This window comes from Ambystoma mexicanum, chromosome 2q, assembly GCF_040938575.1.
Source record: "Ambystoma mexicanum isolate Mex_15411 chromosome 2q, UKY_AmexF1_1, whole genome shotgun sequence".
Lineage (NCBI taxonomy): Eukaryota > Metazoa > Chordata > Amphibia > Caudata > Ambystomatidae > Ambystoma > Ambystoma mexicanum.
The window spans coordinates 716,401,081-716,545,259 of NC_090924.1; positions in this window are offsets into that span (position 1 = coordinate 716,401,081).

Consider the following 144,179-nt stretch of genomic DNA (forward strand, 5'->3'; position numbering starts at 1 on the left):
GTTTCCCCGCACATGTGGGCTGTGTGAATGGTACTTCACTATGCCTGTTGCAATGCCTTCTCCCATGTTGTTTCAGTAACCCGTGATCTGGCGATGACTGCTGTCCAGGGGGAGACACCCTGCACCCTTTGACGTCCATGCTCCCCATGCCCTCCACCAGGCACTGTCCCTGCTGTACCTAATTTGGAGACACAGTTCTGGTGAAGGTGATGCAGGATTCACACCATGCCGACACATTAAGCGGATAAGCATGAGCACTGTCTTGCATGTTGAGCATGTATAACTTAACTTATATGTGATTTGCATCCTACCATGCCGATATGGTTATTTAAGTGGTACTCATGTCACTGTTTCCTACTTTGGTCAATTAATCTATGGCCGCACCTACTAATTATGGCTTGTGTCACCAGTCGAAAGCCATAAACATGTGACGATTTCAGCACTTTATTGTGATGCTATGCAGTGTATGAGCACATTAGGTTTAGTGGCGTTGGTGCTTTCACATGCATCTACCAGGCATGTTGCACCATGGTGTTTGCAGCTCCAAGTTGACGGCAGCTGGGTGAATGGTACTGCTGCATTCAATTCAATGCAGTATTTGAACGTGACAATGAAGTCTGCATTGACCATGCACTTTTTGTTTGCATCCACCATTTAACATGCATATATCCTTGCTTTCTGTATCAAATTGCTTTGTGTTGTCTGCTCATGTCTTCCATGGCAGTTGCCTCGGTGGCGAGCCTTCCATCCTGACATTGGCCTCTGTGAATTGATGCTTCACGCATGATCCTGCCGGGAGTGCAAGAGGTGAGTATTTGTATATTTGAAGCCTTGTGGTTTGCATCATGGCTGCACTCTACAAAATGTGCAGGCAAATTGGCAACCCATCCGCAGTATCTTCTGCAGTATCTTCTGCCCCTACTCCTTCATAGTCCCTTTGTAATGCACTCGCCTCTCACTTCTTTTAAAAAAGCCTGGACATACGGAACATCCTTGTGACACAATCTTCCAACACACCCCTTCACCCTCTGTCCTTGTACCACTCACCCTCCTCCTTGTCCTCCTGGGCTCCTGTCTCCCCTGTAGAAGTCACCAGAGTTTTCAACTCCATGAAGATCTCTTCCAAACAGGTCGTCCCATGCTCATCCAGAACCATCAAGGGCAACATCTCCTCTCTCGCCCCTGCTCTTGCTGATCTCTGCAACTACTCCTTTGCTGCTGGTTCTTTTCCATCCTCCCTCAAGCACTCCCGTGTGTGCCCCATCCTTACAATACATCGGCAGACTCTTCCTGTCCAGCCAACTATCACCCCATTTCAATCACCCCCTTCCTAGGGAAACTGCTCGAGAAGTTGGCCCTCCCCCAAATCAACGCCCATAACGTACTTGTTGGTGATCTACATGTACACCAGTGTGGATTTGGGGCTTCCTGAGCCACGGACACTGCTCGCCTGAACACCAGTGAAAAACTGCTCACATCCCTCAATTCCTAATCCCCTGCTGTACTCATCCTCCTTGATCTCTCATCTGCATTTGACACAGTGAACCATTCCATCATCATCATTAAAATGCTCCTTGCTACGCTTGTTATTTCGGAGCAGGCAGTGGACTGGTTTAGCTCATTCCTAACCAAACATTCCTCCAAAAATATGCTGGGCCCTATCTCCTCCCCTACTTCCTCATCTACCTGTGGCATCCCCCAGGGCTCCATTATTTTGCCCTGCATCTTTAACATGTGCATTTCCCTGCTGCAACGTTTCATTGCCTCATTCTCCCACAAATTCCAGTGCTATACTGATGACACACAACTCTTCAGCAAAGTTCCTACTGACACACTTGCACCTTCCTTTATCCATGACTGCCTCTCCGCCATCCTGGCCTGGTGCACTGCAAATGACCTCGGCTTGTACGCCAGCAAAACCGAGAGTCTCCCTATTGGATCCCCTGCAGCCTATTTCTTCCCTTCACTCTGGCCTTCCTTCATGGACTCACCCACTGCCACCTCCTCCAAAGCCAGGAATCTTGGAGTCATCTTCAACTCCACCCTTTCCTCCATCCCTCATATTCTGGACATTGTCAAGAAGTCCCACTTTCAGCTATTCCTTCTCAAAGTAACTGTACCCTTCCACACCTTCCCCCAGAGACTCAATGTTATCTGTGCTCTGGATCTCTTTGGGCTACACTTCTGCAACAGCCTACTCCTTAATCTTCCTTGGTCCACCCTGCAACCCCTCCATCTTACCCAGAATAGGGTAGCAAGACCTATCCATGGCCTCATGCCCAGGGACCGCATCCCTCCTGCCCTACAAAGCCTTCATTGGCTCATGGTCTCAGCACTGATTAAATTGTAATCCCTCTGTATCATCGACATGGCTATCTGGGACCGGGGACCACTCTATCTTCAATGCTTCCTGATCAAACACTGCCCTTCTAGACTCCTGCATTCCACTGGCAATGCCCTGTTTGTGAAGCGGTTTGCTATACAAAGAGCTGGTGGTCGATCAGTTTCATCGACGGGATTCACCCCAAGCACTTCTTCATGAACGACTCCAACCTTTTCCCTTACCTCCCCTGTACACTTGCCTGTTCGGAACACTCACAAGGCATAGTATGTTTGTCTCCCCTCCCACTTATTGTCATGATTTGTTTGTAATATTGATTCTATTATTTATCTCTGTTGTAATTCATTGTCTACCTTCCCCTGTCCCCGCCCTGTTGCCCTGTGTGCACTTTGAAACAGTTTGGGTAATTGTATAAGTGCCTAACAAGTGACCAATACATAAGCTAATAAAAATAAATAGCTCCCATGACTGTGTTCAGTGCTCTGTCCCAATACTACACAGGTGATGGCATGCCTTGTCATTTCATTGGTAGTCTTGCAGAGGTGTCCCTGCTTTTTTGTGGGATCAATAATCTGTGTATGTGTTGTCTTCTCATTTTCATGCAGCAGGTTGACTGATGCGTGCATTGTGTGTGTGCCACCGTCTAGTGGATGGGGATATGTGACATGCACGTTTGCTGCATGTCATTGAGGGGGACAGGCAGTGTGGAGGATGTTATTGTTTGTCAGTGTGTGTGTGTTGTGTGTTTGATTTCTCTGCAGTGTGCAGGTGTTTCTGCATGTGTGCTGGGAAACATGTTGATGGTTGTCTTGTGAGTTGTTTTTGCATGTGTTGTAGGTCACTGAGGGGTGCCCGTGGGTTTTGAATTTTTTGGTGCATGGATGTGGTAACTGCACTATGTTTCATTTTGTTCATTGTTTGCAGATCCTTCCATCATGCAATGATGGCTTTTTCATGGGATGAAATTTGACTGTCAGCTGCATGCCAATGGGACAGGTAAGATGTTCATTTATCTTGATTGTTATGGCATGGCTACTTTAGTTGCTGCATGTCTAGATGTGGTAATTCTTGTGGGTCGCACTGCTTGTCACAATTGTCTAAGACTTCTTGTGAATAGTTTTATTGTGGATGGGGTTTATTGTGGTCATATTGCCATGTTGAGTAACCTGTGAGTCAATACTCCACTGCTTTTCTACACAACCCAATAGGGGCATGTTTGTGCGCATCATTCACAGTCTAGGACATGTTTGCAGATATTTACAATTGTGCTAGTTGAATTTTGTGTCCATGTAAATTGTTGAGGACATGTATGGCTTGCAGTTCAGACATGATGTTTCAGGATTTATTGATGCTTAAACATTTGACTAACATGTTATTTACTTAGATCCACCAGAGTGAGCGTATGGCGCTTTAGTAACGTGCATGCAATGGATGGGTTTGAAAATAATCGAACCAACTCAGGAAGATGGTAAAGATACTGTTTAATTAATCATTATCTAAAACAGGGAGGTTACAATGGACATCAACGTACGTTCGCTCTGGCTCTCGACGATTTTCTCATAAAAACATCCTTATATGCAAATAATATGTCAGACGTGACGTCATACTATGTGTCAAATAATAGAAAACTTATCAAGGGTTAGGATTGGCTATGGGAAACATCTAAATATACTTTCTATAGGGACTAGGATTGTGATTGGCTGCCCACTGTCAGGTGGACAACTTATGCCTACCTCCAAAACATGTAATCTTTACCACTATTAAGTACGCAGTTTATCATTGGTCTTCGCACTATAAGGCCCTTCTTTGTACAGCCCTCTACAATTGGTTGGCACGCTTGTGCCATGTCTGGAATATTTGGTTCACTTAGCAGCACGTAAGCTCAGACCCATGTGCCAGGAGGTGGACTTCACTTTACCTCCCCACCCAGTTAGTTCAACATCTCACATCGCCCATGCTTTCTGCCAAGATTGTCTTTGAACTTGGCCTTGCAAAGTATCCTTGTCTGTGGGAATATATGTGAGTACAGGCTCTCACTATCACTATTCTAGGACTCCAAGCTTAACTACATTTCCATCCTTGGCTCATGTGACAGGAGGCCACAATTTGGTCCATTTTTGCAGCATTTAAATGTCTTAAATGAATAAAACTTGGCAATCTTGGTGTTCTTTCTTTACACCTTAACAAGGGATGATTCATCCTCGGCACATTCACTTCTTTCAAGAATAGATAACCGACATTGGCTGCTTCAGTTTTGATATCAGGCCAGACAGGCTCACCAGGCGCTTCCACGATCCCAGCTTATTCTTTCTGCGACACTGTTCTCTGTGTTTCCTCTCCATGGGTCCGGTCTTACTAAATTTGTGACACCGATGTCCAGCTCCAATACAATGGCAGAATCGCCTGCAATCTAATCACTACATATAGCCAGCTTCTATGATGACTTAGTCTACTTGCCTATCGGCATCTGTACAATTATTAAACGTTGATTTTCTGCAGCACTTCATACACATGCAATCTTCTATTCGCACGTGAAAGTTTTCTCGATTCTAAACTTCGTCATCAGTTTCTGTAAGATCCATGCAGTCTCTTTAGCCAGTTTTCTTGGGGCGTCACGCATGTTTCTTGTGATGTCACTAGCTTCTCTCTTCACTCCTCTTCATATTCCTTAAGGGAGTTCCTCCCTCACATTGTTGTTTCTTCAGGAATACAGTCGATAGGGTTTGCTCAGAGGATACCTTCTTTTGAATATCTGCTGCCGTATTGGCACAACTGCTGGTGTCAAACAAGGTACGATCTCAGGCTTCCAACATATAGGAGGTAGCTGGGCAGGATTTCATGCAGAGGCATGTAACTGCTCCTCTACAAGAGCAGAAGTGGCCCACTACAGTGGGGATAGGGTGCAGTATGAATATTCTTTTACATTGCATATGTGATGGTTTTAGTGACACAGAGGTGATTTAATTAAATGGTTGGCATGGTGGTAGTGGTGTACTCCCTAATGTCTTTTTTTTTGGAAACAAAGATGAAGTGTCTTTTAATTCTAAGGGATGCACACAATTTAGCACTTCCACAGGTACTTTCTCAGGGTGGGTTTGTAGGCACACTGGATTGGCCCATTGTCATCATTGAATGGTACCGGGGATTTAGCGGGATCATGTGCACTCCACAGTGGAGGGATTTTAGGTGAAATACACGCAAGCTGGGTACGTGCAGCCTCTCCACGTGCCCTTTGACCAGCCATACACAAGCGGTGGGCCTGTGGGTGTGGCTGGCGTGACACCATCATGTCCAAAGGGATGCCACGTTCTGTTGCAACATTGTGCAGGACACAGCTTCCAGAGCCCGGTGTAGAGGGGACATTCTGAAGTAACTATTATGCATGCTGCCAGGAAACCTTGGCATCACACACAACCTGAACATTGATGGAGTGCCAGAGTTTTTGGTTGCAGTAGATATACTCTGTTTCTCAAAGTGGACGTAGAGCAACATGTGTGCAATCAATGGCACGCAGCACTTTTGGGAAGTTCGCCACCCCATAAAAATCCTGGACCACTGCTTGCCTTTCTACAGGTGTTCTGGCCATATAGATATGCTGGTGGACTGAAGGACATGCAAATATTAATGCCAACATCTGATGTAGGCAGCATGACTGCGTGGCCTGGGATATGCCACAGACTATGGCGGTGGTCTGCTGGAATGAGCCAGTGGCCAAAGAATACAGTACAGTGAGCACCTTTTGCAAGGGGCTGAGTGCTTGGGATCACATGGTGGGGGATGTGAGGTCATCTTCCCACTCTGTGACCAGGTCTAGGATGATATGGGTGGGGGGACCTATACCTGAAATAGGCCTGAACATCAGGCATCCCAAAAAGGCTGGTTCTTGGGTGGAAGATCCAGGCCCTGGCCATCCTCCTCCTGTGGTGTCCCATGATGACTGCTGCAACAAGTGGTGCATTAATCGTGGCTGTATACGTGCATTTCTTGATCACACATGCTTTTTAGGCATTTGTTTGTGTGCGCGTTGACGTTTACGCCTACTATCGCGTGGCGTAGGTGTTTCGGATTTGCGCATGGTTTTTCACGTGCCGGCATTCCCTATGGTTGTTTTGCGCTTGTATGGGTGTTGCTATTGTTTGACAGTGGAACGTCCGTCGTAACGCCCACATTTTAGCTTGTTCTTCCTTATTCCACATGTTCTGCCCCCTTTTTAGGTTGCTGCACTAGCCCGGCCTGGCCTTTCCTTGTAGTCTCACGCAAGGTGTTTGTCGGCTCGCAGTGACGTGTTGGACCGGTGCAGATTCCTCGCCCAGCGCATTGTGTTCCATTAATCGACAAACAGGCACATGCCCGCGAATTTGCGCGCAGGACCTTTTTTGAAGTGCAGATTATTCCATGAATCGGGCCCTTAGTGTATATAAGAAGAAACATTATCATATTTGCTCCGCACCCTCTCCTGACCCCTGTTCCCTACAGTCCTTTTTCACTACAAAATATAACATTAATATTATCTCATTCATAAGAAGTGTGCCATGACATATTTGTTCTGCTTCTAAGCAATGCAATAAAAAGTAAAATAATAGGTGTTATATTATTAAGAAATGTAATTCCTACAATCAAAGCATTACCAATTGTTGTGGATATGCTCATGTAAGGAGACATGTCTAAATGTTAGCATCAACAATTCCATACAAAGGCTCAGTATGATGTCATAGGGCCTCCTCCAAACTCGTGATGAGGCAGCGAGTATTTACGTACTTCACACCTCAGCATCAATGCTTATTTACATTCTTAAAGCACATGCTCTCTCCTCCCACTCCTGACCCTTCTCTGCCTTTGACTTTGCTAGTTATTTCACCACTAAGGTTCCTCTCTTGTGTTCATTGCTTCCCCTATTACTTCTTCCCCAGCTTCTTTCTCTTATTACTCCTCTCATTCTCTCCCAAAGTCTACTTTTCTTCCTCTGTCTGATACTGATGTTGCCTCCTACTTGTCCAACGCTTATCCTACTGGTGCTCCGTCTGACCCTCTACTCTCCTACTTGATTCCTAAGGTCTATCCTTTTCTTTTCCCTTATCTTACCACTTTGTGTACCTTTTCTCTATTTTCTTCTAATTTCCGATTAGAATTCAAGCATGCTTCAATTCTTCCTATTCCTAAAAACTCTCACCGATGCTCCGATACCCTTTAACCATCAACCTTTTTTCACTTCTTCCTTTTCTCTCTGAACTTCTAGTCAGCATTCAAGTTTCTGGCCACTTACACTCTGTCTCTCTTGCCGCTCTTTTAATCTGTGTTTCAGCCTTTCCATTCTATTGACACAGCACTCCTCTATGTGTCTAACTCACTTCTCTCTTCTCGCTATGCCAAATTATCTTCTCTTCTTGTACTTTTCAGTCTGTCAGCAGCATTTGACACTATCCACTCTCTATTCTTCACGGTTCTCTTTCTAGCTTGGCTTTCAGTGGTCTGTTCTTCAATGGGTTCGGTCCTGTCTTACTAAATGTACCTACTCAGTTTCCTCGGATGGCCAGTCTTCCTCAATGTTTGCTCTTCAATACGGTGTAACTCAAGGTTTGGATTTGGGTTCTCTCCTTTTCTCCCTTTGCACTATTCCTCTTGCTTCTATTCCTTTGGCCTCTTTCACCATTGCTATGCAGTCAATTCTAATTTTTGTTTCTTTTGCTCCTTTTCCGAAACAGTACCCTCTGACCTTTCAGTTTGTGTGTTCACTATACAATTTTGAATGTCTCAAAATCATTTACTTCTCAATCACTTTAAAACAGAGGTTCTCTTTTTCGCTGCTACTTTTATTCCTCCTACTTTACCTTTTTCTTCTATTTTATTTCCTGTCATCTCTTTCTATCATTTCCTCTGTTCACATCCGTGACATGGTTTCGGACTTCACACTCTTGTACCCATATCTTAATTGGCAATTGCTCATGTTGCTTTCATCTGTTCAATATTAAATAAGCATGTCCCTTTCTTTACTTTCACGCTACCAAAATCCTTACAGTTGCTCTTATTTTCTCACAATTTTATTATTGTCCAGGTCTTCTTCTTGTCTCCCTCCCTGACAGCTTCCTCCTCTTCGATCCATCTACAAATCCAGTATTCATATCCCTTTTCTTCTGTCTCCTCCAGACTCTATTTTCGCAGCTTTGGTTTCACTTCGTTGGCTCACCTTGGAGTCGTGTTTGCTTTGTCACTCCCTATTTAAATGTCTCCATGGGATGGTCCCCCTTATCTTTACTCTCTGACTTATTTCGATTCTCGTAGATGTTACCTTTGATCTGAATCACAATTTCATTTGGTGGTTCCCCTTCCCTCATGTGATCAACCCAGATCCCTTTCCTTTTCTCTGTTTGCATCTAAATATTGGAACAAACTTCTTCTTGCTTGCCAATCTTGTAATTGTGTAATGGGCTATATAAATACAATAAAAAACAAAAAGTACAATAGAGATCACACATACAGCCAATATAATTATACTAGCAACATATGATACAGAAACACTTGTGTACAAACGCTTTATAAATTACTTATCATCTCATATAATTAAATGTGAAACAAGACAAAGGTAACAGGAGAAAAGTAAAAACCAAGAATAAAAAATAAGGAGTAGAACAGTGAAGGCTTCTGAGTCAACCGTGGTTCATTAAGGATACAGTGCCCCAAGCCATGGAAATGAAGAGAGGCATGGAGGGAGGCCCCTGGCTTCATGAGAAAAATTAGGTTAAGTTGATGATTTTGCAAGAAGCAGAGTAAGCCCACCAGTTCCCCTCCAAGATTGGAAAATGAAATCAAGGTACTCCAGTATCTTTCCTACCAGGCACACTTGGATGCTGTGGATGCAAAAACAGAACAACATAGAGAAGGGCCCGCAGATTAACCCACCAGTTATCAATGTAAAGTGTCATCACTTTAAAAGGAGCACGATCACTGCGGTTCATGGGCTAGTCTGAAATCTTGTCACACACAGTGATCACCCCCTTGCATCTTGATTCGGCCTGAAGCTTCCATCTTCCAGTCCATCTAAAGTCCTACACAGTTCACTGCAGCTGGGTTCTTCCAGGTTAAGCTCCTTCTTCCATATTGACTAGTGAGTCACTGTCATCTACCTACTTTTCAAAGCATCAGCAGGTGGACATCCCCAGCTTCTGATCGCCTGGCACCACGCATAAACCCATTCAGCATATTCCCACACTGTTGCCAGCACCATAGCTGGTCCAGGGGAAAGTCTTTGCGGAACAGCTCTGGTCACTTTAAAGGCAGCATCACGCCCACAGGGAAGGTGGGCCGTGGCCACCAGGGGTGGACTGGCCTGTAGGGAACTCTGGAGATTTCCCATTAGGCCTTGCACCCTAGGCCTCCTTTGTGTAGTATTTCCAGTTGTTCCCATAGGAAAAGGTTTGGCCATGGTGAAAATGTGTAATATAGGGCCCCCTTGAAAATTATTTCCAGGGCCTCTTTTGGCTCCCAGTCCACCCCTGGTGGCCACAATAGCAAGCCATACAAATGTTAAGAGTCGCCTACGCTCCAACGAGATTACCGGCACCCTCACAGGAAACCAGAATAACCCTGTCCATTACAGCTCCAATTCTGAGGCCACCACGTCTCATTCACATGGAGGCTGCACTGAGAGGTAGTGCATGCACAATAGCTTCTGCTCTATGTATTGTATTGTATTTGGTTATTTATATAGCGCTCTTTCCCCACTTGTGTGGCCTCAATGCGCTTTTTTTCGGTTGGAACGTCCTCAGTGACCGTAGTCAATGTGCTGGAGAGTTCTAAGAGGTTTGGGGTAGGCGATGCATGTGTGCATTTTTGCCGGTCTAGGACTTGGGTGGCTGGCAAGGCTCGACTAAGCAGCCCAGAAAGAGGCCAGGCAGGTGAGTGGGCGCTGTTGGAGGTTGCTATACAGTGATATTGTTGAGAGAGTCGATGTGTCACCCGCTATGCATTCATACCATAAGCAATGCCCAATCCTGGCACATATCAAGCTTGCCAGCCAGCTCAAGCCAACTCTTGTCTTCTAATTGGAATCCGCTGCTGGTTATTGTCGGATCCCTCCTTCCCAGCGGCCACTGCAGACTTCTTCCTTGTGAATCTGGACGGGACTCAAAGCAGTTTTTCATAAGCGATGCAAAATATTTCTATTGAGCTATGAATGAAAAATATAGCAATGTTTTCATTGCACTGCGCTGACACTAATAACTATAGCACGGCTGGCAGCTGCTGCCATTGTATGTGTACGCCACTTGAAGACATTAATGCTGCACTCTGCGGGAATCTGTTTAGTAGAAGAAAAGTCAGCCTCGAGATTTATCCGCTTGTGTAAGATTGAATCCTGGCAAATGCAGGCATGTTTACAGTGCCAAAGAAAGGGTGTGGCCAAAACACGTGTGCCTATTAAAATGGTCGTTTCTCGCCATGTTCATTCATTGAAAACAAGTATTGGCAAATCAAATAGTGTGTGCCATTGTCAGGGGAAAATGAATACTCTTGTGGCAGGTTTTTCTATCACGTGCACTGATAATCGCAACCTTTGATCAGCCTGTTTTTCTACAGTCCCACTGGTCCAAGGCAATCCATGTGCAGCTTTCCAGTTTATGTGTTCTGCTAGAGAACGAACGTTTGCTTACCCTCAGCATTTTCAAGGGGTCAGTTGGCCTGAGAGCTCAGGTGCAACCTGTGTGTCTTATTAAAGACTTTCGAGCTACGCCTCTTTTCATGTGCCTTTTCTTCGTTAAGGAGAAAGGCGATTGGCACTCAAGGACTGGGTCCTTCCGACCAGCATCCCTCAGCACCACAGGTTTCCCCATCTGCCATTCCCACTGTCCCCCCACTTTTCTTACAGAGCCAAGCGCAGTCAGGCCACTAATAGTGACAGACGGTATCCGTATAAAAGAACGAAGGAAAAAAAAGGAATGGCAGAATTGATCGAATTTCGGCTGTACCAAAAGTTCATACAACCAAATATTTCCAACATTTCTGCCATTCGTAACCATTATAGCGAACAAGGGAAGCAGGGGTTGCGGCGATGTCTCCATCACCCTTGTTCACTATAATGGCATCGAGGGTGGCGGTGGTGTCCCCGCTTGCAAAACAACGTTTGGCAAAAAAAAGCACCCTGTGGCGACGGTTCCCATGCACGGAAGTGAAGGGAACTGGCATCACAGAAGGATGGAGGAGTCGGTGGCACACAGTAAAGTCTACCGCCAAAAGGTAAGTAAGGGGGTGGGGGGCGTGCGGATTACAAGAAATGTCCGGGGAAGAGAAAATCGAAAGTCATTTTCGGTCAAATGGCTTGCGTTTCTTTCGCCCTCTGACATTTCGGATTAGATTAAATCATGACTTTCCGTGGCAGACGCGCCATACAATACCACTTACATGATATATTACCTATAAAAAAGCCAACACTATCGCCTTTGTTAGTACTTGTTTTTAACATTACTTAAGTGCAAGGAACAGGTGCAAGGGCACACATCACTTGTAAATGAAAACAGGAACTCAATAACAAGCACAGTTGAGGCATTCAATCTGAGAAGATTGCTTAAAATGAACACTGACAGGCCCTATAGAACACAAACCTGGATGTTACTATATGATAAAAGTAGCTAGAAATCAAGGAATAGACACTTGACAAGCACCGCTATTTGGAGCATGCTATAACATGGCAAACAGCCGGAAAAGGATGCAAGTACACAATCATATGTCAGTGCCTCACAAATTTGTGTTTTTGTGCGTGAGTCCGAGTGAATATATATACACGGGTCAGGGTAGATTAAAGGAGCTCTTACGGCAGCATTCTATGACGTTAGGCCCAGCTTACACAGTGGCCCAAGCACTAACAAAATGCCTGATCCTATCCACACAAATGCAGTTTTGCTCACATTTCAGGGAGCTGTAGGCTTCTCTGTGCTGCACATCCCGTTGAAAATGTGTTTGCATTAGACTGAGGGAGGGCAATGTACCATTGCTTTTGTGGTCACAGGGGGCATACACAGCAGCTGCCCAGTTAAGGGGGGTTGGGGGGGGGTACTTCTGCTGCCTTCACTGACATTTCCTGAATACATCTTCCCAACTTGTGTAAAAGTTGTGAATGTAAAGAGCACTATTCAGTCAACACCCCAAGTACTTCAAAGAGATAGCACAACAGCTTTGCCCCTCCTTTCCACTCTTGTGTTGTGTAAATAGCTTGGTATGGGTGAGGTGGAATCTTCCCTGGCACCAGAACCCCCCCTGTGGGGAACAGCTCAAACCTTGTGCCAATGCTAATTCCCAGGAGCACCTCTCTACCCGTGGAAGGACAGCCCTTAGAATCTGGGTGAATAAAGCAGTGCCAACTTTGCCCTGCCCATCATTCTAGCTTTGGCACAAGTAAGGAAAACCCTTAGCTAGCAAGAGGCCAGAGAGATTACAAACTTGAGTTTGCAGACTTATTGGAAAGTCCATCATATTTCCCAGCCCCATAACCTCTGGCTGGCATTGCCAACACACTGTTCTTCACCCTCATTCAGCTGCCACACCTCTCCATCCCCTTTTTTACACTGGGATGCAGCACATTTCTGAGGAATTCACACCCCACCCTCCATCCTTTCTGCTCTTTGTTTCATCATCATGAAAAATGTGCTGCAGGCTTGCAGCATCACTGACACCGAAGGCCTGGTGCCAGGTCAGAACAAGGTGAGCTTGCGTCTGTTGTTGGCAGTGGAGGATGGATTTTCACTGTGAACTGTGTGAGAAGAGTCTGGGGCTTAAGGAAGACAGCAAGGTAATCCTCTGGACTAAATGGGCAGGGATTCTAGCCCAGACCAATTCCCGACAAATGCCTTCTTGCCCTGCTGAAGACAGGCCCTACCCTTATGGGAAGAATTCCCAGCAGGCCACTGAGCACAGGTAGAGTGAGGTTGAGGCATCTCACATCCTACCAACCAGCATGCTAAGCAAGGTAACATGGGTGACCGTGGCTCCAATTTTCAAGTTGCCCTTGCTCTGAATCAAAGTTTCTTGCCTCCCAGACGCCTTAGCTGCCTAACCCTTCCACCTCATCTGCCAACTCACAGATACTTGTTTTGCTGCACATGGGACTCAATGTATCGATGAGCGAGAGAGTGCCAGACAGAGAGAAAGAGAGAGACAGAAAGAGAGAGATTGGCAGGTGCAGTGTGAGTTAGTGAAAGGGGCACCTGCATGCAATAAGCCAGTGCTGGGAGTGCAGGATTGCAGGTTGTTTTGCCTTGAATGCATTTTATTCAGTATGCATGTGTTCTGTAAAGTATAGCAGAGCCCTCAACTGTAGACTATTGCCCTAAGGCATGATGGTCAGGTGAAAAATGTGGTCTGCTGTCCCATAGTCACTGACATGGCAGCCATCTCTGTGTCTGAACACAATGCTCTGCATGATGTTTATAATGTTTTGAACTAGTAATCCCTGCTAGTAATTTAATAGTTACTCAATTGTATTTCCTATTCGTATGCAATGTGGTGCTTTTTGATGTCCATGCTTGCAGAGACTGCAGTCTTTCGAAGGTTCTTCCACCCCACAGAGCTTCGAAGCTATAACAATGGCAGGTGGTACTATACAAAAATTAAATATCATAACGTTATAGTACTATTGCTGTCATATGCTTAGAGGCTATCATCATTTTTCAGGCATTGCCATGATGTTCTAAGTTACTGTCATCATACTGTGCACTGCCCAGATATAGAATTTAAGGCTAAATATTAACACAACATTGATAGATGTTCACACCATTTGCCACATACTGCCATCATAAGCAGATGTACTTCCATCATATGCCAAGGTAATTTCAGCATGTGGCTCCCCCTTTTTCCATGGGGGCTCTCATCGGGTCCAGAAAGGGATGCTGTGCTCTTTTTCCCTGGACGATAAACAAGCACGAGAGGATGCAGCATCTCTGCCATCTCACTGCCCCAACACTACAGAGGCAGAGTTAGCAGGGCCATAAAGTCCTGGGGAGGAGTGGGAAGAGTTTTTGTCAGAAACATGGAGTGTCCCTAATGGATCATCCAATTGGATTTTTCTGAGTCTCATCTCCATCTTCTTGCATGTTTACCCAGCAAACCACCAAACAGCCATAATCAGTGGCATCTAGGTTGTGACATTTATATTAAGAAGAAAGGCAAATATACAAAATTTACAATTACCAATGGCCATCGAACCTGTAGAGTTCTTCAGAACTTTGCATCTATCCTCAGCGTGCCTCACACTGTATGAATAGTCTGAACTGCTCACTTCTTTCATCACATCATTGGGGGCATTTACATTTTGCTGCATGCATTTTGGTCTTGCTTTGGCAGTATCGGTTTTCCAGAGACTCAAGCAGGAGCTAATGGGATGTATTCCAGGTGTATATTATTTTCAGGATGACATGCTCATCACAGCGAACAGGTATTGGGGATGGCATTGAGCGGACCGGAACAGCCTGTGGTAGACAGGCACAGCCACAGGTGGAAGAGATAGGAGTCGCTAAAGAGTGAAGTGGAAACACAGACACCAGCCCCCAAGAGGAGATGGTGGACAATGCACAAGCAGCCGCTGACCCGGGACCTCACGCGGTAGCAGGGGCACCAGCAGGCATCATGGCAGGCATGTCATCAAGCAACCTTCCTACGGAGACCAGGCCCATTTTCTCTACAACCCCACCATGACCAAGGCCAGTGATGGGAGGAATGGATGGAGGACTTTAATGACTTTATCAGAGCAGTGAGGAACCAGGATTCACATAACGTGTCTGACATTTGCACCAACCAGGCAGGAAAAGAAATAAAAGGCATCAAAAAGACAATCCCACCCCAAGAAAAAAACACATACACAATGATGATTGCTACAGTGAACAGGTTGCTGATCGTACTGCCTAATCGAGATTATGAGAGGTACTCATTCAATGTGCCCAACTGCCCCATGAGACAATAGGGATTTTTTTTTTTACGACTCCAAAGGAACATAACATGCTGTGACTTTGCAAACTTTTCAGATGATTAGGCGATCTGACTCAGAATAATAGAAGGGTGCACATCACCAGTGTTTCGGAAACACCTACTGAAAAAAACGTTATCGCTACCTGATATATTGTACCTAGCCAGGGTATATGAAAGGGTCGACGTGCAAGCTGTTGCCATATAGAATCCCAGGAAATCGGACAGCCTGGCTGCTATACAGAACATGCCAACACCAGAAGTAAGAAATCAGGGAAAACTATGCAGGGTAGGATAAGGTGGCCTATACCAGAGACCCCAGGGAGAAAGACAGTGCTACCAATGCAGGTTTGAATTCCCCCATCGAATACAATGCCCAGCCCTAGGGCAGATGTGCATGCAATGTGGCAGAGAAAACCACTTTAAGGCAATGTGTAAGGAAAAGGTCCCAGCCCTCCAAAATTACAAACCCTCAAGGCCAACACGATCGGCAGGGCGCCAACACATGCCCAGGGTTTCAACACCAGGATGTATCCAGAGCAAAACTACCAGCCACCAGCTCAAGGGAGGCATGTAGCATCGTTTCAACCCTAGACCAGATTCATCAGGGCGATGGAGGACCTCACCCTACAGACGATGCCACACTATTATGAGGAGCGCAAATACGCTCCGAGTCCAAGAGAAATCTACGGGTGTTACCCGGAGGTGTTTGAAACCGGCTACTTGCGAGACCCGTGCGAGAACCCACCCACAGATCAAGAGGGAAATGTATATGGTCAAGAGAGCTGCACCCAAAATGACCGGTACAGTAAGGAGTGTGTGCGACTGATCAGTGCAGAGGTCTTTGATGGCACAGCCCCAAGAGTGGCCATCCAGATAGATCTGAATCATCAATTTATCGTGGACACGCGAGACACCGTCAACGTGATGAAAGCAAACCTCTACCAGATGATAAGGGACTTATACCCGCTGACACCCTCCCATGCAAGGATATTCCAGTGGAGCACAGCATAACCGCTCCAGTCAACACTACAGTTCTGATGTGACCTACACCATACATTTCGTGGTATCGGCAAAAATCCATGTCATACAGATTCCCATTACAAGCAGATGCCTGCTGAGCTATCACACCGCAAGGGCCCTGCCACTCATCGACACTCAGTACAACCAGAGATGGTTCAAGGGCTCCCTGCAGGAGCCAGAGAGGTAAACATTGTGACAGACCAGGAATTGAGACTCCAGATGATTAAGATGGCATTCCCAGTGCTGTTTGATGGAGTGGTAATGCTGAAAGACTTAGTGTTCACATTCCACATTGATCTGACAGTGGTACTGGTGCCCCAATACACACGCAGATTAGGGTTTCACTTACAAACGCAGGTGTCCCGAGAGCTGCAACTACTCCTGAACAACGACATTATCGAGAGTGCGAGTGACCCAACACGGTGTCCAGTCATAATATCGAAAAAATAAAGTCGAATGACAAAAAAGTCGAATCAATAATGTCGAAAAAAAAAAGTCGAATTTGTTTTTTTATTATTTATATATTTTTTTGGGGTTTGGTAAGTAAAAAAAAGGGGTAAAATAAAAAAAAAATAGAAAAAAAGGGGGGTTGGGGGGGGAACCCCCCCATTTCGAATAAAAAACGTATTAAAAAAAAATTCGACTTTTTTTTTTTCGAGATTATTTTTTCGACATTTTGACTTTCGATTTTATTGATTTCGATTTTATGTCTAGGAACCACCCAACACCATGGGTGTCGCCACTGGTGGTAGTGCCGAAGGACAATGTCCTTCATGCTCCCCTTGTTCAAAGTACTGGATATGGCTTGCATTATATATGCGAATTATGCGGATGACACGTAGTGCCTTGTTCCCCTCATGGGGATCAGGCTGCTGAATCAGGTACTCTGAGTCTCACGTACAAGCTCTTCCAGACATGGTTGCAAGCAAACAGGCTTGCACTTAATGACTCAAAGACAGAACCTATGTATACACTTATGTATAGGCGCATTACAAATGCCATATCATATCATAATTTACGGTTCCGGGTACTGCCTCTCAACTGCGTAAACTAAGCCCTGAGTATCACTCATTTAAGATTGCTGACAGTAGCATTCCCACCTTGCCCAAGGTCAAGACGCTTGGAGTCGTGTTAGACCATGAACTATCAATGAAGGGACAAGTCAATAGTCTCATCTCCAGCATGTGCTAGTACCTGAAATTGCTGGCTCAGCTACAACCCGTTTCTTACTTCTACGAACTGCGCTACCATCACGTATGCCATTATACGAGCAAAATTAGATTCAGACCAGGGCGAGACAGCTGACCCAGACAAGATAAGTGCAATCGTGAACATAGCCCCACCAACAGATGTGTCGGAAATCAAGTCCTTCCTGGGCATGGTGGGTTACTGTGCCCAGTAGCTCCCCAACTATGACATGCTAACAGACCCCATCAGGCAGCGGCTAATGAAGAATGTTATATTTGAATGGAGCGGCAAATGTAGAGAAGCATTCCAGACAATAACGGATGAACTTGTCACTAGCCGCAGATTGGCATACTTCGACCCTGAGTGGGACACAGAGATAATTGTGGACGACAGCCCCGTCAGACTGGGGGCAATCTTGGCCCAGACCAACTCTAGGCAACAGCCCGAACAATGCATTGTTGGCTACACCAGCAGAGCCCTCTCAACCACTGAGAGGGCATACTCACAGGCTGAGAGTGAGTATGGCATCGGATGGCGTTTCTTCCTTGTCATCAGGCGCTGATATCCCTTTTCAGAATCCCGAAGACTAGTATGCCCCGTGCATCTAGAGATGGAACATCAGACTCCAGGAGAATTACTTCCACAGTGCTCAGAAACCAGGGGGTGGGGGGGAGCAAACACAGCGAACTACCGATCCAGACATCCAGAGGGACAAGTGAAAGACACGTTCGAGAGAGATGCCAAGCACTTCATCCAATACCTATTGGAGAACACGCTCCCCCCGATACTCACCCTAGCAATGTGCACCGACAAGCGCAGACACAATCCCACCATCAAGGCGGTCGTGCAGCTCAACAACACAAACAAGTGGAAATACCATAGAAAGGAGCAGCAGGAAAGCCAAGAGGTGGACAGGAAGGAGATTTAATGGATGGCCAAGATACAAGGAGAGCTAGTCACCACCGAGCAAGCGATCCTACTGAGAGAGAGCCACCTGTTAGTACCCAAGACCCTGAGAAAAACAGTCTTTAATTTAGCACATGACACACTGGCAGGCCTGCCTGAGGGCCGCAGCAGTCACAGCCCCCTGGCTCCTGCAGATTGTACCACTATCCAAGGGCCCCTGGCAGCGAGTGGGGATGGATTTCTATGGGCCCGGGAAGAAAGGGGACACTTACTAGTTTCCATGGATGGCTACCCATGGTTCACATGGGTGAAGCTAGTACCGTCCACTGTGTTCCACAGCGTGTTGGGGGTTTTAGAGGAACTATTCAGTGAATTGGGGATACCCAACATTGTGAAAACAGATAACAGAACCCCATTCCAAGGACAACATTTCAGGACGTTTGCAGCACATTTTATCTTCCAGCACCAGAAGATCGCACCACTCTGGCCCCAAGAATGGTGGAACGATTTATGTGCACTATCAAGTGAACCTGGCAGAAAGCCTTTGTTGACCAAGTGCTGTTTCCCCAAGCAGTCTGCCAAATGCTGAGAAGCTATAGAAATAACACCCCTGGATGCCACTCGGAAGATTCCAATGAAGAGCATGGTTAGATACAAACCGCAAACCTGCCTTCTACAATTGGATGACTATACGGAGGAACAGGACTTAGAAATCCAAGAAAGAGGTGCCAAGAGGAAAAGTAAAGCAAAGCTTTGGGCTAACCAGGGAAGGAACCATAGCTAGCTATCGGGGAACAAGTGCTAGTATGTCAGAGGCAGCAGAGGAAAACCGACACTCGATACTGCCCTGACCCATGCCAAGTGACAGAAGTGAAAGGGTCCATGATTACAGCAGCAAGGGACAGGCATGACATAACCCGAAACGCCTCCTTCGTCCGCCAACTGCACTCCCAGGACAAAGAAAGTATAGAGCAGCCAAGAGGAAATGAAGAACAGCTGAAGACAATAGAGAGACGTCCAGAGGAAAGACCAGTAGAACGAACGGTGGAGGACCTGGTGGAAACCGGCACAGCGGCATCTGGGGAAACTCGCAAGAACCCGGGGTGACCTCAACGAGTCATTAGGAAACCCTCCTGGCTGATTGAACAAATGCGAGCCAGATATGTTTCATGATAAGCAGGGGGGCGATGTTGTGGACTGGAAACATGAACAGGACCTTCAAGGGAATAACACATGATGTGGCAGGGCATGGGGGAGGAAGAGGAGGAATGGAGAGAAGGGAAGTTTGTTTTTGGGGAAGTTAAATAAGGAGAAGGTGATCCACATTTGGACTTGGGTCTTACTTGGGGGGACCAGGTAAAATAGGCCACACCAGCCATCACCAGAGATCTACATTGGAATGGCGTATTAAGTGAAGAGCTTGTTGCATACACATTCACTCCACACTTGGTTACCAGTGTGGGCCCTTTTACAGTTATGTGTAACTGCAAGCTGATCTGTAAGTTGCAGCTTGGGTACCAGTAGGCAGCTTGTGGGGTTAGGTGTGGTTGTGGGAAAAGTGTTGGAGAAAAACCAGGAAAATGAGGCATCCACCAGGTTCCACCACAACCTCATTTAGGTATCCATATTGATAGAGTTTGCCTTAGGGGACAAGGTGCGTGCCAAGAACCCCACACACGTGACAAAATGCCTTCCCTGGAACCGGCACCCAATGTCAGTAACATGATTGGGTGGGGGATCGGTTACCCTAGGGGACAGAAAGACATGGAGCAAACGTCAAAATCATATATGAGGGTATTTAACAAGGGAAATGGGTGGAGATGCAGGTTTGTGATTGCTTTCCATGCAGAAATATGAGAACCAAGAATAGTTCATTTAAATTCAGTGGCTATGTGCCCTGACCTTTCCCCACCTCTTTCCCTCTCCTCTCCCTTCCCAGTATACACTCCTTTTCAATTCCACTTGTAAGGGAAATGTTATACTACAGCCTAGCTTGGCAAAGTCAACCCAGGAGGATCTTTATAGCTTATGTGTTCTGTTATAGAGGAACCATTTGCATAACCCTGAGCTTTCTCAAGTGATAGGTTGTCCTGTACCACAGGAGATACTCTTCCTTTCTTGACCATTTACTTGGTTATAACAGTTTTGCCAACATGTGACTGGGGAATGCCGTCATTTGTTATGCATTGCCATGCTATGCTAATATGCTCACATCATATGGGGGTGATTGCATCATATGTCAGACATTGTCATCAAGATGTTAAAAAACATTTATATATGTTCACAGCATTTTCCAGATAATGCCAGCATATGCAGATGTACTTTTGTCACCTGCCAAGGCAAATTCGCCATGTGTTGCATTTTTCCATTGTGTGCCCGGGCCCCATAATTTTCAGGCAATTGGCATCATATGTAATATGTTGTCAACATATCACAAAAACCTCCCATTATTTGCTAGGCACTAACATGATAGGAACTGTATGACTCTACAGCCCCAATGCTGACTGCCTGATCCCCCGCTGCATCTCTGTTGCAATCAGTAGAGGAGGGATGTGTCTCTGTGCTCCTTTCACATGCACGGCTTCCCAGCACCAGTGTTGCACTGACACTTTTCCATGGGGCCTTTCATTGTGCGCAATCGGAAAAGACAACAGATGCTGTCCTAGGGTGACCAGATTTTGAAAATAAAAAAGGAACAGGCTTCCAACATAAAAGTAGGGCTACAATTTGACAGCAGAGGGAACCACTCTTTCTGCCTCAACAGTAATTTTGTTGAAACGATTCCCTGATGTCCTGCGTGTGCCACCTTCACTACCTGGATGCCAGCATGAGAAGCCTGTTCCCTTTTGAAATTAACCCCTTCTCTGACATAGAAAGTTCCTCCTTCACCAAGAGTAGATTCTTAATGTCCTTTTGAATGTCAGGTGACTCAGCCTCCATTTTCTTCTTGGCAAGTTTCCATCATTCCATCTTGAGACAGACAGTGATGATGCACAATGTTCCTGCAACAGCCGTAGGTTATCCACCCCTTTGGGGGTGGCCTGTTGCACCACATAGTAAATGTACCTGTCTGCCACTGATGGTTCAGGGGTCATCCATTTCAGGCGGTGTCGTGATAGAAAGTCAGCCAGATTATCCCCCTTTCCTTGCCTATGTATTATATTAAATGACTAATACTGTAGGCGTAAGCCCCACCTTGCTATGCGCATGGGCACTCTCACCCCAGGCTTGCCATAAATGAATAGTAGGGCCTGATGGTGAAAGGCACCCCATACAGGAACAGGCGTCAATGTTCACAAGTTCACACCACTCCCAAAAAATCCTTTTTGATTTGAGAGAATGCTTGCTGTTTTGGGCAGGCTTCTGCTTGTACATGAGACTATGTGGCGCTGCCGAGTTGCATCTTCCTCAACCAGTGCAAGAAGGGCTTGCATCCACCGTCAGCTCTGTGCTTTGTGTCATAACAAATGATGCCATGTTTTCTGCTGTCGAGATCTGCTGACACATGTGTTTAAATGCTTCTTGACATTCTTTGGACTATAGAAATGGGACGTATTGTTGCAACAGGTCTCTCAGGGCTCAGTGATGGTCGCAAAGCCCTTCATATATACCAGGTGCTATTGCTCGGTTATAGGAATTAACATAGCTCAGAGAAATTGGTAGGTTGAGAGGTCTCATTCGGGGCATCCCGCTTCTCCAGATCCGGTGTCATGCCCTGCACAGAGAAGATGTGCCCAAAGAATCGAAGGAATTGTGGAATTCACACTTGTCCCTGTTGAGCGTGAGGTTGGCTGCTTCAAGCACAATACATACATGTGCCAGGGTGTCTTCATGCTGGTCAGTGTCTGTGCCGAAAACCAGAATGTCATCACTGTAATTTAGACATTTTGGAATACGTTTGATGACATTGTGGATTTTGGCTTGGAAAATCTCTGTTGACGAAGACACCCCAGAACTGAGCCTCTCTGCTGACATAGTCCCAAATGTGTCACAAAGGTGTTTATGTACCATTACTCTGGCTTCAATTTGAGCTGGTGATAGCCCTATTCAAGTCTAATTTGGAGGAGACCTTGGGCCTCATTCCGAGTATGGCGTTAAGGGATAGCGGCCACCGCTAACGAGAGCGGTGGCGGTAATCCCTTACCGCCATACTCCGAGTTCCCTTAGCGCCATGGTGCTTTTAACACCTGCTTTTAGCAGGCGTTAAATACCATGGCGCTAAGGGACCTTGATGTTAATTACGCCACCGTAATTTACGGTGGCGTAATTGACGCCTTCCCCACTCCCATTATGCCCTATGGGGCGAGAATGGGAATGGGGAAGGGTAAATGGGGATTGGGGAATTACCGCCCCGCCAACCTTGGAATGGGGCGGTAATTCCGCCAACCACCAAGGCGCTGCCGGTCCGGGTACGGCGTCAACCAAGGCGTTAATAGCGCCATTGGTTAGCGCCGTACTCGGAATGAGGCCCCTTGTCCCTATTTAGTAGATGTATTACGTTCGTGATGTGTGGGGCTTGATGACACTCCCTCTTGATTGCTTGATTGGGCCTCCTCATGTCTATGCAGCGTCTGATAGTATTGGATCTGTTCTTTGGCACACGAACAATGGGGGACACCCAGGGGGTTGGCCCTGACACCGGTTCTACTATGTCTTGCTGTTACAGTTTGTGCAACCCCTCTTCCACTTGTCGCTGTATGTTCATTAGTATGCCCGATAGTATTGGGCTACCAGACGAATAGTTCAGTCAACATGCAGTTGTATCTGCTTGTGTTTTCATTTTCCCAATACCTTGAACTGCGTTGCGAAGAATTGTCCCATTCTTGCTACTGTGTTGCTGCTGTATTATTGTGCAATCAGTCTGTAAAGCATGTGTATTAGGCCCATGTCTATAGCTGCCTTGAAGCTTAACATGCAGACACTTGCTGCTGTGTTTCTAGGACATGTATGAGCTTCCTTGCTTGCATCTTGTATCTGCAGGTGGCTTTAAAGTATGGTAATGGTACCTTGGACCCATAAAGATAGATGTTCACCTCAAAGGGTCATAGATATGGGGCTTTTTTGATGTTTTCGTAGACTTCTTCATTGATCATATTTAAAGTGGCACTTGTGTCTACTAGGAATTCTGCCTCTAGGTTGTTAAGTTGTGGTAGCAGCGTCAGACTGTGCTTCTTCACCTGCTAATTTCCCAGCGTATATAGGTAATCCTTGCATTTTTGATCCTCTGCTAAGGAGCTCGACTCACTTTTCAATGGTGATTGCTCGATTAAATAGCAAACGTTGCGCCTTGCCCTCCTTGGTTGTCAGGACATTGATGAGCGAGCCATCTGTCTTCCAGGTGCTCTTCGATTTTCTGAGGATACTTCTTCCCTTCTTATTCTCTCCTTGTGGAGTCCTGCCATTCTCGAGGCAATAAATGAGGCAGCCGATGACACCCCCGATCTTTCTTTCCTTCTCATGACTTGGGGGGCCCATCATCTCTCCTCTCGGCAGATTCTGAGAAGTGCAACACACTTCTTTGAAATTCTTTTTGCCTCCACAGGCCGAGCATAGTTGGCCGATTGCCGGACATGGTCCTTTGAGCGGGAATTCATATCCACAGCGGAAACAACCTTTCTCTGCCTGACTCTAACTGTGCTGCTGTCACCATTTTGTTCACCACGGCGCCGACAAGGTTAATTTCCTCTGCTAACTGCTTCAAGTTGGTGCAGTTCAAGTTGGTTCAAGTTGGTGCTCTACTGCCAGTTCTGCATGAGATAACATGAATATCTCCTCCAGTGATCCTGGCTTCTGGAGTAGCTTCTTCCTGAAGTTGGTCAACTCATGCCTTGCAATTATCTGCGATGTTAGTGACTCGTCGTCGGAGTTATTGTGAAATGCACAGTATTTCATTCTTATTATTAAGCGCATTGCAAACGTGGCCATGGTTTCCTATTTGTTCAGTGTCTTGGTGTGGAAAATGTGCCTCTCGCAGTCAACTTTTGTGTGTGTTGTGAAGTATTCTGTCAGCGCCGTTCTCGGTGCTCTAAATGTGTTGACAGTGTCTTCCAGCAATGCATATAGAATGACTCTTATGGCAGGTCCTTCTGCTAAAGTGAGGAGGAATTTCTTTCTGTGGTCATCCAGGGGACCAAGCATGTCGATATATACTTCCAAATCTCTCACCCATCTCGCCCATCTGGGTCCCATGTTGCTTGGTTCTTTCACATCAAACGCTCCAGGTAGCTGTACGGATAAGCACTCCTGAAGTCTAGTCTGGAACATGTTTTGGGGGGGTCGCTACCCTTGTGGCTGGTATATCCTCCTCAGAAATGGTGGGTGGTCTTGTGCTTTACTCTGTGCCTTGGTTCTTGATGCCTGACTTTCCTTCCTCCTATTCATCCACCCCCCTTCTCTTGTGGACAAGCCACCCCCCCCCCCCTTTATTATGTGCACGCCAGGCCCCGTGTTCCCCTTTTCACTGCTGACCGCCCCTTCTCCTTTGTAGTCCAGAGCATGATTTATGGGCTGCCTCTGCCCATTTCTGCCCTGCCGCTACATGGCTCGCCACCAGCTTGCCATACCTACTTTCTCCCATTCCTATTCACTACCGCTCTATATTTGCTGGGGTGCATTGATGGGCTGCCCCTGCCCTGTCGGACACTGCCACGCCTGAGGCATGCTCTGTCACGTCAGTCAGCTGTCCCTCACATCGATCATGATGGGCATCTGTCCCTCGCCATCGATCGTGTCAGCGGTGTATTTATTTATTTATTTATTTATTTAATTTGGTGGCACTGGTCAGCCGCGTCATCACCAGTGTTAGGGGGCGGCTCAGTGGGACTTCCACTGAGCTCCCTGCCCACACGGTGCCTCGCTCCTTAATAAGGTGCAGACACTGCGCGAAGGTTACGCACCACGTCTTTATTAGTGTGTGCCCCATTCTAACCCCCCATCCCTATGTCAAATCCCCTTTCTCCCCCTCTATCAGGCTCCAACCCTTTCCACAACAACTAGAGCGAGCACCAACCTTGTATAGCACAACATTACAGTGGGATCCAGGCATTTGCTTGTATATAAACTGTGCTGATTTGTGATGCTCTTTCTAATAAGTCTCTGTGGCATAACCAGTTAATGCACATGGCTGTTAACTGAAAGGTTGGGGGCGGCTGCCCAATCCTGGATGGCTTAGACTCACTGCGCTTGGTCGCTATGGCATTTCTTGGGGAAATAGTTATGCCCCTCCACTTAAAAAATTCACCATCCACCACTGTCTCTCGGACTGTGTTGGGAACGGGATGGGGGAGCCCAGGGACAGTGGTGGGAGCAGGATGGGCGGGAACCAGGGGATAGTGGTGGGAGCAGGGTGGGGAGAGCCCAGGTTGTGTGATGGTGTGGGGAGAGCCCAGGGACCTGGTAGGAGTGGGATGAGGGAGCCCAGCCACTGTGATGGGAGCAGGTGGGGGAGCCCAGGGATTATACTGGGAGTAGGGTGCAGTGACGGTGCGCAATACATACTGCCCATTTGTCATTTTTTTGGGGGCCCGGCGTGCCCAAATTTTGCTCATGGGTGCCTAGGCTAACATTTTTGAAGACCACTGGCCTAGTGGATTTACAATGTGAGGCAACTTCTTTGATTGGCATGCTCGTCAGAGACTCATATACAAAACAATCCAGTGTGCGCGTGTATGGACATCACACATTTCGCAGCTATCTCTATAAAAAAAAAAAGAACATCAACACAGAGGGGTGGGGCAGGGGGGTCCTGAATAATTTATTGTTTGCTCAGGGCGGCCTTGGCATAAAACGTTTGAAGACCACTGGCTTAGAGTGTTCATTTAAAATGAGCAAACTTTAATAACGTTAATTTGCTTTGGAATTCTTGGTACACTTTATTGATTTGCATTTTCAAAGCGCTCACACAGCCCGGGGGCATCGAGGCGCTGCACTAGCTAAATGTATACAGTCATAGCTGTGATTCTGAGCGTGGTGTCCCTCACTTTCTCCAAATCGGGACGGGGTTTAAAAATGATAAAATATAAACTGTGGGGACAGGGGGACAGAGGGCCCAATTCCAGCACAGTCCCCTCAAAACCAGCACGTCTGGTCAGCCTCTGTGCTCCTCCTCCCTTGATGATAAGCAAGCGAGGGGGTGTCATCTCTGCTTTCTGCACTCTCCCGCCTGGATGCCCATCACTACTGCAAAGGCAGACACTCCAGTGGAGCAGTAGGAAGAGTGCCGGGTAATAGGCAGGGCTTTAAGTGGGCCGGGGCCTGCTGGGGCTGGGCCCCGGCAGTCTCCAAAAAGTTGTACTGAGCCGGGGCCCTGCCGGGGCCCCCGTCCCAGCACACGCAACATTGACGGGATGCATTATCGGGATGCCGCCGCGACGGGATATGCGACGGGATATGCGCCTGCCATGAAGTCAGGCGATCTGACAGAAGTGGCAGCCAACCACAGCGATGCTGTGCCTGGCTGCCACTTCTGTAAATCATAGTAACTGCCTCTGGTGACCTCTCGCGCGAGGGGTCACCAGAGGCAGTTACTGTCCCTTTGTTTCCCCAGGTCGCCGAGGCGTCTTTAACCCTCGGAGAACCTGGGGATTCCTTGACATTTTTCGAGGTTTATGAAAGATGGCTTGAAAAGTACACAATTCAAGCCATCTTTTATAAAGCTTTGCCGACGGACAATTTTGTCCGTAGTCAAAGCTTTATAAAAGATGGCTTGAATTGTGTACTTTCAAAGCCATCTTTTATAAAACCGAAATGTTTTTTTAAAAAAATGGCCTGAAAAGTAGGCAAACCGTAAGGTATGCACACACACATATATATGCATGTTATATATCTGTGTGCGTACCTTACTATGGTTTGTGTACTTTGCAAGCCATCTTTTCTAAACCTAGAAATACATATTTCTTTGTACTTTGCAAGCCATCTTTTCTAAACATAGAAATACATATTTCTATGTTTAGAAAAGATGGCTTGCAAAGTACACAAACCATAGTAAAGTATGCACACAGATATATAACATGCATATATATGTGTGTGCATACCTTACGATTTGCGTACGTTTTAAGCCACGCCCCCCACAAGCCACGCCCCCAAATGAGGCCCCCCCCTCGATTTCTTACCCCACTTAAAGCCCTGGTAATAGGTCGTATTTACTGGCCAGATCGCCCCTTTTTGTCAGTCTTATCCTCTTGATCGTTTACCCAGCACCCCTCTTACCTCTAGTGTGAGGGTCTAATTCTTGAATACATAGTTATTATCAAGCCAAAGCTCTCTACAGCCATCTGCACATTTATTTCGGCTCTTGCCTGTTACAAACCATCAATGAGCCAAAACTAAATATGAGTCCCTTAGGTGTGAAAAGTGTTCTAAAAGGGAAAGGAAATGTGGCACTGTGCAATTGTTGCTAGTTGGCACCGGATCTTTTCTGGTGTGGGTGCCTAAACGGTAATGCAAAAATATTTGTGTCCAGAAACTGGAGATTTGCTTCGTACAGAATTGTTTGTGTTCTCATCTCTCTACCTGCCTTTCTGGAAAATATGCAAGCTATTAAGAAGCAGTCTGGTTAAGCCTGGCCACTAAAGGCCTTACTCGTTCAGCAGAAATGAATAACGTGAAAGAAAACAACAGTTAAGCAACTGGCTGCAGATACAGCTCACACTATTTAGTGCCACGATGCCCTCTGGTGCTCGAAATTGTAATAGACTCATACCTTATTGAACAAAACACGATGGCTACCACGAGTCCAGAACGTCTTTTATCTGCTGGGAAGGATTCTTTTTTTTCAGTGTACTCTTTGCTCACTGGTAATCGTACTTGCCCTCAGCCCTTAGTTATAGTGATGTCTAAGAGATGAGCAAACAAATAAATAAAGAAATAATAGCCACTCTACTTTACTGAGTACAAATATACCCACGACCTCACAGACAGGAGCAGTACATTGGTTGAAGATGCACACTGTGCCTGGCGGTGCTATAAAGAGGAAGTCAGGACATGGATAAGAAATGATATCTGCAAAAAATGAGTTCATTACCAACGTATCACAATTCCTCGTCACTGCTCTAACAAAGTTACTGAACAAGAGATGGAAACACGTACCTCCCCCTGTCCAACTATAGTAGATCTAAGAGCAATCAATGAGGATGAGAAATTTTACCAGCAACAAATCTGCACATTACCAACTTATCACCATTCCTCGTCACTGTCCTCACATGTGCTTCCGTCTTCCCAACTATTGTAGATGGAAGAGCTATTGATTTGGATGAGAAATTCTAGCATGGGAAATAACTGGAACAAGAGCAAACAAGCAGAACCTTTTTAATTTGGGCTTCTTCGAAGCCAAGATACCGGCAACAAACACAAATTCCATATTGCCATATACAGAATGAATCGTTCCTAGCCCGCTGTTAAGGCGGCTAATGGCAGGATAGCGCTGGGGGAATGGCTAGTGCAGGCATTATGAGTTTCCGGTGAGCACACACTGCAGCCAAATCCATTTCCGAACCCAAATCCCAAGCGATACGCACACAAAGGTAGGACCTATGCCTCTTTGAAGCACCCTTTTTCAGCTTTTGGTAGCGCAGCCAAACTCAAGGCTTCCCTCCAAAAGAGGTGCTCAGAGATTGAGGAATCAACCATCACAATGCAATACAAATATAACCTAAGTGCCAAACAAACAATGCCAGTTATAAAGTAAACCATTATTTAACATTCTGAAACATTTGTGATTGACCGGTAAATTGCATGGAGGGGACATACGAGCACTTAACCATGCGTGCAAGCAGACCTCTTCATGCAATTTTGATTGTGTATGTGCATGAGTGTAATCCATCCCAGTAATGTGGGCAGACTTGGGTATCTGTTCTGAAAATGCATTCACGAAAACAATCATACATGACACCCTCTGTGCCCATGCATGCACGTGAATCCTAATAGAATCCCAAAGAATGATCAGCATTTCTGCAGGTGCAAAAAGCAGGCATATTTCCATGCATATTCAAGCCACTCTGCCTGCATGAAAATCAAATGTGGGTGTCGATGCATGTGCATTTACTGCAGAATGTGGATGCACTTCCCCCCAGCTCTGTGCATCAAATGCACAAACGCAGCAAATGCACACAAACAAGCACGGTTCATGATTTACTGGCAGAGACCAAAGCCCTGATTCACAGATCGTTTTCCAATGGGATTTTGCATTTATAAAACGCTTTTGTGACTTATGCTCCTTGTGTCCTCTGGAAAATAAACTAATCCACCCACCATGTTGATTTCAGAGCATGGTCTTTGGTGGTCTTTGGCACCTGACACGATGAGCTTCTCGTTTGACTCCAAAACATTTATGGCTTTGGTTTTCATTTGTCCCTGGGGTTCGGTGAATTTCAGAATGTGACGTCTCAGAGAATCTTTGTAATTGGTACCTGCAGAATCGCTGAATAAACTATATTTATAGAATTTGTTTCAAGGACATCCTCAATAGCGGCTCCTCAGACTGTCCATGTTTTTCACCCCATTATGATTAACGCACTGCATTGTCATACCACCTTATCCTGCCCATCTCTGTATCTAGGGGCATTATTTTGGGGCACCAATATGAGGCCAGTGGTTGACGCGGGTCCCCGACCAACATATTTGCCCCAGCTCCATCTCAAAGCCTCCAGCATGGGACTTCACAACAGACCTCAGACACGGAAAAGGAACCAAGCAAACACAGAGACCCTCCACAATGTGACTGTTACGATGTCCACCAGAGGAAAAGGTGATGCAACCATCCCCGACAAAGGAAGCTATTCTGTGTCATGGACACAAGATTTGGTTTTATCAAGATCTATCCCCAGTAACTATTAGGAAGAACAAAAAAATAGAATGAAGCAAAACAACAGCCACAGCAACACAGGGTACAACATAAAAGGGGGCTTTGCCCCACACTCACTACACTTCAAATGGAATGGACAATTGTGCAATATGCAATTCCCTAAGGCCATCATCAACCTATTGAACTTCAGGTCTGAGAGAAACAGCTTGCGATCAATATAAAGGATCCAGACAGTAGCGAGCAAGACTCAGTAGTTCATGTGAAGAGGGGGCACTGGAAAATACTGTCAGTGTTGACACATAGCAGACAAGCAAATCCAAATCTCCAAACAGAAGAAATGTGAGGGCACATAAGCACAACAGCCAACCACGTCGTACAACGTCTCCTTCCATGTAGCGGGGTAGTGAGGAGTTCCGCAGCACCATGGCATCATGCGTGGATCCTGGGTATCTGGCACAGCAATGTGTTATTATCTGGCTTGCATCACACACCATCTGCACATTGATGGAGTGGTATAGCTTCCGATTGCGGTACACCACCTCCACGGCATGTTGCTTCATAAATAATCTGGTCACTTGGCATAATCACACAGGTCAATGGCAGCAAATATGACTATATAATATTTGGAGTTGATCAGATAAAACATCACATTACGTTAAATTTCCTACAAAGAGAATATAAATATTGACATACATCGTAAAGACACAGTCAGATTCCCCCCTAGTACAAGAGACACATGTAGACACAGAAAGGTACATAAGATAGAAGAAATGATGGCAAGAGCAATATACTCTAAAACGCGACTGCATGTACACAAAGTAAAGAGTATCCCTCTTGATCCGCCATACATGTCATAGTGGAACAGATGGTGATGAGAAGATTAGATGGAGTAGGCAAACAGTCGGGTCAAGGATTCTTGTTTAATTCAACAAGGTACACCCAAAACGACACCATTTGTTTATTATCAAATTTTGCATGTGACAACTGGACAAACTACACGGTGAATACCTTAATATAGTATGATACAAAAGGCTTAAAATCACTCCAAAGACAAATGTACACACTTAGTCATTTTTCTTCTTATTATTAACACCATATTAAACCTACAAAGGTTTCCAATACATCAGCCTACATTTGGTGGCATATACAAGCACATCCCCATTTTTGTCAGTGAACCTTTCCATAATTTCAACAGTTGCTGTAGTGGCTTTCCACAATTACAAGAGCATGTCATCAATAAATGAACAATGAGGAGTTCACTTCCAAAAATAATGTTATCTGAATAATTATGCCACCAAATGAATGATTATATACTGTCAGTCATTTGTAGATGTACTGTATTGGTGATGAACATTGTATGAAATACAGTATCGCAAAGCTCAATGTTTGTGGGTGGACAGGGATGGCAATGGCCCACTAGCTAGAGCCATGGTAGGTCTGAGCATAGCCAAGGCCTCTGATGTTACCACCTATGTCTGCCCCACGAACAAAGTGCTTATTGCTGTTAGCACCACAACCAAACATCCAAGGTGCGGATGGCCTTTTCTTTTAGGGAAATAGGCTGCATGCCTTGTGCACATTCATGATTTCTCCAGTAAAAATTATAAATATGGCTTCCATACAAATAGAAAAGAGAGTAAGTCCATGCTCTATTCTCATGGACGGGCCAGGAGCATTTGGGACTACCACAAAGAACTTGCGATGCTGAAGGGCCGACAAGTAAGTGGAGGATGTGGAATGGGGTCAGTAGTGGTGGTTTAGGATTTTGTGGGAGGAGGGAAGTGCAATACAGTCACTGAGGTTCTGGCCAAATAAAAAAAAATGGCAGACTAGCTGAGAGGCGTCAGTGTCCAGAAGAGAACAGTTACTATCAAATTCAGCCCATGTTTCTAGCCACCTGATTAGCTGGCAGCTCTCCCATGGGTGATAATATAGCTCTATAGACCTCAGGAGGGTTCATTATCACAGGATAATAACACACCAACAGGTTTTTGCCTGAGGCGAAGCCGAAAGTCATAAGTTGGGGAAGGGTCATTATCCCATTATAGGGCTATGAGGCCATTAGCACATTGTGGTGGAAGCAATGCCTCCTTTTCTTTTTTCGGAACTGATACTGATTTTACCATACGGCACAAACCAAGATGACCTACATTACTTCAAGCCTCTCCTACCTAATTACTTTTTTACATCTAAAATTGTATTAGTCCAGTTGGTCCTCCAAGAATTTCACACAATCTATGCACGTATTTGCATTCCTATTGAAGAAATAACCCTTGAATTCATACTTCTACACCAAAAGATACCACTGTCAAATCTCCAAGATAACTCGCCTTCGGCCACATAGGAAGCACATTTAGAAGGCACGGTAAAAAGAATAACTTGAGATCAAAATCCAGAGGGAAGGGCTGTCAGACAGTTCAGTAGTTTGCTTATGAATGCCTGCTATAAGTCACACTAACAGGCCGATTCATGGAATAATTAGCGCGGCGCAAGTGGGCAAAAACGTGCGAATCGCAGTGGAATAGCGAAAATCGCAGTGCAATTGCGAAAATCGCACGAAAAGCAGCGCACGTCGATTCATGGAAGGCCGTGCGCGAGAAAACCAGCGGATGTGCGATAAAAAAGTGCGCGGTGCACGTTGGCGCACAGGCCATCTAACAGCGTGCGCCAGGTCACAGCGAAAATCGCACAGGCCACAGCGAAATTCGCATATAGCGCGGCGCATGCAACAAAAGTAGGCGGAACACGGGCGTAACACTCGGAATGGGGAACAACTTGCCAAAACGTGGGCGTCACGGGGGAAGTACAGGGCACAAGTGCGCGGAACGCCCACACGCTCGCCTACAACACGTATTCATGGAATAGAATAGGGGAAAAAAGCGCACGCTCAAACCAGCGCACAGGCACAAACACGACCGCCACAAGAAAGCAGGCGGTAGCGTCTCTGCGGCTGTAAGAAATGTGCGCCAAAAGGTGCGCCAACAAATAGCACCTATATACTGCCATGATGAATGTCCCATACTGTGGCCCTCCAGGAAAAATGACGTGCAAAGGGGTACCCACAAACACGGACACCTGCTGACAAAAAATACGTGTGCGTGTATACCGGGGTGCGCGGGAAGTCTAACACGCGATTTCAGCAGGGTACGTGCATCACAGGGGTTCGCGTGAAGTTATTCACGCGATCGGGCCTGGGGGAGCGGGCTACGTGTATTTCAGGGGTTCGCGTGAAGTTTCTCACGCGATCGGGCCTGGGGGAGCGTGCTACGTGTATTTCAGGGGTTCGCGTGAAGTTTCACACGCGATCGGGCCTGGGGGAGCGGGCTATGTGTATTACAGGGGTTCGCGTGAAGTTCCTCACGCGATCGGGCCTGGGGTAGCGGGCTACGTGTATTACAGGGGTTTGCGTGAAGTTCCTCACGCGATGGGCCTGGGGGAGCGGGCTACGTGTATTCCAGGGGTGCGCGGGAAGTTCCACACGCGAATAGCCTGGGCGCGTGTATTTCAGGGGTGCGCGGGAAGTTCCACACGCGAATAGCCTGGGCGCGTGTATTTCAGGGGTGCATGGGAAGTTCCACACGCGAATAGCCTTGGCGCGTGTATTTCAGGGGTGCGCGGGAAGTTCCACACGCGAATAGCCTGGGGGCGCGTGTATTTCAGGGGTGCGCGGGGAGTTCCACACGCGAATAGCCTGGGTGCGTGTATTTCAGGGGTGCGCGGGAAGTTCCACACGCAAATGGCCTGGGCGCGTGTATTTCAGGGGTGCGCGGGAAGTTCCACACGCGAATAGCCTGGGCGCGTGTATTTCAGGGGTGCGCGGGAAGTTCCACACGCGAATAGCCTGGGGGCGCCTGTATTTCAGGGGTGCGCGGGGAGTTCCACACGCGAATAGCCTGGGTGCGTTTATTTCAGGGGTGCGCGGGAAGTTCCACACGCGAATGGCCTGGGCGCGTGTATTTCAGGGGTGCGCGGGAAGTTCCACACGCGAATAGCCTGGGTGCGTGTATTTCAGGGGTGCGCGGGAAGTTCCACACGCGAATGGCCTGGGCGCGTGTATTTCAGGGGTGCGCGGGAAGTTCCACACGCGAATAGCCTGGGGGCGCGTGTATTTCAAGGGTGCGCGGGGAGTTCCACACGCGAATAGCCTGGGTGCGTGTATTTCAGGGGTGCGCGGGAAGTTCCACACGCGAATGGCCTGGGCGCGTGTATTTCAGGGGTGCGCGGGAAGTTCCACACGCGAATAGCCTGGGGGCGCGTGTATTTCAGGGGTGTGCGGGAAGTTCCACATGTGATTTGACAGTGTGGGTCCTCCCAGGTGTACCCTGTACACCCTCCACGGCCCCTGCAGGCAGCCCACACCACAGGGGACTACCCTGCATCCCTGGTCATGTCCCGCAGGCAGCCCACCCAACATGGGCATGCCCCCCAGCAAAGGCACATGTCTCCTTGAACTAATGAACACCAACTCATGTCCCCTTGCACCCCCACCCCCCAGCACTGTGGGGCACCTGCCAGCAGGCCCCCACCCATGTCCAACTCATGTCCCCCACCACCCCCACCCCCCAGCACTGTGGGGCACCTGCCAGCAGGCCCCCACCCAAGTCCAACTCATGTCTCCCACCACCCCCACCCCCCAGCCACCAGGGTCACCCTCCACCAGGCCCCCACTCATGTCTCGCACCACCCCCACACCCCAGCAGTGCAGGGGCACCCTCCACCAGGCCCCCACTCATGTCTCCCACCACCCCCAAACCCCAGCAGTGCAGGGTCACCCTCCACCAGGCCCCCACTCATGTCTCCCACCACCCCCACACCCCAGCAGTGCAGGGGCAGCCTCCACCAGGCCCCCACTCATGTCACCCACCACCCCCACCCCCCAGCCACCAGGGGCACCCTCCACCAGGCCCCCACTCATGTCTCCCACCACCCCCACACCCCAGCAGTGCAGGGTCACCCTCCACCGGACCCCCACTCATGTCTCCCACCACCCCCACACCCCAGCAGTGCAGGGGCAGCCTCCACCAGGCCCCCACTCATGTCACCCACCACCCCCACCCCCCAGCCACCAGGGGCACCCTCCATCAGGCCCCTACTCATGTCTCCCACCACCCCCACACCCCAGCAGTGCAGGGTCACCCTCCACCAGGCCCCCACTCATGTCTCCCACCACCCCCACACCCCAGCAGTGCAGGGGCAGCCTCCACCAGGCCCCCACTCATGTCACCCACCACCCCCACCCCCCAGCCACCAGGGGCACCCTCCACCAGGCCCCCACTCATGTCTCCCACCACCCCCACACCCCAGCAGTGCAGGGTCACCCTCCACCAGGCCCCCACTCATGTCTCCCACCACCCCCACACCCCAGCAGTGCAGGGTCACCCTCCACCAGGCCCCCACTCATGTCTCCCACCACCCCCAAACCCCAGCAGTGCAGGGGCACCCTCCACCAGGCCCCCACTCATGTCTCCCACCACCCCCACACCCCAGCAGTGCAGGGGCAGCCTCCACCAGGCCCCCACTCATGTCACCCACCACCCCCACCCCCCAGCCACCAGGGGCACCCTCCACCAGGCCCCCACTCATGTCTCCCACCACCCCCACCCCCCAGCAGTTCAGGGTCACCCTCCACCAGGCCCCCACTCATGTCTCCCACCACCCCCAAACCCCAGCAGTGCAGGGGCACCCTCCACCAGGCCCCCACTCATGTCTCCCACCACCCCCACACCCCAGCAGTGCAGGGGCAGCCTCCACCAGGCCCCCACTCATGTCACCCACCACCCCCACCCCCCAGCCACCAGGGGCACCCTCCACCAGGCCCCCACTCATGTCTCCCACCACCCCCACCCCCCAGCAGTGCAGGGGCAGCCTCCACCAGGCCCCCACTCATGTCACCCACCACCCCCACCCCCAGCACTGTGGGGCACCTGCCAGCAGGCCCCCACACATGTCCAACTCATGTCTCCCACCACCCCCACACCCCAGCAGTGCAGGGGCACCCTCCACCAGGCCCCCACTCATGTCACCCACCACCCCCACCCCCCAGCCACCAGGGGCAGCCTCCACCAGGCCCCCACTCATGTCACCCACCACCCCCACCCCCCAGCCACCAGGGGCACCCTCCACCAGGCCCCCACTCATGTCTCCCACCACCCCCACCCCCCAGCAGTGCAGGGTCACCCTCCACCAGGCCCCCACTCATGTCCCCCTGCACCCCCACCCCCCAGCAGTGCAGGGTCACCTTCCACCAGGCCCCCACTCATGTCCCCCTGCACCCCCACCCCCCAGCAGTTCAGGGTCACCCTCCACCAGGCCCCCACTCATGTCTCCCACCACCCCCACCCCCCAGCAGTGCAGGGTCACCCTCCACCAGGCCCCCACTCATGTCTCCCACCACCCCCACCCCCCAGCAGTGCAGGGTCACCCTCCACCAGGCCCCCACTCATGTCTCCCACCACCCCCACCCCCCAGCCACCAGGGGCACCCTCCACCAGGCCCCCACTCATGTCTCTCACCACCCCCACCCCCCAGCAGTGCAGGGTCACCCTCCACCAGGCCCCCACTCATGTCCCCCTGCACCCCCACCCCCCAGCAGTGCAGGGTCACCCTCCACCAGGCCCCCACTCATGTCTCCCACCACCCCCACCCCCCAGCCACCAGGGGCACCCTCCACCAGGCCCCCACTCATGTCTCCCACCACCCCCACACCCCAGCCACCAGGGGCACCCTCCACCAGGCCCCCACTCATGTCTCCCACCACCCCCACCCCCCAGCAGTGCAGGGTCACCCTCCACCAGGCCCCCACTCATGTCTCCCACCACCCCCACACCCCAGCAGTGCAGGGTCACCCTCCACCAGGCCCCCACCCATGTCCCCCTGCCCCCAGGTCCTGACGATACACAATCATGGCAGTAATGGGCAGCATACCCAGCACAAACACCCAGGCAAGGATTGCATCCACCCACATAGTGAATGCAATTACATGACACAACCCCAATGGCAAGTATGTAAATGAACACATGTCCGTCACACACACATACACAATGGCTGCAAGTGAATGTCAAAACCCATATCATGACATGTATGAAACCAAAGACAAAATAAGACAAGTGGAAGTAAAAATAAAAAATGTATTAAAGATTAAAAATAAGTAAACAAATCAAACATACAACTATGTGGATAACAAAATAAATGGTCCATGTTGGAGAACAAAAGTAAAAATCAAAAAACGAAAAAGGAATAAAAAAACAAATGTTGACCAAAGCAATATCAAGTAGAAGCAAAAGAATGAAAAACCATTTCCACATGGTGAACACAATAATGAAAAAAAGAAAATTTTCTTTCAAAAAACAAACTAAATACAGGAATGTACCAGGGTCCATGAGCCCAACACCATAAAGGAAACCTACTACTACCTAATGAAAAAAATATATACAAAAAAGTGGCCATTGTCCGAGCGGTCCAAAATAAGAAAAACAAATAAAGGAAACCTAACACTAACTAACTATATAACTATATACAAAGGCAGCGGGCAAGTCCTGCGGCTCACTTGTTGATGTTGCTGGCCAGGGCATCATCGAACTCCATGTCGATGTCCTGGAGGCGGGACTCTGTCCTGGCCCCGAGGTCTTGCAGGGATAAGCCCATGTTCAACTCAAACTCCCTGCGAGCTTCCTCGAGGCACTCAGCCCGCCTCAACGCCCGACGCATGGAGAACTCCGCCCTGACCATGGCGAGCCGCTCCTCTTCCGCCCGCTGCCGCTCCGCACCTATCCGCTGGACCAACTGCTCCCACACGGAAGACACCACCATCCCAGGGTTGGCCTGCCCTCCGGCCGATGCCTGCCCCTCTGATCTTGATGGCCCCGAGCCATGATGCCTCCCACGTCGAGCCCGCTGCTGCCTCCGACGCCACTGCCTCTGCCAGCACGACGGCATCCAGGCTGATGGAAACCACCGACGCCGTCGTGCACGTGCCCTGCCTGATGATGCTGTCACATCTTCCATCTGCTGGGGTCCAGTTGCTGTGTTGTCCACCCCTGCTCGACCTCCGACTCCCAACTGTGGCAGGGATGGGATCCCCACCGAGCTGGCTGCATTGGTCGGGGCAGGTCCACAGGGGGCCCTGGTGGCATCTGGGCTGGAAGACGGCAAGGAGAACGACTGGTGGATAGCCTGCACAGAGGAGGAGAGGGCCGCCACATTGGCCAACACATGCAGGAAACCCCCGAACATGGCCGATCCCAATTGGGCCACGTCGGCACGGTGCACTTCGTGATGACGTGTGTGCTCCTCCCGGGAAGCACGCACGGCATCACGACTCACAGCCGTGCGCATCGCGACCCCAATCAGGACCTTCTCCGCACGGCCAGGGGTTCCCACGTCCGCAGGTGGAGGGGAGTCAGGTGACATGGACATCCCCTCTACCTGCGGACAGGCCTGGGACGGGGCATCCCTGCTGGTGCATGGTGGTGCACTCACAGGGTCAGGGACGGCGACATGCACAGGCCCCTCCACGGTGACCTGTGCTGCCTCCTGCCCCTGGCCCTGGACTGCACCACTTGCACCAGCAGGGATGCCCCCACCAGGCCCCATGTGTGTCCCAGTGGCGGCCTCCTCCTCCTCTGTGCAAACCACCAACCTGGATGGCTCCTCACCGTCTCCCACCGTAGCAGGCCCCTGTGGGGGCTCACCCACCCCTTCCGCTGCAGCCGTGGGGGCATCCCCGCCGCCTTGCTCCACAGCGCCGTCTCCGCCCTCTTCTTCACTAGCCGCTGCGTAGAGGGAGACAAAGAACACAAGCATCAGGGCACTGTACAATGGTCCCCTAGACAGGAAGCAATAGCAGATGAGCACCACTGTCAAAGTACACTTCCATCATGTCCCTCCACAACACATGGGTCAGTCCAGGCAAAACACACACAGTAACAGGCATGGTGCATGCCATGGACATTTCCATGCATGTCCAATGGACTCTTGAAACATTCAATGATATGTAACTCACATGCATCATGGCTCATGCCTATCACATGCACACACTTCACCTCAGTCACATCCATCTGGCCCCAAACACACCAAACACAGCGGATACAAGGGTAATTTGGCTGCTTCACTGAATCTGTGCATTGTCACACACATGTGTCATGCATCCATGGCATGCACAAGTCACAGACACGCAGGTCAGGCACACAGACATGGCTACCATATATGTACCTGGCATCAGCACCCATCCCTCACCCCCACCCATGTCCAGGTACAGAAACTGGCATGCTCTCATGTTCAAAATCTGCATAGGGCTCCCCATGCGGCATTTCAATACATGCAACAACCATGTGGATCACACATCACTGGTCGCACATGCATTACCATGATGTCCCTGCACACATACATGCATACATGGCCTATGGCACACATACAGGCAAGTATCATAGAACCAGCACACCGCAACATGCCCTGTCTCACACAGTAATGCTTGGACACTTACCGCTCAACTCCAGACGGGCCTCCCTCTCAAGGATCTGGGCGTGGAGCGCTGGGCGTACGCGTTCCAGGACGCTCATCTGGATGGAACTCATGCGGCCCCGGCCCCCTTCCACGAGGCGCCGGGCCTTCACAAGGGTCCTGGACCTCAAGTCCTCCCAGCGCTTCTTGATCTTCAGGACGTCGCGGGTTGCCACCCCCTCCGCGTTGATGGCAACCACACAGTCGGCCCAGATCCTCTGCCGTCCTTCCTTGCTGGCGCGGGACGATCCAAAGAGGGCATCATACTGCCCCAGGACATGCTCCACCAGGACACCAACTTCGGTGACAGTGAAGCTGGTGCCCCTCTGCCCCTCTGGCCTGGGGTTGCCACTGGTGCCAGATGTGGAAGTGCCCGACATGGCAAACCCAGAGGCAGGTGTGGGTGGGCAACTGGGTCCTGGTGCTGGGCTGTGGAGCGATGTAATCCCAGTCGGGAGTCTTCAGTTCCAGCAGGGGTGGACACAGCAACTGGACCCCTGCAGATGGCTGATGTGCGGGCAGCAAATGGCAGGGCACGGTGGCAGCAGGCAGGCAGGCAGGCAGCAGCAGATGGCACGTGGGAGGCTGCTCGGGGCACTGGAGGGCAGTAACTCGGCCTTCTGGGCAGGAGCGTGGTCATCCGTGTGTTTTCGCGTGGCCAGCTTGATACGGAGTGATTTGGCACGTGAAAATCCTGCACGTCAGCGTGAAATCCGAGGAAAGGCCCTTAGCGCGTAAGCGCGTCAGCACGCATACGCGATTCTATTGGACCAGAGTCCCTCAGCGCGTAAGCGCGTCTGTGACGTGACCCGCACGGGTGTTCCCCACTCAGCACGTGATGACGGGGCACACGTGGAAATACTGCACGTCAGAGTGTCATCGCGTGTAATTGGACAAAAGTGCGCGTACACGCGATTGGCCTATGTACGTGTATTTAATGGGTGCGCGGGCACTTACACACGCAAGTACGTCAGCGAACCTGTATCCCGTGGTGCGTGTGAATTTCCACACGCTATTGGACTGGGAACTGGATTCCAGGGGTGCGCGGGTCACACGCTGTATCCCGTGGTGCGTGTGAATTTCCACACGCTATTGGACTGGGAACTGGATTCCAGGTGTGCGCGGGTCACACGCTCGCCTAGAACACGCGCAAAGCATAAATTTGCGGACTTTAACAATAACAAGCTCAGACGCCAGGATGAACATACCGTTCCTAGCAGCAGTGGCAGTGGGCTACCAAAGGAGGAGGAGGAGGATAGTCAGGGCCAGAATATTCACACCCAGAACCAGCCTTTTCGGGATGCCTGATGACCAGGTGTATGGGAGGTACAGGTTTCCACCACACATAATACTGGACCTGGTGAGTGAGTGGGAGGATGACCTCACATCACCCACCCTGTGCTCCCAAGCACTCAGCCCCCTGGAGAAGGTCCTCAATGTACTGCACTTCTTATCCACTGGATCATTTCAGCGGACAAGTGCCATAGTGGGTGGGGTGTCACAGGCCACCCAGTCACGCTGCCTACACCAGGTCTTGAACATCATCACTGCACGCCCATCAGTCCGCAGGCACATATACCTGCCCAGAACACCTGCAGAAGGCATGCTGCCGCCCTGGATTTTTACGCTGTGGCACGATTCCCCAAAGTGTTAGGTGCCATCGACTGCACCCATGTGGCTCTACGTCCCCCCAGGGCATCTGAGCACATCTATAGGAACCGCAAGCACTGGCATTCCATCAACGTGCAGGTAGCATGTAATGCCAAGGGAATCATCACCTCAGTATATGCCAACTATCCCGGCTCCACCCACGACAGCTTCATTTACCAAATGTCCACCCTAAGCCGGGACCTAGAAGCTGGGCGGCATGGCGATACATGGCTGCTTGGTGAGTATGTATGCCACTGCACATGCATGCATGTTGGATACTGAGCAAGGTCACAACCCCACCAATGATACCAATCACCACCTCCACAGTGGACAGTGCCTACCCTCTCAGCCCACACATGATGACGCCAATTCGGAACCCCACCACGCCACCCCAGGTAAGATATAACACAGCCCACATTACAACCAGGGGCATAGTGGAGCGCACATTCAGAGTGCTAAAGTCACGCTTTCGCTCCCTTGACCGTTCTGGCGGGCAGCTGTTATACGCTCCCACAGTAGTGTGCAGGATCATAGTGGCAGCATGTGTCCTGCACAACGTTGCAACACGCTGGGGCCTGGCCGTGGACATGGTGGTGGCCCCACATCCCCAACCACATGCACAGGCGCTGCGCATGGGAGGGGAAAGGGCACGGGGGAGGCAGCCCGTACACAGCTAGTGGCTAATTACTTCACATAGAAATCACACCCCTGTGGAGTGCACACTGCCCTGGCACATTCCATCTGACAATCAATGATGACTCAACCTGACACTGATCCTGAATGTCTGGAGAATGAACCGGGAATACCATGTCAGCCTGAGATTGTTCACCTGGAAGTGTCACAATGTGTGCATCCCTACCCACACAGACACCACCAATGCAGTTTTGTGAAGTTACACATTGAAGCAGCTAAAATGAATACCCACTTGCAAAATGCAACAAGAGGACAGTGCCATGTCAGCCAACCCAACCCCAGCACCGCCACACGACACACCGTGCCATGTCATGCTAATTGCAGGTAAACAAAGTAATCCCCACAACATGACATCAGTCTCACTATGTACAGTGTCCCTATTAGAAACCTGCAACACCTGAAATGCTCACAGCAATGCCGGACCAACAACATACTTGAGCACGTACTACCATTAACATGACATCACAAATGTTACATATTAGTATTCTCACCACCTGGAAATGCCTGCACTCCCACCACTACCAACTGTGCAGTGTTGTCGCCATGTAGAGTTGTAGGTGCACTGCTGCCAACATGGACCCCATCTCCAGACTAGAGGTCCTTGTGTGGACATGAGGAAGGGACCTGCAAATTGGGAGGTAGACACAGAAGAAGAGTTACACATCAATGCAACATGCAGTGTACAACACAACAGCAATATGCACTAGGAATGTATACACAGTATTGACTACAGACTGGCCACACAGCTCATGGGAGTCCAACGTCACTGTGTAATTCACTGTCACTTGGGCACACCCTTTGCAAGCCCATGGAAACGGGAAGCAGGAGGGGTGTGTGTGACTCAAACCCAAGCATCTGAACCAAATACATTACAAGCCTGCATGTGCCCAGCCACAATGCAGCGTATGCCCACAGGAACCACGGAAGCCAACAGATCGTCCCCAAAAAATTGGGAATAACAGAAATCAAAATAAAAATAAAAATAAGAAACAATCAAAAATGGCCATTGATGGGCCCGGGGGGTTGGGGAGGCCACCCAGGAGGTCCGAGGACAGGATGCACACCAGAACCCACCTGCGTGGATCCTGGGAAGATAAAACACCTCCATGGGCTCATGGCCCACATGGCTACCCTATTGTGGGAGTATCACTGCTGTCGCTATTATCACCCTGTGCAGCTGCATCCGGAGGTGGTTGCACTATGGGAGGCAGCCCACGCAAGGCCCTAGTCTGCTCCTCCATGGCTGCAAGCATGCCGGTGTGGTAGGTCTGGTTCTGGAGGATGAGTGTGCGGAGGTCCCCATGCAACAACTCACGGGATGCCCGGACCTCCGCCCTCGTTGCCTGCATCTCAGCTGAGAGCGTACGGGTGAGACGCTCCAGCTGCTGTTCTGTCCTTTGGTGTGTTGAAGCCTCAAGCTCAACAAGAGTCGTCCTGAGGTGAAGGAGCTCCTGCCTCAGGGCTTCCCTGTGGCCCTGGGACTCAATGGAGATGGCCTCCTGCAGAGTCGCCAGTGCCGCCCGCCTGTCCCTGTTGGACCCCAACATGTCCTCCCTGTGTGACTGGCAGATGGAGTCGGTTGCCTGCTCTAGTCGCTCCATCAGCCTTTCTGGGGGGACAATGGAAGTGGCCACCCTATCCATGGCCTGAGCCATCATCTCGGATGATGCAGCCTGTTGGGTTGCCATACCGTAAATGGATTGCTCCCATGCGGCATTGCCGGGTGGCGTACGGCCACCACGTCGGCGGGCACCACACCTGTCTGGGGCAAGGCGAACTGCGCCTTGCTGTGCCGGCACTGCCTGAGGCTGCAGGACTGCATTCCCCCTCTGATCTGCTGGCCCAGGAACAGGATCAGATGTCGCGGAGTGTGACCCTGCATCCGTAACCACCAAAGGCGTAGCTGCCAACACTGACATCCCCATGGAGGGTTCTGACCCTGGTGCAGGTGGGTGAGACAGAACAGAATCCCTCCCTGGAACACTCACCTGCGACGGCACGTAGGTCTCATCCGAATCAACACCTGAGTACAGCTCGGGGGAGGTGCAGCCAGAGACACCCCTTGAGAGCACGACCTGCAGCACTTGTGGGTTCTCCCCCACCACCACACCACGTCCCTCACTGGTGGTTGGTCGGCCCTCGGACCCCTCCTGGGTCTGCACCATCTCCACAACCCCAGCAGTATCAGGTGCGTCTTCCCCTGCAAAGACATGAAAACAAAGAAATGGAAACAGGCATTAGCACCATGGCACACAATGAGGGCTGAGAAGCAGGAGAAACAGTACTTGATTGACACATGTCCCACATGACTAAAACCCTCCCATGCATGCACCCTCACTGCGTATGAAGTGCAGGCAAATGGCACACACTGATGACACCAAGATGGAAGATGAACACATTTTCTGCATGCTGCCTGGCAGTGGCATCACACATTGGCCTGTGATTGCCAGGTGAAACACACATGCCATCACACAGATGGCATGTACCATTGCTATTGAGTGAAGATGGAGAGGAGGGCAGCACCTATTCATTCAGTCCAGTTCCCGCATGTAATTGCTTTTCTAATTCTAACAGGTCAGATTTTTCACCTGGAGCTGCCAGTCTGAAATGGTCCAATTGCACAGGGACATGTGTGTACAAATGATATCCAGGTAACAAAGTCACTCCACTTTACCATACCCATGTCAGACATGTGACTAGTGGACAGCGACATGCCTAGTGAAAGTGGTGGAATGCAAACAAACTGACTGAATGAACAGTGAAAAATAAGCAAATATGTTGTGGCAAGGTGACACTTCAAGGGCAACTGGCGTGCAGTTGGGCTAGATGTCTACTGTTGGCAGAAGGGATACTGCTATGGCCAAATGCAGCTGCGCAGGAAGTATTGCATGAAGCACATGGCTGACCCATACGACTCAGGCGCACACACTCTCACCTGGCACACAAACAGAAGCCCTCACACACACACCATGCACATGGATGACACACACATGCATGTGCACTCACCGGACAATGCCTCGTAATCAGCCAGATCTCCCACGCCTTGGATCTGTTCCTCCGTGACGTAGGTCCCAGCGACTGACTCATGTGGAGTGAGTTCCATGTCTACTACTGGAGACCCACCTCCAGTCACTAGAGTTGCGGCATGACTTGAGGCCAGCTTACTCTTTGCCCTGCGCTTTAGGTCATTCCAGCGCTTATAGCAATCATTGGCTGTGCGCCTCACAATTCCAAGGGCACTTACGATGTCCGCAACGGTCTGCCAGTGTGCCTGGCGTTGTGCAGGTGTGGTCTTGGATCCTGCAACAATGACCATCTCGTTGTCATGTCCGGACACATACTCGACAAGTGCATTCAGTTCGTCATCCGTGAAGCTGGGCTTCCTGGACGGGCCGGACTGTGTAGCCGTGTCTGGGGCATCAGCCTGTGCCGGACGAGCACTCTTCCTCTTCCGCTTGGAAGGTGGTGGTGATCCTGAGTGTCCTGCGCCGCTCTGGACACTAGGGGCAGGAGCCCTGGTGGACTCTGTATCAGGAGTGTGGGATTGCACACTCAGCATGGGAGTTGGTGCAGGCATTGGCTCTAGTGTGATGGTGTCAGGGGGAATGTCAGCAGCATGGACTAGGACCGACACTGTCCTGGCTGGGTGTGTGAGGGCTGGGGTGGATGGAGCCGCAGCTGCCCCTGCAGCCTCTCCGCCCTGCCTCCTTGGTGCAGCAGATGACCTTGCTGCCCCAGATCCACGTGGCATGATGGCATCAACGTGCACCAGCACACGTGTCGTAGCCCTGCTGACCTGGAAGTCAGCCATGGAGTCAGCCAGGTCTGGTGCCACAATGGGCTGGTCCAACAAGGGCTGAGCATGGATGGTGTCAGCCACATCAGCCTCAATGGGAGGGGGGGAGGGAGGGGGGATTATGGGTGCCCGTGACTGGTCCTCCACACATGGGGGGACAGGCTCACCCTGCAAGTTACGACCACGTCCCCTACCGGATCCACCACGGCCACCACTTGTGGCTCTTCCACCTTTGCCACCCTTACGGAATCCTCGCCTCCCAGCCATGGCACTGATGTTAATGTGCGTATGGGAGTGGATGTAGACTATTGTCCTGGGCAATTGGGGGTCAAAGGGGTTGGGTACCAGATGGTAATTGTACCCTAGTGCTCTAGCAAGGCTGAATGTAACCCCTGGGGAAAGATGACGGGTCACGCAACGCACAGTAGGCCCAAAAAAGGGAGATGACGTGCACGCAACCCCTCCTAGACCACGTGTGCAGAAAGAAAAACCTGCACTACGCTGTGGCACCCAGAAACACAAGAATGAACGTATGCGTGTCACACGCAGCCTAGAATGACCTCTGAAGGGGTAGGCTACACACGGGGCAAGCACAGATGTTAGATACGTGCGTGACTCACCGTCTGCCTGGTAAACGAGCGTGTAAAAGGAGCACGTTTGGTTGGCAACACCCCCGCCAAAAGAAGATTTGTACGCTGTCTGAGGAGACAGGACAACAGTAGAAGGGAACACTGTTTGAGGGAACAGGCCCAGGTAAACCAGTAAAAGCGAAAGAAGAGAAAAAGCTGTCAGAGGTAACAGGGAATACGAACTTGAAAGGCCGTGAAGTAAATCGCGTGTGAAACGACAAGAAGTACAGAATTCCCCCACTCGCTCTCCACGAAAAGCACGTACAAGGAAGTGGTGTTCTACGCGTACCTTTTATACAGGCCCACACGTCCAGCGTCACTTACGCGGTGTGTACGCGCTAGGGCCATTTCCACCAATTACACGCTTTGTCACTTCTGCGTGTAGGGACATTTCCTCCAATTACACGCTTTGTCACTTCTGCGTGTAGGGCCATTTCCACCAATTACACGCTTTGTCACTTCTGCGTGTAGGGCCATTTCCACCAATCACACGCGATGAGACTCTGACATGCAGTCTTTCCACGTGTGCTCTGTCATCACGTGCTGTGTGGGAAACACCCGTGCGGGTCACGTCACAGACGCGCTTACGCGCTGAGGGCCTTTGGTCCAATAGAATCGCGTATGCGTGCTGACGCGCTTACGCGCTAAGGGCCTTTCCTCGATTTTCACGCTGACGTGCAGGATTTTCACGTGCCAAATCACTCCGTACCAAGCTGGCCACGCGTAAGCACACGGAAGACCACGCTCCTGCCCAGAAGGCCGAACTACTGCCCCCCAGAGCCCCGAGCACGCTCCCACCTACCATCTGCTGCTGCCTGACTGCCTGCTGCCCACGTGCACTGCCATTTGCTGCCTGCACATCAGCCAGGGGTGCTGTTGCTGTGACCACCCCTGCTGGTACCGAAGACTCCCGACTGGAATTCCATCGCTCCACAGCCCAGCCCCAGGACCCAGTTGCCCACCCACTCCTGCCTCTGGGGTTGTCATGTCGGGGCAAACACCATCTGTGACCACTGACAACCCCCGGCCAGAGAGGCAGAGGGGCACCAGCTTCAGTGCCACCGAAGTTGGTGTCCTGGTGGAGCAAGTCCTGGGGCAGTATGATGCCCTCTTCGGAAGTTCCCGCGCCGACAAGGAAGGACGGACTCGGATCTGGACTGACATCGTGACTGCCATCAACGCGGAGGGGGTGGCAGTCCGGGACTTACAACATGTCAGGAAGCGCTGGGAGGACTTCAGGTCCAGGACCCTGAACAAGGCCCAGCGCCTCTTGAAGGCAGCGGATGCCAAGGGGCGCCGGGGCCACTTGTCGGAAGAACAGATGGGGGTCCTGGAACGCATATCCCCAGCGCTCCACGTCCAGGTCCTGGAGAAGCAGACCCGTCTGGAGTCGAGCGGTGAGTGTACATGCATCCTGATTGTGAGCAGTGCGTGTGGTGATTATTCGGTATTGTGCAGGTTTTACATCTGTTTGTATGGGGTCGAGTATGGGTGGGGGTGTACATGGCCGTGGGGCTGACACATGCGAGGGCTGTAATGTGTGAGACATGGATGGTGCTTGTGTGTGTAGGCTTGCATGGCAAATGCAGTTGTGCGTGCACACATGTTTGTATGTATGTGTATGTAAGTAGACATGTCCGTGATGTCACGCATGTATGTTGTATTGGGCTGCATGTATGAGCACTGTGTACATGTGCATGTGTGTGTATTTGACAAGGGTGCAACAGTGATGCAACATGGATGCATGTGACTGCGGTATGTGTAAGCCTGATTGGCAGATGTGACATGGATGCCCGTCTGAACAGTGGGACACTTGGCAGAGGTGTACACATGCATGCAAGTGTGGTGGTGTGTGTACATGTGTGGTGCACTTCCTGTGTTGCATGTGATGTCTGGGTCACCTTTGGGTGCTCATGCTGTTGTATGTGTATGGATGGTGGTGGCAGTTGCGATATGGCTGTGGTATGGCTCATGTGTGCGAGTTGCAATGACATGTGTGTTGGGGATTGTGATGACATGTCTGAGGTTTGCCAATGCCACTCATGTGCAACTGTCATGTGTGTATGTGTCCATTGTACAGTGCCCTGATGCCTGTGTTTTGTTTCTCCCTGTCTGCAGCAACTGATGAAGAGGGCGGAGAAGGTGCTGTGGAGCACAGCGGTGGGGATCCGACCGCCAGCCGGAGACGCAAGGCCCGGCTCCCCTCCCGTGTTGTCATCTCGTCGGGGAGTGAGGAGTCCGGTGCCGCGTCCCAGGCCGCAGCTGCCGGGGGGAGGTCCAAGAGGCGGAGGTTGGAGTTGGACTCCTCGGCAGCAGAAGGGGCAGCTGGGACCCCACAGGGCCCAACAGGGGAAGATGGCACGGAGTCATCCAGGTTGGTGGGGGGTCTGGTGGAGGAGGAGGCCGTGCAAGCACCAGAGACGGGGTCTGGAGGTTGGGATCCCACTGGTGCTAGTGGTGCAGTCCAGGACCAGGGACAGGAGGCAGCACAGGCCGCCGCGGAGGTGCCTGTGTGCAATCCTGTCCCCGATCCTGTCCCTGCATCATCTTGCACCAGCAGGGATGCCTACGTCCAGACCCGTTTCCAGGCAGGGGATGAGCTGACGTGAACTGGCCTTCCTCTGCCTGCGGACGTGGCTATCCAGGTCCGGGTTGAGCCTGTCCTGGCTGGTGTGGCGTTGCGTCAACGGGCCATGCGAGGTGACCTGCAGTCTTTTCATGGAGAGACTGCACGTCATCTCGAATGGCTCGTTGACCACGTCAGCCTGCTGGGACAGGTCACCCAGACAGGATTCCTCCGTCTGATGGGGCTTGTTCCGACCCCCTCCTCAACTGGACCCCCTACGCGCCAGTCGTCCTCTGTGCCATCTTCCCACCCATCAGTCACCTGGGTGCCCTGTGGAGCTGCCTCTGACAGTGCGGCCAGGCTGGTGGAGGAGGCATCCCTGCCACAGTCGGGAGTCGGACGTCCAGCAGGGGTGGCCACATCAACAACTGCACCCCAGCCGGCGGAGGATGTGCAGGCAGCAGGAGGCAGTGCACGGGCAGAGGCAGAGCAGCAGCAGCAACATGGTGGGAGCCATGAAGGCTCGGGGCCTTCGACATCGGAGGGGCAGGCATCGGACGGAGGGCAGGAGGACCCAGGACAGAGAGTGTCTTCCGTGTGGCAGCGGTTGGGCCACGCCATAGGTGCGGAGCGGCGGCGGGCGGAAGAGGCGCGGCTCACAATGGTCAGGGCGGAGAACTCCATGCGGAGGGCCCTGAGGCGGGCCGAGTGCCTCGAGGCAATCCGCAGGGGGTTGGAGGAGGACACGGCGTCGTCCCTGCGGACCCTCGGGGCCATGGAACTGGACCGCCTCCGGGACATCGAACAGGAGTTCGATGATGCCCTGGCCCGGAACACCATGGAGTGAGCTGCTGGACTTGCCCGCCGCCTTTGTATATAGTTCTTTAGTTTTAGGTTTCCTTTGATTTTTCTTATGATTTGGAGTCGACGGACACTGCTCCACTTTTTGTATATAGTTGATATTTAGGTAGGTTTTTTAGGAGGTTCCTTAGTTCAGTTGTGATGATGGACCCTTGTTATTTTTGTACATAGTTCTTTGTTGCATGGAGAGTTTTTACATTTCACTTTGGACAAAATTTTATGGATTTGATTTTCTACTTTTGTGTTTTTATGCGGACATGCAGCTTATTTTTTCACATTTACATTGTAGTTATTTTTCTTTCTTTACCATTCGTATTTTTGTCCAATACATTTTTTTTTCCATTGTTCACTGTGTGGTTTCATCTCATTGGTTTCATGCATGTCATGTTGTGTGTTTTCCCATTCAATTTGAAAATCTGTGTGTGACGGACATGGGTTCATTTGCTTCATGAACATTGGGGGTGTAACATGTGTTTTCATTTCCATGTGGGTGAATGGGTTACTTGGTAGGGCTTTTTGGCTGTGGAGGCTGACCATTACGCACATGATTGGGGATTGTGAGGACCTGGTGGGGGCTGCACATGGTGGCAGGGGGGTGGGGGTGGTGGGAGACATGAGTGGGGGCCTGGTGGAGGGTGACCCTGCACTGCTGGGGGGTGGGGGTGCAGGGGGACATGAGGGGGGGCCTGGTGGAGGGTGACCCTGCACTGCTGGGGGGTGGGGGTGGTGGGAGACATGAGTGGGGGCCTGGTGGAGGGTGACCCTGCACTGCTGGGGGGTGGGGGTGCAGGGGGACATGAGTGGGGGCCTGGTGGAGGTTGACCCTGCACTGCTGGGGGGTGGGGGTGGTGGGAGACATGAGTGGGGGCCTGGTGGAGGGTGACCCTGCACTGCTGGGGGGTGGGGGTGGTGGGAGACATGAGTGGGGGCCTGGTGGGGGCTGCCCATGGTGGCAGGGGGGTGGGGGTGGTGGGAGACATGAGTGGGGGCCTGGTGGAGGGTGACCCTGCACTGCTGGGGGGTGGGGGTGCAGGGGGACATGAGTGGGGGCCTGGTGGAGGGTGACCCTGCACTGCTGGGGGGTGGGGGTGCAGGGGGACATGAGTGGGGGCCTGGTGGAGGTTGACCCTGCACTGCTGGGGGGTGGGGGTGGTGGGAGACATGAGTGGGGGGCTGGTGGAGGGTGACCCTGCACTGCTGGGGGGTGGGGGTGCAGGGGGACATGAGTGGGGGCCTGGTGGAGGGTGACCCTGCACTGCTGGGGGGTGGGGGTGCAGGGGGACATGAGTGGGGGCCTGGTGGAGGTTGACCCTGCACTGCTGGGGGGTGGGGGTGGTGGGAGACATGAGTGGGGGCCTGGTGGAGGGTGACCCTGCACTGCTGGGGGGTGGGGGTGCAGGGGGACATGAGTGGGGGCCTGGTGGTGGTTGACCCTGCACTGCAGGGGGGTGGGGGTGCAGGGGGACATGAGTGGGGGCCTGGTGGAGGGTGACCCTGCACTGCTGGGGGGTGGGGGTGCAGGGGGACATGAGTGGGGGCCTGGTGGAGGTTGACCCTGCACTGCTGGGGGGTGGGGGTGGTGGGAGACATGAGTGGGGGCCTGGTGGAGGGTGACCCTGCACTGCTGGGGGGTGGGGGTGCAGGGGGACATGAGTGGGGGCCTGGTGGAGGTTGACCCTGCACTGCTGGGGGGTGGGGGTGGTGGGAGACATGAGTGGGGGCCTGGTGGAGGGTGCCCCTGCACTGCTGGGGGGTGGGGGTGGTGGGAGACATGAGTGGGGGCCTGGTGGAGGGTGACCCTGCACTGCTGGGGGGTGGGGGTGGTGGGAGACATGAGTGGGGGCCTGGTGGGGGCTGCCCATGGTGGCAGGGGGGTGGGGGTGCAGGGGGACATGAGTGGGGGCCTGGTGGAGGGTGACCCTGCACTGCTGGGGGGTGGGGGTGGTGGGAGACATGAGTGGGGGCCTGGTGGAGGGTGACCCTGCACTGCTGGGGGGTGGGGGTGGTGGGAGACATGAGTGGGGGCCTGGTGGAGGGTGACCCTGCACTGCTGGGGGGTGGGGGTGCAGGGGGACATGAGTGGGGGCCTGGTGGAGGGTGACCCTGGACTGCTGGGGGGTGGGGGTGGTGGGAGACATGAGTGGGGGCCTGGTGGAGGGTGACCCTGCACTGCTGGGGGGTGGGGGTGGTGGGAGACATGAGTGGGGGCCTGGTGGAGGGTGACCCTGCACTGCTGGGGGGTGGGGGTGCAGGGGGACATGAGTGGGGGCCTGGTGGAGGTTGACCCTGCACTGCTGGGGGGTGGGGGTGGTGGGAGACATGAGTGGGGGCCTGGTGGGGGCTGCCCATGGTGGCAGGGGGGTGGGGGTGGTGGGAGACATGAGTGGGGGCCTGGTGGGGGCTGCCCATGGTGGCAGGGGGGTGGGGGTGGTGGGAGACATGAGTGGGGGCCTGGTGGAGGGTGCCCCTGCACTGATGGGGGCTGGGGGTGCAGGGGGACATGAGCAGGTGTGCAGGGTAGTCCCCTGTTTTGTGGGCTGCCTGCTGGGGCCGTGGAGGGTGTACAGGGAACACCTGTGAGGACCCACCCAGCCTAATTGCGTGTGATAATTCCCGCACACCCCTGTAATACACGTACCTGGCCAAATCGCATGTGAGAATTCCCGCGCACCCCTGTAATACACGTACCCAGCCGAATCGCGTGTAGAACCTCCTGTGTACCCCTGTAATACACGTACCCAGCCAAATCGCGTGTGATAATTCCCACGTACCCCTGTAATACACGTACCCTGGCCAATCGCGTGTAGAACTTCCCACGCACCCCTGTAATACACGTACCAAGCCAAATCGCGTCTGATCATTACCACGCACCCCTGTAATACACGTACCAAGCCAAATCGCGTGTGATCATTCCCGCGCACCCCTGTAATACACGTACCCAGCCGATTTGCGTGTAGAACTTCCCGTGTACCCCTGTAATACACGTACCCAGCCAAATCGCGTGTGATAATTCCCACGTACCCCTGTATTACACGTGCCCTGGCTAATCGCATGTAAGACTTCCCGCGTACCCCTGTAATACACGTTCCCTGGACAATCGCGTGTTGAACTTCCCGCGTACCCCTGTAATACACGTTCCCTGGACAATCGCGTGTTGAACTTCCCGCGTACCCCTGTAATACACGTTCCCTGGACTATCGCGTGTTGAACTTCCCGCGCACCCCTGAAATACACGTACCCTAGCAGCCTGGCTAATCGCGTGTATAACTTCACGCGTACCCCTGATATGCACGTTACCGGCTTTGCGTTCCTTGTTTGGCAGCCCTGTAAACTGGTCCAGGGTTAGCGCAGCCCTTTGCGATGATTTAGCGATTTTGATGGCTTTTCCTTGCGCGAGGGCGTTCTTGGGGGCGTTACTGGCGCTGCTGCAGGGTCGCTGCGATACTCTGCGCCACGGCTGGTTTGGGAGCCTACAATCCATGAATACGCTGTGCGCGGAAATCGGTTTTAGCGCACGTGCCTGGCGCAGGCAATCGCACGCGGACACTCTGCGCCAGCCGCTTGCGACACTTTTCTGCGAAATTCTATGAATTACCCTGTAAGCTTCTAATTTATATAGTGCGCTATAGATTCCAGTAATTACGGAATTAGCAAATACCATGACCTCATGCAGTGAGAAAATGGAGCTCATTTAGAATGTTGTCTGCCAAAAGTCAGCCAACGTATGATTCCGCCATCCTCCGGCGTAAATAGTACACATCCATTTCATGACCTTTACGCTGGCACAATGGTATCATGGCATAAACATTGATGGCTGCCGTCAGAATATATGGCAATCCGAACACTAGTGGAGGTGACGTCAAAGCCTTTCCAGTGACGGTTAGACCACCGGCGTAAGTGATATCAAACCCTTTCTGGCGGTGGTCAGACCCCCTGCAGAAGTGATGTCAAACCCTTTCCGATGGTGGTCAGACCATGCCACAACCACTGCTACAGGTCTCCAACAAAGTCCTTGTTTGTGAAGGAAAGAGATTCACAAAGCCCAATCAGGCACATTCTGACACATTTGAAATGGCAGATACAAGGCCCCCACAGTTCAATGATACATAATTGCAGGTGCTGGTGGAAACCATGATGCCAGTAGAGGTACGAATCCTTGGTGCAGAGATGCATATCTTAAGAGGCAGTGTAAAGAGAGACATGTTGATGGGACTACTCAATGCAGTAAATGCTGTGTCCATTGTGCCACGCGAGAAGAAAGACCTACGTAAGAGGTGGAATTATCTCAAGTGTGCCATGTGCAAACAAATATCAAGGGCACAAGAAGCCAAGGACAGCACTGGTGAGGAGGGACAAAGAGACCATTTCATGGACTGCCTTGGAAGAGAAGGTGCTCCCACTGATTGCAGTGGAAAATTTGACGGGCTTACCGGAGGAACATAACAAAGGTGATTGGACGCCAACACATCCTGCCATACAAAATTAAACCATGCATATGCATACAGGTGCAACATGTACACATGTCAAACGACATTATACCCATGTCAAGTGCACTAACATTCTCCTTCGAGCAACATGCATCTACAACGCAAGACACAGAGAGATATCAACATACTGCCTGACCACAAGCTGATGCCGTAAATCTATGCTTTGCCCCATGCAGGAAACACATCATAGCAGTCCAGTTGCCATGAAGCTGCACATGCCAAATGACAGAAAAGGAGTGGCAAGAAGCAGTATGCTTCAACATCAGGGCATATTTGCCAGCACATCTGCTGACACTACACATGCTAGGGACAGCAATGAAGACCCAGCCACATTATTGCTGCCACCCATCCAATCCCAACAGACCCAACCTATGTTGCAATGTCCATGCATGTCACAGATGGGATTAGTTGAGGAGGAGGAAGAGGTGGCAGCTGCTGACCTTGTGCCCAAGGCACCGATGCAGGCAGGAAAGAATGAACATGTGTATGGTGGCATGCAAGAATACTCAGACGACCAGCCAGAAGATTGGCCCAACACTCTGCCTCAAGCGCAGGAGAGGATCCCAAAAGAACTGGAGAAGCACAGCCAGCTCCTGACATGCCATAATGAGATTCTGGCATCACTCAAGGAATCCGACGATCGAGAAGAACGAGAAAGCATATGCAGGCGAGAGCCGAGCCCCGCCACCAACACGGCATGAAGAGAGGTACCGGGGGAAACGGGAGAAGCAGGAGGCCACTAGGACACCATTATAGATCAGAAGAAACTCACCCCAGTCTAAAGGAAGAGAAGCTAATGCTAAGACTTTTAATTGGAATTGTAAGAAAGTTACGAATAACTCGAACAGGGAAGAGGGCGATTATAAACTGTGAGAAACTTTTCCCAGTTCTAAGGACAAAATACCAAAAGAGAAACCCTTTGAGAAACGTGAGAAGCCTGTAACAGAGGGGTTTAAGTATCCCAGGTGAGGAACAAGCAGAGACTGGAAACAAATTCCGTGGGAGGAAGGGAAGAAACCCTGTGACCTCCAAATTAAAGGCTGGAACAAGTGTAACATTGCAGCATGTAATGAGAGACAGGATATAAAAATCTTGAATAAACAGATAAAAGAAGAGACACTACAAGACAGAGTCATTATGATGAAGAAACCCACCTCAGGAAAGCCTGAATGGAAACACAAGAATGATGTGATGACAAGAGTGTGAGAAAGTACCTGAAGGGACGTTATTCTAAATATAGGACCACAGAGAGTATGAAACCCAAGTCTATTTTTGAAGAACTGTAAGACTTGATCTCAGAGACCATCTGAAGAGATTATGTCCAGAAATATCTCTACCACAGAGAAATATTGTATATTAAAAGCCTATAGGAACTGAAGAAAAGACGAGGCAAAGATATGACATTCTCTTGGTCTATTTAAGTTAGTTAAGTGTAGTGTTGTGGTCAGATAGAGTTAGTTTGGATGGAGGACATTGTTACTTTGCACTTCCTGACAACTGACAAGCACCTTTAGTTTCTTGAGACAGGTACGGAATTCCCTTTAGTAATAGGGCAAGTTAGGCCTTCCACTCATAATTTAATTAAAAAGCATTCAATCATGACCTCAGCTTGTCCGGGGGGTGGCCAGAGAATCCTCCATTGCTTTTATGTTATTTCCGCTACATCCTTGTGGCATACATTTCTGGCGTAGTTTACTATGATTTTGTGGGCAGAATGACTGCTCCTTATTGGTGTCACAGCTTATCCGCACATTGAGGGTGTGTTGCAACTGGCGATTCCTGAAGACCTACTTTAGGGTTTAGGGAGGCACCAATAAGACATGTGTACAGTCTATGAACGGATGGGTCATGTGTGCTATGTCATGCAATTTTCCAGTGCAATGTAAAAATGCCCTCATTACACAACTCCATGTTATCTTATTAGATTCCTCTTGTTTCTATCCTTGCCCTTTTAGCAGACTTCACCATGTTATAATGTGATCTAATAGATTGTCTTTGGTAATATTTGCTTCCCTGTGGACTCGCGAGCATGCATATACGGTGGGACTGGAAAAGTGCTGTCTTGCAAAACTGGAGTCAAGATCTTTTAGGGCCCTGCCGGGTTCAGACAGAGGTCGCTTAGACAACATGGATGACACTGCCACTGGGGCGATGCCTATGCCCTGGGCAGGAGGCACTCAAGAAGGAGTGGTCATGTGACATAGTAACCAAAAGTTGATATCAACAAAGAACCAGACATAAATGAAAGGATGTATTGTGTTCACGAGAGGCAGAAAGTTTCTGCTGGAAGGTCTAGTTATCGGTTCCAGAATGTTTGTAGTTTTTGAATCTGTCAATTGCCTAGTGACCTATAAGGATGAGGGGTCTCGAGGACAGGCCAGGTTAGTGTGGTCAGTTTTCGATAGACATAGGATGCTGCGTATCCTGACAGACAACAATAAAGCTGTTTGTCATCAACCGAAATCGAAGCATTAGTCTGGTTCACCTAACAGTCCTTTTATGGCATAGATACTGCCAATGGTGATGGGCATTGACAGGTGTGGTGAGGCATGTTAACAGAGGCCCAGAAAACCAGGGGAACCCCCTTGGAGATATGGTTTGTGACATGGCATGCATGATGAGTGTTGGAATGTGCATTTGCAAAAAAACATTGTTGCATAGACATCAACTTCAACAGAGGAAGTAGTTGGGCCCACCACAGTGACATTAACATCTGTAAATGCCCCCTCAGTGCTGCTGAGTGGGCCTTTATAGATGGTGGGTGGGACTTGCCTGCTCGAGCCCTAAACTGCCTACGCATCTTCAGAGACGCATAGCCATAGATATGCTGATGGAGCTTTACAGCTCCCCGTTAGTGGAGTGCAGTGCTTCCATTATTGTGTTACTATCCAGCAAATGGGGTGGCTGCCTGTGAGCACCAAAGGGAGGTTCTTATTCTGGGGATGTGTGGCCTTCTCCCCCTTGCATGTTGTGCCAGTTGGACCTTCTGTTGCTGTTTGTCATCATGTCTTCTGACTTCAACATGATATGTACCTCTCCAATGTGGAGTGCCGGCACTCTGCCTTGCTGTATGATGATGTGTGTGCTATGTGCTTTGGATGGAACTTTTATTTCCTTTTAGGGCTTATTGGAGGCATCTCTGTGTGATATGATGGCACCAATCACTCATTAACCCCTGTTTTCCGCAGGAAGTACATTTTGGTGGTGTTTCTGGCATTATTACATACAGGATCGTTGCTGGTTTTTACCGAGTGCATAAGATATGCTTTGGGGTATACGTTATTTTAAAGATGCCATATCTGCAGAGTTTCACATGCAGTCTTTTTGCTTGCTCATCTCCAGGATGTGTGCATCTGGTATTTGGTCTCAATTGTGTGCAGTGAGAAAATATTCAGAGACATGGTTCCAAACAAAGAAAGAGATTCCTCCTCTGGGCCTTATCAGCAGTCTGGCGGTATCCTGGCAGTAATACTGCTGGGATACTGCCAGCACAAATAGCATTACCACTACTCAGAACAGCGCTGTTAGCGCTGGATCACGAGTAGTGGTACAGCAGTAAGTTTCCATACCCAACTGGGTTGAGCGCTATCCCCACCGGCAGTAATTACACCGAGGGTAATAGCACTGGAAACTGTTGAATACGGGCAGTACAGGGACATTTTTACCTCCAGCAAGAAGCTGGAGGTAAAACTCCCCTTTACGGTCTGACTAATGATTGGGCCAACCCTTAAATGGGGCTGTAATAGTGCTACCACTGCATTTAAGGGCTATGGCTCAACTCATGATGAGGCCCTGTGACTTGGCTTGCTGGGTACATTTAGATCAGCAGCAGATATATGTCTATTCTCACTGTAAGTCCTCTGGGACGCAGCCAAAGCAGTGATCAGGACAGTTGCAAATGGACATCTTCTGCAAGAAGCAAGAAAACACCCACTTTAGAGCCTTAGGAATACATTTCAAAAAAATGTAGAACAGCAATACGTCAAAAAGATGACCTACCTTATGCCAGCTCGAAAAAGTACAATGCTACAACAAAATGCTCACGGCCAGAGCTCTTTTCCATCACATGTTAGCAGACTGTATATTTTAGGAACAAGGCACACAGCTATACAATCTATCTTGATACCCACTTTGCCTTGCAAAAGACATATCAAGAAATAGCAGGTGATTCCCGGATAACTAACCAAGAAGAAATAACTGTGGAGTGTACCTTTTCTTTTCTGCATGTACCTATACCAGTTAAAACGTCTGAAAAATCCCAGCAAACATTGAAATGTCTATGAAGGCCTTGACTGCCCTTAATTGCAGACGGGGCAGTATTCAGAGCTAGCAGTCCAATAGATGGCGTTCTCTCATATCACAGAAACCTTTAAAAAATAATACAACACCTGGACTGGCGGCTTGTGAATGAAGATTATAAACAAATTGAGGGTACACTTATGCCTTTTTTAATATGTTCTACAATATAAGTTTAAACAAAAACCATAGTAAAACAAAGCCATTGGCACAAGGAACCAAGCAAACAACATTTTCATTTTTTCACCTTAAAAGGATCAACAAGATTGCAGAAGCTACCTCCCTTAGATCGATGAAGATAGAATTAAATATTATGCAAGAAATATAATTAAACGAGAGCAAGTGAGTTTTATCACAAACAGGTCATCAACTGATCCTTTGAGAAGGATCATGGACATAAGGTTCAATGTTCCTCATCTATGGGATATCCCACTATTTATTGGTGGAGGGAACGTTTTTAATAGGGTCTAGTGGTCATATATATTCCAAAACCTGGAATAATGTTCCTTCAAAACACAATGTATGGACTGAATAAAGGCCTTTGTTGGCTTGACTGAGGAGAAACTTAACAGAAGTAACCTCCAGTTTATTTGAACTGAGACGGTGGATCAGGAAGGGCTGCCATTAACACCTATGTTGTTTGCCATAGCCATCAAACGGCTCAACGTTTCTGTGAAATCTCTCAATATAGACCTAATGTGGATCACAGAAATCCCATCAAATTCAGAGATCAGATGAGAGGAGAGCTTAAAACATAGGTTGTTCCTCCAACAAAACCCACCCAAACACTAACATTCTTAGAGATCACACTCCTTTATAAACCACTGACAATAAAGCTGAGAACCGAGTTTGAGGAAATTATAAGGTGACATTTTGTAAGAAGCGGTCCAACTATATAACATGAAACTCATATTAATTGGAATCCCTCCATAGCAACAGATTAAATGTATATCTTAAATGACATCCTAGCAACACGGCTGTCTCTATTAGAGGGCAGCCTATGAAGACTCAGTCCTTCAGCTGATTTCTGTGCTATGGTTGGTTATAAATGCCATATCATATCACATCAAACAATTGGGGGCCTCAAATCACTGAACAACATCTCCAAAGTGTGTCAATAACAACGGAACAGTCATTGGGTGGACCCACAAACTATCTGTGTGCCCCTTTTTGGACCCCAAGACTCACAGAGCAAAAGGGAAGGAATGGAAGGACCTTTCATAGTAGAAAGGCCTGGAGCTCCCTCGAGTCAGACACAACAATCTAGCGCGGGAAATTAAGCCCTAGACATTCAGAAAGAACAGCTGCAATATTTCAAAGGCGAACACAAGCAAGTAAATACATTCTTTCCCACAATGCCAGTGAAGAAGGAAACACTATACATGTTCAGTTACACAAATAACGAGGAGAAAGGTCCCACAGATACAATGTTACATGCGGACAAAGGGAAACCCACTTACACTTCCCCTGAGGTAAGGAAACTAAGCAAAGCCATTCACCTGCTGCGGTAAACCTCAAAAGAGTTATTAAGTTATACATTTCCCATGATAAAGAAATCATAAAGAAATCATAAACACCACTGACAGACGACAATGCTCACTAAATAATTTTTAGAATCTTTTTTCCGACCCTGAGGAAACCGAAGCATACAGAGTGAAGCAGGCAAGAGAAGCAGGGACGACTACAAGGGGTTGGGGGAGACCTCACATCATCAAAATGTCATCAAGATAGCACCAGGCCTATATATAAGTTTGTAAGTGCCAGGCTATTATGTAAGTCTATGCAAAAAGGACGAGCATACTCGTCCTTGGCACTTAAGGGGTTAAACTGAGATAAGTGAATATTGCACTTAAGGGGTTAAACTGAGATAAGTGAATATTAAGCAGTGCACCTACCCTGTATGCAAATATTATTTGATATAAATAAGGCTCTAAACTGCAGACACCTAACATGGACTGTTGTTCACTAGATAGTCTGTTCAAATGAACAATTTAGAGTATAGGTTGTTAGGTAGTATACGCTTATCCTTCATTTTGAAAGAATCGCTAATTCAGAAAAACCCATGTACCGAAAGTGTTTATTGGTGCCTATCAGCGTCTGAAATTATTGTTGTTGTTCCCGTGGTTTCCGCTTATCATCGTATTTTTGCTGAAAAGTACACAATCTTGTCTATAATCCCTGTCATCTCTTGATGGTTTACAGGTTTTCGTAATTTAAATTCGTCCTGATATCTTTTTAGTATGGTATCCATAGTTTAAACGTGTTTCTTCTAGGTTCCCTCAAGTGCATCCATATCTAGAATTTCTTTCTACACCATTTCTCTCTCTTTTTCTATCCTTTTATGTTCTCTGTCCACGTGCTGTATTAATAATTCTATCATTTTTTGGAGCTATGATTGAGATTATTTTCCCAATCTTCTGCTAGATCAGAGTCTTCAGAATTACTGACATTTTATATAAGTTTGGGCCAGCACGTGTCCAGCAAACCTGACCCCATTCACAAGGCCCAATTAGAGGACGGCCCATTCCATTATACCAAGCACCACACAAGGCGAGAAGGGAATGGCTTTAAAACCTTCAACCACTGGGAGAGCAGACAGGAGGAGAGCTACAGACCCTGGAAGCCCCCTCACCAGGAGACCCCAAGGGAGGCTTGCACAACTGCATAAACCAGGAAGGTGGTATGTGGCAAAGAGGGAGAACCAGGGTCATATGGGAGGGAGAGATTGGTTTGAAGAAAAGTATTGTGATTCAAAAGCAGTTGCAGTAGTGAGGAGCACAAGTGAGGTCTTGGTTTGTGGGGGAAACAGAAGTGGACTGTCTTGGAGCAGAGACAGGGGGTTATCATTTTGGAGAGGGATACAAGAGGTACTATCTGGAAAGAAGTAGAGGAGAGGAAATATTGTGCAGGAGAGACAGATCAACTGCAAGATGACAGGGGAGTATATATTGCTGTTGACAGAAGATGGAGAGATCAATTAAGAGGATGGAAGGAGAGATGGTGAGAGAGATAGGAGGCAGACATCATTGTGTAGGAAGTGTTGTATTGGAGGTGGAGGAGAGAGTTCAAGATTTGAAGGAGAAAGAGTATTTAAAGATGAGGAGGAGGGTTTCCCTCAAAGGAGAGAGCATTGTTGGAAAGGTGAGCAAAGAGAATACTATAACAGGGGAGAGCATTGTTCTAAGTCAGAGAAAAGTGGATACTGTCAGAGGAGTGATAGGAAGGAGATCGGATTGGGAATTTGTTTTGGGAGTAAGAAGAGTCAAGATCTAGGAGGAAAGTGCGAAGGGGAGAAAGGAGAGGACTTGGTAGAGAGGGACACTAATGGTAAGAATGAAAGATACCATCAGAGGAGAGAGTACTGATATTAGGAGGAAAAGCAATATCATCAAGAGATATGTGAAAGCACTGAGCCGCTAGACAGGGAATTGATCCCGACTAACAGTGGCAGGAGAGAAAAGGGGAGGTCTCCCTTCCCTGTAGGAAGCAATACATAGGAGGTTTTGTGGGGCCATGTGGGTACAGGGGAGAGTCTAGAGCTGGAAGGAGGAATGAGATGGCAACCAAGAGGATTAGTAGGTGAAAGGTGAGAGTAGGGATCTGGGACATATCAACATAGTGGCTATTTCACTGCATTTATTGCAGCATATCTTGGGATACAAGCCTCCCCCCACTCTAAAAATCTATGTATATACCTTTACCCTGCCCCTCCTAAAAGCTGCCACGAATAAATGTGTTGAAATGACTATGGTGAATTGGGCAGGTATCGAGAGTAGGACCACACTTTATTTGCCAAACCCTACCAGGGTGCACCAGGCCAACATGGATGCACCAAATGTGTACGGTATACCGTCATTTCATCGCCGCACTTTTCATCGCTGGGTTTTTTGCCACGAAATTTTTTTTGTAAAAAAAAACATCAAATGGTTTTAAAAAATGGGTTTGGGTTTGCGGGATGTAAAAAAAAGAAAAAAAAGAAAAAAAAGAAAGGGGGGGTTGGGGCGGTTCCCCCCCAAAAAAATCGCAGCAAAAAACCCCGCGATGAAAAGTGCGCTGATGAAATCACGTACAACCAGGACAACATTATCTCTGTTTAATTCACGAGAAGGAGGTTGCTTTGTTCTTTCACCCTATTCTTAGGCTGTAGGCTTATACACTTCTCTTGGCTCATGATCACCTACACCCCAGGAATCCCAACATGCATCCACATCTCAAGTCCCGGAGAAGGGAAGCACACTTCACAAACACACACATCTTAACATCATTGCTTTAGATTGGCATACTGTCGTCCGGGGCATCCATCTAGCACTTATAGTGGAGGTAAGAGCACACGTGGGCCGTGCTAGAGTCAGGAGGAGAAGAGAAGGTGGCTCAGATCCTGGGGGAACTTTCACTGCATGTGGACATGATGGGCCTGATTCACAAAGAGTTGAAAATGCTTTGGGAATCAGGCCAAGCAACTATAGGTCGATATTGCACATACTTTCAGAGAGGGCAACCAACACCAGCGCAGTTTCCAAAGAATGGCACACACACACACTGCCTGGCTCGGACAGGCCTATAGGGCAATGCCGGAAGTGAAGGCCAATCATGCTAGTTTGGGCCAGGTTTTGGCCAGTCTGATGGGCAGCAAGTGGTTTAAACTAGTAACACTGCGTTATTGAACAATATTTTTTAAGATGCGTAATTTGCAAGACCGTTTACCACAAGCTCCCTACTCGGGTACTACAGGAACACTCTGTCACAAGAGGAATTGTATTTTGCGACTGTGGGCCACTTTCTATTTGGTGCCCGGGCCGTAGCCCAGACCGACAGAGGATTGCAACAAGAACATAGAGGATCTAGTGTGGGGACGCACACACAGCAAGCAAGTCCATGTGTCCTGCCCTCGGCATAATACCACATGTGTTTCTGTACCTCAATACAGGTTGTGCCATTCCCTGCACTTTCTCCATAACGTGGATCGAAATCCACAACTTAATTAAAAAACATTACCAGCACTGCAACAAATATTGTATCAAAATGATACATTTATTTTTCATGAAAAGTGTAATGTGTAAGAAAATGTCTTTTCAGCACCAGGGACACTGCAGGTGGCATCTGGGCAACTCACTCGGAACGCTGCCCATCATGACCTGTGTATCGGTGGTGACACAGGGCCTGGTGTGCACAGGGGATGCCCTAATTAAAGTAACTAAAACCTGCACTAAGCAAGTAAAGAAGAGGCAACTGGGGTTCAACCCCACAAGCTGCCATTATGAGAACATTGGTTGTTCCAGGGATCCACGAAGGGATGTCATTTGGGGGTCGCCAGAGGTCGCAACTGCGACCTCTGAGGTCTCCTTTGTGACCTCTACAAAAAAAAGAAAACATTTTTGTTTTTTTTGTTTTTGTAATGCAAGTTCCTGTGCTGTGGCCAGCACCATGTGGCTCTTTACTTCTGGAGTGGTTGGCTTTCTTGTTCAGGCCCCTTAAAAAAGAAAAATATGAACAGGAGTGCCACAAGTCTAACATTTTGAGCAATGACCCTAAAAAAGAAAAAATAGGAATACCAAATAATGTGTCTTTCTGGAATTCTATACAATAATTGCTAGACTCATTAAAGGTTTATTTCAGGCACACTTCAGGGGGTGAGTCACTGATTTAGTCTGTTCTTAAAGGCGTCAACTCAGCCTTTCATCCTTCTGTGTTCAATAAATGAGTGCCAACACAGGTTGTGTGATATTGGGTGTATATTTTTCTATATAAAGAGCTTAAGCGTAAGTGCTATATAATAACACATCATTATCATTTGGTTATGGACATCTGCTTGCATTCACAGTAATTTGGTAATATGGGCCTATACACACTGATCTTAACGATACAGGTGATATCATAACCATATTTTTCGTAGTGTACAATGCTATGTGATGTCACTTCCTGTTTTGTCAATGTGTGAAAGGTCGTGTTCCATCGCTTCCCGCGATATCACTTCGGAGTGGGGTCGAATGACTTCACTTCCTGTGATGTCATCAGGGGGTCAAGGGTCGTGTGATGTCACTTCCGCTACCCCAGGCATTTTGGTGAAATGACGTCCCTGGATCCACGTCCGATATTACCCAGAGATTCACCTGAAAAAGTGGTTCAGAGAAGCATTTGCCCCTAGTATTAATGTCCCAGAGGGGAATACTCACCCACCATCCCCCCAGCATTAATCTCTCAGGATAGTACACATGTCACCCGAGAATTAATACTCAATGAGAACAACTGTCTCGCATGCCCCCAATGGGTCTAGATTGATCACAATCTGCAAAATGCACATAACAAACATTGTGGGGGAGCGGTGGGGGAGGTGTTAGGGAGAATTCTCACACAAATGCTTAATTCCCTCTACCTTAGAGCCCTCTAGCTCTTTTGCTATATTTTGGGGCTTTGGACTTTTCATTTTCAATGTGTTTTACTTGTGTGTTCTTTGGTTATGGAGTTTTAAAACAACCCCATAGGCATCATCTTTGTCTGTGTGTCACACAGCACCTTTAGTGCAGTGGCACAGGGATGTTTTTCAGACTCCCCAAGGTTTAAATACCTTCTCTGGGACTGACTACTGTCTCCCAGAGTATGTAAAGTTAAATTGGCTTTACTAGTCCTTTTAAATTTACTGACCCAGCACACACTATCTTCATATAGTATGCTGGAGGTGTTGCTTAGTCAAAACACTCAACATTAAAATGCTACCTTTTCCTACTTTAAATGGCTGGTGGCAGTGGTTTAGATCAAACTACCATGATTTTTTCCCGACAGCGAACAACAGTAGCTAAAAATTGGGTCAGCCATGTTTTTCAATATGGCGCCCCAGACCTATCTGTAAAAACACACTCTGGTCATCTTTTTTCACCATTTCTTTTAGGAAAAGTCCTTCTTGTGTTTGTCTCTGGACGCCAAACCAGGTTTGGTCCCTTTGTTTGTTGGCCTTTGGCAGGCTTCAGTGCTGAAGCCCTCCTCTGGCGCCTGAGTGTCTGGGATAGACAGGATGTGAGGGAGGTGCCCGAAACTCCCTGTGCTTAGTCTCCTAGGAGACCTGAAAGTACTCTGGTGTGATTGGCTGGCTGGCTGGCTGTCCGGCAAGGACAGCCACCCCGCTGTGTGAGTGACAGTCAGGCTGGAATGAATGGGGGAAAACTGTTTAAAAGCAGGTCTCTGGGACTTGGAAAGCAGAGTCGCCCACTGGAACGAAAGAACCGAAGACGAGCTGAAGGAAGAGGACTGCTGCAACTCCTGGATGAACCAGTGAAGCCCTGCTGCAGGTCCGAAATGCCTGAAACTCCAATCAACAGAGAAGCCCTTCAAGGTTAACTTCTTCCCTTGAGTTTGGGAGGAACAACCAGCTCGTAAGCCACCTGTACACTGTCCGCATCTGGTCGAATTTTCTTCAGAATGCTGTTGAAAACCGGATAGCCAGAAGGAAGGAAACCAGCTCATGGACTTTAAAGCACTCACACCTTAAACCAACGTCTTGCTACAGCTTTTGGCCTCATACCTAGGCAGTGCAGGAACCTCCCGACGTCCTCCTTCTTGTCCCCACGACTGAAGCTCAGGAACAGCGGGATCTGCTCGAACTGCCAGGAACAACTGCCTCAGCTACAGCTTTCTTCATTAACAAGGTATTGTGCAAACACGGTCCGGAATTATTTTCGGCCATCAAGAAAGTGCGTAAGACTTTCCACAACTTTGACGGCTTGTCCTTCCCTAAACATTTGTCAAACCTTTCGCCTAGCCAAATTCTTCTAAACTCCGTGGCAAAGACTTAACCGTTATCTACCAGAACTGTGCTATCCTATACAAAGACTCTGAACCATTGACTTTGGGCCAGGCTATTGAGAAGAATTGCTGGTTGTAGTTAACTGAAACCCTTTGCCCTGCCTACGAATGTTTTTTTTTCTATCTGTTCTTATAACCTTGTCTTTTTACTCCTTTAATAAGCATCTGAAGTGCCATTTTGCTCCCACTTCAGTGGAGCTACACTTGTTAATTTACTTACCGTTTGGATTGTTGTGGTTTATTAGTGTGTGATATTGAGCTTCTTATGATAGTGTAATGTTTTCTAACTGAGTTAATAAATGTATATTCTTTTACCAAGAAACCTTGAGTAAGTGTTTGTTTGAATCACTCTATCAGTTGGCCCTTTGTGTAACTTGTTCTACTGCTCACTTAAACTCTTGAGATAAGTCTGGCTGCTCATCCATCGCTACCACTTTACTGTGTAGTACAGACTTGTACCAAAGGTGAAATAGTGCTTGCACTTGTAGGCTTAATTGCCTGTAGTGTTCCCAAAGAGTACTGCAGGTGACTATGCCTAATGGGCGGGGGTGGGGATAGGGGGGAGTCAACGGTTTTTTGAAGTAATTATCAATTAACCATTTTTAAAATGGTGTTCCTTGCGAAATCACAGAAGACAAAATGATCACGGAATTCTTACAAATCGAGCACTGGGACTGAATTAAGCCCATACCACAGATTGGATGCGGTTGGGGGGTGGTCACCAAATAAAATGCAACCCACTGTGCAGGGTCCGTCATTTTAAATTAGAAGATAGTGGCCTGGCCCTGAGGTCAAACACGAGGTGGGTGCAGGCAGCAGATGTTTTAATATCAGCTACATTCTATCACCGTCTTTAAGCAGAAGAATGGTGAATGGAAGATACTCGCCCCTGCACCCTCCCACGATTGCCCAGCAACTTGATGTGGCTCATTTTGCAGTGTGCATCTTTTTGCAGCAATTCTCCTGAGTGAAATAATTTGCACTTCGGTTGCATTTCCATAATTATTGTATGATTATTTCTATGGTAATTAGGGTAGATTTTTGCCCGGAGACTGTGCCTACAGCATATATTGAGAGGGGTAAAAACAGGGGCACATCAATCGACACAAGAAAAGTGCAGTCTTTTACTTTGAGCAAGCTTTTGAAGGCCACTTTTGTTTTACAGAAAGTGACAGCTCTTGGCCCAGTCAGAAAGAAACAATAAAACAAAAAAAGTAACCTGTCTCAATAACTATGTAGACTTCATGAATCTAGTAGCATGCTGACTAAAGTAGGCCTTCCTGATGTACTTACATATAGTACCATAACTGTTGTTTAAAAAAAATTAAATATGCAAGTAGTCTGGCCTTTTATTAAATAATGGGTGCTCTGCACAATTTGGCAAGGAGCAGTGCAGATTGCTTCTGTGCCATAATACTGGCACTGGGCTCCGTCCAGAAACTGACTATACGTCAGTCCTCCTTCCTATCACTGCACCAGCGCACTAGCCCTCTATATCAACATAGTGGCGCCCAGGTAATGCTTTATCCTTCTATTAGAACATCCGCATGTACATGCAGGCAGCTGACCTGTCAATAGCGGAGCCTCTAAATTTGTAGTCCAAAATAGAAAAATATATGTGATTGCTAAATATATGATATATTTAGCAATCGCACCGATTCGCACCTCACCTGAAAATTAAATGATTGTGCCGGCCTGAGCATGCTGCTCACCTCGTCTGAGCACTAGCAGCAGCAGAGACAGGGTCAGCACTGTCACCCGGGTTGCGCTGTGCACCTCCGCAATGTGCACATCCTGTGATGTGAGCACAGTCAGCGCACAGTCTAGGGCTGCAGCAGGGGCACGTGCGGTTTGTTGTTCCCCGGGCAGCGCCCTTCACAAATGCAAAGACGCGCAGCAAGCCCGGCCCTGGCAGCAGAAGAAAAGAAATGCACTAGCCAAAGCCAGTGTGATACTGAACTACCCAGGCTGGCCTGGATGTTTGTTCGTCATTATTATGCATCCTTCCCTAAAGACCAGGACATCACCCCAGGCAAAAAAAGAGGCCCTAATCCCCCGAGGCCTACTGGAGAAACTCCTGGTGTCCCGGTGGGCCAGTACAGCCCTGCTGTGACCTGCAACCCATCCTACAACACATCCCCTCTGTCTCCCATCCAACAAAAAGAAATATGGGTTACTTACCAAATTATCAAAACAGAAGGGGATAGCTGGAAGGTTTCAAATCATTCATAACCACTGGCACACCTCTGGCTGGTTACCATCGTTTTTCAGCCTACCAAGCCATTATAGGAGGGGAAAGACCATATGCAAATCAGGCTTGGTCCCACCCCAAAATGGGCAGTCCAGCCCGAACTGCTAAGTCACATCCCTTCTGCAGGAGACCACAAGCATCCCCAGACATGTTTCAGCCTCATTGGGTGTCATCATTGATGAGTAGCTTAGGTCTGTAGGCCCAGCAGGCTTTTCTCTGGGTTATGTCATGGAGTGACTGCTGCTGTTTACATTTTAAAAAACTGCGATTACTGTGACCTTCAACACATCCATCCCCTCTCTCTTCCATCTAACATAATAAACTGTGTGTTACTTAACAAATAATCAAAACAGAAAGGTGATGGCTGGAAGGTTTCAAATCATTCATAACCACTGGCACATCTCTGGGCAACCTTTCAGACCATCGTTTTTCTGGTAGAACTTGTGTTGGTCAGTTGCTGTTTCCAGTCTGTGGCCAGACACTTGGCAGGCGCTGGATGTCTGTGCTTTGGGGTTCAGGCCTCTTTGAGATGCTCTGTCTTTTTACAGTTTAGCCCCAGTGATGTACAATAGTCCAGGTTGTTGTGTTGCAGGACTGCTTAATGCACAGTAATTTGGTAATATAGGCCTATACACACTGATAGTAACACTACACATGATGATCCATTCTTGTATGAAATGTATATAATATTACAGTGATATTGTAACCATCGTTTTCTTAGTGTACTGAGGAACAATGCTATGTGATGCCACTTCCTGTGTTGTCAAGGGGTGAAAACCTGTGTGCCATCGCTTTCTGTGATGCCACTTGGGAGCGGGGTCAAATGACAACACTTCCAGTGATGTCATCAGAGGTCAAGGGTCGTCTGATTTCACTTCCACTACCCCTGGCATTTTGGTGAAAGGACATCCTTGTTTAAGTTCCGCTCCTGACAACTTGTTTATTCTATTTTCCCACAGCCTTGACACTTTCAACTCTCAACTTTCTCTGATGTCTCGACTTAATTCTGGAGCACATTGAAAAGTTAGTTCCGCTTAGCAAAGCCCATTTTCTGGGGGAGAAAAAACCCGCCATTTCAGATAAAAAAATAATCAAAAAAGCTCCAGATTGCTTAAACTCGCAGATGGCGTTCTAACACATAGCGCCAACCAAAACAGCAGGAAGATGTAGAGAGAGGTATTCCACAGAGACGCCGAGTGACAGGAAGACACTGAAAAACTCCACCACAGAAGTGTGAGGGTCACGATAGTTTGAGTTCTTTGTTTTTGGCCAATCGGCATACTTACTTCCCCACATTTGGTCTGAAGTATCAAGCCACTAGGAGACAGTCGGACCCTGGCATGATGAGGAACTAGACTTTCTGTTTTGAATTATATTTGATTCCCCAATCCCTGCGACACTAATGTATTCCACCATGCTGAAATAAACAGAGATGAGGTAGGCCTTAGAGAACCAGCATTCTGTGAAAAAGCCATTCTGCTTTGTGCTCCTGCTCCAAACTCACAGAGTTTGATACAATTTAAAACACTGAGAACACCCTAAATAAAGAGCTGTGTAGAGAGAGGTGTGACAGCCTCCACAGAACGATGTTATCAAAACTCCCCTACACTTGATTAAAGACTCCATGCCTTTCTCGCTGGGCGCATTTCTGAGTTCTGCCACTCATCACTCGCCAGCAGCTCAGTGTTTCCTGCACTCAAAGCAGCCTTGATGATCCCCTTCCTTAAAAAAACCAATGATGAATTGAGGACCCTGTCTCACAACTCAGTGCATCCTGTGAGAGTTAAAACTTCTCCATGGAAACCAGTCAGCTCTTCTGTTAAGGCTTCTGTCCCTGTAGAAGCCCAGAACTCTGTGTTCTGCGCGTGTGGAAAAAGATACTTACCTCCTTGGATATGAACATACCTGTGGTGCTAATATTGCAAAACATCTCTGTGGCATTTGATACTGTCATGCATACCCAACCGATCCAAAGGCTGCATGGCACCAATGGTGTTGGCCACTCTTGGATTTCTGACTATCGTTGGGATCACATATGCCAAGTAGAAATTGGTAGCTTCACCTACAGTATTTCACCCTGACTTATGAACAATTGTATTATAGCATTGGCTGATCTGATTGTGTCCATCACCTCAATCTTTCAAATGTATGGCTAGGACTCTCAGCTCTTGCTCAACAATTCTGTCAAGAACTTGGAAAATAACACCATGAATGGACTCGCCAAAGATTGCAAGAATGAACAATGGACAATAATCTCTGCTTGAACCGAACAAATTCCCAGTTCTTCTGCTTTCCCCTTCAAATGGCCTGCCACCTCTGCTTATCCCAACAGCACGGAACCTGGGTTTCTTATCCGATAGTCAGATGGTGTGCCCTCCTCAGTAGTCTCAGCTTGCCTGGTAATGCCTCAAATTATTGAATTTGTCCAAGTCTCGTCACGCACAGGCTATTTCCTCACAAATCTTGGCAGTCTATCAACCCTCCTCTAAAGCTCTTGCATTGCCTCACCATTAAACAGAGGACCCATCTCAAGATGATGGGACTCATCACGAGTGTGCCATTAATCATGCAATAAATCCAAGGAATTACTGTCCATCCTGGTTACCATTACCACCACTCGGTCGCTTGGCATTACCACAGGATCACAAGTGGTGTTAAGGCAGTGTAAATCCCCATTGTTGGAGACCATAGGACTCCATGGGGATTTTCAATGGATTTGCCATGAGCATTAATGCTTTGCTGTAAATCCACCGGAAAAATGATGGCGGTACATCCTCCAATTCACTTCCAGACCTATAGTATGGCAGTGCGGTAATGTGGCTGTTTTGTGCATACTGCCTTACTTGTAATGAGGCCCATGTGTTCTAGCAACAAAAATATCTCTAATACTGGACCCTCGGTCTCACCCCTGGCATCACGAAATACATCCCTCTCAGGAAACTGATATCTGATTTTATGAAACTCCTGGCCCCCAACCCACCCAGGCACAAGTATAGATGAATTATACATCGAAGATACTCATTGCCATTCTTTGGCTCTAAGTGTGGCTACAAACCTCCTCTGTACCTCCACTCTGAATCATCCTTTCAGAGATTCCAAAGGAAATGTAAAGCCTGGCTTCTTTCTCAATTCCATGGTCTGAATGTCTGTGGCCTTCACCCACCTACAGACTCTGGTTTTCTATCTCCTGCCAAATGACACCCTTCCTACAGCTGACAGTATACATGCCTATCTAGCCGTGTCTGACTCGATGAGGCCTATCTAGCCGTGTCTGACTCGATGAGGCCTATCGAGCTGTGTCTGACTCGATGAGGCCTATCTGGCCGTGTCTGACTCGATGAGGGCTATCTAGCCGTGTCTGACTCGATGAGGCCTATCTAGCCGTGTCTGACTCGATGATTCCTCACACACCCATGCCGTCTTTCTCCTAGTTAGCTCTATATTTCTGCACCGACTAGAACTTGTGCTGTTTCCAGCACATTTGTAGTTGTATTTTGGTTACATGCTATTCTATTGTACTTGTTCTATGTTGGTTGTTCTGCTTTTCACTCTATCATTTGCTTTTCTTACTATACATCTGGGCTATTTAATAACTGGGGCAACACTTGCTTTCTTTGTAAGGGTACCTCTGAGTGCATACTTTCACCACCCACTGCTGCATAGACACAAACAAGAGCATATTTGCAAGTGTGACAAGCAGTACTAAAACATGTGCTTACCGCTGACCATACTATGCACACACACAGTGCTCCAGAGGAAACACTGTGCATTCATGTATGCGCATCATGCGGATCTAAAACACATTTGCACACAACTCAGCCACAACGCTTTGAGGTATATAAGGTGGCTGACCATGGACCCCAAAACATTGAGGGTCGATGTGAGATTCTGAGTACCCTTTATGTTAAATTAAAGGGTTCTCAGATCCTTTTGGGCCATTCCCCATCTCCAAAGGGCTGCCTGAAAAGGCACCGCAGGAGCCACTAGATGGCGCACATAAAGGTGGGTGAGTGACTTTGCCTAAATCACTGTCGGTGCCCAGCCCACCTGTAGGCAATCAGTGATGTATTGCACCCAAAGTCCCACAGGGCAGGGCAGACTACCCTATAAAGGAAGCTGCACATGACAGTGAAACGCATAGTACACACAAACATTGCGCTAACTCATATGAAACAGAAGAACATACAACGGAACCGTCCAGCACCGAAAGACACAACCATAAAAGGTTTGGTGCCAATGAAAACATTTCCCCAGAGCGGATATCCCTGTATCCGCCACTACAGGAAAGCACACATTGAAAGGAAAACAGGATCCCAAACATCACATCGAATATCGTGGACCAGTCTTGGTAGGCCCGCAACCACTCTGGGTCTGAAAGCAGACCTTCTCGACTCCGGGCCATGGGAAAAGACACCTTTTACACCTATTTTAAACCAACATTGGCACAGAGCCCATGGCATGAATATCAGGTAGAGTCACTCTCCAGCGCTCTATGAAGCCCGGAGTTAGAAGGACACAGGTCTTTTCTATGAGGAATGCAATGGTAATGATTATCCAGATGAATACAGGCAGTAGGGCACCCCTCATTCATTCATAAGCAGGACACTCTGGCTGTAGCAGTATTTGGCCTTTGATGAGGCCATGGCAAATGTAGATATATTAATTTTGGGATACAGGAAAGTGAAAAAATTATAAAACAGAATACGTCACAAAAAATGGCTAGTCAAGAAGATTTTGAATTTTACCCGGTTAGCCTTTATCCATGCAGATGATCTGCTACAAGGTGACCCCCAAACCAGAGGGGAAGCATCTTCAGGAAGGAATTCCTACGCGGGAGGATGATACAGGCATTTATCATACGTTCTCTCCTGATAGCAAAGACCTCCTCCCATGTCAAATTTAACACCAAAGGATACGTTCTGATACACAGCACTACTTCACGGGGCTGCCAAACACTTTGGAACAAAAGCCTAAGAGGGAGAAGAGGATAAAGACTTCCTTGCAGAGCGCCTGGATTAACCCAGGCCAATAGCCCAATTGTCACTGTAATGGATTTAATTAAATAAGAAATGAGTAACACAATGAAAGCATCTGCTGCAGGAAAACCGGTCAATGCACAGATCGAAAACAAGTACAAACATTCTCATTGATGACCAATGTTCTTAATAGCACGGATTCAACCTGATTAATTTGGTGCAGAAATTGCATGGAAATGTTGTGGGAAAACAGCACCCATTGCGGACGCATCTACTCTCTGCGTAAAAACATGGGCGTCCATGATATCCCTGTTGCCCGTGCAACAGCACTAGTTAGTAGGAATGACAGGGTACAATTCATATGGGCCTCCTTCTTCTCCAATGGCTTCAAAGGCTGAAAAACAATGGTCAGTGGAGTAAGGAGGCGTCTGGGCCTGGAGAGCCAAGCTACACCTCACTGATGATGCCCAATGAAACCGAAACATGCCAGGGGAGATCGCATGTAGATGGGATCTGACCTAGCAATTTTGACTGAACTGCCCCTTTTGTGGGGAGATCACACCTGATTTGCATATTATCTTTCTATTTCTGTAATGGCTTAGCATTTTGAAAAACAATGGCCTGGAGGGTTGCCAAGAGCAATGCCAATTGTTATTATTTATTCTAGAGTCTCAAGCCACTATGCTTCAGTTTTGCTTAAATCAACCAAAGTGGCATTGGAATGCCTAGATGCAGGTCCTAAGCCTGCCTGGCATAGAGACTCAAGTCACGCTTCACTGACAGTGTCCAATGAGGATGAAACATGTCTGGGGTTGCTTGTGGTCTTGTGCAGAAGGAATGTTACCTAGAAGTTTGGACTTGACTGCCCCATTTGGGGTGAGAGCAAGCCTGATTTTCATATGGTCTTTGCACTTCTATAATGTCTTTCCAGGCTGACAAACCATGGTCTGGAAGGTGCCTAGCTCACTGCTCATGGTTATGATTAATTCAAAACCTTCCAAGCCATCAATCTTCAGTTGTATGTTAAAAACCGTGAGTGTGATGTGTATACCCAGACGTGGGTCCTAAAATGCTGGGGATAGATCACCACACTACACCTCACTCGAGGCACCCAATGTGGCTGAAACATGTCTGTGGTTGCTTGTAGTCTCGTGGAGAATGGATGTGGTCTAGCATTTGGGTTGGAATGGTATGTTTAGATCGGGAGCAAGCCTGGTTTGAGCATGGTATTACCACTTCTGTAATGAATTTGCAATTGAAAACAGTGTTTTGGGATTGTCAAGAGCAATGTCTGTGGTTATGATGAATTTAAAACCTTCCAGCTACCACCCTTCAGTTTTGCTTAAGTGGTTGAGATTGGGATGGGAATGCTGACATGGCCCTGAGACTTGTGGGTCTAGAGATCCAGGCTGCACCTCACTGAAGGTGCCCTGTGAGGCCGAAACATGTCTGAGGTTGCTTGTTGTCATATGCAGAAGGGATGTAGCCTAGCAGTTTGGGATGGACTGCCCATTTTGAGGTGGGACCAAGACTGATTTGCATATTGTCTTTCCACCTCTGCAATGACTTGGCAAGCAGAAAAACAATGGTTGTCTGGCCAGTTGACTAGAGTAATGTCCCTGGTTATGATTATTTCCAAACGTTCCAGATGTTACCCTTCAGTTGTCGGCAAAATGGGATGACATACAGGCCCTCCTAAAAGATATGTCCAAAAGAGTGAGAACTCAAGACAAGATCCTCATTCAACATGGAGGATTGGCTGCTAATTCTGTCATCAAGAGCAGTATGAATGTGTTAGAGGCCACTGGGCAGCAGGCAAAAAACAGAGCCATGCTAGAATGCTCCATGTGGCTGAGTGAGACCTCAATTTGCAAGTCCCCCATTGCAAGTGGCCATCACAACAGATGGTTCTATGGCAGAGTGGGAGATACATAGCTAGTCATTTAAAGCCCTAGGCAAGAGGACTGCTCAGACTGTGCAGTTACATAGCAACGTTCTGGGTTAAGTCAATTCTGCTGGAGGTATGCAGCTTCTAGACACAGATGAAAAAGAAATAAGTGTAGTGATAAGGACAGTCAACACTACAGCAATGCTCTACATAAACAAACAGGAGGGCACTTGCTCTCGAACTCTATACTAAACACTAATTATACAACCACATCAGAGAGTGCTGCAGGGCATGTGTATGACAAATACTTCTGGTTATCATTACAATAAAGTACCACAGGGTTTCAATGCTTATAAATCAAGAAAATCACTTTCCAAAATGTTTAAGGGACGAAAAAGTAGCTTTATTACAATTCGTGTTCTGTTTGCATATTCAACACGTTTTGCTCCAACAGGGAGCTTTTTCAAGGCTATTTCAAAATTAAAACAATATCAATACAATTTTTGACAACAGAAAAATACCAAAGTAAAACACCATATTGAAACAGGAAAACAATATAATGACGTCAACAACCACATCACAAAAATAGATAGGGGAAGAAAACTAAATGAGTGTTTCTAAAGTTAAACCCATACTTCTCTAATGATGTCCCTTTCAACTTGTAGTTAAAATATGAATGTTTACCAAATAAAAAAAGGGAAGACTATCAAGATAACTATTAGCTGCATGTTTTAAAGTTGTCTTAATATATCGTACTTATTTTAGATAGAACATACAAAAGGATTTATGAACAGTCCATCAGCCCATACCAATACACATGGAAAAGGAATTGGCTGTATAGGTAAAACAGTTACATGTAGTTATCTACACTGTATGAACAGGGAAAGAGAAAAGACTAGATGACAAAGTTCTCAAGTATAAACCCATCAAGCATAAGCAATAGACCTTAAAGAGTGATGTTCTTGCCATCTAAGACATTAGCAAAATCAACAAGTCAGACCAAAATGGAAGGCTGTACTTTCCAAATGATGATAGAAACTCATATCACACTCTCACTAATCTGAATTGTGATAAAATACTCAATCAATAAACACAGTGCATGTTATGAAATAACACCCCTCTAAATGAGAAAAATAAAGAAAAAACAACACCACAATGGGCCTCATTACGAGGTTGGAGGTAGCCATGCCCTTAATAAGGGCATGGCTACCCCCAAACTCGGATCTGGGTCCGGGTCCCATGAAAGGGGAATTACCGGGCCATTCTGACCTTGGAGGGCCCGGTAATTTCCCTTTCGCGGGACCCGGAGCCGGTATGTCCCCATTCCCAATTGTGCCCCCATAGGGCTCAATGGGAATGGAGAGGATGGTAGCAGCAGTACTGTTCATAACGGTACTGTTGCTACCATCTGGTCTGCTCGCGGGTGCCGCTCTGCACGCCTGATCTGACCAGGTATCCAGAGCGGCACCCGCAAGCAAACTCGTAATGTTGCGGTATGGCAACAACAGCGCCGGTAGCACTATTGGCGCCGTTGTTGCCTTACGGCAACAGTCGTAATGAGGCCCAATGGTACCCTTCAGTTTCATCAAGATAGAAGTAGAGCAATAGCTCCTCTGTCTCTGGGGTGGAATAGGTTTTTAAAATGGATAAAATGGCTACCATGTTGTTGCTCCTTTTGCAGGCATGCCCAAGTTCCTCGGACTAAATGTTCATGGAGGAAGCAAGCCCGCTGCAGACTCTGCACTATACATATTTCACAAAAGGGAACAATCTCTTACAAATAAAACAACCTTGCAGTAAGTGAAGTGTGTTCCGAATAGGGTGCACTATCTACGAAAGTCTTAAAACATAAGGTATTGTATGTGCTATCCACGAACACAAGCGACTGTGTCTTGTTATGCAGACATTTTGGAAGGTTTTAAATTCATCATAAAAAACATCACGTGAGTGCTGTTGTAGGTTAGGTTCTAAACTTTCTCCTGGTAGTGCGGTGACCTGTTAGCGGCTCTGGTTGAAGTCATGTAAAGAGACTGCTGGCGATGGTCATCCTTTAGTCTGCATAATTAACCTTGCCAGTGAGTTTTGTATTTAGTTTATACTGGATATTTTGCTCCATGTGTACATGCACGGATAAAAGATAAAGAACAGTGGAAAAAGGCTCTTGGGTCTGTAATCCTCAGTGACAGAGTAAACTCACCACTGGGCTTGGCCATATGCCCATGGGTGACTTTACCCAGGGTACTGCCAGGGTTAAGTGGCCAGGTCCAGTGTCCACTTTACCCTGGCAGTGTAGATAAAGCATTCTGCACTAGAAGATTGGACTGTATTCCAACAGCTATGAAGAATTGAACAGAAGAAATGCAGGCTTTCTTGGATGAACCCTATTCTGATACAGGAAACATGCCCATGGACATCAGAGCCCAAAGAAAAAGATGAAAAGTAAAAACAAAACTAAAGGAAACAGCTTGAAATGGGGAATGAGATACCAGATGAAAGGTAGTAGTAACTATATTCATTTCTGCAGTGAAGGTTCGGTGTACGGGAACAGTGTGGCTATGCTGGATGGATGCGATACATGCTTTGATGTCCCCTGTGACCAGGTTTTGATGACTGAGGACAAAAAAGCACGGTCGAGTTGGCATCATCAGGCTGGCATCAGTGTCTTACACCTGTCCGTAGCATCAATGTCTTTACACAGCCTAATTACAAGTTAATCATGGAGTCGTGGACCATGGTACCTATTCATAAATAAATCATTGATCGTGGACCATGATGTTTCAGAAGAGGCATCTGGATATAAGGTTACTTTGCTGACTGCATGCAAGTGTTTGGTCTCCGGAGTAATAGAATGTGTTGCCGCAGGCAACATAAATTACTTTTTTATGCACATGCACATGTAATTTATTTGCAATTGTACATGTCATTTGTTTGCAATGAATTTCGTTTTAGGTGCAGCACTTCTGTGAATCCCGTTAGAGCTTGCACTTTATTTCATGATTACATCATTGGCTCGATGGATTATTGTGAGTACCCATACATGTAGACTAGGGATTTTATGACAGGAAGACTCCTATCTATGCCTATCTTTTACTTTTCAATGAGCAACCTTTGGGTGCTCCGGCTCAGCCACTAAAGAGCCACTAAAGAGCAGACTATGCATTGCATATGATTTCTAATAGATGCAAACTCCAGAAAGACTGTTAGTGGTAGGTAACATTTCTTACACACACACAAACGCGTGCACAGTCACACACACCCACCCCACACACACTTACACACAAAGTACTTATCACTGAAATGTGCAATCGTGCCTGGCAAGCAACGCACCTTTTGCCAACATACAAGACCATGGGCCTCATTACGACCCCGGCGCTAAACCATGGTGCTATTAGCACCATGGTCCATGCCGGGGGCCGCCATGGTGAATGGCGGAATTACCGCCCCATTCCAAGGTTGGCGGGGCGGTAATTCCCCATTCACCATGGGCCCTTCCCCATTCCCATTTTTGCCCCATAGGGCTCAATGGGAATGGGGAAGGCGCTAAGTACGGTGCCGCAAATTGTGGCACCGTACTTAGCACCAAGGTCCCTTTGCTGCAGCCTACTTCAACGCCTGCTAAAAGCAGGCGTTAAGGTCGGGTCCCGCAAAGGGAACTCGTAATCAGGCGTTAATGGTTTAACGGCGCCAACACCTTTTACGGTGCCGTTAACCCCTTAACGCCTGGGTCGTAATGAGGCCCCATATGTTTTGGTAAGCAGACGTCAACAGATTTGCTTCTTCTTTACCCATGCAAGTTTGTGATGAGTTTGAAACTTTTGATTTTTGAAGGAGTTTTGCTCATTTTTCATTTTCGTTTATTTTTTATGTATTTATTCTTCCTTTCATTTTATTTTTGGGACATGATGCCAGTTTTACGACGATAGCTATTTAGGACAATTTATGTCAGGTTATATTATGTCATGTTTTGCTATTCCATTTCACAAGAATGTCAAATGTCGTGGGCATTGAAGCAGCCAGGTTGTTCTCCACAAAACACCCAGATATAAAATACGAATGAGTGCCACTCAGTTCAGGAAATGGGCCATAATTCCCAAAGTATACCTGCAAATGTAAGCCAGTAAGCATGGTCTACACTGCTCTAGTACCTTAAAGCCCAATGCTGCCCTCCGTTGAAAAGCCATGGTAACTGCAGCCCTGGTTGAGAAGGGTAAAAAAGGCTGGGTTATGCAGATTAACTCACAGAAGAGACCAGCCTCAACTCATGAGGAATCTTGCCAATAACAACCCCATGAAGTCCCTAGCAGGTATGAGAAAACCCAGGAAGGCTGGTCCAGGGTTTTGCTTTCAGAGGAGCCCGAGTTCAAAACCATTTAAAAGTGCCCATTGTTCCTTTCAGCTTTCCTGTCTATAGAACACGGCTGTTCATAGCCGTGTGCTCTAGCACCTTGAAGCGTCTTTTGTGCTAGATGGAATTACAAATAATGATCTCACACCAAATAATCGGACAGACTCAAGGAATATGGCAAAATACTACTTTATTCTTCTTTAATAAAGCAGAGAGAAGTCATGAGCATCGGACTGATGCTTGTACACTCGCAACTAAACTTGATTACATGGAGGTCTTGTACCTCAATATGCATCATCTATGATCTCATTCTATGTGGCAAAATACAAAACCTATTGAAGGAAGGGATTGGGTAAGGGAACATATCTACTTATAGAACATATAAGGATTAGTGCATCATTGACTATCCCTTATCTTTAGGGCACGCCTTGAACTACCTCTAAATACATATAGTACTGATTATAGCAGACTAAACAATAGTGGATTGGTCTCTACAACATTGTTATCCCTCAACCCCCTTGATTGGTTGGCATACTATCCCAGCCTTGGATTTTTGTCTCCTTAGCAACACGTACGTGAAACAAAACTTAGGTGTTTGAATCCCATCAGAACATCACCTGTTTCCCAATTAGAACATAATCTCTCATTGGTAGGCCATAAGCCAAAGTCTTCCATTTTGTAGTTGACCTTGTTGCCTTCTCACTGGCCTGGAACATTCAAGAGAGTGTGTGAATATCACTATCTTAACTTAAGGCTTTAATGAATAGCCTTTGTTTTCAACTTCTGGGTCAGATCTCAGCCTTCTATTTACTGCTATTTGATTTAATTATGCAGGTGGCTGTTGCTCCACTTGGCCTTTGGAGACTTGCTCACTCTATAACTCATCTGAACTTTGTATACTTTTAATTGACCAGCAGTTTGGCTCTCACAGACGTTTTCTTCTTCTTCAATGTATGAGGAATGTCCCACATTCAGAGCTTATCCATGTTCCCTTTGCGCTCTGTGCTTATCCCTTAAAACAGATCCTTAATTCTAGGCCAAAATGGACTCATCATTGGCTCTGCATACAGAGCTGTTTTTCTGTGTCTCCTGATTCTACCGCCTCAGCCTGTCTAAGTTCAAAGTGAGCCAGCATCTATTTTCCTATTATGTTCATCCTTGCCATGTTATATATCCCTCTATAACAAGTAGTTACAGTTACTAGTTGGTGCATTACTTCTTAATTGTATCCATGATTACTTTAGCTTTAGGTACATGTTTCTCTTGGTGTTCCCATTACATTGTTACTCCTAAGTATGTTCATATTGTTTCAACTTAGGTTCATATATCTTCTTTATGACTTCACTCCTAACTCATCAGATTTTACTTTATTGTATGCATGAGGTCCATAGGTGCGTTCTGACATCCTTGCACGTGATATCCTTCCATGTGGGATCCTTACACACTGCATCCTTCCATGCTTTCAATGCAAGGCTTCATTCTGTAGGACTGTCTGGGTGCATGACGTATCTCATACACTCACTGCAGTATAGGAATGATACAGGGGGTCCCATGTACTGAGCTTCTCCTGCTGTTCCAGTATGACGCAGTGAGGGGGCAGGATCTAATGAGCCTAGGGAGCAAATAGATGTGCATTAGCTCTCGTGTCCACTTGTGCATTGTTTCAGCACAGCCAGGCTGACAATGGCACCCTAAGTTTGTTGAAGGCTTAAAAGCCTAACCAGCCATGAGCCAAAGACATGTTCACATCATCATTTCACACAAAAGGCTGCCAGACAGGCACTGCATACATCTGGCCCTTCCATCCATATCTGCCCTCTGTGTCATACATTGACTTCCGCCTTTCTCACAGTCTAATGAATTCACCCATCATAGGGAGTTCCCGGTATACTTTCTCACTGTTAATGGCTATGTATTTTTATATATTTTGGAATCCTGCTTCTCAGTAAGGCTCTACTTTGTCCCAAAATGCACGATACCGTCTAGCATGACGTGAACTGGAACACACTCTTGGTAATAACTATTTCGACATCAAGGTGCCAGGCTTCTTCAATTTGATCATATTAGTTTGAACACTTACCTTCTCTTATCAATAACATTCGCGTTTATAAAAAGTCATGACTAGGCCATTCTTGGTTCAGGCTTGGCAGTTCGATCTGTGGTAAAAAGTATTAAGAGCTGCCAGGCAAATAATCCACCCAAGCTTCCAGGATTGCGTGAGCACGCTCCCACACCCCTTATGAATCCAACATTGCACTGTGTATTAATGATCAATTCTCCAAATGTACCATGGAGGCAGAACCAATGGATTACATCCCTTAAGGACATAGGTTCTGAAAAAGGAAGGAGGAGGCTAACAGCACTGACATGCGCCCATGCTTCCTTCCCCTGCGGCGGTCCTCACACCCTTAGTTTGTAGCATCTAATCTCTCTTTCCCATCCTCTCTTCTTCTCCTTGCTTGTTTTCTTTCCTGCAGCAGTCTAAAGTCTAGGTAGCTCTGGCTGGGGCAGAACATACCCCTCCCCGGACAAGGCTAGATGCTCTAAAATACTATGGTGGTGATTTGATGCAGTATAAAAGCCTGTTTACATAACATAACATAACATAACATGAATCTGCCTCCAATTGTGCCTAGTACCTCTTCATGAATGTTCCCCATCCCCTTTAGTACCCTCTGCTGTCTTTCATTCCCACCCTGCCTCACACTTCGAAGCAGCTGCATTGTAATTTTGCATACTACAACATTTTAAAATAAAATTGAGTGTAGTAAAACAATTGCTAATGCATAAATAGTAAAGCGTTCCACTGGAGACCCAGTCGCAATGCCACGCATGGAAGTGAGGGTATTTGTGGAGCTTCAGAAGAAGGAACCTGAGAGGTGGCCAAGTGCACGCTAGATGAGGCGTGAAATCGAAGGCCACCCTGATGTGGAACTCCAAATGAAAAACAGTCAAACTATTGCTTAACCCAGACCATACTGATGTTATTTCAAAACTCTGGGGAGATAGAAGGCAAGTGAGGCAAGTGAGGCAGCTGAGGCTGCAATTAAAAATGACACATGAATAACCCAGTAGAGTGTAATGCCATAGATTCACTATCCTGGCCTGAAGCCCCTACCCCACACTCCTGAAATCTGCATGCCATTATAGCACCACAGATCACAAGGTCATAATTAAATGATATTATAATGAATCACACGCTACAGGATGCTGCCCCTCCTGTGTTCCTTACCACTTCCCAGAACATCAGCACCATCCAGGGAACCTATGAAATGCAGAAGAAGCTACACAGAGCCAATTGGGAGCCTTTAAATGATATATGCCCAGGCAGTGACGAATGGAATCTAGCAATGGCATGAAGTCACAGGGCAGGGATTTGGAGATACACCATATTCATAAATATTACACTTGACCCCCCATTTATACTCAGCCCAGCAATAAAATGGCATCACTGCGGAATCCGGCTAAAATGCATCCCAGAAATGCACATGACACTGTCAATAAAGATCACGCCAAAGGCTCAATAACTCCCTTCTTCCCTGTTCGCAGGATGATTATCCTAAAAAAAACGTGCTTTTCAGTCACGGTCCCTCTTACACATAGACAGGGATGTAGTCATTACTGTGTTGAAGTCAAATCTGTCCTACTCTGTTTTTACTTTTCGGTTTTTCCCGCCATTGTTCGAGTTTCATTACCCGGTGTGTGTACATTGAATTTGAAAATCATCCCTTCCTGTCAGCTGTGCAAAGTAATATTACTGCAGTGAAGTCCTGATTGACGAGGTGTGTTTCATAAAAACCTAAGTCAACCCATGTGTCTGTCAGGTGTAAGTGTCCATATCTGGCATCATATGGTAAGTTGCTACACACCCCGAGGGATGGGCAGGTTGCTAGCAATAAAACACCATGAATTTCTCGCCTGTTTAAGGATGTTTGCATCGTGTGCATTCCTTTATCATCCATGTTATGCCATATTGTAAATGAAGTCAGGGAAAGATAGGTTAGGGTTTGTGTTAGGAATAGGTTTATCATTGTGGATGCTTTAGTTGCAGTTGATATGGTTTTTGCAAAAAAAATAAACAACATTAAATTGGCTCTGCTGTACAGCAGTGTCAATGAATGGGCTATTTAGTTAGGCACTATGAAATATGATATGATATGATGTGGCATTTATAACGCGGCAAGACAAGGAGGGGGGAACAAAGGGAGGACAAAATAACGATCATACTAGGCCTTGTCTCAATCAGATCGCGCAAGGGCAGGGTCTTCCCTCTTGGGAAGGGGAGAAGTGCCAGGATGGAGGGCTAGCTGGAAGTGCTGTTAACTTACAAGTGTAGCCAGTGGGCAACTCATAGGTGCAGAGAGAAGGTACTGTAGGGTTGCAGAAACAGACCCTTAGGTGCTGTAGAGCCCGGAGGCAGTGCGAGGGCAACTGGACATGCAGGAGCCTGGGCCCGAGTTCAGAGCGTGACGAGTGCGTGGAGCAGTCCGGTGCATCAGGAGGGGAGAGTATGGTGTTTGTGCTGCTGTAGTACTATCAACAGAGGTCTGTGTATTGAATGGAGGTGCATGAAACCAAGTGTTTCTGGTTTGGATAGAGGATTACTGATGGTGATGGCTCCCACAGGGGTTGCCGTGGTTTTCGACTTCCCAATCTTCAAGATCTCCTTTATCTTATTTGTGCAGTGGTTGTTGTGGTCCCCTCTGTAAGTTCAGTGAACAAAGGACAGATGTGTGGACTCCACATTAAGAGTCAGGGGGCCTCATTAGGACTGTGGCGGTCCGGTAACAACGGTGCCGGTAAGCCTATCGGTACAGTTATTACTGGACTGGCACAATACGACTCTGCGGATCAGACCTGGCGGGTGGAAGGGCACCCGCTCGCAGAGTTTCACGGAAGCCCCGGCACCGTTATTAACCGTTAATAATGGTGCTGGTGCTTCCATTATCCCCATTCCCATTGAATCCTATGGCACTAAAATGGGAATGGGGATTTACAATTTACCGGCGTCTGACTTCCCGGAACGCCGGGGGTCGTAATCCCCTGGTGTTACCAGCAAGCCAGGCGTGGTAAATATTACAAGTCCGACGGCAAGGTAGCACCGGCAGGGTTACGGTTGGACTTGCAATGAGGACCTCTAACCATTGCTGATTCTGTTTTAAAATCACGAAATATTTAAACATAAAGTGGGCCATATCCCCCAATGAGGGTTTGGCAAAGCTAAACATTACCTGTTCCTCCTTCAAAGTAAATAGTTCTGAATAGGCAGTCGACACAATAGGACACCTGTGCGCTTCTTCCTTAGAATCATGGTTCAAGTGTGAGGGATGGGTTCGAGAGGAAAGCAAATAGGGGGCAGAGATGTACAGGAGGAATCAGAGATACCGGTGTGCCCTTGCCTGGTGCACGGTGAGTGGTGGTGGTGAGGAAGAGGTCATAGGGTATGCTACTATGGAGGAAGATGCCATCCGGGTGGTGGATTGGTGTCTTCAGGATCAGTCGAGGAAACACTCATGTTAGTTGGGCAGAGTGTAAAAAGGAGGCGGGATGTGCTGTGGAGGTTCATTCTAGTGATGATCCCAAATGGTGTGGGGGAGAAGACCGTCTGAGGAGCACTGGAATTCGTCTTTGAGGGTACAGTTGGTAGGGGCGAAGGCCTGGAAGGGTGGAGCAGAAGCCATGTTTTGTTTTTCCCCATTTTCTTCCTTGATGACAACAACATTTCCTTTCAAGCAGCCGCTATGGTTTGCCCTGATGCCTGGTCTGCGCAGCCAGCACTGCATAGCACTTTTCTGCAAAGGCTTTTTAAGAGACACAACTGCTACTTAGTAGTTGCAAACACTTTCTCTGGCTATGCATTTCGTTTTACGCCCTCTGCATTCAGGAGCAAAGTGGCAGTGCAGAAGGTTCTGAACTCTTTTCAAAGTACCCAGAAGCCCCTCTTCTTCACTGGAACAACTCTCTCATAGTATAAGTCCATCAATATATCTGGCCTACGAGAGCTTCTGCACATGCTGCACTTCTGTGGGTTGTTCTGGCCCAGGCACTTACTTCTTCGACTCAGCAGTGTGGTCCAGTGGCTCGGTCTGTAATGCACCCTGCACTACCCATTCCAATATGAGGTCCAGGACTAGGAGGATCAGCTCATGTGACATTACCAGACATATTGTACAGAGATTGCCAATATCATGGGCCTGTTATTATAGTTGTAACAGTATGCAGAGTCAGAGAAATGAGAGAAGTCGTATGCTTTTAGGGGGATCCCACTTTAGTCAATTGAGATTAGCAATTCTGGGTACCCTATAATGGAAGGATCATTATACTGAAAGGCATGCCGAGTTTGTTCAATGACACCAAATTAGTTGACACCATCGATTTGTATTGCCTATTGTGAATGCAAAAAAATGAAAATGGGTCTAGACAGATCTAAAGTGTTTCTGAATGGCTCTTGGTTGTTCCCTTGGTTCAAAATGTCCCTATAATATGAAGACATAGATACCCCAGTATCAAACATGTCCAAGGCTCATTGCAGATTTATTATTTCCGTACGGCAATAGACAGGAAAGAAATGTACTGTATAGTATATTACAAACAATTACATTTGCCAATGTAGAGGACTGTGTTCTTCCTCAGAAGCATTACATGAGTGTTGGCGTTTGGGGATTCATTGTTCTTCGCTTTCTCATATCTTTTAGCACTTCATATCCCAACGCCGGCCAATCAATGAACTTCAGCTGTTTGCTTAGCAGGATCCACCTACTGTATAACTTCTTTTTGTCCATTTAGAACTTGGTGTCTCACCAGATCAAGCCTTGGAAAAATACTACCGGCCTCATTCCAAATCAGCTGGTCTGGTAATAAAGTGCCAGTATTGATGTGTACTGGGACATAACCGGACCGACCAACTACAGGTTTTGCCGGTGGGGCACCTGACTTACCTCCAGGTAAAAGCTGGGGGTAATACAGGAACCACACCGGCAAAAAAAAAGCCATTATTACCGGCACCGATATTGCCGGTCATGACAGCAAATCCCCTCATGGAGTCGTATGGGTTGATGATGCTTTATGGCCAATGTATGTGTGTCACATTTTGTCCACCTAGTCTATAAATAGCACTTAACGTATAGCACTACACTGCAGTGAATGCTTATTACACATCTTGTTAAATGGTTGAGCTAAAAAAGAAGGTTCTATCACGCCAATTGTTTTCATTTTGAAGAGACGTTGGCAGTTTCACCTTGAAGAGAGGAGTGAGCTGGGAAGGGGGAATTGCCCCCCAGAATGGCTGGGCTGTTGCTCTCAGGGCCGGAGCTGAACAATGTAAAAGAAATAATTCAAAAAGGTCAAATCTTTCAGAATCTAGCCTCAAAGAAGCCGAGTGCTGCAAGGTCTGCTCAGCGTCTGTGTAGATTGGGTCTTGGTTTCAGCAATGTTGCAGATGTGCCTGGGTGGCCCCCACACATGGTCCGCCACAGTAGGTGAGTGGGTTGCTAGTCAGGGGCATGTACACAACACCCAGCGCAATGTATGCATTAAAATGCCAGATTCTGTGCTCCTAGATGGTAATGTTGCCCCCACTGTGCCCAATACACCATTGGCCTGCTACAACACTCAGCAGCTTATCATGACACCTACTTTCCAAGGAAGTAAAGGTCCATATCTTATTAGAGTTTGCCCTTGGTTTCATTCTGAAAAAATGCTTCCCCTATGCTCTGATGAATAATTTGATCACTGGCAAGTTTTTTACAAAAGGAATTTAGCAGCCTGAATAACTCCAATGGATGTTAAGATATGGTGATTATTGGAAAGGCTGTCGGATTGTTTATGGTGCTAACTTTTGGGGACAGTTGAAAAACAAGCACAGACTTATGTAACAATCTAGTATTCATTATTAGTAGAGTACAAACTAAGGGGGTCACTCAGAGTTGGGCAGATGGTGTTATGAAATACTGCTGGGCAAAGTTCACCAGTGGTATTTCTGAAAATCTGTCCAAGTCAGAGTTTACCACTTGCGAAAGTGATATTACCGAATACCCCCGCCTTTGATGGTAACATAAAAAGATGTTTTCACAAAAAAGAATCATCCATTTCCACCTTCAATGTGATGTTGAAATGGATTATGTATTGTAGTGGCTCATGACACTTCTGCCTATATTGTATGCACAAAATGGTGCATTGTAACCCTTTCAGCAAGTATTTGGATACAGCGGTGGTGGGGAGGGGGCCTTAGACAATCCCACCTTTTCACCTCCTTACCATGGCCCTTTGCAAAAAGGAAGCCCCTACACTTCTTTTCTGTACAATAAAAAAAAACATTCCAAGAATTGGGGCCATTGTAGCTTTTTTAACTGCACATCTTAGGTGGAGGTCAAAGTAGGTTGGTTTTTGGCAGAAAGCCCGCCTAAAATCCTGCTGCAGGTTATTCCCATGGAATTCATGCCGGTTGTACTTGATAAAGTCCTGAATTAAGTAGACCTTAAAATCTGCTTTGTTTGCCATAATCCACTGTTTTTACCATTTCAACCCAACTCTCGCCTAACACTCTTATCTGAGCAACAAAAGACTTTATTCGCATATTTAGATAGTCTTATGCACACAGATGCATCCTTCCACATCTACTTGTCCCAGTCAGAAATACACTCAAAGCCATTACCGCAGTGACACAAAATGAACACAAACGCACAGAAACACAAGACAACACACAGACATAGTCCTTCTCAATTACCAGATATCAGGTGGAGTTCACTCACAGTTTCCTCTGCTTCCATAAACTGAATATGCAGCAGACTTTCCAAGAAAGTGTGTCTTGGGAGCACAGTAAAATCCAAGTCCCCTCTGTGTCCTTTTCTCTTAATTGTCCAAGTGCAAACCCATTACCTACGTTTACCCGAAAGACCCCAACCACAGTATCTTGTCATATGCCTGTCAGAGGTTGACTAGCAAATCAATGTAGTCTACTGTCTACAAGCCAAGAAAATGGAAGGGGGTGAGTGGCAAGGAATTGATGACTGAGCAATGTGGGCTACTGAAGGGGGTGCGATCAAAGTAAGGGAAGGGGACAGAGTAAAGGTATGGCCTGAAAGGGGAACGGAAGTCTGCAAGTTTATTATAAGCAAGGGGGTGATGCGACATGGAGGATATGGTGTAAGAGACGAACATCAGAGTGTGACGTGTAAGGAAAATGGGGTAAATGATACAGAAGTACAACCAGTAGTTGAAGTGTACGAAAAGAAGTAGTGGAACTACGCTCCCCACTGGCCTGCCCTCGCCCCCCACAAACTCCATCAGCATGCCTCCTCTCACACACAATACAAATGTTCGGTGTAGTGCACTGAAGTGAAAGTTTCAACTTCCTTCCTACACTTTTATTTTTTAAACGAAACCATTCTGGAACGGTTTCTTTTTAAAATAAAAGTACAGGAACAGTAAAAAAAAATAGAGGAGCGCCACTCCCACCCGCCCCTGCCTACTTCGACCGCTGGGTACAACTCTGGAAAGGCAGCTCAGCTGATTGCGTGACTGTTGCTGAGATCTGTGCCTGACCCCGACGCCCCTGCACCGATTGTGTTAATGGCTCAACCCCTTTCTCTTTTCTGAAAAAGTGATTCTTACTTGCTTTATAAACAACATTGTGCCAATATGTGTCAATGAAAAAGTAATTTCAGCCAGCAAATTGTCTCTCTCCAGTACAGCATTTGAACACGTTTTCCAAATTTCAGATGTATTTAAAGTGCCCTCATGGAATGCACCTTTAAGAGAGCAATAGTGTTGCAGCTGCACCCTAACACAAGCCTGTCCCTGAATTGGGGGGCTTTAGCTTCATCCTGATTCGTTTCCCGGATGGAACATGCCATTCCTCTTTTCAACACTGTTGTTATCGCCAGCACCCTTTGCAACATTAATAATGCCTTAGAAAACCTGCTTCTTACCTTCTACATATTTTTGACAGTGATAGACTAGGAAGGGCAATTAATAAACACTGCACAAAATCAATCGCTTAGCTCATAGTTCAAAGCATTAATCGAGGTCTATTAAACTCAGTTAGAGACACCATTCAGCTGACTGTAGAACGCAATGGCAGCAAAATGAAGCCTAAATTATATCATAGTCACTCGCATTTCAGCAGTAATAAGTGTCACACTGCGCAGGCTCATGCATAATGTATCTGATTTCATAAATATCACAACATGCCACAGCTGTTAGTACTTCCGTGCAGGTCCGCCAGCGTTACCTCAATTATTAAGGTGTTGGGCATTGGGAACTAGTCAACTGCTCCAGAATCACATTTTTTATAAAGTATCACTTACAAGAGCCTTGGAAGCTATAGCGGCAGCCCGTGTCTAAGGCTCAGCTGCAGAGGCGTGTCGTGTTCCCTGCCTGAATAACATAGGGCAGAATATATGCCGGTAGAGGAAATACAAAGGTTTCTAGAGGCCTCAAGATGTGAATACCCATTTATTTATTTATTTATTTTTAAAAGGGAAAGTTTAACTATGGCCTGTTTGATGGAAGGTTTTAACCATCTGTCAAGCATGAAACCAAATGATTTTGTAAAATGGTCCACTGATCCATATGTTGATGAGTGTACAGTTGTAGTTATGTTTTCAAAAAAATATGTTTGATATCAATATGATGGATGTCTTGTAAAAGGAAATTGATGTATAATGATAATAATATTAATATTAATATTATGTATTGGCCATAGCACTTCCTGCCCGATCGGGGGATTCGGAGCAATCTAGAAATGGACAAGGGGAAGGGGCAAAGGAGTGACCGAGTGGGGGATGCCTTTACCGGGCCGCCTTCTGCAATGTAGCTCTTTCACAATCGACATTCCTCTGTAGACCCCTTCCTGCCATGTTCTATGGCCTCAAGGTGCTGTATAGAACCACTGTTTAGCTCATCTGTGCCTAACGTGGGTCAAATGAATGGTAAATGCCCTACCCCTGGTACATATTAGTGGTTTGCCCAATTACGTATCTGGCATCCGGGTCGGTAGCTCAAGCAGGGAGACTCACTAGGAGGTGGGACATATTAACCTGGAATGTTATGGTGGTGTGCCTTAGAGTGCCCCTGGCCTATGTGAGGAGCAAACACAAGCATGTGATCCTGTGCCAAGTCCCAATGGTTGGCAAATCGCAATTTGCAAAATAAATAGTCAAAAGCCTAAAGAAGATGCATTCATCCATTTATTCAAAAATCAAAAATAAATAGCGAAGATGAATTCATATAAACCATTTGCCGATATGTGACAATATAAAAACATGACATGTGAATAAACATAGACCAATGTTTTGATTGTTTCATATATCATAACACCCTCGCAGCACAAACACGCCACAAAGGACAATACTCTAAACACATCATAACAATCACACATCTCAAAAGTAGTGTAAAACAACAATCTGTTCAAATAACGCCAATGACTGATCATGAATGCAGTCAGGCACTGTGCGCAGAGCCAACCATGTGCCAGTATTAAAAAATTGCTCAGCGCCCAGTGCTAACTGATATTAAACAAGGATTGAGCACTTAATGGAGTCCACAAAGGAATTCTTCAAGCCTACGTGAGTTTCGGGTTTTTATTTCCAGTAACCCAGCCTTCCTCAGGGTTAAACTCCATTCATCGCCAAGGGGTAAACTAACATTTCTGTAAAGCAAACCATAAAAAACAGAATTTAATGATGTGAACCCACACCTCACACCTACAAGTAATGCTTTACTTTAAGAATGCTTCTGGGTAGGAACCTTTTCAAAACTTGAAAATTCAAAGGCAGGTTGACATCATCTTGCTCCCTCAGGTGCACCACTACCAGAAACAACACAGAGAAACACTCAACTCAACCACCACTGTTATGAACCAATTTCCCACGAAAAAGCGGGGAAACAAATGTTCCTTACCAAGTGCACTTCAAAACTGCTCAATCCACAGAGCAGAACCTACAACCGGAAGATGAATCAATTAGTCTCATGAATGGCGGTGCATCCCAGTGTGCACTGCATTTGGTCTCTGATCCTAACTGAGCTATCACTCACCAGTCATGGATTTAACTCAGCGTCCTGCTTCTGGCCGGTCGCCTACATATTGATTTTGTGAGAAACGTGCAACCTACATCCAACACTGAAATGTTATAGACAGTGCTACCGTACGAACCGTCGACCATCTTGGGTGCATTTTTCCCTCTAATGGATCTAAATATGTATATTTACACTCCACTAGCTGGTTCATATATGCATATGCCAGCAGCCATCTAAGATATAGCGTCCAGAAAACCTCACATCCATGAGTTTTTGATGCAATACCTGCCGCGTACCGCCAACCCTGCTATTTGAGTAACTAGTGCTATGCATACTGCCAGCTGTCTACACTCCAATGGCTGGATCTTCAACTATGTTTATCCCAGCAGCCATCTTGGAGATGATGTCCACAATGTAGCTCAATTGTATTCAAGTTCATTACCCACATATTTACAACCTGGCAGTAGACATGCTCAAATCATGTTTGGTGCATCCAGGCCGGGTGTTCTAATATCATACCAAACAGTGCTACTTGTGTTCCGCGGGGCAGCAAAGTTGCACTCTTAACTTCATATACGTGACTCAACATCGCCTCTCCCCTGTTATTTGGTGGTTGAACGATGTATCTGAAGAACCTTGTCACATCCTGCAGACTAAGTAAGTTTCAAATATAGCCACGTGTCCACATTGTGGGATGGGACACAGTTCAACCATGATCCTTTCCACGTTCTTCCCTGTAGCTGCAAAAACTGTCAATGAACATATTGGTATGTTTAGCAATATCTTTGAGTTGTGTGGTTGCCATGATGTGTTGTGAGTATTGTCCTTTGTTGCGTGTTTGTATTGAAAGTGTTATAATATGAAATAATCAAAACATTGGTTTATGTTTATTCACATGTAATGTTTTTATATTGGCACATATCAGCAAAATGTGTATATGAATTTATCTTCGCTATATGAGCCCCCACCTCCCTCGTCCTTGAAATGCCTCCTTATTAACGCAGGCTCACTTGTGGCACACACCCTGGACTGCCGCGATCTTCTCCCTGATCGTGCCCCGGATCTCACTTATATTACTGACACCTGGTTAAGTGAGTCCACAGGCTGCTCAAAGCTGCAGCTCCTCCCACTAGCTATGAAATTCATTCTTGTGACCGGATGGCTGAGCACCCTGGGATTGGCGTGGCCATCATTTATAAATCCATTTATCCAGGGATGGTGCTACCCATGATTCATAGTCTAAAAATTAATGTGATAGGGGTGTGCTTCACTCTTTCTGGTTCTCTGACTCTTCATCTCCTTATTATCTACCGGCCCCAGGGCTCACACCCCAGCTTCTCTGACTCTTTTTGTGAGCTTCCTGCTGATCTGCAGCTCCATCTACCTAATCTTTGCATCATTGGTGATTTCAATTTTAGACTGAGCGATCCTACTCATCCCCAAGCCCGGAAACTCCTAGCTGCCATGGGTGATCTCTCTTTACCTCAGTTGGTCACTGGCCCCACCCACTGTCATGGCAATACCTGTGACCTTATATTTGCCTTGATCAATGGTACCTTAGTTTACACAGTCTTGCCCATCATTTGGTCCAACCATTATATTGTTCCCTTCACATGGGAACATACAGTCCCCCCTAGGAGGGATAAAATCCTGCGTTCTCCAGCAGGAATTGGTGGTCTGTCCAGCTCGCTGACATGTCTTCTCAGTTTCTCGACCTCCGTACTAATGCCATCTCATTGGACCTTCAGACTGTTTCTCAAGTTTTTGTCACTTTGGCAGATCAGCTGGCTCCTCTCGAACTACGTCCCTCTATGGCTTGAGCCTTTGAACCCTGGTTCAGTGACTGCCTTCAGCCTCTTCATTTGTTGCGCAGACAAGCGGAGCGCAAGTGCTGCCTCCGCTATTGCTCTGAGGCCAAAATCACTTTTCAGTGCTCCTCCCTAATTTACCATTCGGTTATAGCCCACACTAAATGTGCCCACTTTTATAACTTGGAGGCATCATTGAATAAAAACAGGGAACTCTTTAGAGTTGTTGATTCCATGTCTTCTCTCTCAACCAAATCTGTTATTCCTTCCCAGTCCTTTGATTCACTCTCTGCATTCTTTATCGAGAAAATTCATAAGATCCATGACCACATTGTTGCAGTTAGAAAGGAGCCTACGCCCATCTCCCCATGTATCCTTCATGAACTGACCTCCTCACATGTGTTTCTCCTTCCCCCTTGTGTCACAAGATGAAGGTGCCTCATCTATATCCTTATCAAAGAAATCGCTCTCTCCATCTTGTCTGTTCTCACTCAGGCAGTCAATGGGCCTCATTACAAGGTTAGAGGTAGCCTCAAACTGTCAAGAAAATGCAGTACCCACAAATGGGCAATTACTGGGTATTCCGGCCCCACCGGACCCGGTAATTGCCCTTTCGTGGGTGCCGGAGCCGGTATATCCCCATTCCCATTGAGCCCAGTAGGGCTGCCTGTAGCACCGGCACGGTTCATTACGGTGCCGGTGCTTCAGGCTTGCTATGTTCGCTGGTGCCTTTCATTCCACCAGGTCTGACCTGGTGGAATGAAAGGCACCCGTGGCACAACTCGTAGTTTGCCGGTCGGGATACAATGGTACTGGTAAGCTTACCGGTACCGTTGTATCCGGACCAGCAAACTCGTAATGAGGCCCAATGGCTCCTTTGCCACTTGCTCTATTCCATCCTCTCTAAAACATGCACTTGTGGTGCCCCTTCTGAAAAAGTCTTCCTTGGACCCCTATGTACCAACTTATTTCCAGCCTATCTCTCTCTTGCCTTTTCTGATGAAACTCTTAGAATCTCTGGTGGGTCCCCTTCTTACATCTTTCCTTGAACAATCAGCTTTCTCTGACCCCTGCCAGTCTGGCTTCCGCCCAGGGTGAGGAACCGAGAGTGTGTTGGTCTCTGTGTGTGATGACTTGAAGTCTATTCTTGATCTGGGTGGTGGGGGAGCTCTTATCTTGTTGGACCTCTCCATCGCCTTTGACACGCTGGATCACATGATTCTCCTTGACAGTCTCACTAGGGCTGGTATCTCGGGAGTTGTTCTATTTTGGTTCCAATCTTTTCTCTTAGATCGTTCTCAATCTATGTCTCTTCCTTCTTTCCACTCTCTCCCTCTGACCCTCTCCTTTGGTGTCCCTCTGGGTTCTGCTATTTCTCTTGGACTACTCAATGGGTATGTCAAACCCCTCACTAAACGTGTTTCTTCTTTTCGGTTTGCCTGCTAGACCTATGCAGACAATAACCACATTCTTTTCTGTCTAGATCTTTCTTTTACTGAGACTTCACCTAGGCTTATATCTTGTCTTCAGGTGTTGGGGGAATGGATGAGCCAGAACTGGTTGAAACTCCATGGCAACAAATCTGAGGTTTTGGTCACCGGTTCATCTGGGGAGACCTCTCTTTGAACTGCCATATTTGTCCCCCTTCCCTTGGCCCTTCTCCCCCTGCACTTCCAATGGTTAGAAATTTGGGAGTCAAGATCTCATCCTCGCTTTCCATGGAACCCCAAATCAAAGTCGTTTGTCAGAAGGGTCATCTCCAACTGAAAATTATTCTCAAGGTTTTATCCTTGGGGCCTTCTCAATTTCATGGCTTTGTGGTTGCAGCCATTGCACGTTCTTCTCTTGACTATTGTAATTCCATTTACCTTGGTCAGCCACTTTATTAGATTAACCGTCTTCGGGTCCTTCAGAATGCTGCTGCCAGACTTGTTTCTGCCAACACCAGAATGGCGCATATTTCCCTAGTTCTGTGCCAGCTGCATTGACTTCTGTTGCTAAACGTGCCCACTTTAAGGCCCTGTGCTGTGCGCACCGTGCTCTTCATCGTATAGGTGTTGAATACATGCTAAATAAATTCTGCTGGTATGTTCCCTCTTGGCCCCTTCGTTCGGCTGAATCTAGGCTAGTATTAGTACCACGATTTAGATATATGCGTAGAGGCGGGTGCTCCTTCTCTGTGGTAGCTAGCCAACTTTGGAATTCCTTACCCTTTATGCTTCGTGTCATGGAAAACTAATTCCACTTCAGACGCGCACTCAACACCCACCTGTTCCGAGTCTTTTCTCCCTCAGCGGGCCCTGTCTACTAGCGCCAAGTTGCCTTTGGGTGTGTGTGCGCTCTATACATTCTCATAATAATGATAATTTGGTGTTGATTGTTGAATACATGAATGAATGCATCTACTGTAGGCTTTTTGAGTAATTTTTGCAAATTGCAATTCGCCAATCATGAAGACTTTAGATTTGCTCAGGATCATATGCCTGTGTTTGTGTTTGGATTCTCACGGATCCTGTGTATTAAATAATCATGATTGGTGGGATGACCTCGTGTGTGTGGCTATGTGGGGACAAGACAGCTCTTTTCCATTGCATGGATTAGTTGCCCATGCTGTGGGCACCTTACCCAAAGACTTGTAGCCCTGATTCAGGGTGGAGAGGTGACCTTTGCAGCATTTTGCTAAGTGTGAGCCTGTTACCCTGCTAAAACAGGACTTCTCAAGCAACAGAATAATTACGGTAATACCCCGCGTTTGCTTTTCTCCATTCACAGGGTCCCCAGAATATGCGTGAGATGCCAACCAGGCTCCATTGCCCAAAGAGTCCATTGGTTACTAACAGTTCCTGGACCAATATGTTATCTGCAACAGGGTTGGAATAAAAGCACACAACAAGAACGTAAACATATGCCGATGTGTGTGAGGGATTGCCCTGACCCCAGTCATAAAAACAGGTAGAGCTCAATGCTTAATTTGTAAACATGAAACATAAAATAAGTGCCAGTGGACAAATGTTTTGAAGCAAGCTGCAGATGGCAAGTGGAAACGCCCTCGCTGCCAGCTCTGCCAAATCCGGCTGCATCCCACATTGGCATCATATTCAATGCTGCAAATCCAAGCCTTGCCATCTGGTGAGGAGTGGGTGACTGGTTATGAAGTCAAATTGTACTTAGACGCAAAAGAAGGTGCAAGTGTGATGCACCATTGGCTAATTTTCACCCTCCCTAAAAGCATGCAAACCTTTGCCACCCTCCATCTTTTTCACATCCAAATTGAATTCAAAGGGATAACCACAAAAAACATCTCTCTTCACTCTTTTTGGAAAATCAATAGGAGGCCATTTATACCTTCTTCAATAAAATCCAATAGCCAGACTCCAAAACTGACTCTGACACCATCCCCATACTTGCAGATTTAATTGGTTCAGGCTGAGCAGTATGCCCATTACCCTGAAACCACATTCAGCACCGACTCCTTCCACTAAGTTAGTAGTAACCTTAGTAGAAAGTTGCTATGAACAATACATATAGAGGAACTGAGGAGGCAGGATCATTTGAGGAAAGTTGAAACTTGCAGCCCATTGGTAGGCTGTGGATTGCAAGCATTAGTCAGCAAATAACAACGCAGCAGCAGGCAGGTACCTTTACCGGGTACGGCTATGCAGGTGTAATGCAAGTGTGTTGCAGCAGGTCACACTGTGCAGTCAAGTCAGTCGCACATTTGTCTTCAATGGAGCAGTGGCCTTCTCCATGTGCAGGGAACAGTGTACATTAGCCAACAATGTTTGCACTGATGTTGCAGTACTGACTGTCTAGTGTGTGGCAGCTCATCCTGTCTCTCTGTGCAGGTGTAGAACCAATCCGAGGACATGGGCCAACCTGTCTTGGAGTCTGGCACATGAGCATTCCTGTGGTGGAGGTGACAGTAATCCCTTTCCCAGAATAGCCCTGTCTTTGCACACTCACATGTGTGTAGCCACCTGAGTCACGTGCCATACACAAGCCCAATGACGGCTCTACAAACCTGGTGGCAGCAACCCGAACATGGTGGCAGCTACACCAACATGGCATAAACAAGTCCAATGATGGCTCCACAACCCTGGTGGCAGCCACCCCAACATGGCAATATTTGCCTGCCAGAGCCTGACTATGCCTGTTACCGACAGCAGAATTAGTCTAAGTCAACATGGGGCCATTGTCAGTGCTCCCTCATTGCACAACTTATTATTGAGAAATTGATGAGACAGACCAGTGCTTCTCACCCATTCACTGGACCTGCTCATCAGTTTTATTAAAGAACTAGTGTACAGGGCCGTGTACTCAGGCCAAAGTGCAGGTTTTCATTAACACAGTCGGACCACTATATATGAGGCAACAGCTCCCTCTAGCGATGACAACAGGTGAAGCAATGCGAATTGGCATTGTCTCTATATATCCTAAGGCAACAGCTCCCTCAAGAGGTGACAACAGGTGACGCTACTGCATCGGACAAACATACAGCGACAAAAATACATCTGGCCTTTCATTATATTGTTAGATTAACATGACACTCCCGATGCATTAGTGCTGGCCATAATAGCATACTAATGATAATGATCTACCCCCTCAAATAAGTGCTAGTGCTCCAAAATATGTAATTGTGTCCAAGCCCTGAAAATCACCAGCACACAATTAAACAATGGTAGGTCCAATCCTGAGATGTGTTAGCCCTGACCTGACCCATCAAATAGACAGTTCTTGAATCTAACCCATGCCTGAAACAGCGGTACGAGGCACTCTCCAGCTTGAGTTTTACCTTTGATACAATTGTCCTCTTTGTGTATTGTGCCACTAGGTTCACAAATAGTTATTTTGTCGTGATTTCATATTTCGTATGAATGCTGAGAACATTTCTTGGACTTCTAAGGGTTGCTGAATTGGTTTCAGAGGGCAACCTATCACTGTGTATATATTGATGTCTGAGTTCAACAATTACGTTAGTTCATGCATACATATTTTGGGGTAATTTTATGTTTCTAGAGGAAAAAGGATTTTGCTTCTTAAACCCTCTTTTTTGTCTGACATATTGTTATAGTTATACTTCAGCATCTATACGGTCCTAAAAACGTAAAACCAAAATCTCTGTAAGCATTTGAAAGGTTTTGAAACCTGTTCAGTCATTGATTAGAAACACAACTCTATTGAGTGGGGGCTAGTATGTATGGGCAGAGGTCGCCAAGCCCTCCCTTGAGTGGCAAGCAGCACAGTCCAGTATTTGTAGGGGGACTGTGCTGCCTGCCTCTAAGCAGGGGCACATCCTACTACTATGTTTTTTTTTCAATGCAAATAGCACAATTAGAAGAGGCCTCCAGAGTGTAGGAAGGACAGCCTCACAACCTCTCATAATTGCACTATTAGTGTAGGAGGCACTGACTGACACTAGAGGAGTCATCTCCTCTCTTGTCAGTCATCACACTCTTCATGGGACGGGACATCTGATCATGTTGTGGTGATGGTGTGCTGAGGTGCAAGCAGGAGGTAAGTGAAATGTAAATGTGTTTTGTATATTTGTTGAGTTTTAATGTATGTGTGGATGGATGTGGCATTGTCTTAGTGCACGTGTGGGAATGTGTCCACTCGTGAATGTGTGAATGTGTGTGTTTATGTATGCATGCATGCACGAAATTGTCTGAGTGCTTGTTAGAGAGAATTCTCATTTATGGCTAATTTTCTTCACCTAGTGAGTCCCCCAGCAGCTTTGCTGGACTTCTGGAGCTTATTTTTTTTCCACTTGGTAAGAGTGAGAGCTTTTCCCCCACTCTTATCTATGTTTTGCCATGTGTATTTCTCTGTTTTTGTGATTGTGGACGCTGAAGTACACCACTTCAGTAGCCCCCTTCTTTTTGTGTGTCACACAGCACCTTCAGTGCCGTGGCACAGGGTTGTCTTTGAGACTTCCCCCGACTCCATTTCTGAGGCGATTCCCGTCCCCCAGAAAAAGGTAAAGTTACCATTAACTTTACTCAGTCAATCTACCACAGATCCAGTACACCTCATCTTCAATGGAGTACTGGAAAGGGTTAATTCGTATCCCTATTTAACAGTACCACCTAGAGCATTGTTTCGCTCTTTTAACATTTAGACTTGGCTGGTGGCAGTGGTGTCTACCCTAACTTTTCTACCGCGATTATATTAGATAAACGTGGTATTGTTCTTGGCTATTATATTAGCATCGAACATAAACCCGCTTGACCAAATCGTCTTTCTTTTGGCTCTGGTGGGGTTTATTCGCCATTTCTTTTTGTTGAAGTCCTTCTTGTGTTTTACTTTGCGTGGCAAACTAGGTTTGCGCTCTTTGTTCACTGTCTTTTGGCGGGCTTCTGCTCAGAAGCCCTCCTCAAGGCGCCTGGGTGTCTAGGTGGGCTGAATGTGAGGGAGGGCTGTAGTCACCCCCTGCACAGGGTATCCTAGGAAACCCAAGTTGCACTTTGTCATGATTGGCCAGGGTAGCTGTCCAGGCTGGACAACCCCCCTGCTAGGTGATTGACAGCCAGGCTGTGTGAATGGGGTTTTTTCGCATAAAAGGCAGGTCTCTTGGGCTAGAAATCAGAGAGTTGCCACTGGAACTACAAGGAACCAAAGAGAAGCGGAGAGAACAACGGCTGCTGCAACTACCCCGTCCCGGTGAAGCCCTGCTGCAGTCCTGAGCTATCTTCCTTTCAACGTCTAAGAGGAGATCCAGTCCGGAGTCTTCTTCCCTTGAGCCTGGTGGGGATAACCAGCTCATCTTCTACAGCCAGAGGATCCTCTTCCTTGGTTGAAATCGCTGCACACTGCTGTAGTGGTCCGGATAGCCACCTGAAGAGCCTCTCCTGTTTTTTAAGGAGCGCACCTTTTATTCCTCGTCGCTGCTGCCGGCTTCTTCCCTGTGTGGTGCAGACCCCCTGCAGACGTCCTCCTTCACAACGAAGCTCCAGGAATTGTGGGTCTGAGGGAAACCAACAGGAACAACTGCCAGGGCACCAGCTGCACCACTGGAACAAGGTACTGTGTTCTGCTTGAGGAAACTGGGTGAATCCCTTTTCTTCATTTCCAAGGCTTGCCCTTGTCTTCCCTCCTTCTTATAACTTTTGCTTCCGAACATTGACAATATCGAAGTACTTTTGGCTACGTTGAATCTTGAACTGTCTGACTGTGTGATCTTCGGCAACAGGCCCCCAGTGTCATTCGACCCTGGCTCCGGCCCTTTGAGTTTTGGACTCCTGTCTCTGAGTGTTTCTCGTTTCTGTCTGCCTAACCAAAATATTGCCTGTGATTTTTGCCTCCAACTCCCTCTGGGTATCTCAGGTGCTAAGTGTGTTTTTGCCCCGGTAGCATTTCATGTCACGGATACGCGTTTATTTAGTAGACCGAACTGTCAAAAAGTAATCACAATCGTATTCGTGGTAACGTGTTTTGTTCGTAACACCGGTTCATTCAAACACAGGGTACTTACCTTGAGACATACTGTACAAAGTGAATTAGTTAGTTGTAATATATTTAACGTGTGTTTTTTCTTTAAGTTTAATAGAAGTGTTGGGTTTATAACGAATGGTTTAAAAATAAATGTACTCATATTTTTCTACCTGAAACCTTGAGTCAGTGTTTGCTTGAGTCACAGTAATTGTGGTCCCTTTGTGTAATCTCTGCTACTGCTCATATACTCTTGAGATAAGCCTGGCTGCTCCGCCACTACTGCCACTCTGACATAGCGGTACAGGCTTGTACCAAAGGTAAAACTTTTATTGCCACCTGTAGTCTTAATTGTGTGTAGTGCTCCCTAAGGACACTGCACAGGATTCTGCCTAACAGTTCTGTCTGAATGCATATGTAAATAAGAGTTTATTTTGTGTAAATGTCAGGATGCGTGGGTAAATGAGAGACTGTATGTTGTATGAATATGAATGAGAGCGCGTGTGGGCCTGCCCTGTATGGAGCCTATGAGGTAGAGTGGCCCTCTAAATTTGGCAGCTGGCGTGGTTCTAGCGGCATGCTATTTAAACTATGTGTCAAGAGTGCTATTACCCAGATAGACCAGCATATGTGGTGCAGCTAGACTAGCCAGACTTTCTTACTTTGGCATGATATTTGTTATTGGGTATCAAGGGTAACGCAAACATGATGAGTCATATTATGTAGCTAGATTGACATCATTTGGTGCAGCTAGTCTAACTATACTGGCTTACTGTGGCATGGCATTTATACTGGGCATCAAAGATAAAGCCAGCATGATAATTGCTGTTACACAGGTAGACTGGCATACATGGGTGAAGCCAGACTAACTATACTTTCTTATTGCATAATGGCATTTACATTAGGTATCCAAGGTAAAGCAAACATGTTGAGTGTTATCACATAGCTATACTGGCTTACATGGGTGGAATCAGTCTAGCTACACTTTCTTACTGTGGCATGACATGTTTACCGTGCATCAAAGGTAAAGCCAACATGATGATTGCTAATACATAATTAGACTGGCACACTTTGGTGCAGCCATTCTAACTATACTTTCTTACTGTGGCATGGCATTTATACTGGGCATCAAGGGTAAAGCACACATGATGAGTGCAATAACATAACTACACTGGCATAACTTGTGAACCCAGTCTAGCTACCCTTTCTTACTGTGTCATGATATTTTTTTACTGGTTATCAAGGATAAATCAAACATGTCGAGTGTTATTACATAGCTAGACTGGCATTCTTAGGTTCAGCTAGTCTAACAGAATGTTCTTACTGTTGCATGGTGTTTATTACTCCACCTGAATGGTAAAGCAAAAATGATGAGTGTTATTATGTGGCTAGACTGGCATACCTGGGTTTAGCTAGTATAGCTATACTTTCTTACTCTGGCATGATATTTTGTACTGGGCATCAAGAATAAAACAAACATTATGAGTGCTATTATGTAGCTATACTAGAATACGTTGGTGCAGCTAGACCAGCAATGAGCATACGAGGTAGAGTGGCCCTCTTATTTTGGGGTGGGGTGGTTCTGGTGACATGCCATTTATACTGGACATAAAAGATAAAGCAAACAAGATGATTGCATTTACATAGCTAGACTAGCACACTTTTGTGCAGACAGTCTACCGATACATTCTTATTGTGGCACAGCATGTACAATGGGCATCAAGGGTAAAGCGAACCTGATGACTGCAATCACGTAGCTAGACTGACATAATTAGGTGAAGGCAGTCTAGCTAGACTTAATTACTATTTATTAGGTACCAAGGATAAAGCAAACATGATGAGTTCTATTATGTAGCTAGACTGACATACTTTGGTGCAGCCAGTCTAACAATACTTTCTTACTGTACAATGGCATTTACACTGGGCATCTCGGGTAAAGTAAACATGATGAGTGCTATTACATAGCTAGACCTGCCTTTATTGGTGCAGTCAGTTTGGATATCATTTCTTGTTGTGGCATTTAATTTTATTGGGCATCAAGTGTAAAGCAAAAAAGTGGTATTAAAAGGCTAAACTGGCTTCCATTGAGGGTGCCAGTATGGCCATATATTCTTATTGAGGCATGGCATGTTATTACTGGTCATCAAGGGAAAACCTAAAGCAAACATAACTGTTATTACATGGATATACTGGCCTACATCAGTGCAGCCCGACAGGATATGTTTTCTGAACGTGCCATGACATTGCTTTTACTGACAAAGCAAACAGGAGTCAATTTGTGTATGGTAATAATGGCCTATATTGGTGGAGTCTGCATGAATATATATGTTTTTATGCTGAAATATTTAGTGAGCAAAGGCATCATGAAAATGTTTTGGAAAGCGCTCCTGTGCACTGTTGGGCATTGCATTTATTTTTCATGTGCTACCATAAACTGACTGCAAACTGTGTGGCTTTTTATCCAAATGTTTCAAAAGTGTTCTAGAAATTATATCTTTTCAACCAGTGATTTATTTGGGAGATTTTACTTAAACGATCAGCTATATTTGTAGCAGATCTGTAAAACCTGATTTGTGTTTAGGTTTTTCATGTATAATGTATGCTGATGTAAATATGCCCAGAATTATGATTAGCCTTGCGAGATTTAGCACACTACATGATGGAGTATTCAGTGGTTCATATACAGTTTTTTTAAAGATATACAGTTATTTAAAATGTTCCAACAAACATAAGATAAACCCATAATGGGTTACCAAAGGACAGATGCGTGATTTGCATGCATCTGGAACCAAAGAATGTTAATACACAGCTGACAGCAGAGAATGTATAGAATACAAAAATAACAGCAATATAAAATGATTCAATGCAAACACATGTTCTGAATGACTGAATTGAAGGATGAAACCTAGGGAAGACATCATGAGCATGTGAATGTCATGATAAATTGCTTTGTTAAAGTGTACATCCACTTCAAAACTGTTTAATCTGTACAACTCTGATCGGTCAGTCGTTAACGTAGCTGTTAGGGAGATTTGTTGTGTCCTCTAAAATGGCTTTGAAAAACCAACCTGTAGTGCTAGGCAAGTATTACTGCCAAGTTAGACCTGACTCTGCCATTGGTAATGTGACGGAGCAAGCAGACTTCACTTTTAGAAGACGTGCAGACTTTGCTAAAGAATGCCTGCATGATCTGCTTCGTGCTAGTACCTTGAATCACGCACAGTTCAGATGATTCTACCAGGTTGAACTTTGGATGAAAGTTCCTCCTCAGTCTGACCACATTACTTAAAGGGGGACACATCATTTATCAACTTTTAAGTCTCAGGTAGTTTTTAGAGAGTAAGGTTGTCATTTCTGGAGGCAGGATTTTGAAATGTAGGGAAGGGCTAATAAACTAGAGGGGAGTCAGGGTAGTTCGCTAGGAATAAGGGTAGGGAGAGGAAGTGAATGACTGGGACTCAGGGAGCAGTTAGACTAGTTTTTGGTTTTGTGTATGCAGTGGTGTGAGGCACATCTGCTTGCCAGTCGCAGCTTAGTGCGATTTCTGTGTATTGTTTTTAGCTTTTTGTAAATCTAAAACAATTAGATTTAACGGCCCTTGAGCCAGTATCGGTTATGAATTCAAACAAGCAGTATCCGATTTTCAGATGGATATTAACACTGGAAAAAGGTTGACCGGTTTCGATTAGATCATTTTTCGGGTCATCTTCTTCAGGACCAGTAGTTTGTGTAGTGCGGTCAGTCACTGTTATCTATCAAATAGAATAGGGCAGATGATCCATGACCTAGAAGGAAATTGGACAGTTGTTCACGTAGGTGTCGTGGAGTGGTCATTACTTTTAGTATGGTTAATAATGCCAGAAACAGGTTTACAAAACCAAATGTCATAATTTTGGACATTGACCATTATCCCCGTGAGGATCTCTCCCCTCATTGCAATGCCCCTCGTAGTTCCCTCCTAATAAACTCATGTATAACGTACTGTAAATAGATTAATCAGGTGATCAGTGTAATCACCAAACAAATTGTAGCCCATTTTCCATAAAGCGACATCTGATGGTTTACCTTGGATCCCAGGTGGAGGGTTTTAGGGCTCAAGGGAGGATGACTGGCTTGTCCAAAGTGCAAGCGGCTCTTTCTTGAAGATGCGTCTCACTGTTTCAGAAAGGGGATAAACATATCCCCTTTCTGAAACAGTGAGACGCATCTTCAAGAAAGAGTTTATCCCCTTGTTTCAGAAAGGGGATAAACATATCCCCTTTCTGAAACAGTGAGACGCATCTTCAAGAAAGGGGCGCTCACTGGTGTTTTGCTAAACGGTGTCCTGGAAAGACTGTCCAGCGTATGCTCTCAGCTCTACTGCAGTCCATGGCAGATCGATGGACTGGATAGTGGTATAAACTGCTTCTTCATGTGAGCGAGGTGGGTTTCCCTCATTAAAATGTACCAGCTACATAGCAAAGCTGCACTGCCTTTTGCACCCTTATCGTTCCTTTGAGATAAATGGCTATTGGTGAACATAGACTTCTCTATCCATTCGGGTTGTCTCCTAGGTGGTCCCTTTCATCTGCAGCCACTTTATTCAAGGTTTTCAGTCTGCGCCTTATCTGCCTTTTAGCTCTGTTGGTGCCAATTGTTTCTCTCCCACTTTCCCTATGGGGCTATTCAAGTTCCTTCTTTCTCTGGGGTTTTCGCTTCCTCTTTCTGCTAGGATTCTCCCGTTTCCCCTCTTGCAGTCAGCTGCCCATACTTGCCTGCTAAGGTTTCTCCTCTTCTCCTGGGTTCTCACTGGTTCTCCCCTATTAGGGATTGCCTCCAGTTATTTGCTTTGTGGGGTTCTCTCCCATAACCCCCACTCTGGCATTCTCTCCCACGCACCCCCCCCCCTGCTTTCTACATCAGACCTTGTTCTTTAGGACCTTGCTTTACTTTCCCCATTTCAGGTTTACCCTCTGCCTTCTCGTAGTATTGCAATGCTCTTACTTCCTGAGTAATGTACTCCTCATTATACAATGTTTCTCTCTCAAGTGGTGCTTTAAATGGGGAAAAAAGAGAAGGTACTCACCAATCCAGGCTTTAAGTCGACTGGGAGACCGGGGTCTGGAAAGCACTCTCACTCTAGAGCCCGGCCGATGCCCAATGACCCCTTCCAATTAATCTCACACTGCTTGTCCTTCTCCAACTCCATTTTCCTAGTTCTCCATTTGTCTCCCTTTCCATATGTGCTTCACTCGTTGTGTCTCATTCTCTATTGGTGTCCATTTCTACATGTTTCAAACCCCACACTCCCACTTCATTTCCTCCCTGATATATGTACTCCCTCCCTGAGACTCGTTGTGTCTCATTTTCTATTGGTGTCCATTTCTACATGTCTCAAACCCCACACTCCCACTTCATTTCCTCCCTGATATATGTACACAGTTTTCTGCTGATACTATAATTCTCAGGCCTGATTTCAATACTGTTGGAATAAGTGTGCACAAGTGTTTGCTACAGAGTTGGACTGGGCATTGTCAGCTTTCCTGACTTAATATTGATAAGTAAGCACCAGAAAGGGGTTAATAGTTTTCCCTTCAATTTACAGCACTGCAAAGCAGGATGACTCTGGCCACAAGCATAACATAAAAAAGAAAATGTGTTTGATCTACTCAACAGGCATAATTTACTAAGTAAAGCCCCTTCCAACTCGATCAGCTGCTCGCCTCAGCAACACCTTGTCTTTACCCGATACTATTGGTGACCTCCCTCTCTGGCCACCACCAGGTAAGATCACTATCCTGTTACTGTTACTCTGGGTGTATCTGTATTAGCACCTAGCTGACAGAGCAATTATTATTTTTTCAGTGGCAGTTTAGTGTATCAGCTCCACCGTGGCTGTCTGCCCTGCAATATTAAAGATCATTCCTTTGTATCCATTCTTATTACTGGTATATCACACATCAAACACTGCATCGCATCGTGTGTGTGTGTGTATGTGTGTGTGTATGTGTGTGTATATATGTATATATATATATAAAATATATAAAACAATACTATGAGTGAGGCTTCTTTTAATAGTGCCATACAGTGGGACCCGATTCAACTCTAGGAAATTCTAATTTTAGCAGAAAATGCAGAAAATGCACATTGAGATGAAATAAGTTTCCCGAGGATCACACTGACAATTGGGTAAAAAGCCACACAGTTTACAATCCATGTTGTATGGTTGCACATGAAAAAACCCAATAGATGCAAGTTACCAATGGAACCACTTTCCTGTGCATTTCCATTATTCCTTATCATATGCCAGTATATAACATGTTCATGCTGGCTGTGCCCATACATGCCCATGCATGCTGCACCAATACATAGCAAAAAGTAACAACTGCCATACCACAGTAAGAAAATAAATGCCGATAGACACCACTTATAGGCCCAGTTAGCAAAGTAAACAAACTTATGCATTTGAGGCTGCACTTAGCAAACAATGGCAGTACCTTATTTGTGATGATGTGCTTAGGTATGGTGACTCTGCCAGGCATATGAGGCATTTAGATAGCATTGCTGAGTCAGGATGCACTTGGAAATTATGGCAGAGTCTTCACATTTCAGGCTGGTTTTAAGTATGCAGGATGTTGTGCCTATATTGAAACCACAACATTATTCCTTAACAATACAACTAAGTTTGAATTGTTTTTAATGTTATGGGACTGTGCCAAAGTGTTTTTATATGGCTAAAATTAATCTTGGCTCTATTGGCCACAGGGCCTACCCAACGCTCAAAAGATGGTGAATCAGAAGAAAAGAAAAATTGATGCTGAATGTTGTGTTTTCAAGGATAGTTGGACTAAGGATTTCCTTGTGTGTGAACAAAACGGGAACATCCTGAGTCTGATTTGCCAGGAGAAAGTAGCTGTCTACAAAGAATACAATGTTAAGCAGCATTATAATACAAAACATGCAATTGAATTTGTCAACCTGATTGGCCAGATTAGGATTGATCGGGTGAACTCACTAAAGCAGAGTATAATCGGGCAACAATCTTTCTTCAAAGCTGCCAGGCAGAACTCTCAGGCAGCAAACCAGATCAGTTACTTGACATCTGAGGCCATAGGTAGGAGAGGGACACCATTGTCCTACAGAGAGTTTATCAAAGTTTGCTTGGGAATATTTACATCCGTGGCATTCCCTGACAAGCGAGTAGATCACCTATCATCAAACATTGCAGACACACTGACGAAAAGACTGAGGCCTTCATTACGACCCTGGCGGAAAGCGAAAAACGATGGCGGAAATGCAATACCGCCATCGAATAGCGCTCGGTGCGACTATGACCCGTCACCGTAAAGTACGATGCCATTAGCGACACCGTAGTGAACGCCAACGCTAACTGCACCAAGTACGCGCGCGCGCGCCATGCCAAACCGTAATTAGCACCATGGCGCAAGGGTACGCGAATTCCGACCCTAGCGGACATGTACCTAACGCCATCAAGCACAGCGGAAAGTACCATTCCGCCATGGTGAGAAGTACGGCATCGCGAATCAACCGTAAACGGCCCCACTGAGTGCCTGTACACCGCTTCCTGGCCACATAGTACAACTCCCCGTAGGTGCAACGAAGTCACAATGCAACCAGTGAAATGTACAAGTCACCCATGCATGCCAACGAACAAAAGAATCACAAGAGGGGCCAATGGGAGCTGCAGGGCACAGATGGCACGAATACAGAAGCTATACCAATGGACATGACCTCAGTCTCCCACCAAGAAACGCACGCAAACACAGGCAGCATAATTCCGATAATCACATCATTCCACCAATCCACCTGGCTGACCGGCATCTGTTACACAAAACCTACCCCCCGCCCCTGAGCATGACATCATCCAAACAGTCATATTGGCAGCCCTCACCCCTGACCTCACTGGGCTTCGTAGGCAAACGCGCCCAGCACAGTACCACGCAACTATACTCCGAAGCTGGAACCCAATGCAGATCTCCTCACAATACATCGCTCCCCAAATAGGAATATGCCACATCACTTGCAAAGAAGAACGCTACACGGCCCATATCAGAATACAAATTTAATGCACAACAGATTCACCAAGCCCATACAGCCATTAGGCCATGAACTCCAAAACACATTTCACCATTGTGGGCTGCATCCGCAAGAAATGACCAGCTACTTCCTGTGTGACGCCCTGTTCCCTCATGGTACACAGGGGCTACATTCCGTACGAAAAGGCAACATGGAAGCGCCTAGAACCGCAGGGCCGTCCCAATAGGGAGGCACTAGTCCAGCTGAAAGGCCGAAATGTTGCTCCGAGCCACTAGTACTGCGTAAGGGCATGTGGCCCATTGGCGATCGTCCCATAAGATCGTAATGCTGCTCCACTGATTAACACGAAGCAGCAGGTGTCGGGAGTAAAACCCATCTGCAGGAGTGGCATACAGATGGCAGTGGCAAAAGGGGAGGAGATACCTGTCAACCAAAAGAAAAGAAAAAGAAAAGGATGGCCATCAGAACTACATTCGAACAACTCACTTCAATGATCACACTAGATCCACAGCCATATGCATGCTAGCCCACTCCAAAGGATCATCACCACCCCAAAACCACTTGCGACTCATAACTATCCATATCGAGGTGAAAACACCATCACAAACGAGTGTACCTGTGCATGCGTCTGTGAAAACAGAATCCATCAGATGGGATTGGTAACGTGCATGGACACAAGTGTCTGAAGGCGCGTCGAGACAGGGAGGGCTCAACAAGGCCAGATAGACGATGGTCCCACTATGGCAGCCCTGCATCACATAGCGCAGGGGAGGCGGACAGATTCCAAGAAGCCCTGTACATGGCAAACACCGTATCAAATCATCTGCCCATGCATCCATTCATCATTCCCTCATCCCGTAATGATAACGCCTGTTTCCATACTCACATAACATGTGAGGATTCCATTGAGTCTGTGCGTTATGCAGCCTGCAAAATCCACTGTGCCCCAGCCCGTAATTCCAGTGTTGTGAAGTAACATGTATTTGGGAACGTCCGGCCTCATCATCCACTTCGCTATTGCGCATCCCAAACTATTCATATCAATCATTGCATCCTCGCCATGGCCCCTGTCCCAAGGACACTGAACAATAGAACGTTATATTTGCAGTCAGACCTGTGGGCATCTCCTCGCCGCTAGCTGAAAACCGAAAGCGCCGCCCTCCGAATTCCTCATTTGCAACATCACGTCGAAAAGGCATCTGTGGCCGCTTGAAACCACAAATTAATCCATCTAGTGCGGCTGTGTGTGAAAATGGCAACAGCCTTCACTCACAAATGGAACGCCCCGCCCGTCGGTGCAACTCGGCACAGTGATGCATGAGGGCCCACCGTTACTCGAGTACTACGTTCCACTGACCCTTCACAAGTCTGTTCGCGACTGCAAAGAATGCACGTGAAACAATGGGACCATAGCCGAATGAACATATCAACCAATGTTACACGGCCATCGGGTACTAATACATGATTGTAATAGCAAGATGCCATTCCTCGAATTGCAGCGTTGTGTGCGGGACGTGCTCACCCAAAGGGGAGAGCAGCTTGCACAGGTGGAATGAATCACCACAGGTGGAGGCCATACAGCCTGAAAACACATAAATTGCACGCCCAGTCTCCTCCCACAACCACTCCGAAATGCTACCGGCCGGACTCGCGATGTTGGCCCTGGGGGACCTGATAGCACTGCAAGTACTCCAACTCCAAGAAGAAGACGAACACCAACTACAACCGGCCGCACGGAGGAGACGCAGGAGGAGGAGGAGGGCAAGGCAGGGCCAGCAAGGGCCGCCAGCACAGCCACTACCACCACGCAGGCAGCCCGCAATCCCACGCCTCCGAGCACATCCGTTCAACCTCACTGATGAGCAGATCCACACCCTCTACCGTTTGGACCGGGACACCATAGCCGCCATTGTGGACATGACACAGGCTGACCTTGTCAGCATGATAGATAGCCCAACCGCCATCCCACCCCTTCTGAAGGTGGTGTCTGTACTCCACTTCCTGGCCACAGGCACCTACCAGCACACAGTCGGACAGTTGCATGGCATTTCTCAGCCACTGTTCTCACGGACACTATTGCAAGTGCTCGATGCCCTCCTGCAGCACGCAGACGACTACATCTCTCTACCACGCTCGGAGCAGGAAATTACCAACACAAAAGTGGGATTCCATGCACTTGGCGGCATACCGGGTTGCATTGGTGCCATCGACTGCACCCATGTGGAATTGGTCGTCCCACATGCCATGGAGGCCCAGTACCGCAACCGAAAACAATTTCATTCACTGAATGTACAAATGGTGTGTGACTCCAACAGGATCATTACACATTGTTGTGCCCGATTCCCTGGATCAACCCATGATTCTATGGTCTTGAGGAACTCTACAATACCACGCTACATGGAGCGACACGCAGGGAACAGATCCTGGCTACTCGGTGAGTCTCATTTCATGCATGATGATGTGGGGTATGTGATGCGGCAATGACCTGGCAGGAAGGGGGGGGGGTGCGTACGTAGCAATGGCATTCCACATAATTTGTTTATCGTCCACATACAGGTGATGCCGGATATCCACTGAAGAGATGGCTCCTCACACCAGTCCGGAACCCACGGGACCAGCATGAGGAGGACTACAACCATGCCCACTCACGTACCCGTGTAGTCATTGAACAGGCATTCGGCCTACTGAAGACCCGTTTCCGGTGCCTCAGCAGGTCTGGCGGGGCACTCCTGTACCGCCATGAGAAGGTTGCAAAGATGGTGATGTCATGTGTCATGCTCCACAACATGTGCGTACGTAGAAATGTGCCCATGCCCCCTGACGCAGAACTGCAAGCACCTGAAGATGGTCATGATGAGGGTGGGGATGTGGCAGCACCTCAAGGAGTCTGCGAGGCACAGGAGGGCCGTGAAATTCGTCAGCATCTCATAGATGCATGCTTCTAGCACTCACGCCTGGTGGCTGATACATGGACATGGGACTCGTGGCACTGTGTGTGTCTGGTACATGCACAATATGGACTGTACGCCTATGATGGCCTAGTACACAAAGATCATTGTCCACACATCTCATTGTTTGATCGTGCATTGTTTATGGCATATGTGATATCATGTTGAACACCCTATCGACCCGCCACCCAAGTGAGCCCAACACACCCCCTCCACCCTCCCACCTCCCCCCCGAACACCAGTGTCCAAAGATGCTCATTGTCAGTGGGCAGTCGCTATTGCAAGCCCCCTCTGCGGGTATCAGGGGCACCCCTGCCTGTGGAGCGCAGGTTCCTCCCAGATCTACGTTGGGGACTGCCCTGGACGGAACTTGCAACGGATGATGTCTCTGCCTGCTCACGTCCATGCATGTCCCTAAGGGTTTGTGAGAGCTCAGTGAGCACACGGCGCACTGCGGCAAGTTCGGCACATACGTCTTTGGACGTCGCATGCAGTTCCCCCCTCAGGCTCTCGGTGCTTCTCTCCATTTGGACTCTCAGGCTCTCGGTGCTACTCTCGATTTGGACTCTCAGGCTCTCGGTGCTACTCTCGATTTGTGCCCTAAGTGTCTCAGTTGATGTTTCTATGTCTGCCTTAGTGCCCCCACATCCATCGGCATGGTCCTTGAGGAGCGTGGCCAGTTGCTGCTGTTGCACGATTAACTGGTCGAGGGACTGTTGCCTCTGCTGGGCCATGGCCATTTGCGGTGGTGTCACAGAGGGGCTGTTCGCCTCATGTTGCCCTGCCACAGGGCTTGTGGGGGATGGCCAGTCGTCGTCTTGTGGGTGCCCCTGCGTGGTATCCTCATGGTGTACGGGATGGAACAGACAGGGGGATTGGGACAGGTCATGGATGGATCTGACTTCGACATCCCCGTCTTCTGTGTCGGAGCATGCTGCCATTAATGAGGTGTCACCTATGGTGCTGCTGCCACCAGAGGCAGTACCTTCTGTGGCATCCATTGGGGGGACCTGTGGTGGTGGTGTTGTGGGCATGCTGGCTGCTGGGGTGCCTGTTGATGTTCCCTCCTGTGTGCTGCCACTTGATATGTGCTGCTGCCGTGTCTTGATGCGTGCAGCTGAGGTGGAGGGTCTTTGGCCGTCGGTCTTGGCCCTCTTTGCAGGTGTGCTGGTAGGGGTGTCCTGGAGCTCGTCGTTTGGATCGGACCCTGTGGTGGAGTAAAGGAGGGCGAGCGTTATTAATGGGTCTGTGGGAATTGGAATGGCAATGTATCACATGCATTGGGGTGGTACCTGAGGGTGATTTGGGTCGGGGCCTTGGAGGTGCTTTCATTTGTGTGTGGAGGGAGGGTGCAGTTGTTTGGCAGCCTGCAGTTAGGGTGTGCCTGCTGCACGTGTAGTGGGTGTTATTGGGGTTTTTAATTATTTATGTATTTATTGTGGTTTTAAAGTGCGCTATCAGGCCAATGTGTGTGGACGTTCTCCTGGCCATGTGTTTCTGTTGCACTATGTGGGCACGTGGTACTTCACATGATTGTACATTGTGGTTTTGGCATTGTTTTATTTGGGCCACCTACCTGATTCTCCGGATGTCTGCACTCCTTTCTCCATCCCTCCGACTCCCTCTATGCTCTCCATTCCGATGGTGGAGGCACAGATTTCTTCCCAGGGGGTCAGCTTGATGGGTGATTCCGACCCTCCCCCGGTGGCTGTGGCAATGTTGCGGTTGGCAGAAAGTATGCTACGGACGCGTATCCGCAGGTCGTCCCACCGCTTCCTGCATTGCTGTGGGTTGCGGGGTGCGGTCCCCACCGCACTTACCCGCTGTGCCACCAGGGCCCATATGGCCTTCTTGTTGGCAAGTGCCGTCCTGGTCATTTGCGTGGAGAAGACGGCGGCGGCATTCTCCTGGAGGGTCTCTGTTAGCACGGTGAGTTCCTCACGGGAGAAGTGGACCTGCCGCTTGCGGTCGCACGCTTTCTTCGCTACTTTTCCCATTTTTCTTGGTTTCACTAGGGTGGATGACGGGTTGGGATGTGTCTCAGGGTGGTGTTTTTAGTGGTTGTGTGTATTTTGTGGTTTTATAGGTGTACGGGGTGTTGTTTCCCGTTCCGGGCCCATGTTTTTACTTCCGTTTCCGTATATTTACGGTCGCCGTACTTTACGGTTGGCGCTCACTGCGGTGTCCGCTATGATGGGTGGCGGTATTGCACCTAGGGCGCCGTACGGCGGCGGTGTGGGCCGTTTTGGGGTCATTTCCGCCATCGCGGACTTTGCACTTCCGCCATGGCGTGGTGCTCGTGCCCGATGGGTCGGAATGGGCCGCACTTTGCTCCATCGTGCAATGGCGGATACGCTATTTACGCTGTGGCGGTCCGGTCAGTCACTTTCCGCCAGGGTCGTAATGAGGGCCTGAGTGTCTGTCAGTTTTACAGCTTATGGGTTGATGAAAGCACGGATGTGAGTGATACTGCTCAAATGGCAATATTTGTATGAGGAGTGACCACACAATTCCAAATTATTGAGGAACTACTTGACCTGGGTACAATGAAAAGGACAACAATGGGACAAGACATTTTCAATTAAGTGAAACATGTCCTGTTAAATTGTAATCTGCCAGAGGACAAACTCTGTGGTCTGGCAAATAGTGGAGCCCCTGCTATGATCAGCAAACACAATGGATTTGTCCGTTTACTGGCAAAATAAGTTCCACAGAATGACATTATGCATAACCGCATCATTCATCTGGAACAACTGTGTGCAAAGGCCCTGGAGATGAAGCTTGTGATGGAGAAGGTTGTTTCTAAAGTCAATTTCATAAGGTCAAAAAGGCTTAATAATAGACAGTTCCAAGCATTTCTTGATGAGATAGGAGCAGACCATGATAATGTTATTTACTTCTGCCAAGTTTGTTGGCTCAGCAGGGAAGCCACACTATCCAGATTCTGGTCACTGAAGGGCAGGAGCCCCAACACCCCTGCAACCGCTGGAGCGGCCTCTGCTCACATCTTCACTACTACATTCCAGCGAGAAACCAGCGATCCTCGAAGGACCAGCCAAGGACCAGCCGACTTTGCCATTGACTTTTGCGGCACGTACCTTTTTATCTTCACCATCATTGCCTGCTTCTGTGCACCATGACCCCAACGAATGCCATGTGGAGCGCCTGCTCCGTGATCATCCTGTTATTGTGTTCACTTGGCCCTGGCCAAGATGGCCACCGCTATCGAGGGCCCTACACCCTTCGTTCGGTTGTTTACTTCAGTTGCTAAGCAACTAGCTCCGACGATCATCTATTTAACCAATAGACACCCACCGGCAGGTGGAAGCCGGCCCCATGCAGAAGGCCTTCAGCATAAGGCTGTGTCCCGAGCCCAGCCTCATCACATCATCAGAAGGGAAGGAGCCCCAACACCCCCGCAGCCGCTGGAGCGGCCTCTGCTCAGATCATCACTACTACATGCCAGCGAGAAACCAGCGATCCTTGAGGGACCAGCCCACTTTTCCGTTGACTTCTGCGGAACGTCTCTTTTTATCTGCACACATCATTGCCTGCTTCTGTGCACCACGACCCCCACAAATGCCACATGGAGCACCTTCTCCGTGATCATCCCATTATTGTGTTCTCTTGGCCTTGCCCAAGATGGCCGCCACTATTGCAGGGCCCTACATCCTTCGTTCTGTGTTTACTTCAGTTGCTAAGCAACTAGCTCTGACAATGTCTATTTAACAAATAGACAACCCCGGCAGCAGGTGGAAGCTGTCCCCACGCAGAAGGCCCTCAGTATAAGGCCCTGCCCCGAGCCTGTCAGAGCCAGGTGGATCGCGTGACTGGAGCAGCCTCTCGAGCAATGTAGCCTCTACCCTAGAGCACGCAGCCTCCCGTAACCTGGTAAGCGCCTGCCCTGTATACCTCTGACCACCAAGCCCATAACCTGGTGCGATCCGCCATTACACTTCATATCTGATCACCTTCTCTTGATCGTATCCGCTGCAATTGGCACCCTGGTATTTACCTAAAGTTCCGCCCACCATCTGGGAATGCCCTATATCCACACCTTTTTCCTACATCCTTGGGACTTTACCAACCTGCACACCTGACCAGCCTCTGACAGGACATTCTGCCAGCCCCTCTTTTTGTTACCAAACGTGACCGCTCAAGCTTCTGCTACAGAGCCTTCTTACCAAGTAGCATTGCCGTTCACTATAACCCGGCTTGTGCTAAAACATCTGTGAAACGTAATTCTTGCTTTCCCTTCCTTTTGACCATCACAACGACTAATGTCCCTATCTGCATCATTGCACCGCGATTGACCACTGCTCACTTTGTTTGTTATTCTGCACTTCCACCAGATCTTTACTAGCTCATTTGCATGCTCACTAACCAATGTTTGTTTATTTGTTTGTTTGTTTATTTATTTGTAATGCGTGCCAGACCCAAGGGTATCAGGGCGCAGGAGAGCAGAGGGAAACAAGAATACTTTCAGCTTATAGTTACACAGGTTACATAGGAAGATTTACAGGGATTTCACATAAGATGCAATAAAGGTGCAGCAGATAATTACAAAGGATTTCACATAGGGTACAATAGAGTAATTGCAATTGTACATTGGGTAATTACATACATATAAAATAGAATACAAGGGTATAATTATATAATTTACAATGTTAAAATACAGCATATAATGGGCTGTACAACCACTGTGTACAAAAGGCAATATCATAATGTAGTGCAGAGGAAGGTCTGTGATCAAAGAGTGGATGAGTTAGTGATCTTTATCTCTGAGCCATTTAATTATGTGTCTGGCGTTCAAAAAGGTTTGATCCGCCCTCAAGGAGTGGGGGAGGGAATTCCATAATTGAGCTGCTTTGACCGGGAAACTGCTTCCCCCGGCTTTGGTCAATTTAAACCTGGGTACGATTAGACAGTCTGCATTTGCAATTCTGGAAGGACGGTTGGAGGTTTTTCTGTTATTTCTCTCCACAAGGTAGCGGGGTGCAGCATTGTTCAGACATTTGTGAGTTAATGACGCAGTTTTGAGTAGGATTTTATCACTGGTGGACAGCCATTTGTTTTGTCTTCTGGCCTCAGAGATGTGCTCTCTTCTGAGAATGCCTTGTGCAGTTCTCAATGCATTATTCTGGAGGATTTGTATCCTATTAATGGTGTGCTTGCTAGCGCCCATGTAGAGTGAGTTACAATAGTCCAATTTGGACAATATTAGGGCCTGGGCCAGTGTAGTGCAGCTATACTTTGAGAGGAAGGTTTGCCAGCTCTGATCAGTTTGCATGTGTATGCAGAGTCCGAGGCCATGGTATTGACCTCTTTAGCAAAGGTGAGGGTAGAATCTAGGTAGAAACCTAGCGTTTTTACCTCTTTAGCCTCTTTGGTGAGGTTACCATTGATGCTGAAGGAGGTATATTTGTGACCAAGTTTATTGAAGCTGGATGTCGTTCCTAAAATGAGTAGTTCAGTTTTGTCATCATTCAAGCATAGACCATGGGTGGCCATCCATGCCAGAATGATAAGGTAGATTTTATTTACTAAGGCCATATCCTTATCATAATCCCCAGTAAGCGGTATGAGAATCTGAGTGTCATCTGCATAATTTGCGTAGGTGACACCAAGAAGGTCTAGATAATCGAATAGGGGCTTAGTAAATATGTTGTATAATGTAGGTAAGACACGGGAGCCCTGTGGCACACCGCATGTGATGGGGATTGGGTCTGCCGCTGCAGAAGGCAAGAAGACCCTCATGGTCCGATTACTCAAGAAGGATTGGGTCCATGCTATGGCGTCCTGTGAAAAGTGAGCGGCTGAGTCGAGGTGATGACATAAAGCTTTATGGTCAACTAAATCGAAAACGGCCGAGAGATCCAGGAGGAGTAGTAGAGCTGTGATTTCCCTGCCCTTAAGTTCGTCAATCTCGGTTTTGAGATCAATCAATGCAGTGCTGTGTTATGGCCTGAAACCAGATTGACAGATTCCCAGGAGCTGATTGGACTCGAGATACTCTTGAATCTGGAGGCAGGCCACTTGGTCTAGAATTTTAAGTAAAAAAGCTCTATCTATCGTAATTGTCCTGTAATTAGTAGGCATAGATGGATCAAGCGATTGGTTTTTGAGGAGGGGTAGCACCGAAGACTCCTTTAGGTTGTCGGGGATGGTGCCAGATGAGAAGAAGGCGTTGATAAGCTTAGTTATGAAAGGTCTGAGGTCTCTCGCAGCCCCTTTAATGATTTGAGCTGGGCATATGTCTCCCTGACAGTTTGAGAGTTTTAAGGATAGAATGATTTTTTAATCCTCAAGGGTTGAGACTCTTGCAAAACTGAACCGTTTGCTGGTTTCGTGGAATGCATTGGGAGTATTGTCAGGTGAGACTGGGCTATTCAGATTGGCTTTTTTTCTGGCAATCTTATTCTGGAAAAGGGAGATGTTGTTGGATAAGGCATTCTGTATATTAGTGCACCATAGTTTGTCCTTGACACAATTGTATGCCACAGGTACATGAGCTTCTAATTCTTTTAATATCACAAAGAGTTCCTTTGTGCTTAAATTTTCTTGGAGAATCCTATTGTTGTAAGTTTCTTCTTTGGTGAACATTATTTCTTTCTTATAAAGAGCTAAAATGTTGATAAGGTTAGTTTTGTGTTCAGGAGTCTCCAGATGCCTTTGCATTTTCTTTTTTAAGCACTTAGTGCTTTGAGGTGTGACGTGAACCAAGAGTTCAAGTGGACTCTAGGTTTACTGTTCGTCATTTTTAGTGGGGCGATCTTGCTTAAGGCTTTAGTGAGGTCATTGGAGTCTGGTAGTGAGTTAGGGACAGGTAGTATTAAAGGTAAGAGCTTGTCTGCTGTTATATTCTTTGTATTCCTCTTGAGGGTAGGAGGAGCTATAGAGTTGTATTTAGCGATGGGAATTTTAACTGTGAGCGAGAATGATAGGAGGTAGTGGTCTCTCCATAGCTGTGGAGTTATGGAGGTAATTGAGACATGGCAATTAAGTTCTGCCACCCAATCTAGTGTTCTACCTGTATTGTGAGTAGGCTGTGTCACTCTTTGGGTAAAGCCAAGTTTAGTGAGAACATTATCGATTACTGAAGCTTGTCGGTCATTGGAATCATTGAATCCCAAATTGAGATCCCCCATCAGGAGTATTTGAGAAGTAGTTTTCATGTTTCCGGATAGGATGGTAGAGAAGTCCTCCTCGAAGGCACCAATAGGGCCTGGAGGTCTGAGGATGAGATGAATGGTTAGCGTTTGGGTGTCAGAGATGGGTAGTTTAGCATTAAGTGATTCACATGATTTAATGTCCAGTGAAGGGGCTAGTCTCATATTAAGGTTGTATTTTGCTATGAGAGCTAAGCCTCCCCCTCTCGAGTCGACCCTGTCTGCACTGCTATGGCATAATTGTCTGGGACTGCGAGCGTAAGGGCAGGCCCTGCCACTGCATGAAGCCAGGACTCAGTAATGGCTAGAACGTCATAATCTTCAGCCTGCATAAAGTCGGTTATCTCAATCGAGTGTGCTACTAGTTATCGGGCATTGATTAATGCTCCCTTGAGATCTGGGGTGTTGTTGATAGGCTGAGGGTTTAATGGTTGACCCTTTCTTGCTTTATTGATTGGAGACAAGTTAGAGAGAGGGTGTTCGCTCTGAGGTTGTTTATTAAGTATAGGGCCCTTGGACATTGGCTTGGGTGTAATGTTTGAGGGAATGTTTCTAATCTTAGCATTGTGTTTGTCCGGAGGGCATTCTTTCATAGGGCGTATATTAATTAAAGCTTTGACAGGAGGTTCGTAGAGTATCAGCAATCTGGAACGGAGTCTGGAGTTTCGTAATACTAGATGACATGGAAGGTATGTTGTGGATCGGTCATGAGTAGGTTCAGGAGGGGTGAGTAGTTGTTGGACCAGGTCAGTGCAACAGTGATAGTCAGTGTGGGATTTAGTTTCTATCATGGAAGAGAAGGTGTTGCCATTTAAGGGTCCCATGGTAAATGCCAGGGTGTGGTAGGATAGAATAGTCTTAGTGTGACATGCTATGCTTAACAGTTGGCCTAACGCCAGTAAGGCGCCCAATAGGTGAAGTTGTATGGCAGTGGTGGCATACATAGTGCACTTCAGGTAAACTTCTATATGGTGAAGCTAGGACAATAAATGATTGCTATACAAAACATAGAAGCATATCAATACGTGTTATCCATGATGGGAGTACAATATGGTTCACAAGAATACATATATTCATCGGCGCAGATGTTAGATGTATAGTGCGTTACTTAAGTTAACAAATATATATATGGTCAGCTCATTAGCAAGAAGAGTGTCAGTAGGGGTACTGCTCCTGACAGGATGCTTAGCTGTCTGCTCTCAGATCGAGAGTAGAATGAGGCTAAAGTTTATAAAGGTAGGCACAGTACTTTGTAACGTTGGGCATTGTACCATACACTATAGTGCAATGATGCCTAGTGGTCGATGTAGACCTTGAGTATGAGGAAGTGTGGGCGTATCAGCTGATGATACAAGTTCTCACAGACAGTTGTAGTTGGGCAGGTAGAGAAAGCACAGGACCGATCAGATGGTTTCAGCACGTTAGTATATTGTCTAGAATCCCTGCATGTGACGTGCGTGCATGTTAACTACAGAGGAGCAACATTAGTACAGTTTGGCAAAGACCCATCAGAAGCTAGTCAGCGGAGAAGTCTTTCAACAAAGTACTGCGCATATGTGATCATTCCATAGGTAATGCACAAGTGAGACGAGTAAGCTAAGGCAAAAGTAGATTATACAAGTTCAGGTATATACATTCAAATAGGCATATACATTTGAATAGAGTGTTGAGCTCTTCTCGTGACTATTCCTCACGTAAGGTGCGATTGATACGGGTGCAGTAGTAGGCTAGGACAGAGATAACCAACATATACATTCAAATAGGCATATTCATTCAAAAGGAGTACTGCGCTCTCATGACCAATCTGCATGTAAAGCGCAAGTGATGCAGTGCAATAGTAGGCTATGGCGGAGGTAGATTAGGCGGACGCAGGCTTATATAGTAGCCGTGGTCGGCTCCGAAAATTGATTTGTGGAGGCACGCCAGAATTCAATCGATCACACATGGATGAAAATAGTGTAACAATAGAATGAGTTGAAACTTCAGGTTAACCTAGAGTGGACCAGGGCGTGACTCAGGCGGAGACAAATAAGTGTGTGGCGCATGACACAGGGCTAGGAGACTCTAATATCGTAATATACGGAGTCTGACTTGCAGGTGAAATGGGCTGTAAGGTCTGAAAAGTCCGTCGGGAGGTTGCATGTACCAAAATTATAGGTTAGAGGCAGGAGGCTCACATCGGCGGACAGGGGCAAACAGGGTCTTCTTCAGAGGGCCTTACTTGGCAGGGCCGGCGTTTCCGCCTGCCCGCGAGCTCTATAGGTTAAGAGGACACTCGTAGCTAGGCAACACGGCCTCCAGAAGGGCTGGGGATGCGTCGGCCATTTTGAGGGCAGGAATTCACAATAATAAGGCGGTTCTTGTAAATTCAAGTAAGTGGCTAGCAGAAAAGTACATTTGGTGCCCCACAGGATGGGCACTTGGCAATAAAACCATACCACTGCATAAAGTGGCTTTGTAGGTGTAGCATGTACCAAGTGGTGGTCCAGGGAGTCAGGAGACATGGTACTCCCATTAGGATGGTGTGGAATCAGGCAGTTCCTCTTAATGTAATAACATGATTGCTTTACGGCTGTCTACTGCTCTTTTGCCATGACCAATCCAATTCTACCACACTCTTACCGCTGCCTGACTTTTCTTCCAGCCTTAGACAGCATACTGTATGGAGCCGATAGTTACCCTGTCTCTTTTTCTGCTTTCAAACATATGCTAGCCATCCCACAATTGTCTCCACTATACTTAACTTACCCTCCTGCCAATCATTGCTGTACCCGACATGCTTTGCATTTATCCTGAGATTGCATCGAAATTAACATGTGTAACTAGCACAGTTCTGAATTTACCATTTCTATGTTGTACTCACAAGTTTCTGAACTTACCATTTCTATGTTGTACTAGTACAGCTCTGAACTTACCATTATTACCATTTGTACGTTGCTGAGGCACTTTGATCTGTGTCTGAATCGGCAGAGCGCAGCATAGATCCTAGATCAGCACCAAACTATCTATGTTGTGATTACTGCCCTAGTACGTCATGGCCTGCTTAGAACGTCATGTATATGTAACATACCTCGCCACGCTGCTCACAGTTCAGTTAGTAAGGGTTACCACTCCCGACCTACCTGAGTTCCACTCACAACCTATCATGGTACTTCCAGGTACTTCCATCATCCTCTCCCCTTATTGCTGAATTTCCGCATTGCCACCAACCACTCTCTCTACTGCCCTACATCGCCCCCATTTATGGCTTACATGGCTAACCTATGTAAGGTAACTTAACCATGGTAACCTTCTTATCTTTACTTAACACTATAACTCCTACCAGGTTCTTACCCCCTCTCCAGCATAGCCTACATGTTTCAAGTTCCAACTATGAAGCACCAGCAAACAGCCTCTGCCCCCTGACCACCAGACTAGGATCTCACCTGAAACGTGCATCGAAAAACCCTCTTAAATCCTAAACCTACGCCCACAAGGCACAGAAGAATCACCCCTGAACATAATAACACTAGCAACATCTTGCCTATACAATTAACCAAACCCTCATGTACAGGTACACCTCTCTTCGGGGCACCTCATATCAAAGAAGCCCTCATTAATGCTAGGTCTCTGATAGCCCATGCTCTATATATAGCACATCTCATCAATTGTAATCATTTAGACTTCTTGGCAATCACAAAAACAGCAGGCCCAGCCATTTTGCTAGCCATACCTGAGCAGATATAGATTCTAGCACAGTATAGGGAGTTGCATTTATCACAAAACAGTTAGGCCTTAGAGAATTCCCTAAAGAGCTATTCTCCTCAGGAAAACTTCTCTCGGTCAAATGCCCGCTATCAGTGGCACATACCCTATTGATACACCTACTCTACCGACACCCTGCACCAAATTCCTCCTTTGAGGAAGACATCACACACCTCCTCACCCGGAACACCAAACCTGGCTCCCAAATAATACTGTTGGGCGATCTAAATTTAGGACTCCATGATACAAACAATGTCAATGCAACAGCCCTAGAGAACACACTCAGAGCTAAGCTTCTCACACTGTATCAGTGGCCCAACACACAGCAAAGGTAGAACTCTGGACTGGCTTACAGATCTTAACTGCATCACTCAGATCCAGTCCAATTCCCCATGCGCCGGGTCCGACCACCATGTCATATCCTTGACCATCCAGGATAGCAAGTGTCCTAACTCTAGCGCCACTCAAGCCCCACCTGCCTTGACCAGAAATAATCGTAATATAACTATGGAAAATGTACTGCCCCTACTTCAATCTATCACTCATCCCCCTAAGCACTTAGACAAGGAACCGTCCTGACTTCTGGATCTGTATAACTTTACTCGCTACTATAATTTAGCCACTAGCTCACTTATACAAATGTTTCACCTCTGACGTGAAAGCCTTACGCAGTTCAAAAATAACTTCTGAAGCCATCTTGAGAAAATACATCCACTGACCTAAACAAGGAAAACTTCACAACTGCTTCTAACAATTACAAAGCAGCCATTTTAAAAATGAATAGTGACACCTTCAACAGTATAGAAAATGCTAAATTGGGCTCCAAGACCTTTTCATCATTATCAGGGAGCTAGCACCTCCCACAGAATCTTGCACCAAAGATGCTGCATGGTGTGCTAACATTCAAAAAGCCTTCCTAGAGAAAATAGCTTTACTTCAAGCTAAAATAGAATCAACAAAAACTCAGCTTGACTCTAGGCTCAAAATTCAGTGAGACTCACCACCTACCATCCAAACCCTGCCGCCACTTTGAATTTACCTCTGTCACAACAAAGGAAGTAGAAGGGATCATAGCTAGCCTAAAACCTTCAAGATGCCATGGGGACATCTGCCCAGCAACCGTCATAATGTAGGGGGCAAAGGAGTCGGCTCGTTTCATCACCTCACTGATCAACGCCTCATTTGAAACCTGTACAGTCCCAAACAATCTCAAATATGCCTGGGTCATGCCATTCCATCAAAAACCGAACCTTGACTGTAGCACCCTGACCAACTACAGGCCTATAACCACGGTTCCTTTCCTATTAAAAATCCTAGACAGAACGGTGTACAACCAAATTCAAAAGCATCTTGAAGACAATAACCTTATAGGCCTCCATCAATCAGGGTTTAGGCCAAGACATGGCACAGAAACAACCCTACTGGATTTAAAACTCCAAATGGATGAATTAAAAGATAAAGGGAATCTGGACCTCCTCCTCCCACTCGACCTATCAGCTGTTTTTGATTTAGTCAACCACAACATCCTCATCAAACACTTGACGTCAGCAGCCTCCTTCTCCTCAAGTGCCGCCGCATGGATACAATCGTTCCTAGAGAACAGGACCATGAGGGTTTTCGCTCCTACAGCCTTGACTGAATCTGCCCCAATTTCCTGCAGAGTCCCACAGGGTTCCTGTGTCCCTCCCACCTTATACAATATCTTTAGCAAGCTCCTGTTCGATGACTTGAACGATTTGGGTGTCACCTACACAAACTATGCGGATGACATGCAAATTCTCGTCACTCTAACAGGCTCCTATGACAAAGATACGAAACTCTTAAATGAAATCTTAAGAATTCAGGCATGGATGGCCACCAATGGCCTCTGCCTGAACGACGATAAGACCGAGAGACTTCTCATTGGCTCACGGTCAGAAATAAATAAGTTAGACGCACTATATAATTCCTTCAACATCAATGGGAATAACATCAAAGTCTGCAACAATGTCAAAACTCTAAGCGTATACTTGGACTCCTCACTCTCCCTCACTAGACAAGTCAATGCTACTGCTTCAGCAACAGTGTACACCTCCAAGATGATCAATGCTTGCAAACCTTTTTTGTTCACCAAATGTTGCATCATATTGACCAGAGCACTTATATTATAGAAGCAGGATTACTGTAATACCCTATATTTAGGCACTAACAAACGAAACTTGAAAAAGTTACAAGTGCTTCAAAATAACGCACTTAGAACTGCTCTAAACATCCCGCGAGCCAACCACATCTCAGCAGTAAGTTATACCCACTGGCTCCCAGTGCAAGACAGAATCGCATTCAGAACTTTGGTGATCACCCACAAATTCCTTTCCAATTCAGCTGCTAAATACTTGGTCGGCAAATTCACTAGAAACCAATCTTCCAGGCCTACTAGTCCAACTACTCTCATTGCTTAAATATTCCTGAATACAAATTACAAAAAGCAGACAAGACTAGTTTCCCTGTTCTAGCAGCTAAACCCTGGAATTCCATGCTGACAGTACCAAGAGCTGAACCTTCATTCTGGGCTTTCAAAAAAAGGTTAAAACCTGGCTCTTTGCCCAGCAAAACTAAGGCTAACAAATATCCTCAACACATATCACATGCTCTGTTGCGATAAACGATTGGATCTGTAACACCTGGCAAATATCGTTAATTCTCCTCATTTGTAAATATAGTGCATATTGCAAGCACTGCATCTGTCTGGCATGTTTACTTGATCGTTAACACTAGATAATGGCCAACTGTTTGTTTCTGTCTGTAACCATTGAGTATTACTCAACCAAAAGCACCCAGATACCTCCGAGTTAGGTGTGCTCTATACATAAATAAACTAAACTGAACTGCTTAATGAAATGAAAACATTGAATGACTTAACATTCCTGGTTGACATAGCAACATATCTTTCAGACCTGAACATAAAACTACAAGGGAAGGATCAGTTTGTGAACAGGCTGTATGAGCACATCCAATCCTTTGTTCATTAGCTGGACTTGTTTCAGAAACAGCTGAATGAACACAATGCCACCCGTTTCACAGTACTGTTAACAAGATCTGTACACAGCATCAACCAGGAGAAGTATTCTGCACTTATTCGTAATCTTTTGGATGAATTTAAAAACAGATTTTCAGATTTCAGCACAGTGTTGAACTTAAGATGTTTGCAGATCTATTTGGTACTAATTTCACAAATGCCCATGACATGTTCCAAATGGAATTAATTGAAATCCTAAATGATGGGGACCTAAAGAGGCCTTTTCGGAACAAAACCTACATACATTTTATAGTCAATACATTACATGGGACTCTTTCCCAAATCATGCACTTCGGTTCATTGCGCTTTTTGGCAGTACATACTGCTGTGAATAGCTTTTCTCAAGATCGAAGAGCATAAAAACAAAATCAATATCACTTCTGACAGATGGACACCTATCTAGAATACTCTTCATTGCCACATCAAGTGTGCCAGCAGATATTGAGAGCTTGTACAAACAAAAGCAATGCCAAGTGTCACACTAAAAAGAGAGTTCATTACAGTGTTAGTATACTTCTTTATAATGTTGTATTTTAAACAGTTTTTGCATATAATAAATTAGGGTGGATTGAAGTGTGTCTTTACTAGAGAACTTAACATGGTTGTATACTGTCTTTTTTGCCTTTATGGTTCCAGTTGAATCTGAATGTCCCTGATTACGCAACTGACGTCATTTTAACTGTGCTGAATGCTTTTTTAAGACTCCATAATATGCACAATCCTGGGACCATCGTAATTGGAGAAAATGATCCGAGCTCTTTATAAAACCTACTGTGGCCCATGTTTGGTTTTTGTTTACTTCTGTTTCTCTTTTGATTGCATGGTTTAACCTGTTGAAAGGTTATCAACAAGTTACTAATCATGCAATAAAAAAAGGTCTTCTTACTTTAAGATTGTGCTCACATTGCATTTCTTCAATGACTTTCAGCTTTGGGTGATCGCTTTTCCCCATTTCATCTCTTTTCTTGGATTATGCTTCTTTCATTAACACAGAAGTAACGAATGTGTATTACAAAGATATACTGGCATATATATTGGGCACACTGCACAGGCAGAATCAATCACCCCCCACCCCCAAACCCTCCTCCCCTGGGTCTCTCCTACACTCTACAATGTATGCACTAAACCCCTCTTTGACTGCCTGGACTTCCTTGGCATTTCTTACACCAACTACACTGATGACAGCCAAATCATCAATCCCTGACACCCTCCGGATAAATTACATCTATGAAAATCCAGACTTGGATGGCTACTAACAGCCTCTCCTTGAATGATGAAAAAACTGAGCTTCTCAGCCACCCATCCCGGCTGACCGAACTCCCAGACTCCTACAAATCCTTCACCATCGACGGCCACATGATACCGGTAGCTTCCTCTGTCAAGATCATTAGGCGTTTACCTGTACTCCTCCCTCACAGGTCAAGCACATTGCCGCCACTTCAGGCTCCACTACTAAACTCATCAATGCTAGTAAGCCCTTCCTCACTGTCCGAAACTGGCTAGAAATTGCACATGCACTAATAGTTTCAAAACTGGAATGTGCACAAACTTCAGACAATTCTGAACAATACCCTCCGGGCAGCATTGGACATTGGTAGGCATGACCCCATTTCGGAAGCCAGAAAGGCTGCCCACTGGCAGCCGGTCAAGGACAGAATCAAGTTTAAGACACTCTCCATCACCCACTGCTGCATCGCCAATGAAGCACCCCAATATCTGTCGGAGAAAATTCAAAAACACTCGTCCAACAGACCGGTGAGATCGACCTACAAACATCATCTCATCACCCCAAGATATAGCAGGACAAGAGCGGGGGGGTGCAAGCTTCCTTGCTCGGGCCCTCACCCTTTGGAATGAGCTCTCCAGCCACCTGTGAATAGAACCGAACTACAACACCTTCAGGAAACACCTAAAAACCTACCTTTTCAATTGACTTTCACTATGGCACCAAGCCCTTTGTAACGAGCACCTAGATTCTCGTGGGCTTTGTGTGCTGATCATAAATGTACAAAATAAATAAATCATGCCTTTACAGAACAATGCTGGCAAACATTAGGCACAGTCAGCCTAAACATATTTGAACCCATAGACCTATGGCCCTGTAAAACGAGGTAGCAATACTTAGAGATAGATGGGGATGCAGAATTTACTCAAACATCAATAATCAAACCGACTCAGGAAGTTGGCAAAACTTGGTCTGTTTTATTTGCAGTTATCTAAAACAGGAAGTTACAACAGACATCAATGGACATTCGCTCAATTTCTCTCAGCTATATTATATAAAACACAACTTTTATAGTAGCAACTTGTCATAAGTGACGTCACACTATGTGGCAAACTACAAAAACCTACTTTGGGATGTGATAGGTTTACAGGGAACACTAGGTATACGTTCCATACTCTCTATTGTCAGGTGGACAACTAAGCCCCTCCCAAGTGTAAGTCATCTTTTGTGTCACACTAATACTCGACACTCTATTGGTTACACAAACTATAGGGCTCTTTGATACATGGCCCTCTACCATTTGTTTGCCACCCTTTTACCCTTCTGGAATATTCCACATGCTAGCAGCACGCATGCTACCATACCAGGTGCAGGGAGGGTCGGCGTGATCATGCCTATGCCTCCCCTCCCAATTAGCCCAACATCTATCATCATCCTTGCAGTCTGCCAGTCAATTAAGGCTTTGATCTTGGCCTTGCAGATGCTCTCTGTGCCTGAGAATAAAAGGGAGTATCTTCTTGGTTTCAGTGTAGCTCGACCCAATGTCTATTTTAATCTGACCATGTGACATGGAGACCATGTTTTTGAGCTTCTTGCTGCATTTAATTCTATTAAATGATGAACTTTTGACGACTTCAGTGTTTTTCCATTCCACCTCAAACAGGAGTTTGTTTCTTTTTCTCACGTTCATGTTACTACTGGATGGACAACCAGGCTCACCGTGGCCTCAACTTCTTGGTGCTGGGTCAGCTAAGCCTTTGTTGAATTTCTTCTCTGCCATCAGTAATTTTCCAACTGCGCCACACTAAAACCTCTTTCCAATCACAGGGTTTCAGGCCCTGCTAAAGTGCATCATGGAATATCCAGGTTCTATACATTCCTATGTATATATATTGGCGCATCACCGCAAACTATTCACTATGTAGCCAGCCTTAAAACCACTTTGTCTACTTGCGTTGCTGCGTCTGTACAAGTCTAAACTGATTTGCATTTTCTTCAGAGTTTCTGTAGCATGAACATCTTCATCTCAAGCCCGAATCATTGCTCACCTTCGACACCTCCTCTTCAGTTCTTATAGAATGTCTATGTTCTTTTACCTTATGCATCTTTTCTAGGTGCATCAGCTCTACTCCACATGTTGTCACTAGTCTTCTCTTTCACTCATTTTCACACTTCTTCTGGGGCTTTGTCCAAAAGGCCATTACTTCTTCTGGAATGCATATAGGGTTTTCTCAATGGATACCTTGTTTCTAGGATTTTCTGTGGTATAGGCATCCTCACTGGTACTGTACGTAAATCGATTTCTGGCTCCTAACACATCGGTAACATGAGGGCAGAGCTTTTGGTGGGGGTACAGAGGCATAGATTGGGCACAACCATCATGAACATGTGTTACCTCAGGGGTAGTGCTGGCTTACACTATGGACACATTGATCATTAAAATGTGTTCTGTTGTAAAATGTTCTTGTGTGCTGTTGGTAATATGGAATTTTCATGTTGCCCTTTGGAACTGATTGGAAACTACATGGCTTTTTGGTCTGTGCTTCAGCTGTAAAATGCACCATTTCAACACCATATTTGAAATAAATGTCTTGGTGGAACCCCTCCAAATCCCTCCCTAGAGCCGTATAGCTCCCTCACTAAGCTTGGTCGCTCCCACTATTCCAGAAGAATATTAACACTGAAAGAAATCACAATCCAATTACCAATGAACTATTTTAGAGTTGCGTGTCCATTGAATTTAGCCCTGATATTGCAACTTGAATATTCATGATATTAGCCTGTCTATAGCACTTAGAAATTGATGAGTATAGCCAATGAATTGGACATAGAAAATATAGGCGGGTAGCCTTGAAATTGAACTTAGAAGATATCTGAGGTAGCCTGTCTATTGTATCTAGAATATGTACTGGGATAGCCTGTCCATTGCATTTAGCCCTGATATTGCACTTAAAAGATGTATGAGGGTAGCCTGTCTATTGCACTTAGAAGCTGTAGTAGGATACCCTGTCTATTGGAGGGTGTATTGGGATACCCTGTCTATTGGAGGATCTGTGCGGGTAGCCTGTTATGATACAGAAGATCTGATCACACAGCTACATCAAAGACAAAGCTCCATCTGAACCTCATGGTATGTATTCATGCACCACTTCGGTGGACATCTGCCTTGTTGGTCAAGCTGGACGTATAACGAGCTTCTCGCACTTGCACATGCATCTGATCACCTCAGCACCCATCCACATGCCTGACCCTCAAAGGTAGCTTACTGGAGCTGGGCCAGCCCACCTAACTCCCTATTCTGGCCAACACACATGCATTCTAATCATTCAGACAATTTTCCCATACATTGAACTTGGGATAAAGGGGCTATATAAATGACAAACTAATACTACTACTACTACTACTACTACTACTACTACTACTACTACTACTACTACTACTACGACGACTTCTACTACTACTACTACAATAGGTCCATGAGTTCCTCATGATAAAATTTAGGGGTCCCTGCCCAAAGCAAGGCATTACCACTCCCAACTACTTTTTGTGGCCACACTGGAATCAGAAAACTGCTGTTGTACACACTTGGTGAGGCCACTAATGCAGATTTAGCAGGCTTCACACGATCAGGGCATTTGCCATGATGAGCCTGTAAGGGGTTGCGATGTGGCATGGGTATACAAGCCCTGTTTTTTTCTCCCATTTATATCAATAATAAAAATAAAATAAAATCTCATAAATGATTGTCTCCTAACCAAACCTCCCTTTGAGCAAACTCCATGCCAGAAGCATGGTGCACACCTGTTCCCTGTGCCATCAGTATCCTAATTTGCAGCACCTGTTCTGCAATGGTGCACAGGTGCCCTGTCTGACAGCTAAGGTGGCAGCAAAATTATGTCAGCATAGATGCTGTATTTAAATGGAAACCACTGTTCGGGAACTACATAACTATGATGAATTATCATCCTGGTGTTAGTTTAACCTTTAAACATAAGCCACACCTAAATTGGGGTATGTTGGCTGGTAACTGCCATAATTAGTGAAGCCAAATATGACACTGTGAGCTAAGGTCTGCCATGGACAGGCTGTGTATATTCTCTCTATTCTGGCTGTCTCTACTTCACCCAGATGGACAATATCCAACAAGGGATGTCTCTCTTTTGATCTTTTGGGAGGTAGGATAAAATCCCTCTCTAGCAGAACAGCCTCTCAGCAGAAGGTTTCCTGGGAAACAGGAATCAAAGGGCACACCCTAAACAAAAGGACTAGCATGACACCAGGGTGTTTCATACCAAAGGGCCTTTGATGCTATGGGTCTAATAAGAGGGCAGGGTTAATGTAGTCCTAGGGAGCTTAGCACATTTGCAGAAGGTTTACACCATCTTGTTTTTCTCTATACCTCTCTTTGCTTACTGTCTCCTAAACATCCTTTAGCAGAAAGCACTTTGTGCGTAATGCAACCAGGCAAAGGTCACTTGTGACATGGACAGGGATTGAACCCCTTAAAGCAGGCTTGCTTTCATCCAATCCTGTGGGGCATTTTGCGTATAAAAGTGGGGGGGGGGTTCCCATCCTTTCTTTAATTCACTTTTCGACCATCTAGGACTTTAGAAAGAATTAATTTGGACCCCTTTTGGGAGAGTTGATCTCTTCAAAGACCTCAGCCATTGAGGTGAAGCAGGAGTGCTCCAAGGCAGAGGCAAACTCTGTACCCTACCCATTCCAAGGGCACATTGGTGGTGACTCTTCCTGAGGACCAGGACCTGCCACTCTGCTTCAAATCTCCTAAGGCTGGGAGAGCAGAACTTGAAAGGATCATCCTGTCCTAGATCCCTTGCAGTTGGTCTCACAGCACTGTGAAGGCTAGAGCAACCAGGATTTCTGCTTCCACCACATCAAACCTATAGAACCGCATTTGAGTCATGTTCACCTTATTTGAACTAGAAGGATACGCTGATGCTGCTTTTGGACCTCCATCGATCTTTGAAACACTGTGCTTGCATCATCGAACCGACTGGTGCACCAGTGCCCTGTGCAGATGAATTTGAACCTACACTTCGAACCAAGCATTGAACTGCTGTGATTTTGCATCGCAGCTTGACATAAAACTCAAGTCTGTAGCGTCACACCTCGACCTGAACGAGTGATACTCCTCATTTTGAACAAATCTCTATTCTCAAACTAATCCTGGAGATCGGAGCCTCCAACAGCATTGATCACACACTCAAATTTGACTTGATGCTTGCTCACTGTCTGGGATCAACACGATTTGCCACCTTCTAACCTGGCTTTATCCGCATGCACCACCATCCGATGTCTGGTTCAACAGTGTCAACCCCCTAAATATTGAAATCAGGTACTTTGAAGTGCTCCTGTGCCCCTTATTCACCTTTTTTGGGCCATAGAGACTGGTTAAGTCACTTTTGCACCTTTTCCCATGAACAGCATATCCTTTTTGAACTCTTTGTTGCAATGTGTGCCTGTTGTTCTTCCAGGCTAGGTGTCCAGAGTGCTTGCATCAATACATGTTACCTTTCTCTGTCTTCCTGTAGAGGGGTGGGTTTTTGATAGTTAATTGTACAATTAATTTGTATTATTAAAGTATATTTTTGTATAGAGCCTTCATTGGACATTTTTATTTTTTGGAACTGTTGTACTATTGCGGTTTGAGTTGCTACGGGTTCACAGTCACACCCATTCCGAGAATACAGCCTTCCCTCAAGCCCATGTAACCACAAAAGACGAAGGAGGTATATCTCTTAGCTGTGTCTGTATTACCTTTATGGTTGGGATTACTGTTGGTTTGTAGACGTGTGGGGGCTGAGTAGGGGGTCTAGCCACTACTCATTCTTGTACTCCTGCAATGCAGATGTCATTTCATCACAAAGTCCAATATCAGTGTAATGCTGTATCCTGGCCCTGGGAAGTGCTAGAAGCTTCTTCCTTCTCACTACTGTTGTAAGGGGTGGTGTTGCCAGCAGAGCCACTATTAGTCTCTGAATAAAGCATGGTTCCTCATGGCCCTTGTCCCTATGGTAATGACGTTGCACTCTCCCTTCTGCCCCTGCTTCACCTGCTTCTGGCACTCCTCCACTATGATAGGGCCTAAATATCCTTCCGCCTAATAGTTTTCCCTCGTTTTCAAAATAGTCCCATAACCAGGACCATGTGGGTTGTGTAGGGACAGTAGAGGACGCTGCTCTTGGGGGGGCTCCTGCTGTGCCTGGCTTTCCCAGTATACCATGGCAGGTGCAGGAAAAGGCCATTCCTCCTGCTCTAGTACTGCCACAAGTTGGTCCTCACCCCATCATCCTCAGCAGCACCCTTACCCAGTTGGGTGTAGACCAATTTGTCCTCAATACCCTTTACCCAGGCAGAAGCCATCCATACTTCTTTTCCTGGGTGCACACTGTGACTGCCCCTCAGGCATAAAATTGTCTCGGCACCAAAGAAAAGTGGCCCACATTTGCAAATGGCAATTCACTGCTTTTGTGACTGACTGTTTCAATAGTACTCAAAGGGGAGTTTTTTGATAAAATGTAATGCAATTTAAAGAATATGTATTCTGAAATAATGGTCAAAACTACTAACCGCATTGTGAAGTAACTCATCAAACTGGACCACATTGACCAAAAAAGTTGGCCACTTTAACAAGAAAACTGGCCCATACTAGCATTTTGGGGTTCTGGTTCGGGCATTGCCCTATTGCCCTATAGGCCAGCATAGCCTGCTGCCCCCTCTATGCAAAGGAGCAACATGTCATGTACTCCTCCACTGTCTCTGGAGTAGCATTCAATAGGTGCCAATAAGGGCCCTGCCTTATCGGCCTCAAGACACAAAATACCATATCTTCCCTGACATTGAGCCAATAGAAAAGGCCTCCTTCAAACTGACTTTCCTCCTTTCACACTCCTTCACTTGTGGGTTCTGTCAATGCGTCAGATCCCCTCCCCTTCCTATTGCAGGATTGGTGATGCTGTGAGTCCGGGCCCAACCAACAGTATGAGATTACCTGAGAGGGGAATGCAGCTCCTCCTCTTCTCCTCCCACATTCTTCGTCTCCCTGCCAGGCAGGCATACCATGACAAGAGTAGAGAGCCGGTGGTGAATGAGTAAACCTTGAAAAATGTGAACCACGCCCTGAGAGCCCAGAAGTGTGAAGCCAAGCCAACGCTAAAATTCAAATTGATCAAATGAATTAAAGTGTACACATCCTGCACAATTACTTCAATAAATACTCTACAAATCCTAGGATAACTACAATACTGATAGAAATGATACTACCAGTACAAATAATACTTCATGACAAACCAATACAAGCAACAGAAAAGCAAGTGGGCAGATGAAAATACAAAGGCATACATGCAGGGGGAAATGGAAAGCATACTTTTTTTTCTTGTTTTTGTTTGGGGGGGATAGAATTAAGTTCCAGAATCTTTTTTTTGACCTTGCAAAATTCACCAGGGGACATAAAAGGAAAAAAGCAAAAAAGGGCAACATTTGTTTTTTCTGTTTTATATGGGAAAACTAATAACATACTGAGCAAACAATACAAAGGGGCAAAGGAATTGCAACAAAAATACACTAGTGATGAACAAACTAGAAAAAAACAATACCAGATAGCTACACCTACACAAAACAATTCTCCAAAATAAGATGGAATGTAAGGAGGCAAATGTAGGGCAGGTGGAGGAAGAGAGACTATAACAGCCAGATCCAAGGGGGTCTAGCCCGAGACCGGATTCCCCTGGTTGTAATGTGTTAAGACGGATTTCTGAACTCTGTCCTGGTGGCGCAGAAGTTCAGAAGGCCAACCTAATTACTTGGAACAGGGTAACCTCTGGACAAGCCAGACCAATCAGGGTAGCGATCGCGGCGGTCAAGACTAGGTCTCAAGAGGGGTGAGGGTGACTGAAAAGCCCGCAATGAGCACACAAAGCAAGGACACTTACAAACTACTCCAAACAGGTGTTATATTAAAAATATATACACATTTATTCCAAGGCCTTTAAAACAATGACCGTAGCGAGAAATCACAATACAACTCTAGTAAACCAACACATACCATACCAATACAATATATATACAAATACAAAAAAGTCTCAAGCGTTAGATGCACGAAATGTGTAGTCCACCTAAAAGGGAAGGAAAACAGGCAGTGCGAAATAATGCTTAGACCCAGTCCGCCTTCAGAGGCACCTAACTAAAAGGAAGTCCGAGCCCTACGAAGAGTGGAGCCTTGTGCTCAAAAGTACCTGCACACGCTGGTGCCAGCGGGCAAAAGGGGGAGTCTCTTCGAGGGAATCAGGCAGTTCAGTTTAGTGCACAAATGAAGAAGAACAGAGTTCCGCGACTCAAGCGCAGCCTCCACTGTGGGCAGAAGCAGAGCGCGAGTATGGAAAGGCGGGCTGTTTTGACACAGCGGGGAAAAGCTATGGGCTCCTGCAGGAGGGCGACCAGTTCCTAGCTATGCTACTCACCAGTCCCCGATGCAAGCAGACCCAGGCTTCTCCGCGTCAGTTTCAGTCGCTGGCAGGTTCAGGAGAGCAGGGGACGTCTCGTCGTCGTGTTGATTCTGCAGCAGCAGAGTTGAGTTAAAGATGTCCCAAACGAAGTGAACCCGCACAGTTTGTTACCACAGCAGGGCAACGGCACGGCCGTGTGTATCTCAGTCAATTGTACACTACTCACTTCAGACCTGGGAACGTCAAGTGTACGAATCGTGTGAGAGTGACAAGGACGAGAAATACAACACAACCTGGCAGTGGTTACAGAGCAAGTCTCCTGTGTAGGCTGGTCAGTCTACTGGATGGCCCAGAGACACTTCCGAAGGCTTACGTGCAGGAGATGGTGAAGATGCCGAGAATAGCTGTTCCCGCTATTCCAAGGGTCGAAGTACCAGTACAGGCCTTCTGGTTCGATCAGGGGTAAAAAGGGTTTCACAAGGCGACAGCAGTGCAGAGGAGCAGACCTTCAGCGGGTCACCAGCGATTCCTCGGTTCAGCCTCTTGGTTGCAGGATACTTGGCTCCTGTATTCCTTCGTTCGTGAGAACTCAGGAGATCGACCTGGTAGTGGTGTTTCCAGCCCCCTCTTATCCATGGTTCCCTTCGCGCCAATGGGAGATCCGCTCATCAACACTCACACCATACGTGGACCTATCACGGACCACGGTGGTCCCAGGCATTCACACCACCCTAGACTCTCTGGCACCCAGGATTTGTATTGGGACCAGACATCCCAGCCCACATCCTGGAGGCACACACAAGGCCTGTAGAAGCCCGCGAAAGCATCCGTGTTTTGCAGGAAAGTACATGCCCAAATAAGGAAGGCCCCGGGTCGGCTCGACCTGGGGAAGGTGAAGGGAGCAAGACGGTCAGCGGACAGGACAAAGGAGCCTCATGGTCTGGCCATTTTGGGAGCCAGGCCACCATTTTGGGCTAAGCGCGAGAAACGTGCTTAAAACGCCAAAAGGAGCTCAAAACTCAAGAAACGATCGCTGCCACCATTCCCGTCCGTGATTCACTTGCACCGATCAGTTACAATCCAAAAAGAGTATCTAGGGCCTGTAGAAGGCTAGAGACCCAAGAGAGCAGTAACTTAGCTTACAGTGCCCTCTTGTGTCATGTTGCATGAAAGCCGCAACATGATAAAAGAAACTACGGAAAACAGCGTTTCCCGGTACTGACTGTCTTAAGGGCATGTCAGTTTCCCCGTAAGAATGGAGCGAAAGCCCAGAGGAGTGCGGCAGAAGGCTGCACCTCTCTGGCAAAGTCTAGATCATGGTGAAAACAACAGCAAAAAGTTTAGGGGTTGCCACATGGAAGGAAAATTACCCACAATTACGAAATCTTTCCTAACACTCGCCCTTCCCAGACTATGGACAGGGGGAACTAATCCACCCCTGGATGAGTCTCTTGTTCAGATCGGTTAAACATTCTGGACAACCCATCAGCATTGCTATGTTGGACACCTGGCCTATGCTCAATAGTGAAGTCGAAGCCTTGTAGACTTATGGACCACCTAAGCAACTTTGGATTCTCCCCCTTCATGTTCATTAGCCACTTTAAGGGCTTATGGTCAGTTTGCACAGTGAAGTGGGTCCCATAGAGGTAGGGCCTCAGCTTCCGTAGGGCCCACACAACAGAGAAACATTCTTTCTCTACCGTGGACCATCTGAGCTCTCTGTCCTTAAACCGGCGACTAATAAAACCAATAGGGTGTTCCTTACCCTTCTCATCTACTTGCGATAGTACAGCTCCTATCCCAGTGTCAGAGGCATCCGTCTGCACAATAAAAGGTCTTTGATAATCAGGGGCCCTGAGGACAGGGGCCTGGCACAAGGAGTCTTTTAAGCCATTGAAGGCCTTCTCACACTCGTCGGTCCAAGTTACCTTCTTGGGTTTCTTAGGAGTGGTGAGGGCAGTCAGAGGGGCAGCTATGGTGCCATAGTCTGCCACAAAGTTGCGGTAATACCCCGTGAGTCCTAAAAAGGCTCTCACTTGGGTCTGTGTAGTGGGGGTAGGCCAGTCTTGTACTGCTTGTACTTTACTGGGAAGAGGCTGTATCCACCCTCCACCTACTTCATGTCCAAGGTAAACCACGGAGCCTTGTCCAATCTGGCATTTACTAGCCTTTATGGTCAAGTGTGCTTTCTGAAGAGCCTGGAGCACAATCCTGAGGTGTTTCACATCGTCTTCCCAGGTGGCACTGAATACTGCTATATCGTCCAGATATGCGAGACAGAATTCGTCCAAGCCATTCAACACATGATTCACAAGCCTCTGGAAAGTGGCAGGTGCATTCTTCAACCCAAACGGCATTACTCTGAATTGGTAAAGGCCGTCTGGAGTAGAAAACGCTGTCTTCTCCTTGGCATGTTCTGCTAAAGCTATTTGCCAATAGCCAGCAGTGAGGTCAAACGTGCTGAGGTACTTGGAGGCACCCAAAGTATCCACCAGCTCATCTGTTCGAGACAAGGGGTGTGCATCTGTCTTGGTGACAGCATTCAGAGCCCTGTAATCCACGCAGAACCTCAATTCAGAAGTGCCTGCCTTTGGAACCAAAACCACAGGGGTGGACCAAGGACTACTAGAGGGTTAAATCACCCCAAGGTCTAACATCTTGTTGTCCTCGGTCTTAATATAAGACCGTACTTTGTCTGACATCCTGTATCCCCTACTTTTGATAGGTACACTGTCTCCTGTGTCTATGTTATGTTTGCACCAAGGTGTCAAACCAGGCGACTGTGAAAACAGGGGGGAAAACTGCCTAAGCAAACTTTTCACCTCAGCCTGCTGATCAGAAGTCAGGTGAGGGGCCACTCGGACACCCTCAAAGGAGCTATCTGAAGGACCGCTTTGGAACAGGTCGGGGAGAGGTTCAGACTCCTCTTCCTCAACGTCTGAAGCCAGTAGCAGTGCTGCGATTTCGACTCTTGGGACGAAAGCCTTCAGCCTATTTACATGAAACACTTTTGGAGCCTGTCCAGGCCTTCCAAGGTCCACTAAATAGTTAACCTCACCCAGGGGCGCCACCACTGTGGAAGGGCCTGACCATTTGTCCTGTAAAGCTCGAGGCCTTATGGGATTCATGATCAGGACTTGCTGACCAGGTGTAAAGTTGATGAGGGAAGCTTTCTGGTCATACCAATGTTTCACCAGCGCTTGTCCTGCCTTCAATTTATCACTAGCCAAGCCCATCAGAAGTACCATCCGTTTTCTGAGCCCCAGCACATAATCTATTACGTTGGTAGTAACAGGGGGAGTGGGCTTCTCCCATCCCTCTTTGACTATGGCTAAGGGTCCCCGTACAGGATGACCGAACAGAAGTTCGAAGGGGCTGAAGCCAACCCCCTCCTGTGGTACCTCTCGGTAGGCAAACAGTAAGCATGGTAAGAGAAGATCCCATTTTCTTCTCTGAGGTTCTTCCAGAGCCCCAATCATACTTTTTAACGTTCTGTTGAAACGTTCCACCAGACCATTGGTCTGGGGGTGGTATGCAGAAGAGAACTTGTAGGTGAACCCACATTCTTTCCACATAGCCTGCATATACTTCGACATAAAGTTGCTGCCATGATCCGACACAACTTCTTTAGGGAAGCCAACCCTAGTAAATATGCCAAGTAAATCGCTTTTGCAACTGACTTGGCAGATACAGTTTGCAATGGGATGGCCTCAGGATATCTGGTTGCATGGTCGACCAGCACCAGGATAAACCTATTGCCTGAGGATGTTTGCGGGTCAAGGGGACCAACGATGTCGATCCCTACCCTTTCGAATGGTATTCCCACAACTGGGAGTGGTACCAATGGAGCTTGGATTGTCGAGCCAACCTTACCAGATAACTGGCAGGAGGCACAACTCCTGCAGTGACTTTCTACTTGCACCCCCATCTTGGGCCAGTAGAAGAGCATGGATAACCTTTGTTTGGTCCTCTTAATACCAAGGTGACCAGCAAGGGGCACTTCATGCGCCAACTGCAGGAGGAAGGGCCTAACAGCAAGGGGAACCACCAACCTCCTATGGTCTCCTTCTGTAGACTCTGTGGGCTCACTATACAGGAGTCCACCTTCCCAATAAATCCGATGCGTCCCAGGAGGTTCACCCTCAAGCTGGGAGCAGGCCTGTCTCCTTAGACCTTCCAGAGATGGGCACTCATGTTGGCCTTTACTGAATTCGTCCCTATCAGGACCACCTTCTACTAACAAGTCTTTTAGTTCAGGATGGTCGTTGGGGTCAAATATTTCAGGCATCGCCACCTCCTTGTCAGGCCCGGGCGATTGACCAACTTCCTCCACCGCAGTGGTAGGCGAGCTCGGGGGAATATTCTCTTTCCCTCGACTTGACTTGTTTACTCCTTTCGCCTTGGGTTTCCCCTTCGGCTGGGGCGGCGTATTGGTCTTGGCCAATGCTGTCCATGCTTGAGACGTGTGTAGGGTCTTTCGGCAGTGTCTCCTACGAGCCCTAAAGCTCTGAGATCATTACCTAACAAGACCTTTCCTGGGACGTTTCTCTGAATGCTCACTGGAATCCTGACTGCTGTACCATTTAAAGTAAGATTTACAGGTATTACTGGGAACATACGGAGTGGGCCGTCAGCCAACTTAGTGGGCATCAGAGTAGCTCTGGCAACTTCCTCTGAGTCTACCAAGGTAGAATCCACTACAGTTCGACTGCACCCACTATCCCTAAGAGCTGGAGTATCTACTCCATTGATCAGCACACTGTCTTTAAAGTAGTGCTTGGTATTATCTGGAATCCTAGCATAAGCCTCTGCGACTTTAGGCTCCCAGGAACCCAGGGAAACTAAAACTACCTCAGCTTCTATCCCGCTGGGAAATGAGTCTGAGGAGAAGGATGCTCCTGTAATCGCTTCTTCCTCGTAGGAGGAGAAGGCCAGATTAGCGGAGTGGACCCCCAAAGGTCTAACCTTACACCGGGGATCCCCCTTCACGTGGTCAGTTGCTCCACAAGCAAAACAAGATCCATTGGGTCTGTTTACATAGGTAGGCTTATTGTAACCAGAGTTCTGTTTCGGAGGCTGACCTCCACTACCCTGTGAGTTCTCTTGTGTCTTACCCTTATTTTTCTTTTTGTGGCCCTTTTGAGAAGAAGATTTATCAGATTCTCCACCCTCCTTATCTTTGGACTTTTTCCCTTCATCCTGCTTACCAGGATGAGTTTTGTCCTTATGGGACACTCGATGTGACACCCATAAGTCTGCTGCAATGGCCAGCTTCTTAGGATCTATCTCCTTCGAATCGGCCAAATGCTGCTTAAGCTCCGGGGAAGAAGATGCAAAAAAGTGTTCCAGCATGACAAGATTTATCATGCCTTCAAAGGTAGAAACCTTATAACCTTCGACCCAGCCAGTTAAGTTTTTTAAGGATTCAGTTACATAAGATACCCAAGTACCACCTTCTTTTTTCTTATACTCTCTGAATCGTTTTAAATATTGGACCGGAGTCTTTCCAAACTTTAAAATGAGAGTTTGCTTTAACATTGCGAAATCAGCTCGCTCAGCCTTCGACATTTCCATAATGGCACTACAGCCAGAATGGGGCAGTCTGCTGAGTAACCAGGCAATCTTATCAGCATTGTCAACTTGTTGAACTTCGCATGCATACTCAAACGTATTCAGCCAGTCCATAATGTCATTCCTTTCCTCATACACACTGAGCAGATCTTTCGGAAACCGTGGATGAGAGGAGGCCCCAGACCCATGTCCAGGACCCTTGGACCCATTTGCAACCTGAAGCTTGGCCAGTTCCAACTGGTGATCCCTGTCTTTCTGTTTTTCTGCCTGTTCGATTTTTAGTTTGGCTATGCTGAATTCAAGCTCCTTCTGCCTAAACCGCAGCTCTTGCTTCTTGAATTCAAGCATAGCCTCCCCATCAGCACTGGCAGAGGAAACATTAGACATTTCATCCTCCCTATCTTCGTGGTCGCGGTGGATCAGTGCAGCGGCAGAACCGTCGGTTCTACCAGTGAGAGCAGCCCCACCTCCTTCCGCACTGTCCTCAGAAGTTATAGCATCAAGCTGCGCTTCTTGCCACGCCACGATTCTTTGGATCATATCCAATTTCGTGCCTTGAGAGGAAACACCTCTCACCGCACACATCTTTTTCAATGTTTCTGATTTGGAAGCATTTGAAGTTAACAAGGTATTTGTTTCCATACTGTTAGATAGGACTATGGCCTTTTTAAATTTAAACTATAACAATTCACTACGTGTCCTGGTAGGAATAACTTGAAATGCCTTAGTTCGTGCGCAACACTGGATACCTTCAGTCGTATCCCACCGCTGTACACCAATTTGTTAAGACGGATTTCTGAACTCTGTCCTGGTGGCGCAGAAGTTCAGAAGGCCAACCTAATTACTTGGAACAGGGTAACCTCTGGACAAGCCAGACCAATCAGGGTAGCGATCGCGGCGGTCAAGACTAGGTCTCAAGAGGGGTGAGTGTGACTGAAAGCCCGCAATGAGCACACAAAGCAAGGACACTTACAAACTACTCCAAACAGGTGTTATATTAAAAATATATACACATTTATTCAAAGGCCTTTAAAACAATGACCGTAGCGAGAAATCACAATACAACTCTAGTAAACCAACACATACCATACAATACAATATATATACAAATACAAACAAGTCTCAAGCGTTAGATGCACGAAATGTGTAGTCCACCTAAAAGGGAAGGAAAACAGACAGTGCGAAATAATGCTTAGACCCAGTCCGCCTTCAGAGGCACCTAACTAAAAGGAAGTCCGAGCCCTACGAAGAGTGGAGCCTTGTGCTCAAAAGTACCTGCACACGCTGGTGCCAACGGGCAAAAGGGGGAGTCTCTTCGAGGGAATCAGGCAGTTCAGTTTAGTGCACAAATGAAGAAGAACAGAGTTCCGCGACTCAAGCGCAGCCTCCACTGTGGGCAGAAGCAGAGCGCTAGCACGGAAAGACGGGCTGTTTTGACACAGCAGGGAAAAGCTATGGGCTCCTGCAGGAGGGCGACCAGTTCCTAGCTATGCTACTCACTGGTCCCCGATGCAAGCAGACCCAGGCTTCTCTGCGTCAGTTTCAGTCGCTGGCAGGTTCTGGAGACCAGGGGACGTCTCGTCGTCGTGTTGATTCTGCAGCAGCAGAGTTGAGTTAAAGATGTCCCAAACGAAGTGAACCCGCACAGTTTGTTACCACAGCAGGGCAACGGCGCGGCTGTGTGTATCTCAGTCAAATGTACACTACTCACTTCAGACCTGGGAACGCCAAGTGTACGAATCGTGTGAGAGTGACAAGGACGAGAAATACAACACACCCTGGCGGCGGTTACAGAGCAAGACTCCTGTGTAGGCTGGTCAGTCTGCTGGATGGCCCAGAGACACTTCCGAAGGCTTACGTGCAGGAGATGGTGAAGATGCCGAGAATACCTGTTCCCGCTATTCCAAGGGTCGAAGTACCAGTACCGGACTTCTGGTTCGATCAGGGGTAAAAAGGGTTTCACAAGGCGACAGCAGTGCAGAGGAGCAGTCCTTCAGCGGGTCACCAGCGATTCCTCGGTTCAGCCTCTTGGTTGCAGGATACTTGGCTCCTGTATTCCTTCGTTCGTGAGAACTCAGGAGATCGACCTGGTAGTGGTGTTTCCAGCCCCCTCTTATCCACGGTTCCCTTCGCGCCAAAACGGAGGAGACCCAATGGGAGATCCGCTCATCAACACTCACACCATACGTGGACCTATCACGGACCACGGTTGTCCCAGGCATTCACACCACCCTAGACTCTCTGGCACCCAGGATGTGTATTGGGACCAGACATCCCAGCCCACATCCTGGAGGCACACACAAGGCCTGTAGAAGCCCGCGAAAGCATCCGTGTTTCGTGGGAAAGTACATGCCCAAATAAGGAAGGCCCCGGGTCGGCTCGACCTGAGGAAGGTGAAGGGAGCAAGACGGTCAGCGGACAGGACAAAGGAGCCTCGTGGTCTGGCCATTTTGGGAGCCAGGCCACCATTTTGGGCTAAGCGCGAGAAACGCGCTTAAAACGCCAAAAGGAGCTCAAAACACAAGAAACGATTGCTGTCACCATTCCCGTCCGTGATTCACTTGCACCGATCAGTTACAATCCAAAAAGAGTATCTAGGGCCTGTAGAAGGCTAGAGACCCAAGAGAGCAGTAACTTAGCTTACAGTTCCCTCTTGTGTCATGTTGCACGAAAGCCGCAACATGATAAAAGAAACTACGGAAAACAGCGTTTCCCGGTACTGACTGTCTTAAGGGCATGTCAGTTTCCCCGTAAGAATGGAGCGAAAGCCCAGAG